The sequence below is a fragment of the Bos grunniens genome, chromosome 11 (genome assembly GCF_055505025.1).
Source record: "Bos grunniens cultivar Pamir isolate PY7600 chromosome 11, Bosgru_T2T1.0, whole genome shotgun sequence".
Lineage (NCBI taxonomy): Eukaryota > Metazoa > Chordata > Mammalia > Artiodactyla > Bovidae > Bos > Bos grunniens.
In genome coordinates, this window is record NC_141175.1 from 98,485,530 (window position 1) to 98,629,061 (window position 143,532).

A 143,532-nucleotide genomic window follows, 5' to 3' on the forward strand; every position below is an offset into this window, starting at 1 on the left:
CCAGACTGTGGCTATTTTCCCGGTCCATCCCTAAGCATCCTCCTCCATTCCTTCCCACCCAACCCTCAAGCATATTCCTTCTTCCAACAGCAGCTGCATTTCAGGGGCCCCTGTCTGTTTCTCTTCAGAGACAATTAGCTTGCTGAAGCTGCAGCTCCAATACTTTGGCCACCTGATGAGAAGAGCCAATTCATTGGAAAAGACCCTGATGCTGGGAAAGATTGAAGGCAGGAGAAGAGAATGACAGAGGATGAGATGGTTGGATGGCATCACCGACTCAATGGACATGAGTTTGAGCAAACTCTGGGAGATAGTGAAGCCTGGCTAGTTGCAGTCCATCAGGTGGCAAAGAGGTGAACACAACTTACCAGTTTAACAATAACAATCAGGACTGATGGAAACTCAAGGGTCATTATTTAAAAAATTTCTTCTGTTCCAGTTGCCCACGTATTTTGGGTAAACAATGTGATACAGCCAGGTTACCGTGAATCTCTTCTCCTGGTTCAGCTCCTATGGATTCTATAATCTATAAGACTTTACTCTCTACCATATGGTTGGTTATTTTCCTTAATAGACTTTCCTGAGCAGCCTTATCAGAAGCATTCTGAAAAGTAAATTATGTCCACTGGGTCAACTTGGTCTCCAGTTTTATTAATCTGGAAATTATACCTGTAATGCTTCCTGAAAATGCCTGATGCAACAGAAGCCATGAATGCAGTAATAAACATGCAACTTGATGAATTCCTGCCCAGACATCCAAACACAGGCGAAACAGCAGAGCCACAGAAACAAACAACCCGGAATGGGAAATTTTGCCATCCTGCTCCCACCTCTGTTTACTTTACCTGTCACTTCCTATGCCCAGGGCTTCATTTAACCTCAGAGGTACAGTTGGTCCAGTGGATAGACACATTGGAGAGAACACTTGTCTGGGTGGGGTTTTGGGCATTTTTGTAGCCACATCGGGTATGTGGTGTCAGAAACAGGCACAGTCAGGCTGAGAAGCTCCAGGACACAAGGCTGAAGCCCAGGGGGATGCAACTGGAACACAGTCTAGAGGAGGAGTCTAGACTAGAGGAACAGAGTCTGGGGCGGGTGCAGCTCTCACCACAGGTGAGTCACTGAGTGTATTCTGGCAGGTAATCGATGGGGAAGACACTCAAGGAGGGGGTTTGGCAGATGGACAGTCAGCATCAGGAGGCCTTGGCAGCAGGGAACTTGGAAGTGGAAGACATTGTCCAAGAATAGGGCTGGAACAAGTACAGGGTGCTGTGTGGGGACCATCTGGGCATCAGCTGCCTCAGGACTCGGGATTTCTGGGCTGTCTGTCTCCCAGCCTTCCTGTGTTCCCATTCAGGTTAGACCCAGACCTGGCTGGGTAGGGGGACCCTGAATTCACCTGCTGCCTCAGCCCTGCATCTGGGGGCTGGGGCCGGGGTGCTGGTCCCTGTCACTCCCACACCCACCACACTTACCATATTCTTTCCAGGCTGGGGCATGGTCTGGGCAGCACAGCACAGTCCAGAGGTTTGGGGCCAGACCAGGTCCACTTCCAACTGAACTGTATGATCCTAAATCAAAGACTCCCATGGCCCCAGAAACTTGCGATGAAGACAATGTGAGACAAAGCTGGGTCTCTCCAAGTGCAGTCAATGGCCAGACCCCTACATCATTCCCCCACACTTCTGTATTGAGTATTGTGTGTTGTTGTTATTTAGTCCCTAAGTCATGTTTGACTCTTTGTGACCCCATGGACTGTAGCCCTCTAGGCTCCTCTGTCCATGGGATTCTCCAGGCAAGAATACTGGAGTGGGTTGCTGTACCCTCCTCCAGGGGGATCTTCCTGACCCAGGGATTGAATCTGCATCTCTTGCGTCTCCTGCATTGGCAGGCTCGTCCTTCACCACTAACGCCATCTGGGAAGCCTGGTGTGAAGATTAAGTGCAGGTAAACCTCTCAAAGAAACCTGTCCTCTTCTTCTTCTTCTTTTTTTTAAATTGGAGTATAATTGCTTTACAATGTTGTGTTAGTTTCTGCTGTACAACAATGTGAATCAGTTATATGTCTACATACACCTGCTCTTTTTTGGACTGCCTTCCCATTTAGGTCACCAGAGATCGTTGATTAGAGTTCCCTGCGCTATACAGCAGGTTCTTACTAGTTATTTATTTTTTGGATAGTATCAATAGTATATACACACACACACATTAATACCAATCTCCCAGTTCATCTCAACTCCCCTCTTTCCCCCCTGAGGTCCATGCATTTGTTTTCTACATCTCTGTCCCTACCTCTACTTTGCAAATAAGTTCGTCTATACAATTTTTCTAGATTCCACACACATGTGTTAATATACGGTATTTGTTTTGCTCTTTCTGACTTACTTCCCTCTGTATGATAGTCTCTAGGTCCATCCACTTCTCTGCAAATGATCCAATTTCATTCCTTTTTACAGCTGAGTAATATTCCTTTGCATATATGTACTATGTAGAAGCCTGTCCTCTTTGACCTTCATCACCCACCTGCCAGCATATCAATCTGAAGCTTGAGTCTGAGACAGCTGCATATTTACCACTGAGATCACTGAGTACGCAGGTGACCTGAGGAGCTCACAGGCTGCAACTCCCCTAATTCAGCCCCAGACCAGGGGAAGCACCTGGGGAGGCATTCTGGGCATGAACTGGGCTTTCTCGGTGCCCGGGAAGGTGCGCAGGCATCTTTAAGTTCTCACCTCTCTCAGGGGGCCTGTCTTTACCACCGACCCTGACAGTGACAAGATGATGGAGTCAGACAGAAGATGAACTGCTCACTCTGCCTGGTCCTGAGTCCTGCAGATGCAGGGACCCCAGGGGAGGTTCAGGCTTCCTGCCCAGCCCCCGAGCCCAGGCTCACATCCTCTATGGGTTTGCTCTGAGCTCATGTATGGACTTGAGTCGCCTGAAGGGAAAATTTTGCTGCTGATGTGTTTCTCTTTATTCCTCAGGAAGGCTGTGTACTTCATGAAGCATGTGCGTGATGTGCTTTAGGCTGTGTCTAAATGATGTATTTCTCCAACCCCAAAGTGCAACATTTGGACGATTTGTACCATATTTTTGTATATTTAGAAACAGCTGGTTGATTGACTGAATTTTTAATTTTTCACAGAAATGTTTGATGTTGGGGAGACTGTGCCTTTTAAGTCTTCAGAGGAGAGGAAAGATTTGTATAAAGTTTCTTTTTCCATAAATATTTTATATTGTGATGAATGACTCTGAGTCCATGATGGACGAGACGATCTTGCCCCACACATCAACTAAAGGTTCATCTTGCGGAGTCCTGGTGCCCACACCCACTTTGGGAGTCTGCCCCTAAATCCTTTAGATTTCAGTTGTCATCAAACCCTTCCATCCCATTTTGGAATTGGTTTTCAAATTCATGTGTGATCATTTGCTGCCGTAATTTTAAATAAGCTGTCCTGAATATTCTGTCAGCTGAGGTGCAAAAAATAGTCCATTACTGGTGTCCTTGCCTTACATGAAATAGACGCCCAATATTTACTCATTAGGTATATATTTGATCAATATTGAATATGTATTAATTTTAATGTACTACAATATTAACATATATTGTGTTACATACTGCTGCTGCTGCTAAGTCGCTTCAGTCGTGTCTGACTCTGTGCGATCCCATAGATGGCAGCCCACCAGGCTCCCTCGTCCCTGGGATTCTCCAGGCAAGAACACTGGAGTGGGTTGCCATTTCCTTCTCCAATGCATGAAAGAGAAACGTGAAAGTGACGTCGCTCAGTCGTGTCCGACTCTTAGCGACCCCATGGACTGCAGCCTACCAGGCTCCTCTGTCCATGGGATTTTCCAGGCAAGAGTACTGGAGTGGGGTGCCATTGCCTTCTCCATTGTGTTACATAGTGAAATACTATTCGTGTAAATTAATATATATTTAATAATATAAAATATATTAAATTGAATTGAATGCATCTCTCAAGGCAAGTAGCTATGGAAAAGCTACTTGATCTAGCTATGATCTACAAAGCTAGCTATGATCTACAAGACTCTGAATATTGAGTATGGCATGCATGTTTAGTCGCTTCAGTCGTGTCTGACTCTTTGTGACACCATGGACTGTAGCCCGCCAGGCTCCTCTGTCCATGGAGATTTTCCAGGCAAGAATACTAGAGTGGGTTGTGGTGGCCTCCTCCAGGAGATCTTCCCAACCCAGGAATTGAACCCAAGTGTCTCATGTCTCCTGCATTGGCAGGCAGGTTCTTTACCACTAGTGCCACCTGGGCAGTCCCCGTTGAATATGAAATAGGTGCCCAATGCTTCACTAAGGATCTCATTGTGATATCCACAAAAACCTAAGGGGTGGAGCCCACCCTCTCCAGCTTCCTGGAGGGACGCTAACAGTTCAGAGAGGTGGAGGAAGCCCCTCAAGTTTGCACAGCTCACAGCTGTGGGAGTCTGCAGGTTAAACCAGCCAGTCTGCGTCCAGAGCTCACCCCTTCACCCTCTTTGTGCTCCCTAGAACCCGATTCTCTTAGTCCTCCTGTAGTCAGTCATTCTTGCCCCACTCTGGAAATTTCCCCGGAGGCCCACCTGGCTGGAGGGAGAAGCAGAGCCAGGGCCTGGCCTCCTGTGGCCATGGTGGGCGGGGTGCTCTCTGCCTCCTACGCCTGGCCATGGAGGGGCACACCAGACGGACTCTGTCTCCACACACTCTTGTCAAGGCCCGGGTTTGAAATGATGGGCTCGGAACTCCCCAGAGTCATTGATCAGCTCTGACTCAGCACAGCCAGAGAAAGAAGAGAAAAGGTGTCCTCCACCAGGCTCCAGGGAGCTTCGACAGTTGGGGCAGGTGGCATCACTTCTTTCCCCAGGTGCTTGGGGAAACAGAACCTCCTGGTTCTGGACGTGGAGTTGGGCTAATGAGGTCCCTCGGACATCTGACTGTGGCCACAGGCGGAAAGGACAGGGAGTGGGTGTGAGAGCCCTGAGCATCAGCCACCAGGAAAACCACGTGTAAGGAGTGCCCCTTAAAAATCAGGGGTGAACCTGAGCCGGGTGAGGACAGACAGTTCCAGCACTACCCAGCTCCTGATCTCACCTAGCAGCCCCCACCCCACCCCCTTGTTCTGTGTGTGACTCCCCTATGGATTCTGATCAGTCAGTGAATAAAAAGAGAAAAGATGATGCAATAACACATTTGCTATACCTTGTTTTTGTTCAGTTGCTAAGTCGTGTCCAACTCTTTGAGATCTCATGGACTGCAGCATGCCAGACTTCCCTGTCCTTCACTATCTCCCAGAGTTTGCTCAAACTCTTGTCCATTGAGTTGGTGATGCCATCCAACCATCTCATCCTCTGTTGCCCCTTATTCCTCCTGCCCTCAGTCTTTCCCAACATAATGAGTCGACTTTTTGCATCAGGTGGCCAAAGTAAGTATTGCTATACATTAGGAGTATCTATTCATTAGACATGTTAAACTTCTCCCTTGACCTAAAGACTTGGGAGTTTTGCAAAAATTGACAGCTAATTCCGTTTAATTGCATTTAGGTGCATTTCCTAGGCACTTGCTATGTACCCTGCATGGTGCCAGGTAGTAATATCAAGGTGAGGAGGACTTACCTGCTAGATAATTGAACCACGATGGTGGTCCTTTCAGTGTGGGTCTTGGGCTCAGAATCCTAGCTCATTTTTCAGCTGAGGACTGTATGGGAGGGGAGGGTCCACATGCCTCAAGAAGAAAGGGTCTGGGCTTCCAAGGGACAGGCCTTAGGGACTAGCCATGGGGACCTCCATCATGTCACGTAATGTCTCTGACCTTCACCTATTTATAAAGTAATTCTTCACTTATATTATTTCTTATATAAATACCCTTTTTGCACGTGCATTTGAGGAGTCAGAAGATCATACAGGGAAAATATCAGTAGTACAGTCTCTAATTGCTAGTAGGTGTAATTACTGTGACTCCAGCCAAGAGGTGAGGGCCTCTGACCTCTTAGGCTGAACTCCATACCTGTCAAACAGAGCGAGTCCTTGACATTTTATTTTCTAAAGATTTTTTTTTTTCCATGGGCCATTTTTAAAGTCTTTATTGAATTTGTTACAATATTCCTTCTGTTTCATGGTTTTTAATTTTTGTTTTTTGACCGCAAGGCATGTGGGCTTTTAGTTCCCCAACCAGGGATCGAACCTGTACCCCTTGCATTGGCAGGTAGAGTCTTAACCCCTGGACTGCCAGGGCAGTCCTTTGACAGCTTACTTTTTAAAATTAATTAATTTATTTTAATTGGAGGCTAATTACTTTACAATATTTTAGTGGTTTTCCCCATACATTCACATGAATCAGCCATGGGTGTACATGTGTCTCCCATCCTGAACCCCTCCTCCCACCTCCCTCCCCATCCCATCTCTCAGGGTCATCCCAGTGTACCAGCCCTGAGCGCCCTGACGTTTATTTTTAAAGAGCATTATCAGAATTTGATGAAAGGTCACCGACTAGGACAACTGGAAACAAACATTTTAGGGCTCTGCAGCACTGATGCAGAAAGATTTTCCCCCTCTTTTCAGAGGCATCATTCGGGAAGCGCTGACTCAAAGTGTTTGGATGACACTTTCAGGAGAAAGGGGGTGGGGCGCTCAGCCAACACTTGCAGGTGTTATATGGAAACCCCATATTGGTTACTGTGACTCTCCTGAGATCGGGGAAGGAAGTGGGTGGGTGGACGGGTGGGGAAATAGTGGCAAAACCGGGCTGGAAACCACGAGCTCCATCTGATGAATCTTAGCAAATATTCCTCCCTGTTTCCTTCCTTCTCCTGGGGGTGGGATTTGCATAAGCATTTTCTAGAGTCCAGATAACAAAACCATGCCTTGAGAGACGTTTCACTTTCTCGGCCCAAAATCCAGGCTGATCCTTTCCAAGATGCAGAAATCTTTGATCAACAACAACAAAATATGTACTCACCCTGTTCAAGAAGCTTTCCAAATCGCAGCACAAAGGAGGGGCCGATGTTCGCCTACTGCCCACCTGGCGTCCCAGCCGCCCTTTCATCCCTTCATCCTGGAGTATTTTTCTCACAGCAGAAAGTACTTAGACCTTCCTCATGGACCTTAAGCCTTCACAAAGTATTTAATGTTTGCCCCCGAGGGCATGTAGACATGTGTCCATTCGGCACATGGATCCAGGCTGCCCCCAGGAAGATGCAGGGGTGTGCTTATCATCAGAGAAGGTGTTTTTTCCAAGACCAGCAATGTTTAGACAGCAGACAGGTTACCTCTGAAATGGATGCACTTTGACAGATAGTGAGTGCTGGCACCTCCTCAGTGTGGGGACTGCTCTGCCCCCTTAGGAAAACGGTGCTGTGTGCCAGCTACAAATTGGCACTTGCCATCTGCCTCTACAAAGATTAAATCACAAGCTGCCACGACCGCTGACCTTCAGCACCCCTGAAAGGAGTTCAGGCGGGAGATCAGGAATGAGGCACTCTGTGATCTGGGAAAAATTGGCAGAAGAGATCTTCAGATAGTTAAATGTTCTCAGGAGAAGATTTTATGAGCCCCATTCTTGCATCTCCTCATATCTAGAAAAACACTAAAATCCTTCGCAGTGACATCTGCTCTTCAGACTAGCAATAACCTTCATGAAGTTAGCAGAAACCTTCTGCAAAAATGTGTGAATTTCAACGAATATTCAGGGTTGATTTTCTTTAGGATCAACTGGTTTGATCTTGCTGTCCAAGGGACTCTCAAGAGTCTTCTCCAGCACCACAGTTAGAAAGCATTAATTCTTTGGTGCTCAGCTTCCTTTACAGACTCTCACATCCATATATGACTACTAGAAAAACCATAGCTTTGACTTATCTGACCTCATCAGAACCATCTTTCTGGGTGCAAAAAGACCTGGATGTTTTTATTTATCCTTTTCTTCCTTCAGCCTTACCTGGTCTCTCCATAGATAGGATATTGGAACTAAAATGGTGTTCGTCCTGACTTTTAAGATTCCACACATTGATGACCTGAGTAATCCCAGGAGCTCCTCCATCCTCATCTGATATCCTGTGATTGAAACACTTAGAAATCTGGCTTCAGAAACAAATTCACACTCTAAGTGCTTTGAGAGTTACGTCCACCTTTTCACATGATTCTTTCCTCCTCTTTTCTAAATTGGAATTTAACTTTCTTCCTCTAGGAGGGGACCAAGAAGAAATATCACAGAATGAAATGATAGCTTTGCCAAGTGTATTTAGGACAAGAATTGAATACCAGAACAACAGGTGAAAATGACAGGCAGCAGAAAGCGAGAATATTGAGTATCAGAAAATAACAGCATTTAAATGTAATTCTGAACCTGGCTAGGACCTGGTGGGGACACTATCCCCCCATCAGTTTCCGAGGCAAGGCCTTCACTGAGAGGAGGGGTGACCAGAGTGGCTTCTTTGTGGAAGGCAGGTCTCTCCCTTGGAGAATTGCATGGATTACCCCCTAAAGGGATTAAGGAAAAGTCCTGGAGGAAACGTGCTTGCATTTTCTGACCTGCGTGCAGTGAGAGGCCCACCCCCAGTGGCCTGGGCAACAGAAAGGCAGGATGCCCTGGTGGCTAATGCACTAGTCACGCAGCAGCCCACGAGGAGTGCCTGCCCCCTGGCCCAGCGCAGCCTTGGCCTTGGGGCCTTGTGAGGCAGTTTAAGACCCTGGATTAACTTTGGGCCATAGAAGCTGCACACTGACAGGCTTTTATTTTCCCCTTCCAATTGGGCATGAACTCATGTTGGTCTGTCATTAGGCAGGGCTAGGCTGGGCCGGTCTTCCTCAGTGGGAGCTTTGTGTCACATGCTATCACTTGGAGAAGGTCTGCCAGAGAAGAGTCAGAAAGGTTACCCAGCCACTCTGGAGCTGCTCCAGCTCTTTGTTCTCGGCACAGCTCTCTTCTCTTAGCATCTGGAAGACCCTGATGCTGGGAAAGATTGAGGGCAGGAGGAGAAAAGGGACAACAGAGGATGGGATGGTTGCATGGCATCACCGACTCGATGGACACGAGTTTGAGAAAACTCCAAGAGATGGTGAAGGATGGGGAAGCCTGGCATGCTGCAGTCCATGGGGTCACAAAGAGTCGTACGTAACTGAGCGACTAAACAACAATAACAGAGACTTGAAAAACATACAAACAAACTTTCCCTCTGAAACAGTGTAAACTGCTTAGAAACTTCCCTAACCGCAGATTTTATCTGCTCTCATAATCTTCCAGCGAGTCAATAGCTACCAATTATCATGGACAATAATAAGATATCAACTTGCTTCATTATTTTCCCAGAAGTACAGGTTTTATTTCTTCTTCTCTCATTTTCAAAGAAGGAAGAAAAAGAAGAGCAGTGTAGAGACCCAGTGGAGGGGAGAGAACAGTGACAGTCTAGTGACAGATATTCCAGGGGTGAGCCATGTCAGGGGATGTTCACCTAGCACTGACCGCCCATCAGAGGCACCCCCAAACCCCGTGGGACCCTGCATGTAAACCCACCCAGAAAACCACCATTGTCTAAAGTTTGCATCAAGGTTATTTTACTGAATTCAGGAAGATGATAGTTTTTATGGACACATTTAAGGTTGTGTCAGAAGAAAGTAGAGGCAACCAGCCGAAGCAAATTTGAAAAAGTATAAAATATATTTGTATAGATTGCACTCAGATCTATATGTATCATGTACATATACATTTATATATGTGAGAGAGACAGAGACAGAAAGACAGAGACAGGGCATACTGTGACCATTGCAGAGGCAAAAAAGAGGACTGGATACCAATAAAAAAATTCTAAGTGTAATAAGCTAGATGTGAAATTAAAAGGTTATATGTGAAATACATTAGATGTCCTTTATCCTCTAAGAGTCTAAAGCCTCTAAGAAATGATATTTTCACCCTGTTCATGTAATAATTTGCTTACGATACACTGTGCTTGCCTCATTGACTTTTCAGAGTGTTTGAATGATAACCCTGATTCTAATTCCACAGTCTCTGCTCAGGGCACAGCACGGCCTTGTATTGGTTTATCTAGTACAGTAGCACCAACCCATCCCTGCCCAGACAGAGAAACTCTGTCCAAACCCTCGGCCGTGGGAAGAGGCAGGAGTTGTGCCCACCAGCATCACTCTGGACCACAGTGACGGCCACCGGGTTTTCAGAGGATGCAGCCAGCCAAATGCACCCTGATCTTTAAGAGAAAAGAGGAAAACAGGGTGGAGAGGTTGTTCTTCTCTAGGTTCTGTACCCACTCCTTGGTTCAGAACAGAGAACAAATCAGAAAGGAATGAATGGTGCTGCCCAAGAAACAAAGCAGCGAGTTATGCAAACGCTTCTTAGGGAAGGAATGGATGACACCAGCAATGAATACAAAGGTGATCAGAGACCTGGGCAGGGAGCTCGGTGGGGCACAGAATGTGCAGTGGTGCAGGCAGGAAACGTGAAGGTGCAGAGGGTGGGGGCAGGGGGGAAGCTGGGCTGCTCCCCCGGAACACGGTGCCCCTCCAGCCAGTCCCACAGAGTTAATCGTTGTACAGACTGTGCTCCGTCCAAGCAGAACCTGGAAGTGGAGCCAAGGGAGCTTTCTTCTCCCGTCACGTTGGAGGGCATTGTTGCAGGATGAAGGCGAGAAGCTGGCAGGAGGAATCTTTCCATCCTCCTGGCTGGGGAGTGAACAGGTGGCCCCAAATCTGTCTATGTTGAGGGGTGGGGATGGAGGTGGGTGGGGAGAGGATGAATCTTAAAATATAATGTCCTGAAAATTCAATCCCAACCTCATAAAGGAAGGAGGGGATAAGCTGCAAGGCAATGTTCTCAAAAAATTTCCACCGAAATATCACTAATGTCAGAAGAAACCACACGTGCCTTGAGCTGGAAGGAGGGCCAGGTCCCAAGCCACCGTCACCAAGCAGAAAATGCAGCTGAAGTCTTGGTTTGGGGTTTTAAATCACAGGATGGTTCTGTATGCTGGGTTTGATCTAAAGGTATAGTTTGAAATTATCTGTCAGTTAAATGACTTGACTTGTCCCCTAAAGAATCATGTGGTACTCTGATGCTCCAGGGGGACAGATGGCTGGTCTTGGGACCCTGATGCATCACCTACACCCTCGGCAGATGTGAAGTGAACCCTGGCGGCCACCACACAGGACCCTGTGGTGAACACAGGGCACAGAGGCTGCGGTGGCGGGAGGAGGCCCCGTGGACAGGAGGGGACCCGTCCCCTCTCCCGGAGGATGCCCCTCACTTCCTGACCTTTGCCACATTCTGCTCACCAAAGGCTAGGCAGTCATCTTGAAGTGTTCTGGCCCAAATGTGGGGAAAACTTCCTTTTGGGGATTTCTCTTAGCCTGGCTGAGATGTGTAATGTGATTTTTTCCCAAAAAAACATTTGAAAAAAAAAATGAGAGAATAGCAAATTATGTATAAGAAACACAAAAGGCCAAAGGGACTTCCTTGGCAGTCCAGTGGTTAAGAGTCTGAACTTCCACTGCAGGGGACAAGGGTTCAATCCCTGGGCGGGGATCTAAGATCCTGCACGCCACGCAGTGTGGCCACAACTCCCAGCAAACAAAAGGCCGCTTTCTCACCTCCTCTACGTGCTCTCACCTGAGACAACCACGCCTCATCTCAAAGGCCGGCGAGGCTGGGCAGCCACCTCACCTCCTCACCAGCTCACGTTGCTTTCAAGGACCCCATCTCCTGGACACCCAGGGGAGAAGGACCCCAGGGCTTGGGGCCCTGATGCAACTTAAGATACAAACACATGTTTTTATGTGCCGTGTGTGTGCACTGTGTGTGTTGTGTATGCATGTGTGCAGTGTGTGTGCGCACTGTGTTGTGAGTGTGTGTACTGTGTGATGTATGTGTGTGTACAGTGTGTGGTATGTATGCATGCGTGTACTGTGTGTGTTGTGTCTGCACGTGTGCACTATGTGTGTTGAGTGTGTGTGCACTGTGTGTTGTGTGTGTACTATTATGTTGTGTGTGCGTGTGTGTACTGTGTTGTGTGTTTGTGTACTGTGTGTGTTGTGTGTGCGTGTGTGCGCTGTGTGTGTTACTGTATGTGTTGTGTGTGTGTATGTGTGTGATGTAACACACACACAAATCATGGGACGCAGTGCAGTGAATCCTGTGCTCCAACAGAGCTCAAACCTGTCTTTGCCGCCCACCCCAGAACCGTCCCAGTCGGTAATTCGATCGGAGAGGTCTATTTTTCTTCAGGAGATGGTGAGGACGGAGTGACTGGCAGATTAAATAATCCCAACCCTTAGACGAGATGCCAACTCCTATATCCAATACCTGCCTCAGCCCTGTATTCTATCAAGTGTAAAAGAAGACTGGATCTGCGCACTAAATGCAGCCCTCACAGAATTCGAAGTGCAAAGAGTCAGTGCAGCCTCATCAGAAAAGCAGAACACAGAATAAAAGAACCAAGCTTCCACTGAGAGTATGAAAGAGGCTGAAAATAGTTTGGTGTAATTATTTCACCATAGTCCATACTGAGGTATAGGCAGGTAGACAATATTTATAAAACAAAATTGATGATATGTCTTAGGCTTTCTCTATATCACCAGGAAGAAATTGGCAGAGAGGAAAAAGAATCCACTTAGTTGGAATCATTCATCCTTATTTCCAGACCAGATCTTACAAGTGAATTCAGTCTCTGAAATCTGGGCAAATCGCAGGATTTTGTTTTCACTCTGACCTTTGGAATCTGGCTCATTAAGGCTGGGTCTGTGAGCCCAGTGGACCATCCTCATACTAAACTGACCTACTAGAAGCCAGCCAGTTCAGCTAGACAACCAGCTACTAATCAGCCAGTGTCTGGTTAATTTTTACTGCTCATGAGTTTCCAGGGTTTTTAACAGCCTGCATGCAGGTGCTGAAAGGAACTTTTGCCTTTCTCTTTGTCCTGCCCAGTGGGGACAGGAAGAACAGCCTTCCGTGGGAAACACAGATGAGATTCAGTGACAGTAAGTAAGCTCCAAGGCTGTGGCCTCCCTGCCAAGCCACTGGCAGAGGGCACAGCCAAGGACTGCCCGCTACACCAGGTAGCCCTTCAGTCTCTCTGCTGGGGCTGGAGCAGGACGTGGAGATGTGGGTGGCATTAGTGACATGGTGCCATTAGTGGAGATTGGGGATCATAAGAAGACACCCAAATTCCCCCACAAGTCCTGCCTGTGGTCTCCTGGTGTACAGGAAGGACACTCTGCGGGGTAACCGTGTGTTGAGGATATACTTTGGCTGTCTCCCCTGGCAGGGTCATTGGAGGAAGAGTTCATCACTCAGTAAACAGAGAAGGGAGATGCTTATACTTAATAAGCCATTGCAAATGGAAAAAGCAGGCTCCTACCCAATGAGATTCTCTCTGAAAACAAATGGCTTGGATCCAAACACCACAAAGCCCTTTCAGAATGCCCTCAGTCCCAGTGGCCCCAGGACATAATCCCCCAGCATCTTCTCTTTCACACGGAAGCAGCTTTAACAAGGGAAGAGAGAACGACTGTGTGTGCATGAGTGTGGCACAGTCATGATTTTTTTTTCTTTGTCTTAAGTTGTGGAGCCCCTGATGGGCAGTGAGTGCATCCTTCTCTCTGGGGAGCAGCCGCTCCAACTGAAGGAGAGGGCCAGACACAGTGACACCAGCGCCTGCACATCAGCCTTCCCAAAGGGTGTGCTCAGGCTCCTCCCTCCATAACCCCAGCATCACCACTGAGCTCTGGCCCTGCAGCAAGGGGCAGGGTTGGCCTGGCGGCAGAAGGCAAGTGGTGGTCTCTGCCAACACTGGCTGCTCTGGTTTCTCTCGTCTGTGTCCTGGGCCAGCCCTCCTGTTGGATAAAAGAAACAGTGTGGTTCAGTGGTCAAGGTGGAGCTTGGGCAAGAGCTGGGGCCTCCGACCCCGGCACCACAGTCCTTGCCACTGATTATCATATGCCCACGCTAGATATTTTCACTTAAAATGTGGGCAATTAAAATACTGACCTGTCTCCACAGCCTGTAATGTTAAAAGGAAGTGGAAAGGAGGACGCGGCACTTTCTAAATACACCACAGAAAACTTCTAAATAAGCCTGGCTGAGCACACCAGCGACCAGGGCCGAGCGAGGCAGCGTAAGCAGAGGTTGCCCTGCAGGGAGACAGTTCCCAGCCAGGGGGTCGGGGTGGACCAGCTGCCCTCCTCCCTGTATGCTAGCTATTTCTCAGCCCTCTCTCAGGAAAAAGGACTTCAGGGGTTTCCACCAGCCCCAACACATGGCCAGTGTGGGGGACACTGGTGTCTCTTCCAAGTGGAATAAACCAAAGAATCCAGGAAGAAGACAGACACACTTTCTGTCTTCCCTCCTCTCAACTTAAGAGGTGCTGAATCTCTGGTCTCCTTCTGGAAACAAAGAAAAGAATAGGGCTCACTCATACAATGGCCCTTCCATTTTTCCAGCTTGTGATTAGAAAGGGAGGTGATTAGAAATGATTATAAATGGTGTTAGGTCTGTGTGCCCCTCTCTCTTGGGCATTTTCTCCAGATTGTACAACTGGACTCAAAAATGAAAGAGTAGAGATTTGAAATAGTCATCAGGGTGTTTCCACTCTGCTAAAATCCACAGTCAATTTTCCTTATTAGTGTTACTTCATTAGGTTTGTGAGTGTGCACGCATGCTGAGTTGTCTCAGCCCTGTTCAACTCTTTGTGACCTCCATGGCTTACAGCCCGCCAGGCTCCTCTGTCCATGGGATTCTCCAGGCAAGAATAGTGGAGTGGGTTGCCATGCACTCTTCCAGGGTCTCTTCCTGACCCAGGGATCAAACCTGTGTGTCCTGAGTCTCCTGCATTGCAGGCAGATTCTTTTCCCTTGAGCCACTGGAGTAGGCACCACAATCAATCATGATTCAGCCTTAACAAGAATGAGTTCTGACACAAGATACACCAGGAACATTAAGTGAAATAAACCAGTCACAAAAGGACAAATACTGTATGCTTCCATGTATATGAGGGACTCAAAAGTCATCAAATTAATGGAGACAGAAAGTAAAGGTGGGTGCCGGAGGCTGGGGGAGGGACTTCGTGTTTAATGGGGACAGAGTTTCAGTTTCGGACAATGACAGTGTCCTGTGAGTGGTGGTGGTGCTTGTACAACAGTAGGAATGTCTTTAATGCCACTAAACCGCACACTTGAAAATGGTGAAGACCGAGAATTGCATGTGTCTTTTACCAGAATAAAAACTGTCCATCTGACGTCATTGTCTACTCTCACTACATTCTTGGGGGGTGGGGTGGGGGGGAACAGGCATTCCAGTCCCCAGGAAGGGTGGGAGAGGCCTCTCAGTCCTTCACCATCTCTGGGCTTGGATCCGAAGATCCTCTGCTTTTCCTGGGGTCTACATTCCAGCCCCTCTGGTCTCATCACCAGGGCCAAGCCAGGAGTCTCACTCAGGCTGCCCACCCCCCTTCCCGCCTCTGGCCCTTTGCTTCAAGGTATGGAGACAGGTCACCCACACTGGAAACATCCGGGCAGATGGCAGCTAAGGGGTCTGAGGAGAGGGCGGTTTGGGCCTTGACAGCCACCCCTGCTCCCTTCCTGTCCTCCCTTCGAAGCTGTTCAGGGACGCCAGCCCCTCTGCCAACTTTGAGACTCTGCGGAAATCCCCTGAGCGGACAGGAGCGCACGGTCACCACGTGTACCGCCCACAATCGCCGGCCTCCAAGGTGGCCTGGAACGTTCAGGAGGGGCCGAACCTTCGCAAGCTCCAGCCGACCTTCTGGGGTGCTGGCTCTCTCTCCTCTGTCGCTCCCTGTGCCCGGCTTCCCGCGCCCTCTCCAAAGGCCCATGCAGGACTCCCCACTTGTTAAGTCTTCTCCAAACAGCAGCTCCCGAAAAGCAGCCGCCTGAAGCTCCCCAGAGGCCCTGCAAGACCAAATCGCCCTCCATGACGCATTTTTGTTTTGTAGCCGTTATCCTCTCCCATAGCCCTTCCCCCATCCCTCTGGAAGCTTCTTCGGCTGCAGACCTCTTCATTATGTGGCTGTTTCTTTCCGGAACCTGGTGCTCCCTCCGGGGACTCCTTGGTACTTTCCATCGCTGGCCAAAAGGAGAATGAGAACGCGCGAAGGGCACCAGGGCCCTATAAGGCAGGTGCGAGACGATCCTCCGCCTCCTGTGGCCTGGGGCGCACAGAAGGGAGGACAAGGCGCAGGGGACGGTCCCGAGATCGCAGACGGCCGCTGCACCCCCCGGCCCCCGATCCCGGAAAGTGGGCTTCGGGGGGGCTCCGGATTGCCGAGCCAGTGTGCGGTGCGCGAGCCGGAGGTGGCGTCCGGCCGGCACGGGAGGAGGCGGGGAGCGCCCGCCCGGGGCCGCGCGGCCAGTCCCCACCTCCGTTCGGCCTCAGCTGCTGCTGCTCCCGTTAGATGGCGCTCGAGGCTTTCCGACCGCTAGCGAAGGTGCGCGGGGCCGGGCACACAAAGCCCCGTGGGCCGGGGGCGAACGCAGCCTGCCGGCGAGGGCGCGCGAGGCCGGGCCCCCGCGGCCGCACGCAGGGCCCTGAGCGCGAGAGGGGCGCTCCCGCAGGGACCTCGGCGCGCCGGCCTCAGCGTCCACCTCTTCGACCCTCCGCCCACTCGGGCTCGGCCCCGGGGTCCGGCTGCATTCCCGGGAGAGAAGCCGCGAGGCTGGCGGGGGCTTCGGGGCGCGGGGCGCGCGAGTGGGACCTGAGGCCCAGACACTAGCCCCCAAATCGCCCCAGCCCGCTGCTCCTGGACAGGCCGGCCGGCTCTCCGTGAGTCCGGCCTCTGCTTCGCGGGGCAGCAAGCAGGCAGGTGCGGGGTTGGTTGTTGTTGGAACCGTCCGCTGAAATTGTGGTTCGAGAAGAGGTTTAATAACGTCCACTGAAATTGTGGTTCGAGAAGAGGTTTAATAAACTTCGTGCGTGCGCATCTCCAACAGCGCCGGGCAAACTTTCTTACTGCCCCCGGTGCCGGTGGATCCCGGGGAGGAAGCTCCAACAGCCTCCTTAAAAAAAAAAAAAAAAAGAAAGCAAGCAAGCCCCGGGGACTGGCGCGTGAGATGTTTCGGTCAATGTCTAAGTAACTGTAGGGGGGATTACGGAGCAAGCTTTCTTTCCGCCAAGTTCAGCTCTCCTACCACCCCCTCCAAGAAAAGTGACTCGCTCGCGCTCTCCTGTCCCCTAGGCCCCTCCTCGTGTCTCCTGAGCGAGCCCCGCCGTGGAGAGGGGTGCATTTCTCGGAGTCGGAACGCGCAGCACCGAGACCTCCTTTGTGCCTGCCCTTGGCTGTGAACTTTCCCGCGCGGCGGGTTCTCCTTTAAGAAAATAGCGATCTCCATGAATATTTAATGCAGCGCGAGGGCCGTCCGGGCGGAGGGGAGCCCCGCGCCCGGGTCCCCACGGCCGCGACGCGGACCGGGGGGCCAGGGGCGCGAGCCCAGCCGGGGCGCGCGGCCCGGCGCGTTCATTTCCATAAGAAAGCCGGCGGCGCGGTCGGAGAGAGGATCTGGCCCCCGGTCGCCCTCCCCTGGGGACCCGGTTTTCTGCTAGAAGCGGGCTCGGGAGCTCAGAGTCCCAAGTGTGCGCTTTGGTCTTTGATGCTATCGACAAAGTGTGGTTTCAGATGTTGCCCCGGCTGAGGCCGGTTTCCTGTCTGTGTGTGGAGTGGATGGAAGGACCGCGCCGGGTGAGTCCAAAGCGGGGAGCGGGCTGCAGGCCCGCGGACGGAGGTGGGGGCGGCGCCTGGCGGAGGAAGTTCTCCGGCCGCAGGGTTCTGAGAAGGGGACCAGATGGAGACCGAGACCCCCCGCACAAAAGAGCGTTTTGGGGGTGGTGGTGGAGGGGGAGGTGATGAGGGACGAGGGGTCGCTAAGCACCGCGCCCAGGCGGCCGCTGGTGGGAAGGTCTGGCGCGCCTCGCCGCCGGGTCCCTCTGCAAAGACCCAGGCAACTTCGCCTCGCCGCCGCTGACCCTCTTCCTGCGAAGGAATAAAGTGAACTTGCTTAGATCCTCGATTTTGCTGGCGGTTCAGTTGTTTCTGCTTTGGTATTGAGTTTGTTTCTGCCTTTTAGTATTAGCAGCCAAGTGTCCTCAATTCTCAAGTGTGTGTGTATATTTATATATTCTGTAGTGTGAGTGTATGAAACCCCCTAGGTACTTTATGATATATACATATATAATACACATATATATATGTGTATATGTGTGTGTTCTATAGTGTGTGTATATATATGTATTATTTTGTGTGTATATATATTCTATAGTGTGTATATATATTCTATTGTGTGTATATGTATTTTATTGTGTATATATATATTCTACAGTGTGTGTATATGTATATTCTATAGTGTGTGTGTGTGTATAAAACACACACATAAATATATATATGAAATCTCCTAGGTACTTGATGATCTCATCTGGATAAATTAAAACCCAGATCTGTAATGTTTATTCTTAGTTTACAAAAGGCAGGGAAAAAATGTGTGAGACACATGTCTGCAAATATATCACAAGTACTTTCCTTCTGCTTGAAAAAGTTGCTGCAAGTGTCTTCTCCTTCGCTGATCCTGGACCTCTTCTACTTCTGGGGGAAACTAAATCTGGTCACCAATAAAGCACCCATCCGATCAAGCAATTAAATACCAATTATGACTACTAATGACTGTATACTAATGACTGGAGTTGAGGACTCCAAACCCAGCTCCAGGTAATCAAGCCGTTTCAAAATTCTGCTACCTCAGATGTTTACAGCACGCCACCCCAGTAAAGGAGGTAAGAAGACAGATGATGTTCTCAAAGAGTTCTCCAGGAGGTAGACATGGTCGAATTTATTTCTTTCTGTAAAGCCGATGTTTACTCCTGGTAGATAACGGAGTCTTCATTTCTGGCCGAATGAAGTGATGCAAAGTGTAATTGATGGTGGTGTTTATTTGGTGAGGATGCAGAATTGGGGGGCAGGCTAGGAGGGGAGGGTGCGTTCTCTCTCTAGTTACTCTAGTAAATGCTGAGAGCCCTGGACGATTTTAAGAAACAAGTGTTTTAAATCTTTACCTGGGGTCATGGATATCAAGATGGCTGGGAGTTGAAGAAATGAGGGATGGTGAACTCACAGGGCAAAGGAGAAATAAGGAACTTGGTCCAGGTTTCAATTTTTCTTTTTGCTCATGGGTTCGCATGGTTTTAGCCTGAGTGGCTGTTCAAAAGAAAAGTTGAGTGAAACTCATCTGTTTGGTGAAAAAGCTACTGGGACTGAGGATGGTTCACGAACCTCCTTGCCTCTTTAAGGACACCCTCTTCGTATCCCAAATGGAAATCCATGCTTAGTTCTGGTATGGGAGGGTGCGGCATGGATGGAGGGAGGGAGGGAATGTATTGCTGTTGGGAATCCATAGTGAGAGGACAGGGCAGCTGGCAGGGGCCCTGAGCAGCCACCATGAGGCAGGCAGGCTCAGCCAGGGGGCAGTTGGAAGTGTCCCTCCCCTCTGCTCCTTGCCAGGAGTTCAGCCCTTTGAGCCTGCCTGTTGGGGACTCTGGGAGAGTTGGGGCAGTGAATGTGTTAAGGACATCTCCCCAGCTCCTTGCTGGCTCCCGGCGAAAGCCAAAGCAGCAGCATACACCTGGTTCTGATGTCTTTACCAGGCTGGTATAATGCCCAGGCTGCACGCGGAAACCTGAGCTGCTTTTGACCAGCAAACTCCTCGGCTAAGGAGCATAAATGTGGGGATGGTTTCAGAGTGCCTGGCTGCCCCTGCTCTCCCTGTGAAGCACGTGACTCCACCCCATTCTATTCTGTTAGAGTTAATTGCCCTGCAGTGAGGATATCTCACACCTCAGCCCAGGAATACAGCAGAGAAAGGATCCCCCACAGGTAACTGGATGGTGCAGGGTCAGCTTGGACAACTGATGGGTCCCCAAACCACATCTGAATGAAATGGGCCTGTGGCATGCCTCGCTGGTGGCTCTTTTTGCCCAGCTCAGGCTGTCAGCCGCCCCTGTGGTTCCAAGTAGAGCTGCAACCACCCCTGGGAGTGGGCAGCTGATCCCAGAGGTAGATCTTAACAGGACAGCTCCACAGTCAACAACTTATTTCCTGCTGACTCTGAGACTCCCAGGGAAGAGGGGGCTAGAGGCTGGCATACAGCTCCCAGAATCCAGGCAGTGTGGGCCCTGCCTACCACAGGGCCTGGCAGCGGGGTAGCGAGGAGGCCAGGGCTGGGGAACATGGCTCAGGAAATCTCCTGTTCCCTTTGCTGGGGTCGGCTGCACACAAGTCCGAAACAGCAAATATCTGTGAAGAGGGGTGTGAGTGGAGGCTGGTGCTGGCCCTGTGTCCTGCCAGGGTCCCAGGGCTCCATGCTGGAAGAAAGCTCCCCCAAAGGTGGCCTGGGCAGATTCCAGAGGCCATTTGGTCCTCCCTCCACCCCACCACTCCCACCTTACCTCACAGAAGGCCGGCATCATCTAGGTCTGAGAGAACTTGCTTTCCCAGGAAACCTGGTGGTAGGGGATTCTGGTGAGAATTGGAGGCAAGTTTTTTCACTTTACTGACAAATTGTTTGAAAAGTGACATAGAAAGAGGATAGCAAACACGTTACTCACATAGGGCTCCTTTGGTGTCAGAAAACTGCCCCCCTGCATAAGCCTCCACTAAATGGAGGTTAGCAGAGGGAAGGAGTTTGCTCTGTCTCCTCCACCCAAGTCAGTACAATTGAATTTTGTTCTTGAAAACAGTGCTGGAAACTTTCCCCAGCCAGACCCACCTAAGTTTCATCAAGGTTTCTTGTCAGCCACTCTAACCCACTCCCATCTCCTTTTCCTTTCTTGTTTGTGGCTGAAAGTTGCATTCGAGGAGGGTTTATACAATGTTGTTCATGTCAGCAAGCCTCCCCTTCCTCTCCTCTCTCACCCATCCCCCTGGATGGAATCGAAGCTGGAAACCACACACACACAGAAAAGATTCTCTGTAAAATTTTCTGCTATTCTTCCCGACTAGAGGAGTTGACAAGACTAGACACATTAAGTTGCAGAAAATACAGTGGACTGATCAGCCAAAATGCATCTCATTTGCACTTGTATGTAGCCAGGGGTAGGAGCCAGTGTCACTCACTGCCTCCAGCCCTCTCGCCATGCTGGGCTGACTGGCTGGAATTTCCGAGCGGGCCCCACTGCAGGGGCCGTTCGTGGGGTCGCAGCCCCAGCCCAGCCTAGGCCAGTGGGAGGAGGTGAGGGTGGTTTGAGGCATCTGGAGGCCTAGCCTGAGGGCTGCAGCCAACTTTGGCAGATCCTCTGCTCTGGGCGGCTTGGGGGCTGGGAGACCTGGAAAGGTGGGTGCTGGCCACTGGGTGCTCAGGTCGGCAACCATTCCCAGTAAAGAGATTGCCACTGGCCACATATCCACATATTACATCGCCTCCCACCTCTGTCCCAATGTTCTGCCTTCATCACCCACTTTGTGCTCATCCACCCACGGGTGGAGGGACAGCTCTGTGCGTGCCAGGTTCTTCCACCTGTTTCTGTGTCCTGAACTGGGACCCTGAGCTTTTTCTCTCTTCCTGCCTGTCTCATTCTCAGCCCCTCCACCACCCCCCACCGAGTTCCCAGGGAAGCCAGTGGGGACAGTTAGGGTGAAGTCACAGAACTCTGAGGTATTCCCACTCTCCAGCCAGCCACCCACCCACTTTCCAGTGCTGCCTTGAACTGTTCCAGATCCTGGGGCTAGGGCACAACGTTGGCAACCTGTGTGTTCTGCCACCCCCACCACCAGCAGCTGGAGGCCCAGGCTGCGCTGGGGTGCAGGGTCACCGCCAGGGCTCCGCACGGCCAGGCTCAGGCCTCGGGAAAGGCAACCTGCCCCAAGAGCGTGTCCTGAAGGCGTCCTTTCCACAGTGTCCCGCTGGCTTCCCTTGCAAGGCCCTGGTGACTCAACCCCCAGAGCTCCCTGCTCCAGTGCTCGTCTGGCCAGGCAGGGAGGCGTGCCGGGCCTTGCCACCTGGCATCCAGGCACCCCTGGGCCCCACCACAGCCCATCGCCTTCTCAGACAACCAGGTGCTTGCTCAACAAGACCAGCGCTCGCCCACCCGCCCGGGGACCAGCCTGCGGCGGCCTGTAGGAGCACGAGGCCGAGGTGGAGAATCCGTGCAGCGGGCCCCGCGCCATGTACAGCCCTGGCACGTCCACAGAGCCCCAGGAACCATCAAGGGACTCCCGTCTCAGCAGCTGGGGACACGCCTGTAAGGTGTGCAATCCTTTGGAGATCCCTGGTGCTACTTTGGCACGAATCCTTTGTTACAGCTTCGGCAGCCTGCTTGCCTGTCAGCAGTTCCCGCTCCTGGGCCCCTCCACCACCCCCTGTTCCCTCCTGCAGAGAGGGCTGGGTGCAGGGATGCTGCCCGGACCAACTGTCCTGCTCCACAGTCCCTCCTGCCAAGTGCTTGTCCCTCGGTTACATCTCCCCTTGGTGCTTGGGGCAAATGAGCACGGTTTGCACCACCTTCGCCTTTGTGGCGAGGTTCTCCCAGAAAAACAGGCTTTCTGAATGTGACCTCGGGCGGCAGCAGGCAACTTCCCGCTGCTGGTGAGAGAGCTGCTCTCCTGCCCCAGGCCAAGGTGATTGGGTGCACGCCTCAGGGCCATGGGCCGGGGGTAACCTGCTCTCCCACAGTCAGGATTTGAGGATCCTGACCAAAAGGGCAGGGTAAGGATAACACGGCTGGGACCTAACTTGGCTCCTAAGGGCTCCAGGGCCACCAGGGCCTGGTGTTCCTAGGTAGGAAGGTTCTCCTCCAGCCCCCAGATTAGGCACAAGTTCTCTTTAGCCTGAATACAGCTAGAGGCAGGGTGTTTAAAGGATGCTCCAGCACAGGCACAGAGGACGTGCAAGCTATGACTGTTTCCATGCACATGGGCTTGCACGCATCGTCGTACGAGGCCACACTTTTCCCATCTCTCAGAGTTTTTCCATTTAATCTGTCTTAATTCCTTTTTCTTTTTTTCTGCCTACACATAGTCACCTGGGTGAGGGCCTATCCCCACAGAAAGTTCTGTGCATTATGTGACACACGTACCCAGGGATCCCTTTGGTTACCAATTTGCTCCAGTCAGCCAGCAATTGGCTTTCTGGCTGGGAGGGGGGGATGCGAATAGAAGTGGAGGCTTCGTTCCCTGGGGGGCTTCCCCCGCCTCCTTGAAGCCCCAGTTCAGGCCTAGAAACAAAAGAGTAGGTAACTGATCCATCTTTGGTCTCTCTCTTCATGTCCACCCACCTCGCCTACAGACCTGCAGGCCTTCCTTTTTGATAACCAGAGGACAGCTTATGAATTCAGGTACACAGGTAGGGAGCGCTGAGCTGTGAGGCACTCCCCACCACTGAAAATCAAAACTCCCTCTTTAGGTGTGGGCTGCAGGCTTGAGCCTTGAGTCTCCACCACCTCCTCTCCCCTCCCTGGACCTCAGGCTATTTGCTTAGCCTCCCTTTCTTGTTAAAATAGTTCCTGGAAGAGCTAAAGATGTCAGGTTCGAAGCATTTTAAAGCCCTGTTGGGAAAAAATCTTGTAGGGGTATAAAACACAATCAGCAGGATAGCCTGAGCAAGTTTGAAAGATTTCTTTCCCCAAATGTTAATAAAAAATTGTTTCTAGGTGTTGTTTTGTTCACGAATTGTTGTAACCTATACAGTCTCAAGCCCAAGCTAATAAGATGTTTGTTTTCATATTGTTAGTTTCTGAGTGATACTGTACTTTCCAGCTAGACCTAATTTATTTTTCATTTTAAACTCTGACGGAGAGTTTTCAACCTTGGAAACATGAGTGAAGAATAGACTCTCTCCCTCCGAGATTGTCACAGGGGCAGAGTGGAAGGACCCCTTCATACCTCCAGGTTGCCCTGCTTGAACCTGGGTGGACTGAGGGTGGCAGGTTTGCGCACCTTATATTTCAGTGCTCGCGCAAGGGAAGCTCTCTGAAACGAGTATCTCTTCTATTTCAGTGTGCAGTGTTCCAGTCAACTAAATGGACTTGCCTTCAGCCAGGAGGGAGCCAGTTCTGCAGGACAGAACTAATATTGGGTCTCCCAGGAAGCTCTTCATCAAAACAGCCCTTGTCCTTTTGTTTTTGTTTCTGAATTAAAAAGATGCCTTTGCCTTCCTCTCCGTATTCACCCCCTGATTTTGTAGCCACAATGAAAAGTGGAAATCAGTTCTGTTCTTTATATCCTCTGTTGTCGTCTCATTTTGGGGGCCTCAGGAAGCTCCAAACCCACCTCGGTGTGTCCTGTGCTTCTGATCTTTACTCACTACTCCCTGGGTCACCCGGAGACTCACACTTGGTTCTTCCTCCCCTTGGGTATCACCTCTCTCCTAAAGGATGCTCCTCTCCCAGTTCGCTGGGGAAGGAGCTCTCTTAGAGAAAGCATCCCCAGTTAATGAAGACCAGGGATAAGAAAACAGAACCAGCACCAGCCCCAGGTATGACTGGACAGGAAGGGTCGAGGGCAGCAGGCACATTGCCACAGACATTTCTAAAACTCTGGCAACTAAGTGAGGTTTACAGTCAGATTTTGCTCAAGTTATTTAAAGTTTAGTTTTGTTCACAAGCACACGCGTGCACACACACCCCAACTAGGGTTAAATTACCAGTACAGTTTCACTGGGCAACTCTGGTGACAGCAACCACTGCCAACAAACTTAATTTTCTGAAGAGTAGAAACTCATACACACAAAGGCCTCTCCATGTCTTTTAAATGATATTTTATACTATTTAACATCTCCACAGACAGGAATTGGCCCAGACACTACTGCTTCTTTTCTTAGGAACAGGTAAACTAACCATTCTTCCTCCCCTCCCCCAGACCCAGATATTTTTAAAAGCTAAAATTTCTCTTTCCAAAGGCAGGAGAAGGAACAAATTCCATTAATGAATTACGTACCAGGAATGTGGCTTGTCCAGGGCAATTATATTTGTAAATAAATGGCTTCCTGTTTATTATGTACGTTTTCCTGAGGACTCTGATGCCTCTGGGCACTTAATATAGCAAATATTCAACTTTTGGTTTAATTTCCACTTTAAAAAAATATTCATTAGAAAGAAATCGGGTTAAATTGAGGCAGCTGTGATCCTGCAGGGTCCAGGCTGACCAAGGAAAAGTGATCTCTCAGTTCTCACTTTCGCTAAAGTGCGATGGGGAGGGGGATAGCTCCCTGGGAATGCTGCTGGAATTAATAAGGGGAGTTTCACTTTTGCCCACCCCGCTTCCCGGCCGCCCCCCATCTTTTCAGAGCCGACCACTGCCTCCTGCGGCAGCTTCAGAGGCGAAGGCGGCGCGATCCTCCTGGCTGGCGGCCTGGACACCCATCCGCCGCTCAGCATCCCCTGCTTCCCGGCATCGCGCTCGCCCACCACCCGTTTTGGGTCGCCGCGCTGGCCCGGGACCCTCCGCCCCTGGAGGGGACCGCGACGCGGCTGACCCCAGCCTTCGTGGAGCGCCCGCCTTCCCCACTCCCGGCCAGGCGGCCCAAACTCTACCAAGCGCCGGCCTCCCGCCGAGCATCCTGCACCCCGGGACCGCCCCGCTGACCTCAGCTCCCCCTCCTTCCTCGGACTGTAGCCCGGGGCTGGAGCCTGTGCATCCCCTCCTTACGAGACACCTTTCGGGAAGGGACATGCCGTGCCTACGATGGAAACCCCAGGCCCTGGTCTCTGGCGCAGGCCCAGTCCTTGGAGACCCGGGGTCCAGCTGCGTCTTTACTTTTCCTCCAGGGCCCTTGGGCGCGGGGACTGGAGAGGGTCGGTCAGCAGGCCCTGCGCTCAGCCCTCTCAGCTCCACCGTCACCGAATTCTGGGCAGAAGAGGCCGGGCCCAGAAGGAAAAATCTGCAAACTTGTAGGACAGGGATTCAGACCTTCCTTTCCATCCTGTGCTTTCCCAGACGTGGTGTCCAGGCCCCCGGAGCCTGAGCCACGTTGAGCTCAGAAGCCCCCCAGCCCTCCCAGGAAACTTCCACAAGTTTCTATCTCTCTTGGTCCTCAAGTTCTCAGGTTTTCTCCAGCTACTGGTTTTGTCGATTGCTCAGCCAACTGTCCTTCGTCTCAAGGGCTCCCGAGGCCCGAGTTGCTCCAGAATTATGATATTAATTGTTATTATCTGGCTGGGGACGGAGCGCAGCATCAAAGGATGGGGCTAGGGAGAGAGCAGAAATGTTGATGAAGTGGGATATTTCGACCTGTTTCCAAAAGTTTCAGATGACAATGATCAGTAACCCCAACAGACAACTCCATTAAAAAAAAAAAAAGAATTTACTACTGCTCTTGAAAAGCCGTTATTTTTTACATCGCTTTTAGGAAGATAGATGAACAAAACATAGCGTTTCAAGCCATTTTGATCTGTAATTAAATGGCAGGATCGGTTTGTATTCTCCTACGGCTTTTACAGAAGTTGCAGTGATCCAAAGTCGGGCTGCTGTGTCAGAGTGGCATTTTTATTAATGAGAATACAAAAAGCTTGCATATTCTTAGCCCTGCTTGAATTTAGTTGCTAAGCAACCGGTGTATGGTAATTCATCCGCGAAATTTAAATCTTTGAGAAAGGATCGTGCGTTTTGCTGAATGGTCGCCACGAGGAAAACAGCTTGTGGGACTGTCCGCAGCTGTTACGGCCGGACCGCCGGGCAGAGCCGGGCCGGGCAAGGTCGGGCCACCCCCGGCCCCACGAGCGCCCCCGCCCCACCCGGGCGCCGGGCCCCTGCGCTGCGTTCCCTGGGGACGCTGGGCGTCTGAAGCCCGCGGCCTTGTGCCGGGCATCACCCTCCTGCGCTCCTCGGAGCCCCACCTCCACCTGAGGCCGGTCCTAGATCCCAGGGTGGAGAGGCCGGGTCGCCGCCACGCAGCCCCCTCCCCGCGTCCCCTCCCCGAGGCCGGCGGCCTGCGCACACCCGGCCGCCGCGAGGCTGCCAGTTGCCCTCTTCCCAGACCCCTCTGAGGTCACTTCCAGAAGGACTCTTCCTCGAGGAAGCCCCGATTCAGAAAGAGGGCTGGAGGCCCGGAGCCCTCCAGAAGGCCAGGCGGCCGCCGCCGGCCGGCAGTGACATCACTGGTTCCTGCTCGCAACGCTCGCGCCCACATTTTAGGAGACAGGAACAAACACGGATGTGAAATCAAGAATGAAAGAGAGAGTAATCTAATTAATAGGCCATGAGCCAGGCTAACAAAATCAAAGAATCTTATTACACAAGTAGCCCTCTCGCTATCTCCGCCGCCCCCGCCCCCACCGTCTCTTCCAGCCTCCGCACTGCTTCCTCTCCTAGTCTGGAAAGTTCTGGAGGCAAACCCTGAGCCCCTCGATCTCCTTGGAACAGCCGCTGTGAGCAACTGAGATGACCAAGCCACCGAGAGAACCTGGACAGCTGGAGGGATGCCCCCCACACTTCCTACAAGTATCACTCTCATAACAGCAACAACAACGACGATTACAACCGCCATCACCATCACCACACCTGTACTGAGACTTCTGCTGTCAGGAACAGGACTAGGAGAGAGTCTGCACTCAGAAACACATTTAGAGGATCTATTTACCAAACAAAACACAGAACAAAATTACTTTTTCTGTATCACCTTGCTTCTGATCACAGAGAAATTCAAACTTTCAATTTTCCTTCAGTGTCCTTCGCCACCACAGGCGTCTGAGCACAGCCAGGTACTAGGTTTTACCACTGATACATAGCATCTGTTCTAGTAGGTCCAGGCAGCCACGTGCAATTCATGAAAGAACTGGATTCTCTCATTTCTATCCTTCTGCCTTGAAAAAAACCAGGTCCACCTCCTAAATAATTAATTTCAAGTCTGCATCCAGTGCCAATACTTGTTGCATGCATTTTAGAGTTTGATTAATTACCCTGGAACTTGGGCAAACTAAACTCCATGTGGAGAGAATGTTTCTTCCTTCAATTTAGTTCTGAAAGCTACAAGTTATTGATGGATCTCACTCTATTTACATACAAATTGGTGCAAATATGCCCATCTCTTAAAATGCATTTTTGTATAAATATATAAAAGTGTCATTTTTGATTTAGCTTGAAGAGGTTGATCATTTATTATAAAAATAAACGAATAAATACAACAATATATTGTTGCTTCCAACAGGATAAATACTTTACAAATATATAATTTAAAAAACAAATTTAATTGTTAAAATTATTTAAAATATTACACTTATCGATAAAACTATCAATAGCATATACTGCATTTAATATTAGAACCGATTATTCTCTGAATGTTGAAAACCATTCATACAAAACAGATTATGAGCATGGTGATGAGCAAACACTGTGAGCTACAGGAAAGCAGAGGGAATCTCTAAGATCAATAATGAATAGTTCTGTTTTGGAACAAAGAAGTAGTCCTTGGGTAAGTACTTAAAGCAAAAAAAAAAAAAAAAAAGGCAGAGCAACAACAGCAAAGTGACTATTTTAAATACACCTTGAATGATTTATCGCCCATACTTGCAGGGGAAGATGGCTGGGTGAATGAGATGGCTGTGGCTTGGACAACTGATCAGAAACCACAGGAGACTGCAAACTATAAATGGGCCTAGCTCAGGATTAGCCAGATTGATGGAACAGAACTTTGTCACTCCTCTGGGTTGGAAGGGGAGGTGGGGGTGGGTTGAAATGGAGGAAACAAACGGACACTTGACGAAGCACAAGACACTTGCGCTACAAAGGAACACAATGACCAAATTCATTAAAAAGATCTGGTGATATATAACAATGTTTTCATTATTTACATGTGTAACAATATAAGCCTTAGCACAAAACTGATCAGTTGTATCTGCCCTCTTTTGTTTTCCAACCATGAATTTCATTTTGTAAATACATTCAAAAGGTTGATTTTTAAAAAAAATATGGAGTGCAAGCATGAGCTCACTTTAAAAAATACAAAATAATGAAATAAAATGGACTATCATTCCCAGCTTCTCTAAATTCTTCTACCTCTAGAAGAGCTTCTTCCAAAGTAAACAGCAATGGTTACTTTTTAATAGAAAACAGTGTGAAATCCAATGTTAGTTCTTTTGTTGTCAGCCAGATCAAGTAAGCAAATGCCTTCTAACCTTTGAAATAGACCCATTCTCTGTCTGATCAACCACTACCAGTCCTGGAGGGAAAATAGGATTTCACCTCATGGGCCAGCAGCCTCCACCCAATATAAACAACCACACCCAATCCTCAGCTTTCCAATAAGGCCTTCTGTGCTTGCCCCTGCACACAGACCCTCAAAAATTGATGAAGTTCGTGCCCTCCCCGCCACATCTCTCCTAGGTTGTAAATCTGGGCACAGAGATTACAATAGCAAGAGAAATAGGAACCGAGAAGGCAAAGAAAAGTAAATTGTGGTTTCTTGTTTTCATTTTTTTCCTGCCCTCTGTTTAATAAATATGGCCTTTTTCAGATTTCACAAATCAAAATGATTGTGATTTTTAGTACGATTTGGTGTTTAAAATAATGCAACCCAATACATGGCCATCTGGCTGGGCTTGATTTATGAAAGTGACACAGGGTCTGTCTGGAAGAAATAACTATTCCTTGTTGCTCACACAGTTTTCTTTTTTTTTTTTTAAACTCCTGCATTGATGTTACAGGGAGACGGAGTAGATGAGAGAAGAGGAAAAAAGTGAGTGACAGCTCAAGGAGATTAGGGGGAAATTAATCTATAAAAATCATTGCTTTATCACCCCTAAATACTTGTTTTTAAAAGTATGATACAAAAGGACTCAACAGAGACTTCTTCGTCTTGTTACTTACAACCTGAGGCATTACACTTTCACTTTCCCATGTTGTAAATATTGATATGTTAACTTGATAAATGTGACCGCTCGGCAGGATGTATCTAGAGAATGATCAGGAAGTGAAAACCCCCAGCACCAGTAAAGAAAATATAGAATCATACTGGGGAAAGGCCAAAACACAGAAATCTAGACTCTGAAGTCTAAGCTGGTAGTCACACTGAGGGTAATGCAGTGTGGACCATAATCAGGATGTTAGGACAATATTCTTCCATTATAAGAAAAACAAAGCAAAACCCTCCCCAAACGCCTTAATAATTTAAAATTAATTACATACAGTTATTCATGGGAAGTAAGTGATACAAAAATATTTCATCGACTTGTAAGCTATTCTTCACAACTGTTAGCCTTCAGAAAAAAGAGGAAAGAGATATAGTAATATGGTGATGGGGGGGCGGGGAGGAAATGAGTAGAAAAAGAGAGGCTAAACTTTGGTGGTATGGGGCAGACTCTGTATTAACCACTAATAACCAATTGGCACATTTTTTACTGGGGATGTAGTCCAACATTCTGCTAAAGATGATAAAGGACACAGGTATCTATGGGCAAAGGACTAGCATTTAGACATTCTCACCTAAAAAAAAAAACACTAAAATTGAGTGTGTGGGGGGGAATATTGTGAAATTAACAGGCTAACAAGGAGGGACTACTATGTCAATGACTATCTGTTTCTGTCATCGTCTTTTATTCTAGATTTGCAAATATGCCTTAGGTGGAACAGACTCTGCTCCCTCAGCGCTATCCCTTAAGGAGTTGCATTAGTAAAAAAATATTTTCTAAAGGACTTTCTTTCCCACACAGTGTTTATGCATCAGACACAGACTATTTCATTCTAACAAATTTATTTTCTCGATCAGCTCTTACGGAATCACTACTCAAATTAAATTACAATCAAATAATCACATCAAAAGATACCCTTATTACCTAGCAACTGTCCATATTTTCATTTCATTTTGATTTGTGCTCGTCTGAAAAAAACACGTAATACAAGATCTGGGGAAAAATAAATTACCGTTTTGCAGCAGTTCATAAGTATTCTGAATAAAATATTAAAAGAAGTCATTTAATGAAAATATAAAGCAAATATTTTTAGATCAACAACGGATCTAACAATTCTATATTGCCGTCTTTTGAAAAGTCTGTTTATTAAAACCTACCAAAAACACTGCATGGAAAGGGCAGTATTATATAAGCACATCCACAGCACCCATTCAATCAAAGTTGGCAACGGAATGAAGGCAGGAGTCCGGAGAAGTGCTGTCTTTCTAAATCCCTTGATCTGAGTCAGTCCAGAAATAAAAAATAAAAAATATTAATAAAAAAAATATTAGCGGTGGCATCTTTAGGCGTCGTCCACCGGAGCGGCAGCAGATAAGGCCGGAGTTGATGGCCAGGCCTCACTTGGCGCCCAGTCCGCCCGGCCGGGCCCGGATGCGCCGGGGCCTCTCTCACTGGCCGGTGGACATCTCCTGCTCCCTCGCCCGTCCCTGTCCCTCTGCTCTCTCTTGATACTTTTATTTCCAAGGTTACTTTGACGATAGGTATTGTTTTTCTTTTGGCTTTACTATCAGTTTGTTAATTTCAGAAGCTGTGAATACATGTGTGTGTGTATATATATATATATATTTCTTGTTTTCTGGAGAGTGTTCTTTTTTTTTCGCCTTCCCATTTCATAGTCAATTTGTTTGTCCCCAGATGACTTTAATATGGACAAGAATCACGGGGTCGGGAGCACAGAGTCACCCCTGATTAAAGCCGGTGCCCCAGCAGGCCTTCAGGTCGCTCTCAGGAAACAAAGTTACGGTGGATCTCTCCAGGCTGGAGGGGGCCCTTTGGAGAGAGGGGGTGGAAGGGAAGGGGATGCTTTAAAAAAAAAAAAAAAATTTTTTTTTTTTTGGAAGAGAGGACGAAGCAGGTGCTAAGTGCTATCCACCGTCGCCGTGTAGGATTTCTCAGGGTGGGAAAAACCTCGCGAGTGCAGTTTTGGTGCGCTTGGCATCTCCACCCTTCTTTTAAAAGAAAACCAAGAAAACGAACCACCACCACAGTAGAAAGAGACCTCAGGATCGCCCCTTTTTCTCTCGGTTTTGCCATCTACGTGTATATAAAACTGTCTGGGCATTTGTAGGCTTTGTTTGCTTGCTTCGCCCCTCCTTCCTTGGACTTCAAACAGCGTCTCCTCGGTGCGCCCCTCTCCGTTCCCCCGAGGGCGGGCAGACCTGTCTTTGGGCCGAGGGGAGGGCGGCCCAGCCCGGCCCGGCGCAGCGGGGGCGGCGGGGTGACAGCGGCGGTGCCCGGGCCTTCACTGCACGCTTGTCTGCAGCCCGTGGTGCGGCGGCGGCGTGTCGGCACTCACCGGGCCCACCTGCGAGTACACGTCGTCGGGCGTCTGCTGCTGGATCCCGGGCGGCGTCATGCGCTTCTCCTTCTGCCTCCGGTTGCAGAACCACACCCGTACCACCTCCTTCTCGAGCTGCAGGCTGTCGGCCAGGTTTGTGATCTCCTGCGCAGAGGGCTTGGGGCACTTGAGGAAGTGGCTCTCCAGTGCGCCCTTGACGCTCACCTCGATGGAGGTCCGCTTCTTGCGCTTGCGGCCCTGCGCCGCGATCTTGTCGATGCTCGTGGGGCTGCCGGTGCTCGAGTCCGCCTCCTCCAGCCACTTGTTGAGCAACGGTTTGAGCTTGCACATGTTCTTGAAGCTCAGCTGCAGGGCCTCGAAGCGGCAGATGGTAGTCTGCGAGAACACGTTGCCGTACAGGGTGCCCAGTGCCAGCCCCACGTCGGCCTGCGTGAAGCCCAGCTTGATGCGCCGCTGCTTGAACTGCTTGGCGAACTGCTCCAGGTCGTCGGACGTCGGCGTGTCCTCGTCCGAGTGCGGATCGTGGCTGTTGAGTCCGGGCCCCGCGCCGCCGCCGCCGCCGTGGTGGGGGGGCCCCTGCGCGTGGTGCGGGTGCGGCGGGTGCGGGTGCGCGTGGTGGTGATGGTGGTGATGGTGCTCGGCCAACTCGGGCGTGTCCCCGCGCACCAGCCCCGGGTGCACCAGGCTCTGCGCGCCGCCGCCCCCCGCGCCGCCCGCGCCGCCGCCGCCCCCTGGGCCCGGGGGCGCGCTCAGCATGCCGTTCACCGTGAAGCCCCCGGGCTGCGAGTAGAGCAGACTCTGCGGCGGCGGCTGCTGGCCGCCGGCCATGGACGGGAGATGCGCGGCGGCGGCGGCGGCGGCGGCAGCGGCGGCGGCGGCGGCGGCGGCCCCCCAGCCCCCGGGGTGGCCCTGGTGCGGCGGCGGCGGCGGCGGCCCGAGGTGCGGCGGCCCGCGGTGGTGCAGGGCGGTGCCCGCGTGCAGGTCCTCGCGCCCCGCGCCGCCCTTCACGTCGGGGCCCTGCGGCGGCGGCGGCGGCGGCTGCTGGGGGCTGCCGGCCATGCCCACGGCGCTGCCAGACCACGGCGAGCTGGCCTCCACGGCGGCGGCGGCCGCGGCGGCGGCGGCGGCGGCGGCGTGGGGCAGCGCGGTGACCCACTGGTGCGCGTGGCTCAGCATATGGCCACCGTTGCTGGCGGCCATGGCCCCCTGCATGAAGTCGCTCTGCACCATCTTGACGGAGGCCGGGTCCCCTCGGTAGGCGCCCGAGGTCACGGCCGCGCTGCCCGGCTGCATGCCGCCCCCGCCGCCCCCAGCCCCGCCGCCCCCGCCCCCTGCCCCGCCGCCACCGCCCCCGCCGGCCCCCGCCGCGTCCGAGTGGACGATGGAGCCGGCCGCTAGCAAGCTGTTCCCCGGCAGGTAGGGGTTAGAAGCCGCCGTGGCCATGCCGCTCCGCTCCCGCCACCCCACCGCCGCCACCGCCGCCGCCGCCGCGCCCCCCCGCCTCCCGCCGCCTCCCCCCGCTCCGCCCCCGCCCCCGCCCCGGGCCCCCGCCGGCCCCGCCGCCGCCGCCGCCGCGGCCGCCGGGTGCAGCTGCAAGGCCGCTGGGCAGGGCGCGGGGGTCGTTGGCCGGCCTTGGTCAGCAGCCGCCGCCGCAGGAGCCGCGCTCCGGGGAGGGGGGCTCGCTTCTCGGCGGGGCGCGCTCCGTGGCCGCCCCCCTCAGGGGGGGTCGTGGCCGCCCCCCAGCCCCGGCGCGAGCGGCTCGCTCCAGCGGGGCTCTCCGGGAGGGGCGCGGGCCTGCGCCGGGGCTCTTCGGGCCGGGCGCACCGACCGGTGCTCCTCCTCCTCCGGTCCTCGGGCGAGCGCGGACTCTGCCCGGGGCGCAGGGCCCGGTCCACCTGCTAAGTGGCGACTTCACGGGAGGCAACAAAGAAAAGAAGCCGCTCCTTTCTGCTGGACCACAGCGCGGACGACCGGCCGCTCCTCGCCAGCTCCTCGGGAACGCCCTTCGCTCGTCTCCCCTCGGAGAAGGAAAACTTTTTTTGTCCTTGAAGGCGTGGTGGTGCTGGCCGCTCGCGTGCCGAGCAGAGACACGGGCTCCCGCTCTCCCCCTCTGGTCCTCTCGGCTCGACTTTGCTCTGTCCTAGGAAAACTTCTCGCGCTGGTGCATTGCTCTGAAGTTGCTATTGCCGGAGCTCTCGGTTGCCTCTGAAACAAGAGTCCTCTTTCATTCTCCTCACGACAGTCACAGTCTGATGGGACATCTTTCCTTTTGGGCAGAGAGTAGGAGACAAGTATAACAAGGAAAAAGCTGCAGAGGCGAAAACACGAGGTCCCGTTTCTCTGTTACCTTGCTGCTGACGGTTGGGGTTGGTGTTTTATTTTTTTCCCAGCAGAGGTCTGGAGGAGGATGAGGAGGAAGAAGAAGAAGAGTGCATTGGTGGAGATGGAGGTGTGTGTGTGCATATAGGGGATCCTTGATACACAACCAACTCCAGTGGGCACGACGCACGGCGCGGAGGCTGCACCGACGGCGCGCGCGCTGGCCGTGCCGGAGCGGAGTTGCCGGGGGAGCTCGCCGTGCGCCCCGGTTCGCGCGCTCTCCCTAGCTCCTTCCCTCTCCCTCCCTCTCTCTCTCTCTCCCTCTCTCGCCCGCCGGCTCGGCTCCGATCTGACAGTCCTCTCTCTGTCCCTCCCTCTCCGAGCGGGGACTGTCGAATGTTTACCCTCCGCCGCGAGCGCGCACCCACCACCACACTTTCCCAAACACAAGGAAGTCGAGCACCGGGGCCCCCGCTGATTGGCTACCCGCTGGGTGACTGGCAGCCCCGGAATGACTGGCTCAGGACGCGCGGCCCCCCTTCCGGCGGTTCCGATTGGTTGCTTTTTAATTTAGGCAGAGCGTCGTAGAAGCTGGAAATCTGTCGTTCCCCCTCCCTTATCCTCCCCAAGCCACCTCCCTCCCGCTCGCCACTTTCTCCTCCCCGCCCCTCCCCCGCCGCCCCCTCCGCCACATCTTAACTCTTAGTGTCCGGCCGAGACGTTGGCCATCCCTCCTGGGCTCTGGGCAGCGCAATAGGTCTGGGAAGGCGGGAGGGAAGAAAGGGGAGAGAGGGCGGGGGTGGGGTAGGGGGGGGCCAAGCAGGGGAGGGAGGGAGTCAGAAGGAGATCGTAGAGGGAAAAATCGCGAAAAATAGCAACCTCCACAGTCCACCTGGTACTGCGTTATGCCGCCCTCCCCTTCCCCCACCGCATCCCGGAGATTCGTACCGCGCGCGGCAAGGACGCGCCATTCACGCTAATACCTATAGGCAGCCGTGTCCCCAGCGGTTTCAAAGTTTCCTTCTCCCTTCACTGGCCGTCCCCCGTCCCTACCGAGGCGGGGGTGGAAAGAGGGAGCTCGCGGCACCGAAAGACCGGGTAGCAGCCACGTTCCTTGGAAATCAGCCACCGCGACTTTCCGCAGCCGCTTCGCGCCGGCGGCGGCGGCCCCCTTTGTTTAAGGTCTCGGATGCCATCGCCTGGGAGACCGGCAGCCCGGGACCGGCGCGGGGCCCGCGCGTGCGAGACGGACCGCAGCCCGCCGCGCGCTCCCCACCCCGCCTCTCCTCCCCCGCCCCTCCGCCGGGATTCCTGCGAGGAGCGCGCGTGCCCTTGCGAGTCGGGGGTGCCCACGGGCGGCGGAGAGATCGGCCGACCTTCCCCCCTAGACACACCGTAAGTGTGTCCCCCCCCCCCCACCCCCGCCCCGAGGCGTCGGGAAGCCTGCCGCAGCGGGAGCGGCCTAGGGGAGCGGGCCGCCAGCCGCGCCCTCCACCGCTCACATCGGCTGTGGGTGCGGGTGTGCGTTTCTTTATTTCGGTGCGGTGGCTGTTAGTGGTATTTGGCCTGGGCTCACTATTCTTAGGCACGGTGGGGGCTTTCTCTGTCTCTCCGGCCTCGGATGGTCTGCGGCGCGGCTGGGGCTGGCGGCGGGGAGCGCGATCGCAGTCTAGCCCGGCGGAAAGAGTTAAGGGGGCCGGGAGGGGGGGGGGAGCGCGCGGGGTGGGTGGGAGGAGCGGGGGTGGGGGACGCGGCCGAGCGGAAACGCTGCACAGAGGAGCCTCAGCGAACCAAGAAAAAAGAGAAAGTGGCAACGAAAACAAGGGCAAATTGAACCCTCCTCGGGGATTTCCAGTGAACTAACCCGACTCGGACATTCAATAAATACATCGTCCCTAATGAGTGTGCGTGCGCGTGCACCCCGCACCCGGCCGCCCTGGACGCAGACGCGGAGCCGCCGGGGTGCTGGGGGCTGCCCTTCTCCGGCGAATAATTGCTCTGCCGCGCGCAGTCAGTTTCGGTGGCGGGGGTGGGGGCTTGGTTAGGTCTGGAGCTCCCCAGCTTAGCCGCAGCCTTGAAGCCCTTGCGAAGTCTCGTGATGAATGGTGGGCGCGGAGCACTTGTGTGTGATGTGGTCCCTCTCCTGTGTGCAGGGGGAGAGATGCCCTCCTAGGTGGGTTTTAGCGGATCCATTATTGCGAAAATATAGACCTGAAGGGCAGCGGTAACCAAACCCCAGACAGAACGGATTTTTACCTCTGCGTCCCCTTAAGGTTCCCTTTCCTATTTATGTATGCGTGTATGTATATATGGAAGATGGAACACAGATTTCATTCAATAAATCTGAGATCTCCAGGTGCAGGCGTTTGAATAGTCGGTGCCAGCACCCCGTGTTTTCTTTTCCTGCCGATTTTGCTTGGATCCGACTCAAAAACCGAGAGAGTCTCGTGGTTTTGTTTACACTGAATGGGGAGGGTAGGAACAGAGCCATGGGGCCCCTTTCATTAATATACAGTGAGGATTTTGTCTAAATTACCGCTATGAATTTCACAGTACACGCTTTCAAAAGCAGTCTCAGGTGGCCTGATGAAACGGGAGAGCGCCTCCGCAAACACATCCACTTTCTTTCTTTTCAAGGAGGGTGTGTGCGCGTATGGGAAGCCCCCCAAAACGCCGTGCTCCTCGAAATCAGAAATGCACTTCTGTTGCGAGCTGGGTCCCCTCGGTCCTCCGCCTCCGCGTACTTAGTTCTCCAGTCGCTCCCCAGCCCCACCCATCCGCCCCCTCCCTCTGCCGAGTGTGATTGTTTTGTCTGGAAAAAAAAAAAAAAATCCAAAGTATATAACAAGGGGAGAACAGTTAGTGCTGACTTTCATTTGCATACATTTTCATATATTTTGGTGAAAATAATAGACGAGTGGAGAGCCGGGCTTAGAGGAGTCAGAGGAAAGAGAAGACTGAGGAGGTACCGCTTCTGGGGAGTTGAGAATATGTCTTTTCCCCCCACCAGTCACCTTATTTATTTTTTTTTAAATAAAACTTCTTCCTTTATTTTAAAATCTAATCCTGGAAGTTTGCTCGGTAAGTGTTTTTCATTTTCTTTCCCTGCGTTCTCGTTTCTGCCCCTCCTTTCCGTTTTCGGTAGGCTCTCGTAGGCTTGGGGGCTTATTTTCAGGGCTTGGGACGAGAGAGAGCTCACGGGCAGCTGTTTTGAAGGAAGGAAGAGGAACAGTGTTGGGGGGAGAGTTCAAAAACCCAGCCCTCCGAAAATATTACATAAAAGGTGGACTCCTTCCAGGGATCGCCACAGCAAGGCACTTCACTTGTTTTTTTTTTTTTTTTCCTGGGGAGGAGGAGGAGAGTGCTATTAATTTTAATTGTTGATTGTTAGGGAAATACGAAGGCCCCAGAAAAGAAGTGATGATGAAGCACGCAGTAGTATACATATTTCTTGCTTTTGGATTTCTTAACACCCGGCCTCCCCACCCCCACTAGAGAATCTGGGCTAGAGGGGAAGAAGCCCTGTAGCTAATGCTGATGTATTGAACTATGTGTGCCTGCCTGGGATTGGGGTGGGGGATTCCTGCTGGGAGAAGAGGGGTGGAGTAAGGGGGGGGGGGCTTGGCAAAGGGAGGGCAGAGAGGTGGAGAAGAAGGAGCAGGGGAGGAAGAAGAGGCAGGAAGTCGGTGCCCCCCTGGTTATCGCCGCGTCTGGCGAGCAGGCGGCACACTGCAGCCTTTCCACTCGGTAGTGAAAGTCCATCAGAAGGAGGGTGATCAATCAAAACTAACCAGGACTCCCTACACTTAATTCCCAAAGGAGGCTGGAGCTTTAGTGGCTTACTGTGTTTGCTATTCTTGACAGCTGCCCTTGCTTCCCCCCACCCCACCCCCTTGCCTCTGGTCCCTGGCTTTTAGTAAAAATGAAGGGTACAGTTACTTGCTAGTTGCAGATAATTAGAGAAAATTGGATGGTGGAATTAGCTAGGCCAAGTCCAAGCCCGTGTGAGCACCTTACTTTAGTGAAATGGGCTGGAGAGGATGCTAAAAGATTCTTGGTTTTGTTCTTTTTAGAGGAAGGCGAGCCTCTGGAGTGGTGGTGGGGGGGGGGGGCGGGGTAGTAGCCTCAAATAGCTGGAATATGATTGCACTTTTGTCTCCAGAACACCTTGCAATTGGAAATTTGTAATTTCTCTGGAAACAGTTGATGCCAAATCAATGAAATGGTTTGTCAGGAGGGAGGAAGAGGTTTCAGTTGGGGAGGGGTAAGGATCGCCAGTTTTCCACTCCCTGTTTGCGTGCTTGGCAGCGTCGCTTTTGACTGAGGTTAACTCTCTGTGCTCCATTGGACCAGATGCCATATAGAGCTGCTCCCTGAAGATCATTTGTTTCCTTGATGGGGAACATTTCTGAGCAGAGCATATTGGTTGCCATAGAGAGAGAAAGAAAAGGAAGAACACTGGCCACATTAAGCTATATGTTTGTGCACTGGGCTTTAGATAAAAGGACCGTGGCTCAGCCAAAGAGAAGAAGCCAAGCTAGAGATTTCTAGCGCCACCAAAACTAGCTTTATTTTGTTTTGGACTTTTACAGTTGAAACATATAAGCTAATTTTATTGGTTGTTGTTAATTTTATATGACACGGTTTACTGAACAAAATAAACTTTGGAAGTACTCGGGAGTCGAAGTGTTGACTTGTCAGCAGGGGGCGCACTGACTCGTCTTAGCAGGTACGCTGTAAAATGTAGCTGTTTTCAAAAGCTTAACTTGCCAAATGCACAAATGGTCCCTACCTTTCTATGCATATTCACAACCAGGAGCGAATTCACTGCATAACACAGGGCCTTAAAATAGGGGGACAATGACCTCCCCATCTCCCACTCAGCCCCATCTGTGAAATGGCCTGAGAAAGGAAAACCGGCTTAAAACAGTATTCCTCCATGTCTTTCTGTGAAGAGGATATAAGTATGGAAAACAGAGTTGGGCAGTGAAAGCAGAAACGCTTTGCAAAATTCCTAGGGATATGCGGTAACCTACTCCATAGGTTACCTTTCAGGTTGTATTTTTGGGGAAACAGTCAAGAAGAGAAAGATGTATTCTAAAGGTATTATCTATTAAATGGTGAACAATCTTCTACTTGAGGCAGGCTTTGACTTCTAAATAAAACCCCAGCTCCTGGAGACTTAGTCCAGGCTTCCTGAATCTCTTTTACTCCATTCGATATATAACGGCGCCTTTAAATCTTGGCATCTCCTCTGATTGTGGCAAGATTCTGAATTTATCCTTGAAAGGGCTTGTTAGGGAAAAGGAAATACGAAATAGCCGACGGTAAGAGGTCACTGTGAGCTTGGAACTTTTTAGCACAATACAACTTAATGCAGTTGCAGAAAAGTTTTCACAGAGCTCAGGGTTTCCGCCCTAGAGATTTTTAGATACAGCCAAGGAAGACTGAACTTTATTGTGGTGAAGGATGAAAAGATTCGAGGAAAACTTCCTGAAATAGTGAAGGGCAAATGCTCCCCGGTTCTGAGGAATTAGTCAGTTTGTCACTAACAGTTTTCCCAAGGAGATTTGGAAAGCTTGACTCAGAAAGGGGAGCTGTGAGTGACTGGAAGTGAGAAGCTGGTTTCCACGGTTCAGCAGCTCCCGGCACCTGTGTGTCACCGAGCCTGGAGAAGGGCCCCGGGCTGGGGGCTCTGCAGGAGGGGGAAAGACACCTTATTCTTTCGAACTTGACTCTAAGCCAGCCAGGATCCAGCCAGAAGTTTTTCTTTGAAACTAACTTGCGAAAGTCAAGGTTTGGATGTAAGTGGTATTTCATCTAGGAGGGTTGGAAATTATGTGAGTAACATATGCAAGGGAGCACTTTGAAAAATATTTTAATTCCAGGATTTTTATCCACCAGCTCTCACATTTAGAGTCAGGAAATGTACAGGCAGGTTTGTGCAAATAGCACAAAGTAGAAGATGGAAGAAACGTGTAATCTGAACCCAAACATTGCTTTTTCTTCAGCTCTCTGGACATTTCAGACAAAAGATTTCTGGGGGAGATCCACAGGCACTGGACCAGTGCCTCAAAGCTCTAGGTTATTTTGCATGCCCTGAGCTGCTGAATGCATTTTTTAAATTACTAAGGAAAAAGGCAGGTTTTCTATTTAGCCGGGCATTTTGCAAAACAATGGTTAAGAACTCTATACATATTTGGAACATGATTTTCGGTATCACTTTTCCTGAGATCTGGGATCGTTCCTATCTTGGCTGCTGCGTATGTTCCTTTTTTGCAAAGTTACTTTTTAAAAAAGCCTGTAACAAAAGAAAAGCTTGTTTCTCATGATATCTACATTCTTAGGTTATCTAAAGTAAAGGAAATAGAAAATAATAATTCTGGGTAAAGCAACAAGTTAATTCAAGAACTGACATATTATAGAGACCGTAACATTCCGTAACGATTTGGAGGTGAAAACAATCAAGCTGGATATGAATTAAGATCCAAAGAGTCAGGCCAAGCTATAGACTTTTAATTGTTGGGGATAGTGAAATTGCTTTTGCCAAATGAGAGAATGAAGAACACTACCTGGGTCAAGTGTACAAAATTCAAAGTGGGTATTTACTCACTTGCTCCCATTTGAGAGCGATAAAGTGCTCCTTCGGATACCGTGGCAGTATAGAAGCACACTGCTATTAGCATTTACAAATTAAAATGTTCTACATACTCTCTACCCACACCGAGTGCTGTATACAAAGGAAAGGGTTCTTTAACAGTAGCTTTTGGGTGGAGACGAGCATTTGTCGCCTGGCTTGGCGGTGGGTGAGTTATTTCTCCATCTTGCCAAATTCTTGGAAGCGTCCCAATGGCTCCCCCTCGTTCTTCTTCATATCACTTTGATAACTGACTGATCTGATCTGTAGGAAAGGAGCAAGCACTTGGTTCTCTTAGACAGGCTGGAAGGAGCAATGATCAAGACAGACACTTATGCTCTCTCACCCTAAAGCAAGAAGCTTTACTTCTGATGCCTATAGGAAAGCTTTAAACTACACACTATCTCAGATTGTGGGACCTAAGTTAAGAACGCATGATAAGTTGGCAATCGAGTATATGCTTTAAAAACAGCCCGTTTCCCACAGTTTGCCCACGGTAGCTGCATTCATGCACCTGCCAAGTCTGGTAATGAAAGCTACCAATCGCTAGGGAAGCCGTGGCTGACACTACATGATGGACTATTCTGGCCTGTCCCCCTTCAACCCCCGCCCCCACAATGTTCTTCTTAGAATTTAAATTCGAAGGGCTAGGTAACTGAGAGCCCAGCTGATGGACTGGAGTGACGATGATGATTTATTAACAAAAACATGTGGGTAGGTCTAGCTAGAAAACTATTCCAAGGTCAACTTGGTGTTTTTGTGTCTGTGTTTTGAAAAACAAAATATTAACTCGGCTTTGCCAGGGGGGTGGTTGGATCCCCACCCACCCCCCCAACCCCAAGCTTGTGGCCTTAACAGAAATAATTCTCTTTCTTGAGGACACCCTTGGCCCAGAAACCCCCAAATTCCCTATACAACTTCTTCTGAGTTGGAACTAGGTAGTCCGCTGATGGATGAGTCTTTGTGGCACACTAGGAAACAATTCTTGCACTTGGGTGCCTCTGGGTGGTTTTTTTTTTTAATTCGATTTTTTTTGACACTTGAACTTAGCTATTGTCTGAGGAGCTGGGTGCAGATCACAGCTCATCAGGCTGGAGGCTGCTCTTTTGGGCATTTCCCCCAAATGCTGCTTCTGTAGCACGTTCTCTCCTGTGAATATGAAAACTCCCGCTTCACTGCCCTGTTCTCTCCCTACCCTGGACCACCAGCCTTAGGGGGTCTTCAAGAAAGGTCGGCTGTTTTGTTCACTTTTAGAATATAGTCCCAGTCGTCATAGTATCTGTTACTTCAGATACTCCTTGGTTTGCAGCAATATCATTTCAGCACTGAAATATCTGGCAAAGAGTCTTTGGCTGTAGAACTTGCTCACCGCAGCTTCATGCAAACTGGGGCTGGTTAGTCCCCAGTTAAAAGTTCTGTGTTTGCTTACAGTTTTGAAGGCCCACCTCCTCACCCCAGATTTCGAGGTAGGGAGCTTGGTTGCCCAGTAGAGCCTAAGGGGAGGATCCCAAGCTCACAGTGCTGCTGGACAGACGTCAGATTTTAATTTAATATTATATCAGAATGCAGAAAACCTCCGGAAGTCAAGATATGTATTGTCCAAATGGCTTAGACTGTGTTCCCTTTATTTGAAATTCACATCGCAGAAATGAAACAAAAATTCACTTGGAAAAACAGTGACAATTAAAGTCTCCTAAACCTGAAAAACTCTAGGATCTCAGCGCTGGGATCTGGCAAGCGACTCCTTTGCAGGGTTAGGAAGCCAGACTGGGGCGTTCCCTCGGAAGGTTCGCCTTGGGGACCTCTCTTCCCGGCGGCAGGGTATGCCTGCCCGCCCCCTGCTGTGATGTGCGACCCTGCGAAGCTGCTTCTCTGGCAAAGGCAGCGGCTGGTGGGGGTCCCAAGGCCGAGCTCCGCTTCCTTAGACTGAATGTTATTTTATTGAGAGCACCGTTTGCATAATAAAATGAAGGGGACCCACTACTCCCCTTGTCTCCATAAACACTGTCCTCAAGGACTTTGAGACTGTTATCTGAACACCCAGAGCGGCCTTCAGAAGCTGAATTAGCCTTGCTTTTCTAGGGAAAAAGAAAAATGGAAAGCGATTAAAAGCAAAAGGGCCGGGGAGAAAGAGTAGGGTAGAACAAGTGGGGTTGGGGAGCAAGCGGGAGGGACGGAGAAGAGCCGGTCCAGCCGCACCGGGGGCGGGGGGTTGGGGTGGGAAGGGAGACCAGAACGGGTGCGGGATGGAGCGCAGGGAAACGCTGAGTCACCCTAACCGGTCACCGGGGACACCGCGGCGACCTGCCGCAGCCCGGGGAGGGCTGGGCATCTCCTTAGAGGCCTCCTTCCCGCCGCCGCCGCCGCCGGAGCCTGGCCGTGGAGCTCGGCGCCGTCCGCCCGCCTTTGTCACCGGCTCGGTGCACGGCCGCGAGCTCCCGCGGTGGGCTTTGTTCTGGCGGAGCAGGGTAGGACCCCTCGCCCCGCCGCGCCCCCGCCCTCCGCGAGCTGGGGACGGTGGGGGTGGGGACCGGGCGCCGGGGACGGGGACCCGAGGAGCGTCGGCAGACGCCTCGGAGCCCGTGATTTCTTCCTGCGCTCCTTTCGTAATTGAGCTGTTCTCCTTCGGGGCGGGGGCCGGGCGGCGCCGGAGGAAGGGGAGCGGGAAGGGGGCGCCCGCTCTCGGCCAGCTGCAGCGGCGAGCGCAGGTCCCCGCGCATTCGCATTGTGTGCGTGTGGGCACGGCAGGAGGGATGCGGGTGTCTAGGAAGGAGGGGAGCCGCAGAGGCTCGGCCCCGGGTTCCAGCTTTCTGGCAGCGGCGGGGCGCCTCGGGTCGGCGCCTGGTTCTCCCCTAAGATCTGCTCTCGAAGTGCTTGGGGGCCGCGTGTGGCCGCTGTGGACGCACCCTGGGTCCGGGGGCTGCCCACGCGGAGCGCGCAGACTCCCCGGTCGCCGAGGCCTGTGGCTGGGGACAAAGAGGCAGACTGCCGGAGCGAGCGGAGGGCGGGCGCGCACAGGATCCAGGCGCGCACCCATCGAGGGTACCTCTCCAGGAGCCCCCGCGCTTCGGAGCCCCGGGGCTTTGCGTCTGGAAACTTCGCAGAGGCCCGCTCCCTCCTCTCAGCCTTGCATTTAGCAAACGGCGTGGGATCGCGTGTTACCTTCTTCCTAGCCGCCCCCAAAGGTGTGGGCCAGATTGCAAGAGTCGCTGCTCTGTTATTGTTTGTCAAACAGGCCCTTTCTCCTGGGAGAGGGGCGAGGGGCATGTGGCGGATCCTGGGCCAGGATTACATTAATCAAAGCATTATTTCCCCAGAGAAGCCCAGCACAAATGAGAGTAAATCCTAATAAAATTGGATCGCGGAGAAATGGTACGCTTTAAGTAATCTGGGCTGCCTGATAACAATCTCACATTTATAAGATGTGGGTGGGTCTTAAAAAAAATCTGCACACCTCTGGCCTTGGCTGCTGGGTCCAGATCGGGACGGGGGACAGTCCTCACCCCGAGCTCAGCTGAACATCTGGAGTGAGAAAGGGACGTGGGCACCCCTGGAGTTCGAGGTTCCGCTCCGAAGGCACTCTCGGCCCGGGCGCCCCCCCGGAACATCTGCAGGGGCCCTGGACTTCCCCCCCTGCCCGTGCCCTGCGAGGACGCGGCTCCGTTCCTCTGGGATCGTGACCCAGCCGTCCGTCTCCAGCGACGCCGCAGGGCGCGCGTTTCCCGCGGGTAGCGGCGCGGAGCCCACCAGGCGGTCGTTGGGACTGCCAGGTTTCTCCGGCTCCGGGTCCAGGGCCCGCCGGGCCAGGGAAGGGGCTGACTGCCGGGGACGTCGGGGGTGCTGCTGGCTGGCGACGCTTCTGGTGCTTTCGGGTTGTCCCAGCCTGGCAGCAGGCTCGCGCTTCTTCAGCCTCCGTCCCAGGTGTGGTAGAAAACTTTCCGAAGTCCCCGCGCGGCCAAGCTGGAGAGACGAGCTCCCTTTCCTACCCCGAGCTCCGAGCAGGCAGGTGGAGCCCACCGTCCAGGAGGCGGGCTCTCGGGCAGCGCCCATGCCCTCTCCTGCCGCGGGACCCGAGAGCGGGCTAGGCGGTGACAAGTGTGAGAGCGCCGTCACCAGCCCGTAGGCGAGCATCAGCCTCCCAGCTCCGCGCGCCTTCCGGGGACGCGGGCCGAGCCTGCTTCGGCGCCTGCCACCCGGCCCCTCCTCCGCGCCCGAGGCCAAGGCCCCGCGAGCGGCGCCCCCTGCAGGCCGGCGCCGGACGAGCCCGGGAGGCCCCGCGGCGTGGGGTTCACGCGCTGCCCACTGCCGCGCCGGGCCCGGCGGCGGCGGAGCCGGAGACTGCAGGAGGACGGCGCGGGGCGCGCCCGGCCACACTTCCCTGGCCCTTCCGCCCGGCTCCCGGCCCCTCTACTGTCGGCGCCTGGCAACCCCCACTGGAACCCGCGGCCCACAGCCTTGTTCCTGGCCCGCTGGCTCCGGAGGCCGGAGAGCATCGCTGTCCCCTCACGCGGCAGTGCCCCGAACCAGGGGCCCTCCCTGCGGAGGAGAGCGGCTCCGAGCGGCGTGCGTGCGTGTGAGGGATCAGTATGTGTGTCTGGGTGTGTGTGTGTGTGTGTGAGTGCGGTATGCGTGATCGGTACGTGTATGCGCCCGTGTGTGCGCGTGCGGGGTGTGTGTCCGGGTATGTGTGTCAGGGTCTGTATGTGTGGGTGCGGCGTGCGTGATCGGTGTGTTTGTCGGGGGGTGTGTGCAGTGTGTGTGTGTGTGTGTGTGCGCGCGTTGGGGGTGTGTGCGCTCGTGCGGAGTGTGTGTCCGGGTCAGTAGGTGTGCGTGCCGCATGCGTGATCGGTGTGTGCGCGCGATGTGTCCGTTGGGGGTGTGTACGCGCGTGTGCGCGCTTGCGGGGTGTGCGTGTGCGCGGGAGGCTTGCGTGGGCGTGCGGTGCGCGCGCAGAGCAGGGCAGGGCAGGAGGTGGTGAGGAATGAGCCGGTGCAGCCTGGAGATGTAAATCTGCCACCTAGAGCTCCCCCGCCCCCATACAGGTGTCTTAATCCTCGCTTCATCCTTTCTGAGACCCGAGAGATCCCTCTTGGGATCCTGGGATGTTCACGGATCCCCGGACTCACGTGAGCCTGGGGAGCCCAAAAGGGACAGTGTTCGCTGAGAAATGCGGCCGAGATCCTTCCCAGGCTCCCGCTTGCCCTTGAGACTGGATTTCAGGGACTCGGGTATCTGCTTCCTCTCGGGTCTTGGCCTTGAAGAGGGCTTGCGTGGAGGTTGTTTTTATGTTTGGAAGCATAGAGTAGAAGTAGGAACCAGTTGAAAAATCACTTTTTTTTTTTTTTTTGAAAAATCACTTTTTAAGCCGGCCAGTTTGCTGGCTCCTTTCTAGAGATGGGAATTAAGCCGGCCAGTTTGCTGGCTCCTTTCTAGAGATGGGAATTTTTTTTTGGGGGGGGGGGTGAGGAGTGAAGACACGCACACCTTTTCAGTTCTGAAATAGTGATTCCCCCTTCCTCCAGTCTCTGATTTCCATAATTTCATACAAAACAGGGCTGTCCGTTATCTCCTATTAGAAAAGAGAAAAGCAGACTAATAGAAGAAAACTTGGGCCAAATGAAATTCCTCCTGCTTAGGACGTTAACCAGCCCCATCCAGATTGTTCAACTCTCAAGGGAGAACACAAGGCAGGAAGAATTCAGAAAAAGGCTAAATATTTCTCTCCATCATTGAGAATATGAACCCAATTGCCCGACTGTATTTTTGATAACATGACTTTCAGAGGATCCTAAAAATAAACTTTATAAATACTTTTAGTGTCTTCTTTTTGTCCTAACGTTTGCATCTAAGGATTTTCAATAATTTGGAAATACTGGTGGTATATATTTCTTGTTTCTTGGATTTAGGTGGACATTAGGTGGTTTAATGCTCAGTGGCAATTCTTTTAAGACCTCCTGTTCTGGAGAAAGTCCCTAAGTAAAATTTGCACACACTTACCTCCAAAGACCCTAACCTACCAGTATCCCCATACTATTTGTCACTCCTTTTTATAAGATATTGTATAGATAGCTAAATTTTAGTAAAGAATGTTAATAGTAAAATGTCAGTGTTTAACTAGATGAACTTTGTTTTTTGGAATCAAAGTTTAGCTTTCTTTTCTTTGAATTATTTATCAAGATGTTTGCCCATAGGCCTTCCTAAGAGAAGGACAAGGTAGGGGGTGGGCAACCACTAATTTATTTAAAGCATATGTAGACGTAAGATTAAAAAACTAGCCTTTTGGAAAACAGTAATAACTAAACCATGTCTATAAACACCCACCTTGGGGGCTGTGAAAAAAGGAAACCTAATTACTCTCATAGAAAACAGCCTCAGTGAACAGTCAACTAAAATATTGTATGGCAGTCCCCCGAAAGCTCCTCCTCCCCTTCAGTATAAGACCCTTTGGTAATATACACATATTTATACATGATGTAAATATACATATGCACGAGGGTAGATGTTTATGTACATAACATAACAAAATATATACATACCCCAACTGAATACATTTGCATATAACATGCCCATGTGGAATATACCAAACTTCTATGATTAACAATACATTCTATCACAGATAGTCCTAAAATAAAAGAGTAAATCTTATCCCTATTGAAAACAAGTTTAAAATTTCTTTTGAAATATGAATTGTGCCAGCCCTAGATGACACCATAAGAGTCAGTAGGAAAAAATCCATACACTATATTAATATTTTCAGCATGCTCCCTTTTAAAATACTACAAACAATTCATTTTACATAAATAAAAAAGACATCATACTTGAGAATTTAAATATAAACATTCTATCTAAATTCAGGTACTTTTCATCTTTTTTTCCCCTGCAAATGAAATGCTATTGTCTTATGACAAAAATTAAATTCGGCACACAGTGAAAAAGAACATTAGTTTTATTTTTCATTCTGCTGTAAAGAAAACATTTTTAAAGTAGTTTAATTTTGTAGACCTTTCTATCATTAAAAGACACTTACTAGTCTAGTGATAATTCGAAATGAGAAAGCAAGTTGGAGGCACATATTTATCCTTGAGATGATTTGTGTAATATGGGATGGCATGTTACTTATTTGCTTCTTTTTAGATATTGTTTTGAATTTTTGTATTTTCAAAGACTTTTTTTAATTAAAATGAATACATTGGCAAGACTCCAAGCACTCCTTCACACTGAGCAAATGTAAAGAAACATTATACATTAATGTTATGGTTGAAGAGTTATTTGTTCTCATTGATAAAAAGAATCAGAATGATAAAGTTTTGAAATTTTCTTGAAGACCATGATAGAAGGAGCTCTCTCGTGTGAGTTATTTTTACTGATATTACAAATTATTTTATCAGCTTTTCTATGTTTATGTAAATGTGTATTTCTTTACTGAAAATATATATATGGTGTTTATGATGGCATTTATTCCCACATGTAATGTATTGCTTGTTTATTTCAGAGTATTTCAAAGATTGATGCCTCATCCATGGTATCTAAATATTAGTGATGAGCTTGTGAAAATAAAAATTAGTTTAGCCCAAGTGCTATTTTGAGGTTTGTTTTTTAATTTGTTAAAAATTTGAAGTTAAAATGATGGAAATGCCATAAATGAAAAAAAAAATTAAAAAGAATATTCTTGAAAAAAGTAAAAGAATTTTACTGTAGATGGGGTTTTAAATCAACTGTAAGCATAAGTTAGGCTTTTATTTTAGAAAGATTTCTACATGACAGTGTGGTTTGGTAGGAAAAGACACATGCTATATAATGATCTAAAATTGAACAATGTGTATTCAAAAATTTGGATAAAGAGTCATTCACTCCAAAAGTGTAAAAGCATCTTTTCTGTCGATTTAATTAATGAAGTGAGTAAAGGACTGTTTTAGTAAGCTCAAGTTACACACGTAGAAAGATTTGTAAGAATAAATACTTTGGTGTTCTGTGGCCGGAAAGCAGAAAGAACTATAACATAGCAAACACAACTCCCCAGAAGGTAGGCATCTAAGATGCAATTTTAAAAAATTTGTCAGTTACAGCAAAGAAGGAAAATAGCTTATTAACTCAGGGCAACTATAAAATGTTGACAGATATCAAGTTTCATAGCCAACCAGGCTCTTAGAGAACTACTCGGATATTGGTGGAGACCAACTTATTCTGTGAAAGCAGTTTTCGAAGTGAATTATTTTCGTAATAGTCTCACATTTAAACTCCAGCTTCATGGACTAGCCATCTTCTTCCTCCCTCCTCTCCTTCCTCCCTCCCTCTCTGCCTTTCCTTTCCCTCTCTCCCACTTTGCTTTTTTTAAAGTCTGTGAGCAGTTGGGTGAGTCTGCTTTTGAGGTTCTCAGGGACCTCTGGGGGTGGGGTTCAGGTACTCAACCTCACTATTTAGGCTCCATCAGGGACACGCATTGAGGTGAGGTGCCTCTATGCTTTCTCAAAACCTTATTCTCTTTCCTCATCCAGCTGCTCTCATCTTTTAAAGAGAGAACTAGGCAATGTCTACCAAAGGCAAAATAAGGGAGGGAATTTAATTATTTGGAGAATTCAGGCATTGCGGCACACCCTTCTGCCTAGCTATTAAAAAAAAAAAAAAGAAAGAAGAGGGAGTGAAATTTGAACAGTCTAGACTGGCTATCTATAGTGATTAAATTTGTAAGGTAGCAACAGATTCTAGAAGGTCTTGCCTGATTCTTCATTGTACTGATTAGGAGTGATAGAACACACACCTGAATGGACCTCAAGGTGAGATAGTTACTACATAAATAAATAAAAAGAGAGGAGGGGCCTGACTTACCAGGTTTGGTGGAGTACACTGATGGAAGTTATTAGATAATTGTTCACCTTTCTACTTAGCCCCATGAGAGGAGACACACACACGTATTATAAAATACATTAAATAAATGTTAAATAGCCCAACTGGGATTGCTGAAGTTATTTACATTTAGCAGTGGATTAAAATGTTAGCATTATACATTTAATGAATTAGAATCCTGTATGCTTGGACTTGGAAACATGTGCTGAACACATTTTCAAGGATCTTGTAGGGAGGACAATTTTCTCAGTGTAATTTTAATTCAAAGGTGCCGTTTCTCTACCCTTATGTGAGGGATGAAAATATGGCAGGACAATATTATACATTGTCGGTGGTAATTAGGCCCACAGACTATTTTAAAGTAGTCTTTGGTAAAGTAGGATAAGGTTGAGCATGATTTGGGTTCAGCTTAAAGAACATTAGTAAATCTTAATGATAGGCAATGTTTAAAAAGATTTCTAGTGGCAAGTATTATTTTAAAAATAGCACCTAGAATTTATATTCATAAACCTTGCTTTCTTTCTCAAAAGTTTCTGGAAAATTATGGAACTACTTTTTTGTTTGCATTCATCTAATTAAACTACTGAAGTATTATTATTCTAACACATAAAGGTACTCCAAGAACAAATAATGTGTGCTAGGTGGAAAAAAAATATTGCTGATTTCGTATTTGCTATAATATCAGGATGAAGTGGCTAGGTGAAAACTATGGGCAAGTAATACTTCATATTTATTTATAAAGTTGTTTTACTACACAAACTGAAATTGTTTATTAATGTTAATCCTGGAAAAAGTGTGATGGTCTTTTGAAATTTTTCATGGTTCCTATTTCTAGATGCACATAAAAATAAGGAAATAGAGTGTTAGTGTTTGCTTGCACAAAAATCAAGCATCTAGAAAAATTTAATGAATAAGTGAAGGATATGTAGCAACTGGACAGTTAAACCCAAGGCATACTTGTGCTATTTCCAGTTACCAGTCATCCTACCCTTTTTCTCCCTTGAGCCTCCCAAAACTTACACAACGTGGGTTTGTTGCAGAATCGCTAATTAGTCTTTACCCCAGACCCCTTTCAATAAAATGATGCCATCCACCAAAGATTTATGGCAAAACAAGATAATAGACTTATTATTAGGAAGTTCTCCTGTCATAAGAATTTACAAGATTTTGGGGGGAAATAATACCTCTAGGGATGGCTATTTTGCTTCTTTCTTTTCTCGTTTTAGAGCCAGGGCCTACTTCTCCACATTGGCCATTGATCACGGTGCAGGCTGCTGAGAGGTAGCCATGTAATTTCTTTATCTTTCACCTGCAAATTACACACATTATTTTGCAGCTCAAAATAAGCATTCCCAATGAGTTGCATTCAGTAAATGTCTTTCACAGCATTAGTACAGAACTGAGGTACAAAAGAATATTAATCTAATACATTCCAAAATTCAAATACTTGTGATTAATAAGCATTATTATCTATAAATAAGGCCCTAATGATACTTTGGCAGTGTTGTAAACACAAGAATCAGAGGCAATTATTGTCATTATTGTTCGGCAAGTACTTCCCATGAATACCAAGCGAGTATCGCTGTCCAGCTACTTGGCAAGTAAGGTTCCCATAAAGAAACAGCTGTTGGCCAATCAGGACTGGCTACTATTTACTGCCCTTAACCCAAAATGCAGGGTCCTTAAAGAAAGGAAAAGAAAAAAAAACCCAAGACGTCCAAAGAGTTTTGACGCGATTAAAAAATAAATACCTTTTCTAATAAATATAAAAGCATCTTGAAAATAGTGCTATTGTGAAACTCTGACTTTGGTGAGTTGGATACATTAGCCACCATTGTGTTCGCCGGAAGGAAAGGTCTCATTTGTGAGGTACTAGGCCCGGGGTGGTGGACGGCCCTGGAAGCAAAATCAGTGGACAACAAAACATAAATGCAGCAACACGAATTCTCCTTTTTTTTTTTTTTAACCTTCCTCAGGCTGCACAGAGCTTACCCCGTCTATTAAACAGAATCAACCCACCAGACCTAGCTCTCATGTGTGTGTGTGTGTGTGTGTGTGTGTGGTGAGAGTGGGGGACCCCTTGTAGTATGAGTAAAGCAAGTTCCTCATGTGCATAGGAAACTGGGCACAGTTTCCCGCATGCTCTCTGCCCTCTGGGTCTTAGCAGGAAATGCTGGACCAGCTTGGGCTGTGTGCATCAACTACTTCTAGCTTGCAGTCTCAGTAAATTCAGTAGCATTGGTTAGCAGCTAAACTGGTTTTTCTGAGAGGGGCGAAAAGTTTCATATAGATTTTCTAAGGGATATACGCATTAAGCATCAAATATAGAGTTGTCTATTTTTACATTTTCTTTTGCCAAGCCTTATGCTTTAAAGATGTGATAGGTACACAGTAGGGGTTGGGAAAGCATTGAGTTGGCTTCCCGGGGCACTGGAGAAACCTAGGAGTGTTGGGGTGGCAGTGGGCAGGTAATGCTGGGAAGGAGCCCTTGTTGGCTGTCCACTGGTGGGTGGATGTGGTCTTTGTGGAGCCCACTGAAGTGGGGTGAGATTTTAGAGTACAGACTCCCCCACACCCAACCTGACAGACCCCTCGCTGCCATCACTTCAAGGGTGATGGGGTTTTCCCCTCTTGTCCTCAGGGAACTGAGGCAGCAGTAGGAATGCCATTGTTCTCCCCCCTTACTGGGCCATGGAGAGTGACCACCTCTGAGATGTCCCTCTGACTCCCTCTGAAAATATTCTTGCCACCTGTGGCCTGGACTTTGTCATGGAGGCGAGGTGCCCATGCTTGCAGAGCCACTGCTGGTGGGAGATGATGGATTCTAACCCAGGTCTTGGGCACCTTCTTCCCTCTCTTCCATTTTGAACTCCTCTGCATGGCCTGGAGGGTGGATGGTCCACCAGGATTCAGCAGTGTGTGCTCAATCTCTGAGTTAGGGAAGATGAGAGGAAAGTCAAATCTTTTCTCATTTCTAAGCATAAAGACTCAAAAGAGAATTTCCATGACAACAACAGCAGCAGTAATAATAACGGCCACATTTTACTATGGGCTTACCATGTACCAAGGTATTGAAACACGCATCTTGTGTGCATTGTCCTTGTTAAGCCTTTAAACACCCCATGAAGCGCATCGTGTATCCCAGTTTGACAGGTGAGCCAACTGAGGCTTCCAGGGGCTGAGTCACCTGCTGAATGTCCCAAGTGGTGGTACCCAAGTCTGAACTTCAGTCACCTGTCTTGGAGACAGTGTGCTTTTACCAGACAGTAAGCTTTTATTTGCTTTACTGCTTTGCAAATTCTGGGACCCTGCTGCTTTCTCCCCTTTGTGAAGATCCCCAGCTATCCCCCCCTTTTAGGTCCATCTCTGTGCTTGCAAAGCAGCCCTGTGACAATTGTGACTGCAGCACCCCCAAGAGTCTCGCATCACAATCAGGATGCTCACGACTTCTGTGTGCACCAGTACCAGCCAGCCGTCTCCCAGCCCTGCATGATCATGAGAGCAGAATAAGGCTCCACAAGGCTCTGTGGATTAAGCAGAAATGAGTATTAGAATTTAGGCTGGATGCTCCATTTATATTGAAGTATACCAAGTTAAAGGGCCCCAGCAGGTGCATAAGTGTGTGTCTATAAACCTTGCACAGAATAGACAACAGTGGTGTGTCTGTTGCTCTGTATCCGGGCACCCAGGGGAGGAGGCTGACCTGCGGATGAGAAGCACCGTCTCTAGGCGGCTCTGCTTCCAGGCTGATGGAGGAGCCAGTGGGCTGGTTCCGCTCCTCTCTGTGCTCCGCTCTCAAACACCCTCGTAGGGAGCGTGCGGATGCCTCGCAGCCATAGGCAGAGCCACTGTCTTTAACCTTCTCACTGGTCCCAGCATCATTCAGAGACAATGGAGCTTTTCTAGGCAACCCAGGGATCAATCAGCGAGGCTGGACTGTGTGCCCCTCGGGGAGTGCCTTGAATCTGGGCCACGGAGCAGAATGTGCAAGCCTGATTCCCAGCGAGAGGGAAAAGATGGGGTTTCGTTTGGGGCCCGAGAGGAAAGACAGTCGGCTGTGGAGCCCTGAGAAACACCAGTGCTCCACGAGAGACCAAGACACCAACGCTGAAAAAAACCTCCGTAATGATTTCATTCTAAATGAAATCTTCCTTGCTGCCACTGGTCCCCAAAGGGCGAAATGTTATTTGTAAAGGTCAAAGTGAAAAGGTTACTTGGCTTTCGGAAAATGACTTTCACCAAATAATTAATTAGTTATTAGTTAATTAATATGCTGCCTCATTCCAAGGAAGAATTAAAAGCAGTTTATAAAAAATATGTGACAGAGGAAACTAATTTGGGGAAAATGAGCCAGGTGAAGTCAGCATATACTTGTGTGCACCCTCAAATGCTCACTCTGCCTAGAGATGTTAGAAAGTCACATAAATGACAAGAGATAGGGTTTGCTTTCTCCCCAGCAAAGAGAGAGAAAAATAATAAAAAAAGAGTTTTACAATAAAGATCTGTGTTAACTTTTATTTTTTTATTTATTTAAAAAAGCACTCTTTTCGAGATGGGCAGTCAATTACATATGCCTTGAATGTATTTCTTTAACATCTTTGATGTACTATTTAACCTCCAATAAAATGTTCTGAAAAGAATTCACTATGGTATCTTTTGTTTTAAAAGTAAAAAAAGCTAATCTTGAGTCCATTAGAATTTTATATTGGAGGAATAGTGTTATGATATTCTTTGACAATTTTTAATCCTAGCACTTGGCACTCAAGTCCTATATTTACTTCCCATAAGATAATTTGACAGTTTGCGGCATATAGATCACGTCTGCTTCTTCCCAGTAAGTCACAGGAAATCAATAAGTGATATATGTTTTACTGTTCCTTCTATTTTTTGTTTAGGTAGTCGAGAGGCAGATTGTATAAAGAGTTCAGTAAGGTTCCATATATTTAAGAGTACAGAAATTCATGCATGAAGCCGCAAGTAGGTTAGTGATGTGGTTGCCGCATGTCACCCTTCTGGTCTCAGCTTCTCATCTATTAAATCAGGGGATGGGATTTAGTTGATCTCTGAGCTGCCTTCTAGTCATACATAAAATTCTGTGTTTTGAATTTTCTGTCATCTACAGAATCCATTAATGTACGCATGATTTTTAAATATCTAGTTATATTTCAATTGGTGAAGAACTTGCATGGAAAGGAGATTACAGGGCATGCTATTATGCAGTGTAAATCAATAAAATGAGAATGTATCCATTGACAACATTTGTATTTTCACCTATTACAGAGCTGTGCCATCTCTTTGAATACAATACACTTTTATGCCCCATTAAAGCATGCCTGACATAGCTTTCAACTACTTGCAAATGCTGAGAAGTTGAAAAACATAACATTTACAAAAGATACATCTGGTGCATATTTATATAACTTGGAATAAGGAATCATTTAAATACTGCTGAGCCATCTCCATATTAGGAGAAACGATATTCCAGGTCCATATGTGAGATAGCTAGTAAAATACATGTAGGTTTAAATTTCTCTTAGGCATTTTTTTAAATTTATTTAACACACGCTAGATGTATGGAAATATTGATTAGGGCTTAATTCAATTGGAATTTCTTTCCCCCTGAATTTTATAGATTGTATCATTAACTCTAGTTTCTGTTCTAGAAGAGATAAGTTTTGAAAGTAGTGTTTTCTACTTACGAAACTTGCTTCCTTGGGTGTGTTAGTTCTTAACTCAGGAACCAGGGGCCCAGTAACATCCAGAGGTAAACTCCAGGGGCTCTGTGACCCTCCTGAGTTGATATGCAAACATTAGGAAGTGTAGATAAGCAGATGACTCCCCCCCCGTAAGAGATCTAACTTATGTCTGTATCTCAAAGAGGCTAATGGTCCTGGTGAGGTGGAAAGACTTGAAATCATCAGAAATACTTGGGGTTACCCCTTACTAGTCATCGAACCCACCTTCTGCAGGACTTATCTGTGAAGCAAAAGGATTGTAGTAGGTAACCTCAGATGCCCTGCCCAGCACCTGCATTCTCCAGCCAGAAACTTACCTCCATCTATCCATGCTTAAGCCACCAATGCCTCAGCATCTGTTCTACCCACTGCATCCATCTGTAGGTTGCTCTTGTGGAGTTTCTGTATGAGGCTAGGCTGAAGAGCAAGCAGGGCTGCATACATAGCAAGGTGAGGGGGGAAAAAAAAGCACACCTAAAAATTGTACAGTTCTAGAATACCATGTGGCACAGCATATGAAATATAACTTTTACCCTCCAGCTCACACACACACACACTTTAATTAATGTTATGGGCTGTGCTTTAAACTGAGAGAAGTGAGAAAACCAAGGTTAAGGATGCTCTGTTCTTCACTGTGTAGAAGGAAGAAAGAGACAGCTATGTAAATGAAGGCTTTCGCATCTCCTTGTCAATTTCTTATCTGTTGTCAGTTTGAATGATTTTTAAATCAGAAGAATGCTGAAGATCTGTTTTCCCATCAGTTTTTGAGCCCAAGGAATTTGGAACTGAAGTTCTGAGCCAGGAAACAGTCCTGTTTTGAATTCAGAGGCTCTATTGCTAAGCGCAGATGCCAGGCTAATGATAAATTCCAAGAGGTTCGGCTTGATATTTCAACCCCAAGGTCAGAGAGAATTCCTTCCTTGGAGTTGGGCAAATGAAGAAAGCCAAGGTGGCTGGGGCCTGTCCAGTGGTTACCCTGGGAGAGGAGCACCACGCCAGGCTGCAGTGACGTGGTCAGCCAGGCGAGACGGACCTTTTCTAAGTAGAATATTGTGGTAATGGGCGCTACTGGCCTCAGGAAATACAGTAACTCTCGATTTCTATATATTTCACATGATGTAGCTTTGACATCCGCAAGGCTTTCTAAAATTTTCACTTTATAGTTAGTTATGGTGGTGTCATAGATACCCAACCTCTGAAGCTGACATGATCTATTGTGCAAAAATTCTTAATTTGAGAGGTGTTTACTGGGCAGATTCTCTCAGATCTGTTTATTAATGAACCCTTGAGATGGACCATGCCAGGGTGCACTAACTCTACGCACATGTCACAAGCCAGATTCCAATCTCAGAGGCCGGCACCCACTCTCCCTTTCTTTCATTCCCCACATACTTTTCTATATTGCAGGTTTATTAGAAACTCATTCAGTACAACAGAGGTGATAACTTTTTCTGAGTTCAAGCCCCCATGGAGACAGTTTTTCTGGGGGAGGGTCCTCTATGGAGATATCTGTGGTCACGAACTTCATACCAATTCTGACAAATCATATACATCATGACTTGTCCTGATGACACTAGGAAATCTGAGAACATAGGGATTTATTTATTATTAATTCATCTTTCTAACGGCTGACAGAACTTTTCATGACCAACTGAAATGATAAAAAAAAGAGACATGATTAAGTATTGAAATATCACAGACCAAATTTCGATGAGGAAAGAAACAAAAATGTATTTTTTTTTCTAAAAGACCATAACTATAATGTTCCAAAGCCTTGTCCAAGGATAAACTACATCCTGCACTGAATGTTTCCTGAAGCTATTGAGTTATGAACCTGCCTCTCCCATTGTTCACCTTGATGGAAAGAAACTCTGGTTCAGCCTGTGTTTCAGGCAACCCCAGGGAAGGGAAGGTCTGAGCCAATTTGGGTAATGATGCCATGCTCTCATCTTTGGAAGAAAGTGGAGTAAAAGACGGCCAGCACTCAGTGGCATTCGTCTACATTAGAGGCAATCTGAGTGACCCAGTTTTGCACCCTGAAGCTCCCTGTCTGGTTGCCTCTGATTCTCCTTCCCCACCCTGCTACTCATCCCCTGGCAAGAACAGCCACTCTGGGCTTTAAATGACATTTGAGCTTTCTACCTCGGAATATTTTCAGGGGAAACTCTCTGTGTATATGGATAAAGCAACCAAAATAAAATTGAAGGTCATGCCGTGGGTGGTTTAGGCGTAAACTATCACCCCTTCCATCAACAATGTATGTTTATTCATAGGCCTTAATGCTATTTGACTTCCAAGAAGAACTGAAATAAATTATGTCCAGAGCTCCTTAGAAGAAATACCCTTACAGGTCGAAAGTATTGTTACCTCCACAGGGACTTCCTAGTTGCCCTCTGCAGGAGATCATAAGACATCCCAGGAAATGGAAGGTAATGGAGAATAAACAAATGAAAAAAGATCTCTGCCACTCCTGCCAGGCACCTTATCCAGACTTTCCTAAGTCCTTTCCCTAAGGCTTGGGTGGTTCCTCCATACTTATGTACATACCTTATTCTGATTTGGAAACCTCATTTGTCCATCATGGTAATTTGGGGGCTCGATAGCATGATTCAGAACCGGGGATATAATTCCACCTGGGAGAAGTTATGCGTTTGCACAGGTGAGAATTGAGACTCCCTGCTTGATCTCTAGTCTGGGGTCTGTGCCTGGTGAATGTTTTCTTCTGTCTCTTGAACTTCTGTATTTATTTATTTATTTATGTGAATTCCAGAGCAGTTTTGCTGAGTAAATGTGAAACAGGCTTCGGGATGGAGAGAAAAATCAGCTGTTCAGCTCCCTCTCTGCTCTCCAGTGAAAGCCCTGAGACTGGAAATCTCTACGATTCTTCTCCAGGTGTGATTTAGAAATCAGGACCATGACTTTACAAAAATGGATGGGACAGTTTCCTAAACTATATATTTACCTTCTGAGATGGAAAGCATTATCATTTTAAATATAGAAACATTTCCTTTATTGGCTAGTCATTTTAAGAATACTCTACAAGGTCTCAAATTTCCATTTTTCCTCATATTATCAACTAGAAGGTTTTTTATTTTCTGATGAGAAAAATGATTAAAAGAGATAAGGAAATGTGCTTTTTAAAAGTATGAGTCTCCATAGGAAAAGACATGGGCTACTAAATTATGTCAGTCAAGTGGCCTGCCTTATAAAATTACTCCTTCAACTTTGGGATTTTATGGGTATTTGCTGTGCCGTACTGACGGTTCCTCTTGTAGATCCAGAATTTAAGAAAAACCATTTTGCCAATGATCTGCTGTGAGGGAGCAATGCAAACTAATTACTATTGAGAAAAGTACATTATGTGTCTATATTCTTAAACAGCTGGCCTGTTTAGACAAAAATGAGTGATAATTCATCTATAAATTCCAGTTAAGTTGGTGAACCAGTTAACTCAGTAAACAAATTAAGTAGAGTTAAATTAAAAAAATAAATTGGATGGTTCAAGGAGATCAAAATCAAAGAATGCTCTAAAGGAGTCTGGACGTGTTTTTCCAAGTGAGGAATTTCTTGTGATGCCATTTGCAAAGAAGTGAAGATAGAGCTTGCAAACATTTTGTGTTTTTTTTGGTCAATTATTTGAGATGAATGTGTACATCTTGGGGTACATAAAGTAGGAAAGTAACTGGAGAAAAAGGCTTAGCTAGAAACCTGGAAGTTTGCAACCAAGATATTGTTTAGAAAGCTGCATATGTTTTGAATATTAGAAGGCTTCCCTCTCTCTTCTTTCAGTTATGCTGTTTAAGGTAGCTCATGGTTTTTATCAGTTTTCTTAACCTGAGTCAGATGAATTGGCCTCTGCTGGTGTTTCTGGTGCCTTGGCTGCCTTTCCAACTCGTTTTCTAAGGAAACAGTGTGTATATACTTTTTTTGCAGAAATAATTTTGGCCATTTCAACCTCTCGGTTTTACTTTTCTTTTCCCCCTTCCCTTTTGCTGTGGATTTTCTTCCCTTTGGTCCTTACCCCTTTTTAATATTTCCTGGGCTTCCCTGATGGCTCAAATGGTAAACAATCCCCCTGCCAACGCAAGAGACCTGGGTTTGATCCCTGGGTTGCGAAGATCCCCTGGAGAAGGGAACGACTGTACACTCCAGTACTCTTGCCTGGAAAATCCCATGGATAGAGGAGCCTGGTGGGTTGCAGTCCATGGCGTGATAAAGAGCTGGACACGACTGAGCGACTAACACTTTCATTTTGCTTTCACTTTCCTTAATACTTAAAATCAAACCTCTCATGCCCACAGTTGCTATTCTTTGCTTTGCTCCAAGGTTCCTTTCTTTCCCAGTGATATTGCTGTATTTCTTTCCTGCCCCACCACCAAGGTTCCCTCTCAAAATCCTTGAGCACCCTTTACCCCTGCATCCTTACCTCTCCCTGTCCTCTGCTTTATGGACGTGGTCTGTTGTCCTCTTCCACTAGAATTCTCCCAAGCTATCGGACATTTCAAACCTGTCTATGTTGACAGGCAACTAATTTCCATATGATTTTCTTTCGGACTTGCCCCCTCATTTTTTCTTTTATGAAGTTGCTCAATCCTGTCCTCTTCTCACAGGCACAGACCCTGTCTATTCTTCCTCACTTGCCTTCTTGGGTTCTTTGTCTGGTGGGCTTTGGGTCCATCCAAGGGACTCTAGGTGGAGAGTTCTGATGAGCCCACTTCACAGGGGCAGTTTAAGACAGTCTCTTGTCAGCTAAATAGATGGCACATCCATACCCATCCTTTTGAAACAGACTTGGCTCGTCCCAGGAGGACCGCCAGGTGGAATGTTGCTCTGTGTAAGCGTTGAATCAAGGGAGAGAAAGGCAGGTTCTGATTGGGGTTCTCCCCTTGCCACTGCTGGTTTCACCCTGGGGAAACACTGGATTCTCTGCACCTCTCTGCGTTCTTAGAGATTCTAACACCCAACTCTTAGAGTTTTTGCGTGAGCTGTGCACTGGGATGTTTCCAGTGAATGTGAGTTCCCTCTGCTCTTAGAGACTGCAGAAAACTTAGAGCTTATGTCAGACACAGCAGACCCGGGAGATGAGATGGGAGAAATAATGCCGTAAATGTAGTGCTTCTAGTGTTTCAGAGTATTCAGATCGTCCATCTTGCTTCATCTCTACAATGATCCTGGGGGCTGCTGAGGACTCTGGGCCCCTCGACAGTGACCCACTTGGGACCACTGCTGCCATGCAATTCACTTGGGAGGAAAGAAATGCCCACTGAAAAGCCATGTGGATATTATGAAGGCAATGGGGACGAAGAGGTCCTCCCGAGTGTAGAAAATTGGAGCCATTCAGCCCGTTAGAAGAGAGGAGTTTTATGTTTCAATCCCAAGTTCAGAGAAAAGAAAACCTTTCCTTTTCTTTCCTCTTTGCTGTTATTGGCAAGGCTCTGTGAGACGGCGACTCACATAGAAGACACACACTGGGCCAAATTTTCAAAGAGCCTCTATGCTTTGCATGTGTTAGATTTTTCATGCAGAGCTGAAGCTCTGGGTGGTGGGGAAGTCTGAAGGGTGGAGGGGAGGGTGGGCACAGATGGCTTTTCACATTTGCCACCTCACTTTGAATGTGGAAATGTACTAATTTTGTGAGACTTGGTTTTCTTAAAAGTAGAGTTCCTTAAAGGAGGCTTATATCTTGAGCAGTGCCGTCTTTAAATGAACAGTTCTGCAGATGAGATGAGAAGGAATCTGTCTGCTGGACAGTGGTGAGAAGGTGCTGTATTGTTGGAAATAAAACTCAGCCAAAGAGACGCCACATTACCTCGCCATCCGAGTGGGTTATGGTGACTTCCAATTGCTTGCAGGTCATGTCAAACCTTTTTCCTGAGCGCTTTTTGTCTCAAAGAGACCTTCGCTAGGGAACGATTAAATGTCTCAGAGTTAGCAATTCGATCACAGAGTCTTTTTGAGGATTTGGTTCATTCTCAGAAAGATGTAGATTCTTTCTTTCCCATGTGACCACCACTGACTTTCAACTCTCTTGTTTTGGCTCTTTGCCAGTTGTATCTGTTCTGGTAGAGAAGGTTATGCTATGAAAATAGAAAATAACCATCAAAATCTCAGTGACTTACAATAACAATTTTGCTCCTTGATCCCATTTCTTGTCCATCGTCGGTTGCAAGGGTGTCCTTCAATTGTAGACATTTATGGATGCTGGATGGTGGGGTCTTTGCTGTACGTGGTCCCACACTCACCGCAGCAGGAGGTAATGGGACCTGGGGAAGCTTGCCCTGACTTCTATAGCTTCTGTCCTGAAGTGACACCTGTCACCCCTCACATCTCATTGGTCAAAAAGTCACGTGATCACACCTGACTACACAGTGGTCTGGTCCATTCAATCCTATGCTGAGCCCAGAAGGTGGGGGAAGAGAAATGCAAATAAACTGCCTATGAGGATCTCATCCTCAGTTACACAAAACCATACAGGACAAGGATTTCTCTCTATTTATGGTAATAGGCCCTTACAGGGCACACTTCTCTGTCCTAGACATTTTCAACCCTAAATATTCATTGGAAGGACTGATGTTGAACTGAAACTACAATATTTTGGTCACCTGATGCAAAGAGCCGACTCATTGGAAAAGATCCTGATGCTCGGAAAGATTGAGGGCAGGAGGAGAAAGGAGTGACAGAGGACGAGATAGCTGGATGGCATCACTGACTCAATGGACGTTGAGTTTGAACAAACTCTGGGAGATAGTGAAGGACAGGGAAGCCTGGCGTGCTGGCAGCCCATGGTTGCCAAGAGTCTGACATGACTAAGTGACTGAAAAACAGCAACAAGACATTTATGAACCTCACTAAAAAAGTGTCTCATGTCTTCACGAGAGGCTCCAGGAACTGGCTGTTTGGCCTCCTTGGATGCCTATAATAATCTGAAATGGTTTCAGTGACCATGATTAGAATGAAAATAATAATGAAGAATAAAAACTCATTGGCGGAGAGAAACACCAATCTTAAACAGTTGCTTCAACTTCACTTCTGTTCTTTCTCTTGAAAGTGCTTTTCAAGTTTTAATCGAAGAACATCTTTGTGATCAGATTAACCAAATATTGACCCCCAAAAGGAAGCTAAGACTCAGAGAAGATCGGTAGAGACCTTTCAAGCCTCTAATATGTGAGTTGAAGTGTTTAATTGACTATTTTGGGAAATGACTAATCACCAACACTGTCTTCACCACCACCATCATCATCACCCTCACCACCACCTCCATCACCACCACCACCACCATCATCACCCCTGCACCTCCATCACCACCACCACCACCATCATCACCCCTCCACCTCCATCACCACCACCATCATCATCGCCCCTCCACCACCTCCATTACTGCCACCACCATCATCGCCCCTCCACCTCCATCACCACCACCATCAACACCCCTCCACCACCTCCATCACCACCACCACCATCATCACCCCTCCACCTCCATCACCACCACCATCATCGCCTGTCCACCTCCATCACCACCACCATCATCACCCCTCCACCTCCATCACCACCACCACCACCATCATCACCCCTTCACCTCCATCACCACCACCATCATTGCCCCTCCACCTCCATCACCACCACCATCATCACCCCTCCACCACCTTCATCACCACCACCACCATCATCACCCCTCCACCTCCATCACCACCACCATCATCGCCCCTCCACCTCCATCACCACCACCATCATCACCCCTCCACCTCCATCACCACCACCACCACCATCATCACCCCTTCACCTCCATCACCACCACCATCATCGCCCCTCCACCTCCATCACCACCACCATCATCACCCCTCCACCTCCATCACCACCACCATCATCGCCCCTCCACCTCCATCACCACCACCATCATCGCCCCTCCACCTCCATCACCACCACTACCACCATCATCGCCCCTCCACCTCCATCACCACCACCACCACCATCATCACCCCTCCACCTCCATCACCACCACCATCATCACCCCTCCACCACCTCCATCACCACCACCACCATCATCGCCCCTCCACCTCCATCACCACCACCATCATCATCGCCCCTCCACCACCTCCATCACTGCCACCACCATCATTGCCCCTCCACCTCCATCACCGCCACCATCATCATCGCCCCTCCACCTCCATCACCACCACCATCATCGCCCCTCCACCTCCATCACCACCACCACCACCATCATCACCCCTCCACCTCCATCACCACCACCATCATCGCCCCTCCACCTCCATCACCACCACCACCACCATCATCACCCCTCCACCTCCATCACCACCACCATCATCGCCCCTCCACCTCCATCACCACCACTACCACCATCATCACCCCTCCACCTCCATCACCACCACCATCATCACCCCTCCACCTCCATCACCACCACCATCATCACCCCTCCACCACCTCCATCACCACCACCACCATCATCACCCCTCCACCTCCATCACCACCACCATCATCACCCCTCCACCTCCATCACCACCACCACCATCATCGCCCCTCCACCTCCATCACCACCACCACCACCATCATCACCCCTCCACCTCCATCACCACCACCATCATCACCCCTCCACCACCTCCATCACCACCACCATCATCACCCCTCCACCACCTCCATCACCACCACCATCATCACCCCTCCACCACCTCTATCACCACCACCACCATCATCACCCCTCCACCTCCATCACCACCACCACCATCACCCCTCCACCTCCATCATCACCACCATCATCACCCCTCCACCTCCATCACCACCACCATCATCACCCCTCCACCACCTCCATCACCACCATCACCATCATCACCCCTCCACCTCCATCACCACCACCACCATCACCCCTCCACCTCCATCATCACCACCATCATCACCCCTCCACCTCCATCACCACCACCATCATCACCCCTCCACCACCTCCATCACCACCATCACCATCATCACCCCTCCACCTCCATCACCACCACCACCATCACCCCTCCACCTCCATCATCACCACCATCATCACCCCTCCACCTCCGTCATCACAGTCACCATTGCCACCATCACTAGTAGCACTGTCTATCACACTTGTGTTACCTGTTTAATGTTTCTCTTATACCATCATGGAGATCATAACATTGGTAAGACTTTTAATAATTATATTTGTTTTATTCCTACACATTACATAAATCTAGGAATTAAAAGGTCATGGAAGAAAGTGACAACTCAGAACTGTGTTTGGGACTGAGTTTGGATTAAACCTGTCACCCTCTTCAATTTGAATGTTTTTGTTTTTTATTTTCATTTTTTTCCTGTGCTATTTTATCCCCTCATTTAAACTTGAAAGAGAACCAGAGCTAAAATAAAATGACACACTCCATGACCTCCAGGTCCCAGGAAAAGGCAGAATTTACTGAAGCACCAACTTGAATTCCTTTACCACACGCATCACTCAGGTATGTTTTTTTTGGAGTGCACAGGTGTGGCCAGGATTTTCAAAGTCGAAGCTGTTTTTTTTTTTTTTTTTCCCTTCCAAACTCTGCCCAGTAACCAGCAGGGGAAGCTAGAAGGATCAGTCTGAAGGAAAGTGGCACAATTACCCCATGAATCAGAATGTTTTGGCAGAATTGTGGCAATTGGCAGGTTTCTCTTCATGAGATCACCCATCTGCTCTGATTCGGGTGTGATGCTCAGGGCCTCTGGGGACAGTGGTCAGAGTGGGCTTTCTTTGGACGCGTTCCCATTACCCACTGAACTGAGGAGATCAGGGTTCCCTCCTCGCTTTGGCTTACGTGGGAAGGATGGCATCTTGAACCCCTGCCCGCAGCCTGTGATTTAACAATCCTTTGTGAGGCCCCTGGGATTTATGTCTTTAAACACTGTTGCTGGTTGAGGTAATGGTGGGGAGTAGAAGGAATCTGGCCCAAAGCTAAAGCCCTAGAGCTTTACCCCACCCCCAAATATTAACAAAACAAGGATGTTATTAAATTACCAATCCTGGCCCCAATTGAATAGATGCCAAGAATTCCATGCTCCCACCTCACATTATATGTTTTATTTTTCTTCTGGGGATTTGTTTTCTGAATCAGTTTACTTCTTTGTGGTCCAATAATCACCAAATGGAATTCTCCCCATCTTTCATCCTTCATCATTAGGACAAAAATACAGTATCATTTTCTGGCAAGAAGTAAGTATCTCAAAATTAAAGACAATATTTTGTGACCAAAAAAAAAAATCCCTCAAGAGCACTATTTTTCTGATGAATCAGAACTGGAAGTGATTACGGGCTCAGCGCCTGAAAACAATATGCCCTCATGCCCATTACTCCATTGTTGTTAGGACATCAAACATCCTCTTTTAAGTAAGTGAAGGGGGGTACTTAACAAATTTTTTAAGTGAGCCATAGATAAGTGCACCATAGATAAGTGCATTGGCATGGTTTGAGGAAATGCATAGAAGAAATTAAAAATATTTATTTTATTGAGCTAATATTCCCTGCTGGAGATTAGAGTAGCAAATGGAGCCCACAGCTGTAAGAAAGATACTATTCATCAATTTAGTTTCTATTTATTTAGTCCCTAACTGTCAACTTGAACTTGAGTAGAAGTTTTAAATTATAACTTACTAAATGCTTGTAAGAGTGTTCCTCAAATACAGAATCTCAGATTGTATTTTCATAACAAAGTACTTAGTCTGATTTTATTTGAATTGAATTTTTTTTTAAGGCATTCAGAATTCAAAATTTCTGAGAATCTTTAGGCTGACTACGATTTTGGTATGTTGTAGAGAATTATGATTTTAAGATCGTGTATTTTGATCATGGCAGTTTGGAAAATTCCTGATGCCATTTATAATGTATTTCAGAAGGAAACATTTTTAAAGGCATTGTTTAAAAATCAGGGCTAACTGTTTTCATTGCAGGCTGCTGCCTCTTAGCTGTTGGAATCAGAGCATACTTGTTGCAAGTGGCTATGGTCAGTCTAATCACCAGTATCTTCTTCATGGATGTACTGCTATATACAACTTAATTCTTATTTTAGATTTACAAAGGGAAGGGTATCTGGGATGCATATATAGGTCCCGAGGTGGTCAGGAAGCACATAGCAGCTACAATAGTTAAGTTTCTTTAAACAATTTAAAAATTAGTTATTAATTTTTAAAATTTAAAGTTTTATAATTATTATTTCTAATTGTAATTGCTTTCAAAGTTGTGTTAGTGTCTGCTATACAACAAAGTGAATGGTGTATATATATCTATCCCCTCCCTCTTGAACCTTTCCCGCCCACCCCCAATCCCACCCCTCTAGGTCATCACAGACCACCAGACTGAACTCCCTGTGCTACATAGCAGCTTCCTACTAGCTATCTCTTTTACACGTGACAGTGTATATACGTCAATCCTAATCTTCCATTTCATCCCACCCTCCCCTTCGCCTCATGTCTGCATGTCCATTCTCTGCATCTGCATCTCTATTCCTGCCCTGCGAATAGGTTCATCTGTACCATTTTTCTAGATCCCATGAATATGCGTTAATATATGATATTTGCTTTTCTCATGGACCTTGAGTCTGTCATACAGGGTGAAGTAAGTTAGAAATAGTTAAGTTTCAGCAAGGAGGTACTGTGTTCCAGGGAATCCAGTAAAGAATTTGATGTCCTTTATTCCATGTGGAGACAGTGACTATTTTGCAGTAACTGTGACTATCATCATTTTACAGGTGAGGAAATGACCAGCTCGAAGCAGATACTAATTTTCCCTGCCCCCTCACCCCCACCCCAATGAGCTGGCACATGCTGGAGGTGGTGCATGGCAGAGCTGCGCTGCTCCTAAGAGGTTAGTCTTCTCCACTGAATGCCTGGGTGCTGTGGGGCTTCTTTTGCAGTGGGAACAGACCTGAGTGTTTAAAGATGGTCTTTCAAGTTCCTCAGGGAAAAGGTGGTAAGTGCAGACGACTGACTTATCCTCTTCTCCCCCATCATAGAAATTCTCTGCAAAACATCCATGCATTTCCGAGTAGCCTTTTCCATGGACGAGCTCGCATGGGCATGTGTTCAGTTCAAGTGTGCTTTCCTCCAGGGAGCTCTTCCACAAGATTACAAAGACTGGGAACCTCGCCCATGATTATTAATATTTTTTAAAAATTTCTTCTGGCTTCTATCAGGGCCCTATCAGTTTCAAAGATCGCTGTCAGGGGTGGGAGCGACTGAAGTTGAAATGGCCTGAAAGCGGAAACTTCTCTTCAGAGCTGTGCAGTCGGTGGAATATTCATAGAGATGTAATCTGACACAGGATACAGAGCTGGTGTCGAAACTCAGCTCCAAACCATAGTTGCTATTTGTAAAACTGGTCCCTCAGGGACCAGCTGGGGATAAGGTAAACGGAGGTGAGGGGGGTGGGAGGGGGGCTGACTGAGCTGCAGAGTGACTGACACAGGACTGCAGGAGGGGCTTCTGGCCACAGGAATTAGGGTTCTGGGGTGTGTGGGGTGGGGAGACAAGAGGGCCCAGCCTTTCGTGTATGGGAAGGACCACCTCTCCCTCAGATGGGAGAACCCTTTCCCTCATGCTGCCTGTGTTTGAAGCTTGAACTTTGGAGGAATCACTACAGAATCCTTATGCAGTTTGGCCAAAGGGGGAAGTGACACCATTTGCTTTTTTTCCCTGACAGTCTTCTGGCCAGGATATTGATGAAAAAAAAAAAAAAAAACCCACAAAATATGGCACCATGGATCCCAATGAGTGTCACCTTCCGATGCTGAAATTCAATCATAAAATGAACCAAAGGGACCATCTACTGATGATCCACATTTCCTTTAAAGAATGCACACATCTCTCTCATTTCTTTTTCCCTTCTAGGAACTCTACTCATCTGTAGTTAATCTAAGAATTAACATTTAGCAAAATACTGCCTCAGTGCCTTCAATGAGGTACGTGCTGTGTGGGTCTGTTGATGACAGCCCTGTGCTAATGAGGTCATGAGTTCAGTCCCCAGGAGGGCTGACTCACTTGTCCATGGTCCCCCTGTGGACACCCCGAGGGTCACTGGTCACCAGTGACCTTCTGGGGAAGAATCAACACAAGTTCTTCACTGTTTGTGGGGAAAAAAACAACTCAAAGCAGATGCCTTGAGTGGACTTGGAGCATGGCAGTGGTCCCAGGGGTGACAAAATGGTGCCCCAGAGGCTGCAAAGACTTCCTGCAGACGGTGACAGTGCCTGGGGCGGCCTCTGTGCTGGGAGAGCCTGTGCCGATGTGGGGAGAGGGGGCTCCATCCTGCAAGGACAGGGGAATATCTTCTAGAGACAGCCGGGGGCGGCAATGGCTATTCAAGAGGCAGATGGCGAGGATGCTTTAGGAGAATTTGGTTGAATTTTCGTGCGTGCTAAGTCACTTCAGTCATGTCCGACTCTTTGTGATCCCGTGGACTGTAGCCTGCCAGGCTCCTCAGTCCACGGGGTTCTCCAGGCAAGAATGGCAAATTATCAATCAGAGCAGTACCACCAATATGTCCTCCTACCTTTGAGAGGTTAAAGGGTCTGGCCACTGTCCTCCCTTGTTGAACAGAGTATTGTTCATCCTTAGAAATATTTGCTGTTCCATAGGCAAAAAGTATATCAATGTTACTCTACTGTATTTTTCTTTTACTAACAGCAAAACTATTTTTTATGTGACCAATTTAACATCTTTTTAGCAAATTTCCTGTTAATGTTCTTAAGACCCATATATTTGAGGGGCCAGTGTATGTAACCTTCTCTACTTTATGGGCTATTGTAAGAACTGGTTGAAATAAATGCCTTGAATATGTTTGAAACCTACGCAGCAGTTCACAGCTGTGTTGACCAAGTTTGTGGTCTGTAGGGGGAGAGTCAGAGGGGATGACCACCTGGAGACAGCTGGGCTGAGTCGATGGGCACCCAGTGAAAGTGTGGGTGGCTCTCTCTGAGGCCTGGAGGGCAGAGGCACCTAGGAGGAAGTCAATGAAGCCTTGACCTTGAGATTCGTTCCTGAGAGAAGGCTGCTGGAAAGAGACAAGGTCAGAGGCAATACAGGGGCTGGCAACTTGAAATGGGAGCCAGTTAGAAACAGAGGAGAGGAAAAAAAAAAGAAAAAAGAAACAGAAGGGAGCAACGTGGGCGGGGGAGTTCAAGGAAGCAAGGAGACGGTGCTCAGGGCTGGTCTGGACCTCACCAAGGTAGGGGTGGGGCAGGCACCTCTTCAGATGTCCTCAAACCGTCATCCGGGAGAAAACACCAGCAATGTCACTTCTCTGAAAACTCATCTGAATCCCAGTGTGTTTTCCCAACGCAGGTATGTTTCTGAAGAGAACGGGAAATGGGCACCGCTGCACACAGGTGTGGTCCTCTGTGGTCCCACCCGTCTTCCCAGAAAGTCCCTGGAGTAGCCACACCTAAGAAAGGCAAGTAACATACATAGATAAGCAGCCATTGAATGAAGATGGCATCCTGCAATAAAGTCCCTCCAGCATATACACAGCCCCACGGATGTAAAATTCTATATATTCGTTATATAGTTATGAACTTCCCAGGTGGCTCAGTGGTAAAGAACCTGTCTGCCAAGGCAGGAGATGCAGGATATGTGGGTTCGACCCCTGGGTTGGGAAGATCCTCTGGAGAAGGAAATGGCAACCCACTCCAGTATTCTTGCCTGGGAAATCCCATGGACAGAGGAACCTGGTGGGTTACAGTCCAAGGGGTCAAAAAGAGTGAGACATGACTGAGCGGCTGAACAAAAACAACAGCAAATATATAGTTATATATACATATGTTATCGTAGAAGGCAATGGCACCCCGCTCCAGTACTCTTTCCTGGAAAATCCCATGGATGGAGGAGGCTGGTAGGTTGTAGTCCATGGGGTCGCTAAGAGTCGGACACGACTGATTGACTTCCCTTTCACTTTTCACTTTCATGCATTGGAGATGGAAATGGCAACCCACTCCAGTGTTCTTGCCTGGAGAATCCCAGGGATAGGGGAGCCTGGTGGGCTTCCATCTATGGGGTCGCACAGAGTCAGACATGACTGAAGCAATTTAGCACTTAGCTTAGCAGTACATATGTTATACTAATGTATGTATACATAAGTTATAATTATATTATACTGAAGTTGTACTTCAGTGGTACACAATGAAGTGACTTAACACACACGCATTAAGTATAAATGTATGTAATATACACTGTATCATTTATATAACACAGGGATATAGGCTATGTGTGTCTGCCTCTGGTAATCTTCAGAGAGTGGTAGTGAGGTGTGATGGGGACAAAGAATTATCTTTGTTTTTAATCTGTTTCTAAGTGTTGTTTCCCTTGTTACAACTATTAAATAGTCCTTCTTTAATTTGGAAGTGATCCAATCAAGAAAACAAAACATTCCACCCTGCATCAGGGTCAGCAGTTTAGGAGGTGACGGGAACTGAGTTCTGCGATATTACTGTCGCCAGTGGTGACTTGCACAGAGGAGCCCCTGGAGCCCCTGAGAGCCACACCTGGCCCCTCGGACACCAAACTCATGGCCGCCTAGCACTCAGATGACGGGGGAGCTGTGCCTTCTTGGCAGGCAGGACCCTGCCAACAGGTAAGACTTCCCAGACTGGGAGTAAACACAGGCAGTCCTTCCAGATCAGGTGTGCGTGTCTGTCTGGCGGAGAGGAGGCAGGGATCAATTGCAGGGGAAAGAACTTGAGCTGGTGCACGAGGAAAATGAGAGCTTTTCTTCCTCAGTTCAAGAGCTGCCTCAGCAGCCAATGACAGAGTATCTGCCTGGGGTTTTATGTTGTTTTACACCAGGTAAAGCTGCTTTCAGCCAACAATATTCCCTGTGCCAGGGACTATGCACGGACTGGGAGAAGAAGTGGAGGACAGACTGTGATGATCTCTGACTTTCTGGAGGCTCAGCTGAACTGGGGAGATGGATGCTGCATGAGAGACTAAGCTAACAGAGGAAATGATGCTCTGAAGGAAGTGGAAATGGTGAACATCAGGGCTGGACTGTTTTGGATCTGAAGGCAAAGCAAGCACTTTCTGAGGAGAGCACCTTTAAACCAAATTAACAATTGTGGTGCTGGAGAAGACTCTTGAGAGTCACTTGGACTACAAGGAGATCCAACCAGTCAATCCTAAAAGAAGTCAAACGTGAACATTCAGTGGAAGGGCCGATGCTGAAGCTCCAATACTTTGGTCACCTGATGCAAAGAGCCAACTCATTGGAAAAGAGCCTGATACTGGGAAAGATTGAAGGCAGGTGGAGTAGGGGACAACAGAGGATGAGAAAGTTGGATGGAATCACTGACTCAATGGATATGAGTTTGAGAAAACTCTGGGAGACGGTGAAGGACAGGAAAGGCTGGCGTGCTGCAGCTTATGGGGTTGCAGAGTCAGATGTGTTCAGTCAAAACTGAAGAACAAGAGCAACAACAATGAAGAGACAGGACCAGCAGGTGGAGAAAGGCAGGAGGCACCTCAGCCTCTCCACAGAGACTGCAGAGCAGTGAGCTGGTCAGGATGAGGTATGAGAGGCCGTCCGGCATCAAATCACATCTGCCCTCTTACATGCTTTATGGGTTTAAAAAAATCTGTTTAAAATTAATTTTTATGAGAGTAGAGTTGCTTTACAATGTTGTGTTAGTTTCTTCTGTACAGCAAAGTGAATCAGCTGTATGTATACAGACATACCCTCTTTTTGGATTTCCTTCCCATTTAAGTCACCATAGAGCATTCCCTGTGCTCTACAGTGGGTTCTCATCAGTTATGTTACAGTTATCAATAGTGTATATACATCAATCCTGATCTCCCAATTCATCTCACCCTCCCTGTGCTTCAGATTTAGAAGTTTGATTTTACCCTAAATGTCAAGGCAAGGTAAAGCGTGCTCAGAAATCCAACATCTTAGCACCTCGCTGAAGCACTTCAACTCAGCGGGTATAAAGATCTGTCGACTGAGCACAAAATAAACAGATTGATGTTCTATGAGTGGAAATCATCCTGTTTTACTTTATTCTATTTTTAAACTTTTGTTTTTACCCCAATTACATGAAAAATCATTCCCATTTAGATTCATTTTCGTTAAAAGACCAAAGCTTACAGTGATGAGAACAGAAAGTCTCATGTTGAGAAACTGGCCTGAAGTGGAAGAAAAGGTTGATGAGACACTGTCTCCATGACCTGGATTGTGTGAAGCAGTTTCAGAAACCATCACCTGTCATATAGACGAAAGGCTTGGTGAGGCCACACCCCCGTGTGAGGGCCCAGGAACGTGTATCTCTGTTCCAGGGAACTTTCCTGGTGGTCGTTTAGGTGCTCAGTTGTGTCTGACTCTTGAGACCCCATAGACTGTAGCCCCCCAGGCTCCTCTGTCCATGGGATTTCCCAGGCAAGAATACTGGAGTGGGTTGCCATTTCCTTCTCCAGGGCATCTTTCCAAACTAGGGATCAAACCCGGGTCTCCTGCATTGCAGGCGGATTCTTGGATTCTTTACCTTCTACTGCATAATATTTTGGTGAGGATGAAAAGAAGAGAATGAAAATATCTGGCACCCAAGAAACATTCAAGAAATATTAGCATTTTTATTCCTGTAAGTAAGTAAGTAAGTAAGTAAGTGTTAGTCGATCAGTTGTGCCTGACTCTTTGTGACCCCATGGAGTGCAGCCCAGCAGGCTCCTCTGTCCATGAGATTTTCCAGGCAAGGATACTGGAGTGGGTTGCCATTTCCTTCTCCAGGGGATCTTCCCAACCCAAGGATCGAACCTGGGTCTCCTGCACTGCAGGCAGATTCTTTACCGACTGAGCTACAAGGGAAGTCCTCTCAATAATTTAGGGCTTCCCTAGTGGCTCAGATGATAAAGAATCCACCTGTAATGCAGGAGACCAGGGTTAAATCCCCACCCACCTCCTTGCCCCTGCCCAGGTCAGGAAGATCCCCTGGAGGAGGAAATGGCAACCCACTCCAGTATTCTTTCCTGGAGATTCACACGGACAGAAGAGCCTGGCAGATTACAATCCATGGGGTCGCAAAGAGTGGGACATGACTGAGCGACTAAGCACACACACCCTCAATAATTTAATAAACCCTTCCAAAAATAGAACTTCCTTCAGTGTAGAATCCTACCCATTTTTGGTTGATGGACCATCCAAAAGGACACCAGATCCTTTTGTTTGACTCTTGGTAAGTTGACTTTGCACTTTAAAAAGGAAAAAGGGGAAACCTGTAGTCCTTCAAACAATGACCCCTTTTAAAGCCTACGTTGGACTCCGATTTCAAAGAATATTCTTATTAACATAGTTCCTTACAAATGGAGTGCCACTCATCAAATATTTATAAGGAGTAGCCTGAGAAGCCAGCGCAGCGCTTGGCAAGCCTGGGGACATTTCCCACATGCACTGTGGGGTGGCCTAGGCAGGGGACACCGTTTAATTTTGTGACATGGTTTGGGGGCTCCAGCACGTGCTGGTCTTGGCATGGTTTCTCCCGGCTCTGGGCCTGATCCGACCCCGTTCAGGACTCCCATGTAGCCTGGCCTCGCAGGCAACTCACTTTGAAGTCCACAGGGGCTCTTTGAATAGAAAACATACACAACGGGGTGCTGATGCAAATAGGAATCTAGGCCTGATGTACGTGGGGAATAAAGGTGCTTCTCACCCCAAATATTAGCTCTTTAGCCAGGAAACGACAGTTTGATCATTAAATAAAAGAGCCCCTCCTTACCTCAAAAACTCCACAATCTACCACCAAAGCTTCTCCATCCATTTGCTCAGAAATGATAAACCTGCTAATTACCTGCGAGTTTTAATTAAGCAACAGATACAGGCAGTGCAGGGCTGACTGGTTTGGCTTCAAGCATATCAATAAAATAAACATTCTCAATTCCAGGGCAACTTGCTCAGTGATAAAAAAAAAAAAAAAAACACACAAAAAACGAAAAACTAAACATCACTATCTTTTGAAATATCACTCATTGAGTGTGATCATTTAGAAAAATATCTCTATTAGAGATAGTTAGAGATGTTTTTTGGTTGAAAAATGCAATCGCCGATGGAGTGCAAAGCTGTGATTTGTAGACAGGCTAAGTAAATTAAATCACTCACTGTCTTTTTTCCTTTTTCTTTTTTTCCAATGGCTTTAAAAGTTAAAGGTAATTTGCAAGGAAAATGCTCCGTTTGAATTGGTTTGTAATATCTGTTAATGATCTTTAAAAAATCCACTTATTCACAATTCTGCCCCTGAGGGAATAGCAGTGTGCTATCAGAAAAATTTCTAAAGTCTGAAATGTCATTAGCGAGTGATTTCTTTGAAGTAAAAAGCCCCGAAAAAATAAATTATATAAGGTATACAAGTGCGCAGGACAATCACTTTGATGAATAATATCTGTGTTTTTCATGCCGAAAAATACAACAATTGAGATCCAGGCTGCTAAATTACAGAGCCGTCTTTTGAATTACCTCCGTGTAGGCATACCTGCTCTGTTTATTTCACACGTATATTGAGTTCTCCCATATATTTATAGACTGTTGATGTAAAAACAGTCGTGTTAGGACCAATTTTGATTATATTCCTTGTGTTTACCTTTTGGAAACACAAGGTGTGGCCTAAATACAAGGCTACAGGTGTGCCATCCAGGAGGAAAACAATGGCTTGTTTGAGTGCAGCTCCCTGGATGGAAGAGCCAGGTGTCCAAACGGAGGTGCAAACGCCAGGCAGTGCCTGGATGGTTCACTACTAGATAACGGAGCTGTGAAATCCCACACCAAAGGGAAAATTTCCTTCCTGACCCCAGCTGGCTATCAGTTTTTTTTTTTTTTTTTTGCCTGGAAGCAGAGGTGTCTTTGTAATATAATAGCAGTCAGTGTAACTGTGGATGCTGTTTCAGCTGCTATAAATAGCTAATCTTTTTTTTTTTTAAGGGAGGAGTTGGATTTTACTAAACCATTGGCCAGAGGTTAATTATCCATTTCGTAAGAAAGTATTTCCTCCTAGACAGCCTCAATTTGTTACCTTTTAATCCCGCTTTACATAATAAGGCTGGAAATACAAGCGTCTCCTCCAGGTCCTTCATTGTTGACATAATTTCATACAACGGCTCTTTCATTTTTTTTTTCCCTCATACATTCCTCACCTCTTTGCTCAACTGCAGAGGGTCCGAGTTTTATTCATGGTTCCTCAGGGAAAGGCATTCACTTTTCCCGATCCAGCTGACCTATAGTCATAGGTGTGTATGTGTGGTCCTTTCCACTTTCCGCTCTGGAACCAACATCAGGAGGGCACATTGAACCTAGATTCAGTTCAGTCGCTCAGTCGTGTCCGACTCTTTGCGACCCCATGAATCGCAGCACGCCAGGCCTCCCTGTCCATCACCAACTCCCGGAGTTCACCCAGACTCCCATCCACAGAGTCAGTGATGCCATCCGGCCATCTCATCCTCTGTCGTCCCCTTCTCCTCCTGCCCCCAATCCCTCCCAGCATCAGAGTCTTTTCCAATGAGTCAACTCTTTGCATGAAGTGGCCAAAGTACTGGAGTTTCAGCTTCAGCATCATTCCTTCCAAAGAACACCCAGGGCTGATCTCCTTCAGAATGGACTGGTTGGATCTCCTTGCAGTCCAAGGGACTCTCAAGAGTCTTCTCCAACACCACAGTTCAAAAGCATCAATTCTTTGGCACCCAGCCTTCTTCACAGTCCAACTCTCACATCCATACATGACCACAGGAAAAACCATAGCCTTGACTAGACGAATCTTTGTTGGCAAAGTAATGTCTCTGCTTTTGAATATGCCATCTAGGTTGGTCATAACTCTCCTTCCAAGGAATAAGCGTCTTTTAATTTCATGGCTGCAATCACCATCTGCAGTGATTTTGGAGCCCAGAAAAATAAAGTCTGCCACTGTTTCCACTGTTTCCCCATCTATTTCCCATGAAGTGATGGGACCAGATGCCATGATCTTCGTTTTCTGAATGTTGAGCTTTAAGCCAACTTTTTCACTCTCCACTTTCACTTTCATCAAGAGGCTTTTTAGTTCCTCTTCACTTTCTGCCATAAGGGTGGTGTCATCTGCATATCTGAGGTGATTGATATTTCTCCCAGCAATCTTGATTCCCGCTTGTGCTTCTTCCAGCCCAGCGTTTCTCATGATGTACTCTGCATATAAGTTAAATAAGCAGGGTGACAATTTACAGTCTTGACGAACTCCTTTTCCTATTTGGAACCAGTCTGCTGTTCCATGTCCAGTTCTAACTGTTGCTTCCTGACCTGCATACACATTTCTCAAGAAACAGATCAGGTGGTCTGGTATTCCCATCTCTTGAAGAATTTTCCACAGTTTATTGTGATCCACACAGTCAAAGGCTTTGGCATAGTCAACAAAGCAGAAATAGATGTTTTTCTGGAACTCTTGCTTTTTCCATGATCCAGCGGATGTTGGCAATTTGATCTCTGGTTCCTCTGCCTTTTCTAAAACCAGCTTGAACATCAGGAAGTTCACGGTTCACATATTGCTGAAGCCTGGCTTGGAGAATTTTGAGCATTACTTTACTAGCGTGTGAGATGAGTGTAATTGTGCGGTAGTTTGAGCATTCTTTGGCATTGCCTTTCTTTGGGATTGGAATGAAAACGGACCTTTTCCAGTCCTGTGGCCACTGCTGAGTTTTCCAAATTTGCTGGCATATTGAGTGCAACACTTTCACAGCATCATCTTTCAGGATTTGAAAGAGCACAACTGGAATTCCATCACCTCCACTAGCTTTGTTCGTAGTGATGCTTTCTAAGGCCCACTTGACTTCACTTTCTAGGATGTCTGGTTCTAGGTCAGTGAACCCAGGTAACTGCAGACTACTATTTAAAAAAAAAAAGTATTCATTTATTTGGCTGTGTCAGGTCTAAGTTGTGGCCCTCAGGATCTTCGAGCTTCACTGGGGCATGTGAGGTTTTTAGTTGTATCATGTGAAATCTTAGTTTTGGTGTGTGGGATCCATGGGTTTCCTGACCATGGATCAAACGCAGGTCCCTTGCCTTGGGAGCATGAAGTCTTAGCCATTGGACCACCACCAAGAAGGTCCCAAGGTTGGTTTTAAAAAAGATCTTCTACACTATTTTCTGTATTAGTCCCTCCATGTGCTTCACTGAAGAAATCAACACTTGAAAATTTTGGGGATTCTTTATTGAGGTTCCACATATGGAAGCTGCAAAAAGCAGAAATACGTGACTCCATGGATGATCCTGGTGGGAATGCATCCCAGTAACCATCCCCAGGTAAGAAAAAGAACCAGCCATTGTCCCCAATGGCCCTGGTGATGGTGTCCCTTCTTCCTCCTCAGAGATAGCCACCATCCTAACATCTAGTCCCATAGGTTGTTTTTTTCTCTTTTCTTGAGCGAGTGAGTGAAGTCGCTCAGTCGTGTCTGACTCTTTGAGACCCCATGGACTGTAGCCTACCAGATTCCACCATCCATGGGATTTTCCAGGCAAGAATACCGGAGTGGGTTGCCATATCCTTCTCAAGGAGATCTTCCCGACCCAGGGATTGAACCCAGGTTTCCGGCATTGTGGGCAGATGCTTTACCATCTGAGCCACCTGTTTCTTGAGTAACACTCTATAAATGCAATCATATGGTATCTGTTCTTTTGTGTCTGGCTTTATCCTTTCAACATCAAGTTTGTGAGCTGTATCTATGTTGTTGGGTATAATTATAGTATTTTTTCCCTGTTGTATTTCCTTCCGTTCTAACAGTTACAAAGCATAGTTTACCCATCATTTTCCTCCTGACCCGTGTTTGGGTTGTTTCAGTTCTAGGCTAATTCCGAGGGGGCTGCTGTGGGCCTTCTTGTGGATGTCTTTGGTGGGTGTGTGCATGCATTTCTGTTGTGTGTGTAGACCAGAGAACTTTGTCAGTTTCTACTCCCACCAGCAAGTGGGAGAGTTATGCCGCCCTACTTCCTTGTTCATATCTGGTTCTTAGTCTTTTTGATTTGGGGCTCTCTGGTGGTACCTAGTTGATTTCATTGTGGTTTTAACTTGATTTATCAGATTTACTAATAAGTTGAACATCTTTTCAAGTACCCTGGCTATTTGGGTATCTTGAGAATGGGTTTTTGCAAATGTCTTGCTGATTTTCCTGATGTATTGTTCATCTTTTCTTTCAGATTTTTAAGTATCTTACTGAGATACTTATATTGTGAATATGATCCTTTTTTGTTTATGTATATTGAAAATATCTTATACTACCCTGAGGTATATATTGACTTTTCACTCACTTTATGGTGTCTTTGGATGACTAGAAGATTTTAATTTTATTGTACTTTAACTTACCAATATTTTCCTTTATAGTTAATGCTTCCTATGTCCTATTTAAGAACGCTTTGCTTTCCTGATGGTCATGAAAATATTCTTTTGTATTATCTTCTGGAAACTTTATATCAAAAATTTCACCTTTCTCATTTAGATCTGTAATCTACATGGTATTGACTTTCATATATGGTGTGATGTTGGGATCAAGTCTGTTTATTCCTCCATCATATCCACTTACTTCCTTTCTCTAGTACTCTGAAACATTTTTGCCGTAAATTAAGTGCTTACTTGTTTATAGGCTGATCATATGATTTTCCCCTTTATTTTGTTAATGTGATGAACTGTGCAAGAAGTTTTTGAATGTCAAACCAGCCTTGCATTTCTGGACTAAACTGAATTTTGTTATGATATTTATTTTATGTATTACCACATGTTTTGATAATTTTACAATATGTATAAAAGAAATTTACCTGTAGTTTTTTTTTTTAGTGTAATATCCCTGCCAGGTATGTTATCATGATTTAGCTGGCTCATGAAACAAATTGAGAAGTGTTCTCATTACATTCTCTAAAAATTTAAAACATGAATGCATGTGTGTGTGCTCATTTATGGCTGACTCTTTACAACACCATGGACTGTAGCCCCCCAGGCTCCTCTGTCCATGGGATTTCCCAGGCAAGAACACTGGAGTGGGTTTCCATTTCCTCCTAATCTAATATAGTGATTGTATGTAGTTTGTCCTAGCATCAGTCCTGGGTCAGGAAGATCTCCTGGAGAAGGAAATGGCTACCCACTTCAGTACTCTTGCCTGGAGAATCCCATGGACAGAGGAGTCTGGCAGGATACAGTCCATGGGGTCACAAAGATTCAGACATGACTGAGCAACTAACACCTGTCCTGAGTATGCTACTCAGGTTTCTCCAGAGAAACCTACCAATTGAATATATGCATATATATATATATATATATATATATATATATATACATACACACATATAAGAGCAGACCTACTATAGGAATTGGCTAGCACAGTTACAGAAGCCAAGAAGTCGCTTGATCTGCTATCAGCAAACTGGGAGCCAGGAAAGCTAATGGTGTAACCCTGTCCAAATCTGAAGGCCTGACTACTGGGGGGTTGAGGGCTGGGGGGTGGGCAGTGGTATAAGTCATGGTTGGATTCTTTTTAAATTGAAGTGGAATTGATTTACAGTATTATATTGGTCTCGGGTATACAGCACGGTGATTCAGTATTTTTATAGATTATACTCCATTAAAAGTTATTACAAGATAATGGAATACACTTGTGCTATGCATAGGGTTGCAGAGAGGTGGACATGACTGAAGTGACCGCATGAGCACACACCTGGTTGGACTCTGAAGGCCCAAGCACTGGGAGCTCCCACGTCCAAGGGCAGGGGAAGACGGGTGTCCCAGGGGAAGCAGAGAGAAAACTCACCCTTCCTCTGTCTTTCTATTTGGTACAGACGTTCAGCAGATGGGATGCTTCTCACTGCAACGTTGAGGGTGGTCCTTTTAACTCTATCCGCCCATTTGAAGGCCAGGCTTCTCCAGAAACACCCTCAACAGACACACCTCGAAATACATTTCACCAGCTCTCTGGGCCTCCCTTAGCCCCATCAAGTTAACCCATCATACCAACCATCACAGTAAGTATTCATCACAATCATATTTCATTCCAGGTTTCTGTATATTTTGAATTAGACTTCAGGCAGAAAACTGGTTTCGTGTGAGTTTTGCATCTGTGTGCATGTTCAGTCTTGTCCAACTTTTTGGGACACCATGGACTGTAGCTCAAAAGGCTCCTCTGTCCATGGGATTTCCCAGGCAAGCGTACTGGAGTGGGTTGTCATGTCCTCCTCCAGGGGATCTTCCCAACCTATCCTGTGTCTTCTGCATTACAGGTGGATTCTTTACTGATGAGCCATCTGGGAAGCCCATGGGAAGGTCAATAGGAGTTAGACTGTTTTCTAGGAGCTCTCCCATGGCACTTGGCAGTAAACATACATGCTCAAGGCTGACCTTTGTCACTGCGTCTCAATCCTGGGCCCATTGTCAAGGTCCATCTTGGATTTGAAGAGGAACCTGTGAGATAACAACTTTCTGGACAGGGCAAGCATTCAGATAAATACCTGATCCCAGTGAGAATCTTCAAAACCAATTTCATCTCCTCCTTTTGACCTTTTGATCGCTGCTCCACAGACCTGTTCTTTTTAATCTCCTTCAGTACTGTGCATCTCATAGCTCACTCATCTCTCCACACCTACTTGCTGTGGTCCTCTGGGCTATGGCATTTCTAGTACCCCCAGTCTTCGTTTCATCCTCTTCTCAGACATCCAAGTGCTCACTCCAAAATGGAAAGCTGGTGGGTCTTCCCTGGTGGCTCAGTGGTAAAGAATACACCTGCCGAAGCAGGAGACATGGATTCAATCCCTGGTCCAGGAAGATCCCACGTGCCGCGGAACAACTAAGTCCATGCACCACAGCCATTGAGCCTGTGCACCCGACAAGAGAAGCCACTGCAATGAGAAGCCCAAGCCCTGCAGCTGAAGGGCAGCCTCTGCTCATCACACCTAGAGAAAAAAGCCCGGGCAGCACTGAAGATTCAGCACAGCCAAAAAGCAGCATAGAAAGCTGGCCGCCTCAGCCCTCATAGAGAGCTCCTTGGTGGCTTTGCGAGGTGGAGTGCAGGCTGGTGAACACGCACCCGGAACCCCTCTGGCCGGGCTCTGCGTCCTCGCCAGCCTGCCCCCTCCCCTGCAGCATCTCCAGCTGCCCTTGGTTCTCAGTGTGTACGAGGGGCCTTTTTGTACCAACCTTTGTGTGTGTTGCTCCTCCCACCAGGCATGGGCTGTCCATGGCTTCCTCCTGGACAACCCACTGTTTAACCATCAGCTCAGACCAGAACCCTTGAGCCCTCCCAGCTGGGACTGTGTGGTCTCCTGGCCGGGGCCTCATCTCTGTGATGAGATGGTGAGCTCTTTGCAGGCAGGGTCCAGGGCTCAGCCTGGTGGAGAGCAGGTGTTCAGTAAACATGTATAAATTCAAACAGAAGGGACAACGCTGACTAGGGGACTGGTTTGTATTTCATTTCAACTTTATTCCTTTATTTATTTGGCTGTCTTGGGTCCTGGTTGCAGCACTCAGGATCTTCCTTGCATCATATGGGATCTTTCTAAAAATGTATTTATTTTTAACTGGAGGATAATTGCTTTACATTATTGTGGTGGCTTCTGCTATATATCGATATGAATCAGCCATAGGTATACACACCTCCCCTCCCTCTAAAAGCTTCCCATTACCTCCCCCATCCCGCCCCTCTAGGTCATCACAGAGTGCCAGCCTGAGCTCCCTACGCTGTACAGCAGCGTCCCACTGGCTCTGTGTGCGTATGTCAGGGCTGCTCTCCCAGTTGGTCCCACCCTCTCTTCCCCACCGTGTCCACAGTCTGTTCTCTATGTCTGTATCTCCCTTGCTGCCCTGAAAATGGGTTCATCAGTACTATCTTTCCAAATTACGTATATATGTGTTCATGTACACTATTTGTTTTTCTCTTTCTGATATCTTGCTCTGTATAATAGGCTGAATTATCTTTCTAGATTCCATATCTGTGCGTTAGTATACCATATCTGTTTTTCTCTGACTGACTTCACTCTGTATAATAGGCTCTAGGTTCATCCACCTTACTAGAAACTTTTGTTGAGGCACACGAACTTTCTATTGCAGTGCACGGGCTTAGTTGCTCCAAGGCATGTGGGATCTTAGTTCCCCGACCAAGGATTGAACCCATGTTCCCTGAATTGCGAGGCAGATTCTTAACTCCTGGCCCACCAGGGAATTCCCTTATTTCATCTTTTTGGAAGCCTGAGATGGACTAGGATGGCCCAAATGCCATGCCCAGAAGGGAGGCAAGAAGGCTCAGGCGATGGAAAATCCGCTGATGCAATCTCTTCCTCTTTGACTAAATTCAACTCAAATAGTGGAAACTCTTCCGATGGCATCCGCTTTCTGTAGAATGGATTAGTAGCAAGGATTTCCTATACAGATTTTTCCAGAGTAACAAATTAAAACCATTTACTCTAAGAATTTTAAAGAAAAAAAAAATCCTGCTTAAAAGGCATCTGACCGAGATGCTTCCCCCTTTCTCTTATTAATAAAAGAGTTTACACAGAAACTCTGTAAGAGATCGTGTAAGAGGTTCGCAAGGGTTGCTGAAGTCCCCGCTAGACGCAAACTTTCACTTTGTGAAATTGGCTACACCCTCCAAATGGTATCACAGAAATGGACTTTCTGGGGCTCGTCTCTATGAATGGGTTTTAGCTGCACAGTGGTGCCATTCATTTTATTTGGCCCACGTATTGCCAGTCCATTCTAAATTTGGCCTTAATTATTTTTCCTTTCACAAAAATATTTTGTGGGATCTTTTTGAACCCCGACGACTTCCTTCTTGTCCCTTAAACCAGAATCCAGGAGTGTTATTTTTGTTCTCCTCTAATTAAAATAATTGCTTGCTTCTTTTTAACTAGATTCGTGCAGTTATTAGCCTAATACATGGATGGGTGCCACGCGGTGCTTAAGAGACAGAATGAGAAGTGATCGTGTAACTTCACATGAAAAAGATTACCTAGTGCCAAGGAGCATTTTCCCTTTTCAGCTGGCATTTTAGAAGAGCCTTTAGTAAATTTGCTCCCCCCCCCACACCCCACCACCCCCTTGCTAAAAGACGATTAACTGAAAGAATAGTTCTATTTTCTTCGTTAGGTACACAGCTCACCCAGGACAATTTGAAGAGGGGCACTTGATATGCTGGGCAGGGTACAAAGACCTGGTCTCTGGTTTTAATTTCTGCCCCTGTTTTGTCTTCCAGAATAACTGTGTGTGAAGGGTGAAAGCCCCATGTCTCTGAAGCCAGTGGGTGTTCACAAGAGGATTATGGGAAGAGGGACAGAAGTGCCTGGATGTACTGTTCAGAACTGGCAGGACCGGCCTCTAAAAGGAAGACTTAAAATGATGTTTTTGACATCAACACTTTCCCCAAAGTTGATGTAAGTCCTGGGGTTTTGGCAAAGGCCCACAGGCTACCTCTGACCTGTTGTCTCTTTAAAAAAATTTTTTTTATTTATTAATTTATTTTTGGCTGCACTGGGTCTTTGTTGCTACACAGGCTTTTCTCTAGTTGCGGGCTACTCTCTATTTGTGGTGCATGGGCTTCTCATCTGGTGGCTTCCCTTGCCACAGAGCACGGGCTCTATGGCGTGCGGGCTTCAATAACTGTGGTGCATAGCCTCAGTCGTTGCAGCTCAAAGACTCTAGACGGTGAGCTCTGGAGTCAGGGCACATGGGCTTAGTTGCTCCATGGCATGTGGGATCTTATTTCCTGGACCAGGGGTCACCTGCACTGGCAGGCAGATTCTTAACCACTGGACTACCAGGGAAGTCTCTGTTGCCTCCTTTTGTAAGTTAAGATTCATGGGATCGCCATGGCCACAGCCATTTGTGGATGTGTTGTCTACAGCTGCTTTTGGACACAACGTGGAACAGTGTTGATAAAGACCACATTGTCTACAAAACCTCAAAGATTTGCTATCTGGTTCTTTGCAGAAAAAGTTTGCTGACTCTTGATATACTTACTCCACCTGATCCACTGAGCACCTGCTGGAAGTCTACTCCAGGTTGAGAAATGTGTTTATAGGAATGTGAATAGTGGTCTTCCTTTGGTGAGACGCTGAGGACCTTTGGTGATGTGTTTTTGTCCCCGGTAATCAGTACAGGTGCATTGGTAGCAGGAAGTGAGAAGGATGCAGTGCAAGAAGTCATGGTTTGAGAAAAGGTTCTGCTGCGATTGTCTTGGTGGCAGGTGGTGAATCATGGCTGGGCTCTTCCTTTGTCTGCTGCCTGGAGGAGGAGGTGTTAATGACTTAGAGTGCACCTTTATTAGCTAATTCAAGACCTATGTGTGCATGTGTGCTTACTGGCTCAGTCATGTCTGACTCTTTGCAACCCCATGGACGGTAGCCTGCCAGACTCCTCTGTCTGTGGGATTCTCCAGGCAAGAATACTGGAGTCGGTTGCCATTTTCTCCTCCATCAAGACCTATGTGCTGTGCTTAGTTGCTCAGTCATGTCTGACTCTTTGTGACCCCATGAACTGTAGCCCTCCAGGCCTCTCTGTCCATGGGGATTCTCCAGACAAGAATACTGGAGTGGGTTGCCATGCGCTCCTCTAGGGGATCTTCCCAACCCAGGGATTGAACTCAGATCTCGCACACTACAGGTGGATGCTGCTCCAGAAGATCTTTCTGACTCACGTATTGAACCCATGTCTCCTGCATTGCAAGCGGATTCTTTACCACTAAGCCACCAGGAAACCCTGCAGGTGGATTCTTTACAGTCTGAGCCACCAAGGAAGTCCATCAAGACCTATGATCACCTTCAATTAAAAAAAAAAAACACCTAGGGTCATCCTGTGGACTTCTGCTGCAGGGCCAAAAGATGGGCCCCTCTGCCACCAGTGGGTGGTTGGGTGAGTCAAGTACAGCAGAGGGTCAAATGTTTTCTCAGTCATAAGATACTATGTATAAAAGTATCTTATACTATGTGGCATAGATACTATGTATAAAAGCAGTGAATAAGTGTTATCTCTATTTGCCATGTGAAGAAATGAGAATCAGTTTAGTTAAGATCTAGTAAGCTTACTCCATGGCACCCCATTCCAATACTCTTGCCTGGAAAATCCCATGTACAGAGGAGCCTGGTGGGCCCCAGTCCATGGGGTCACTAAGAGTCAGGCACGACTGAGCGACTTCACTTTCACTTTTCACTTTCATGCATTGGAGAAGGAAATGGCAGCCCACTCCAGTGTTCTTGCCTGGAGAATCCCAGGGACAGAGGAGCCTAGAGGGCCGCCGTCTATGGGGTTGCACAGAGTCGGACACGACTGAAGTGACTTTGCAGCAGCAGCAGCAGCAAGCTTACTCCTTGGAAGGAAAGTTATGACCAACCTAGATAGCATATTCAAAAGCAGAGACATTACTTTGCCAACAAAGGTCCGTCTAGTCAAGGCCATGATTTTTCCAGTGGTCATATATGGATGTGAGAGTTGGACTGTGAAGAAAGCTGAGTGCCGAAGAATTGATGCTTTTGAAATATGGTGTTGGAGAAGACTCTTGAGAGTCCCTTGGACTGCAAGGAGATCCAACCAGTCCATTCTGAAGGAGATCAGCCCGGGGAATTTTTGGAAGGAATGATGCTAAAGCTGAGACTCCAGTACTTTGGCCACCTCATGCGAAGAGTTGACTCATTGGAAAAGACTCTGATGCTGGAAGGGACTGGGGGCAGGAGGAGAAGGGGACGACAGAGGATGAGATGGCTGGATGGTATCACCGTCTCAATGGACATGAGTTTGAGTGAGCTCCGGGAGTTGGTGATGGACAGGGAGGCCTGACGTGCTGCAGTCTGGGTTGCAGAGTCGGACACGACTGACTCAACTGAACTGAACTGAAGCAGGTGGAAGCACCATAAGCTGTTTGCTGGTTTTAAACACTGCTTTCCAGGGCTCCATGTGCCTCTGTGCGTCATACTTCTGGCCACGGTTTCAGGCGTGTTCAGTTCTTCAGTTAGTTTGTCTCTTGCTCTTTCCCTCCCTCTCTCTCTTCTGTCTTTTCTTCACTATTCAGCAATATTTATTCATCTGCTTTTAACTGGAAAAGGCACTGAATTTTTCAGGGAGAGTGATGATTATTTAAAGAAGAGGTGGAAGACTCGTAGGATGGTTTTGTTCTCGGACTCCTGGGCTGGAGTCCTCCAGAAGTAGATTCCCTCACAGTTTCTCCTGAGCTGCCCAAGGGCTTGGTCCTTATCTGTGATATAAAGAGAGAAATGGGGTGGGGAAGGGAGAGTAGTCCTGTCACTCAACAGCGTGTTGCTGGAGACATTGTTTTGGGTTGTGTGTGTATATGGGCACATAACATACGTCACACGTGCATGTAAGCACGCATGTACGTGTACATGTGTGTATACCCGCACATGTGGATGCATGTATACGTATGTTTGCATGCAGGTGTGCATGTATATACCTGTGCACATGTGAGTATGTGTGACTGTGTGTGTGTGTATACATGTGCATACATGTGTTTACATATCAAGAAAGAAAAGAGGAAAAGAGATGAAATATTGCTAGCAGATTTCACCAACAGCTACAGGATGGGGACAATCTAGGTTTGGAAAATTTGAAAGTTACGATTTTGTACATGAAGTCCCAGGGAATCCCTATCAGAGACATTTTCAAACGTGAATCATTCATTTAGATGATGTATATTAAATAGGCCAGATATGGACTTACTTGGCTTTACTGTCCCATACCGTCTTCAGTCACATTGTAGTCCTTCAGTAATGTGTCTTGTAACTTTTGACGTGATGATTATCAAATGTGCGAGGAGGAAGCAGCCTGAACTGTAATACGGAATGTGTTGTGTCCCAGTAGGAGATTTGCCAGTATTTTCCCTGATAGTTATAGTCAATTCTGTTGGCTACTTATGCTCTTCACGTAGGCTTGCACCTAAAAGTCACATGATTCTCTGAAACAATGGTGCAAATAAAGTTGCCTCATAAAAATAAAACAAAGTGAACCCTCCAGAATCTTTCATGGTACAGCTGTCAACTGCACAGACCTCTGGGAAGTACAGTAGAAAATCCTTCTTATTCTCCTCTTTCTCCCACATCAGTAACTCACACTCCTGCTGTCTGAATTTGGAGGAGGGCATCTGATCCTGCAATTCAGCATTTAAACCATGCTGTTGTTGTTCAGCCGCTCAGTTGTGTCCAACTCTTTGCAACCCCGTGAACTTCAGCACACCAGGCTTCCCTGTCCTTCACAGTCTCCTGGAGCTCACTCAAACTCATGTCCATGGCGTCAGTGATGCCATCCAACCATCTCATCCTCTGTCACCCCCTTCTCCCCTTGCCCTCTTGAAGCTGTGCTGTTTGTTCCTCCAATATTCCTAGGACCCAGGATGGTGCTGTTCTCAGAAACGTAATTTGTTTCAGCACAAAAAGCATATTCATTGCAGGATTTAACATTGATACAGATAACACTTTTCCTCTCTAAGAAATTGGTGAGCATTAACCAATTTATTTAACTTCCCTGCCATGAAGTGAATTCCCTTCCATTTGCTGTGGGAAAACCCTTCTTTTTCTAATTCTAATCTTTTAGCAGGTATTCTACTGAGAAATTGTCACCACGCAGGAAATGTTTTGTAGAGGGGGGAATAAATCTTTCAACACAGTGTAAAATTCCACCGAAATAGATGACCTCCATTTCCACAGTGTCTAAGCCTATTTTTAAGCGATTTAGCAATGCTCCTGAAAAAAGTAAAATCTCATTGAAAACGGTGGAAACTATTATTGTTACTACTGTTATAACTCCCATTGCCGTGTGCAAAGTTCTTGATGATTTATGTGCATTATTTTGAGTTCCTCAGAAAGGAGAGCTTGAGGAGAAGCTCATATGCTATCTGTTCTGTGGAGGTTCGATCCAGGAATAGGCTGTGATGAAGGATCTTGAGATGGAGAGTTACCTTGGATAATCTGTGTACTTGCTCAGTCATGTCTGACTCTTCAGCGACCCCATGGACTACAGCCTGCCAGGCTCCTCTGTCCATGGGATTCTCCAGGCAAGAATACTGGAGTCTGTTGCCATTTACTCCTCCAGGGGATCTTCCTGATCCAGGGATTGAACCTGCGTCTCCTGCATTGGCAGGAGGGTTCTTTACCTCTAGTGTGATCTGGAAAGCTCTGGATTATCTGGATAGGTCCTAAATCCAGTTGTAACTGTCCTTTTAAGAGGCAGAGACAGAGGCAGATTTAATACACGGAAGAGAAGAAGGCAGTGTGAACACGAGGCAGAGATGGCAGTGATGGAGTGATCACCAGGCAAGGGATGTGGGCCTCACCAGGTGCTCAAAGAAGCAAGGAAGGGCCCCTCCCCTCCAGTCTCCAGAGAGAGTACGGCCCCTGCTGAGAGGTCCGTGTGGGCCAGTGACGCTGATTGGATACATGCCTGCTGTGTGAGTCGCCAAGTTTGGGGTAACTTGTCACAGCAGCCGCAGGGCAGTAATGCAGGTGCGTTCTTCCAGAGCATGAACTATGAGGTCTCAGGGGAGACTGATCTGGAGAGGGAAGGGGAGGAAGAAAGTTTACCTGCCAGTTCTCACCTCTGATTGGTCAACCGCTTCCCTGAGGGGACACTGGGTGCGTGTGTGCTCAGTCACTTCAGTCATGTCTGACTCTTTGTGACCCCACGGACTGTAGCCCGCCGGGCTCCTCTGTCCATAGGATTCTCTAGGCAAGAATACTAGAGCGAGTTGCCATTTCCATCTCCAGGGGATCTTCCTGACCCAGGGATTGCACTCGTGTCTCTTATGTCTCCTGCATTGGCACGACTTTACCACTTTTGCCACCTGGGAAGCCTGTATCATTTGCAATTACACCTTATTTCCTTTGCTCAGTTCCAACAGTTTACCTATTGATGAAGGCGATCGTCATCTTCCTCCCCACAGTCATCACACCAGCAGATCCCTTTACCCTGGAAAAGCTTCTCATGACAGTTGCTTTCACTCTACTGCTCAGAAGACACGTCTTTCAATGAGCTCCCCACCAGGCATGATGCTGAAATCATATTTCCAGGGGACAGAGATAGATGTGGTGTACTTATCTGATTAAACTGCCTGTTGTTTTAAATCTATTTTCACAGAGACTCTTTCCTCCAGAAGACAGTCAGTGACACAACGCATTAAAAATTATATCTGTATCAGTGGTTTCCTCTGTGGCATTTCTGTAGTGTGTGCACGTGTGTGCGTGCACGTGTGTGTGTGCGTGCTAACCTCGTGTCCCCTGTTAATACGCATGTGACAGTTATGAAACAGTTACAGCTACAACAATCAAGTTTGGCTACATATGTTATTTATCTTTATCTATAGTGAATACATTTATTGTCTTCCAAAAATGATTGTCTAGAACTATGGGAATACAAGAAAAGATATTTGCAGTCAGATGTCTGGAGGTCAAAAGCCAATGCAGTTCATAAAGTGGCGGGGGGGGGGGGAATTAAAGATTCCAAACCCACATGAAAAATTCTTCCTAACAGATGTTAGAGCTTTTAACTCAGAAAGTTTGTCTTTTCAAGCACGTTGTGGAGGATCAAGGATTTATTTTTATTTTTAAAAGATTTATTTATTTATTTTAGTTTTGGCTGCACTGGCTCTTCATTGCTGTGGCTCTGGCTTTTCTCTGGTTGCAGCGAGCAGGGGCTACTCTTCCTTGGGGTGTGAGGGCTCCTCACTGCAGTGGCTTCTCTTGTTGCGGAGCACGGGTTCCAGGGTGCACTGGCTTCAGTAGCTAAGCACACATGCTCAGCAGTTGCAGCTTCCAGGCTCAGTAGCTGTGGCTCGAGGCCTCTACAGGGCTAGCTCGGTACTTCTGGCTCCCGGCTCTAGAACACAGGCTCAGTAGTTGTGGCTCAAGCGCTTAGTTGTTCACGGACCAGGGATCAAACCCATGCCCCCTGCATTGGCAGGCCGATTCCTAAACACTGGACCACCAGGGAAGCCCTCAAGGATTTAGGATTAACACTGATTCATTGTCACTGAATGTTTATAACATCACTTTGACTAGAGAGGTACATGATATGAAGAACAGTCAAAAATTAATACATTAAATTGTTACATGAGTACATACTTTTTGACCAACTAAAAAATGATGGAATTGTGTGAAACACCAAATACAGGAATTACATTAAAATGTAACAAGAAAGCCCTCCTCACCCAGTGAACAGCAGACCCACCACTGTCACGGGCAGGTCAGCAGCAGGCCTCTCTTCCAGACTATTTCCTAATATTTCTGCTTTTCAACAGGGCCTGGGGACCACGATGTCGGATATCCCAGCCCTTGGCACTGCCCGTATTAGAACCTTCATTAATCTTTGAGTTCTTTGCCTCCCCCCATCTTACCCAAAGAATAATGCCTCCCCCAGAACTACACAAAAATCAATGGCCAAGTTAATTGAAATCTGGATCTCTTAATGTTTTCCCCTTTCTTAAGTGATTGCTTGGTTTCTGAAGAGTGAAGTTGAACTCAGAGGATGGCTTTAACTGGTGGGGAGGGGGATGAATTGATAAGAGAATGGATAGATCATTTTCCAAGTGACTGACAGACATATAGGATTTCATTTCAAGTTTTACATGGGGGCTTCAGGAATGTTGGGTTCCCTGGTGGTTCAGACAGTAAAGAATCTGCCTGCAATGCAGGGGACCCAGGTTTGATCCCTGGGTTGGGACGATCCTGTGGAGAAGGGAATGGTAACCCACTCTGGTATTCTTGCCTGGAGAATCCCATGGACAGAAGAGCCTGGCAAGGCTGCAGTCTACGAGGTTACAAAGAGTCGGACACAACTGAGCAACTAACAGTTTTTTCCAACAAGGTAAGTGCCTGGTCCTCCACTTCCTCTCTCTTCCCCTAAAAGTCAGAAGACCCATGCCTCCTGACCCCCCTCACTGGTTGGGCCATCATGGACAAATTCCAACTCATTGGACCCTCTGTTTCTTCCTCTACAAGGCAGAGATCGAAATATTTGTCCCACTTGCCTCAGCAAATTGACGTGAGGATCCAGTGAAGTAGCATTTACTTTGCGTGTTATGGGCTTCCCTGGTGGCTCAGATGGTGAAGAACCCACCTGCGACACAGGAGACCCAGGTTCAGTCCCTGGGTTGGGAAGATCCCCTGGAGAAGGACATGGCAACCGACTCCAGTATTCTTGCCTGGGAAATCCCATGGACAGAGGAGCCTGGTGGGCTATAGTCCATGGGGTCACAAAGAGTCAGACACGACCAAACAACGAACACTTTCAACACGTGTTGAAACACTTGTTACACTTGCTACAGACTGCTATAAAATATAAAAAGTACGACAGGAGGAGCCAAATTACAGGCCAAACACCTTCGATATGAAGACCCCAATTATCAGGAAAGTGGGAATCTTTAAAATAAAGAAGCCGGACACCTTTCTAGCGGTCAGTCACCTCCATCACCTTCTTTCTTCCTTCTTCCTCCCCAGGTTCCCTGGGAGGAGGACAGAGAAGAGGCCGACCTCCTTCAGAGCATCTCAAGCCCTTTAAGGAATCAGCAGAGCCTGGAGCTGGGCCATGGAAATGCCATGGTCACTAGTTCCATCCAGTAACAGTCCTGAAAACTGTTAGCTGCTCAATTGTGTCTGACTCTTTGCCACCCTGTGGACTGCAGCCTGCCAGGCTCCTCTGTCCATGGGATTTCCCAGGCAAGAATACTGGAGTCGGTTGCCATGTCCTTCTCCAGCGGATCTTCCCAACCCAGGGACTGAACCTGGGTCTCCTGTGTCGCAGGTGGGTTCTTTACCGTCTGAGCCACCAGGGAAGCCCATAACATGCAAAGTAAATGCTACTTCACTGGATCCTCACGTCAATTTGCTGAGGCAAGTGGGACAAATATTTCGATCTCTGCTTTGTAGAGGAAGAAACAGAGGGTCCAATGAGTTGGAATTTGTCCAAGATGACCCAACCAGTGAGGGGGATCAGGAGGCATGGGTCTTCAGGCTTTTGGGGGAAGAGAGAGGAAGTGGAGGGCCAGGCATTAAACCTTGTCGGAGCTCCAGATGGCAGGGGGTTGGCAAGGCTCATCTTTAGCCAGTTGGGACCCCCGTGCTTGCTCAATGCCAAGCAGACCACTGGGTGCTGTGGTTCAGAATGCTGGTTTCCACCCTTACTGGTGTCTGCAGCTTCCAGAAGACTCAGACAAAGGCCTCTGAAAAGCATCTGGTCAAGCTTTGCAAAGGGAGAAAGCTTATCCTCCCATTCCTGAAGCCCCGAAGCCAGGGATTCGATTATGCTTATCATGGTCCCAGCTTCCACTGCTCCAAATGCGATTAGTTTTGTAATTAGTTAATGTCATTACCTGTCATCAAATCCAGACAACGCTGGGCTCCAAAACCTCCCGTGGCAGAGAAACCCACAAGCTGACATCTTTCCACTGCTCAACACAGAGTTTCTTTAATAATCCTGGCAACCGGCCCCTTCTTCCTAGACCACAGGTCCGAAAGTTAGGAGAAAGACGTACTTCTTGTATTTTTCTTAAAAGGCCATTTAAAATTCTTTGGTCCCTTTCCCCCAAACTTTTCTTCACTCCAAGCAAAGCATAAATATAATCTTTTCAACAACTCGTCTATGCTTTTCCATTTCTCTTCTTATATATGTCGGCTGTATTTTGCTCTGGGCAGAATGGTCAAAGTAAGAACTGGTTTACCGTAGGGAAACACCCTGTTAAGGACTATTTTTACCTTTTACAAAATGCTGCTTGTTACCTACTTGCTGTTAAGTCCTGGGCGAGTGGTTTTCTTCTTTGCTTCTCTGCAGTCATTCGGTAAATACTCTCTGAGTGCCCACTGTGTGTGGGCACTTGTGGGCACTTGGGACCCAGCAGGGGATAGACTGTATCCTGGTCCTCTGGGAGCTTAAAGTCTGGTGGGAAAAGAAGATGAAGGGAAAGTCAACTATGTGGGGGCTGGACATCTTCCGTGCACCCCTGCAGACCCCCCGTCCTTTTACACCCCTGTCATGTGGGAAGGGACACCGGAAATGCTTCAGGAGCCTTTTTGCCCCCCCGGGGTTTGCCCCTAAACTGGGGAGCAGAATGGTAGGGTCAGTGTGATGATGGCTCTGTCCCCTCTTACGGCCTGAGGGTGACATGGTCGCTTTTCTGTTGGTTAGGAATCCATCCTCCCAAGGCTGCTTCCAGCCCAGGGTGATAACTGCTCATCCCGAGTTTGGTTTTCTAACCCCAAGGACCCTTCCATAAACAGACTGCTTATTAGGGTCTCTCCAGTCACCTGCTTGAAGGCTGCTCTTGTCCCCAGGGCACCCTGGGGTCAGAAGGCAGTGCTGTGGGACCCACCATCTCTTCCGTGCCCAGGGTACCACCTTGTCACCTGCACATTTTTGGATTAAAGGTCCACGGGTTTCAGGCTGTATTGTTCCCTGTGACTCAATGACTCATTCCTAAGGCACGTGATGGTCCTTCATCACTATACGTGTATCACTGTATGTGATGAAAGAAACACACCTACCTCCCCATGTGTCCTCTGACCCTGCTTGGCCAGCCCTCGGTGCCATCCGGATTCCAGGGGGCGATGAGGACCTGCCCGTCCACTGGCCAGTTCAGCAAGGCCTCAACAGCTTGCACGAATGCGTCCAGCACCTCAGTGTGGCCGTGGAGACCTTCCTCCACCCCCAGCCCTGCCTCCTGCCCTGCTGGGTGAGGCTTTATCTTTTTTTAAAGTTTGTCATTTTAATTTTTTATTGTCCTACTGCTGCTGCTGAGTCGATCAGTCGTGTCCGACTCTGTGCGACTCCATAGACAGCAGCCCACCAGGCTCCTGCGTCCCTGGCATTCTCCAGGCAAGAACACTGGAGGGGGTTGCCATTTCCTTCTCCAATGCATGAAAGTGGAAAGTGAAAGTGAAGTAGTTATAAAAAAATGGATCTCTATGAAAAAACCATCGTTGTTGTTGTTCAGTCACTAACCAAGTTGTGTCCGACTCTTTGTGACCTCATGGACCGTAGCCCATCAAGCTCCTCTGTCCATGGGATTTTCCCAGGCAAGAATATTGGAGTGGGTTGCTGTTTCCTTCTGCAGGAGAATCTTCCCAACCCAGGGATCGAACTTGCTTCTCCTGCATTGGCAGGCAGATTCTTTACCACTGAGCCACCAGAGATGCTCCCCCCAAAAAACCATAGAGAACATAAAACACAGAAGTGAAGTTAAAAACTGTGTCTCGCTGACATACAGAAGCACCATGAACGTTTGGGATGTATTAAGGGGGCATTGTCTTTAGCTTGTGGGTGGGGGAACACTTTTATCTCTAGCCAGGCCACCTCTGCTGACCAGGGTCTGTCTTTTCTAAAGAAGGTTTATAGATTCTCAGGCTCTTCAGCCTGCCCAGTTCACACTGGCCTGAACTGTCCACTTCAGCCAAACCAAGTATTTTCCTTGTCTGGATTTAAGCTTTTGTTTGTATTTCAGGGAGTGAATCTGGGCTCTGAGCTCTGCAGTTCATGGCGTCGTCTCTTCTGGAAACAAGGTCCAAGGGCTCAGATGGCTGGGAGCACGCCCATCTAGGTGGGTGGTTTACGTACTTAGGAAGCCCCGATGGATGCCATCCGGGCCAACTCTGCTGCTCTGCCCAAGGTTTTCAGGGTTACTCTGTACTTCCCCCCCAGGGACCTCAGCGTGTGTTAAAGCCACACCAGGATTTCCTGTGCAAAAAGCCCTTGAAATATGAAGTTCCCCATTCCTCCTGATGATAAAAGGGATGCAGAAAGAAAAAAAAAAAAATAACAGCTTCGTTACCTGATGGTACTTATTAGTTAGCTTCTCACAGAAAGAGTGATGAGAGATTTCCTGTGGATTTTGGTTTATACTCTGGGGAATTTGTCTGCAAAAGCCATGGAGTGGCCGTTGCTCCTGTGGATGTGATTTTTGTCTGTGATAAATGAAACAAGGATAATGTTCTTCGTTGGGTGATGCACTCAAGAATCATTCAGTACAAGTTTCGATTTAAAGCTCTTCTAGTTTCCAACAGCTTATTAAAAAACACACTCCAGTCTGGCTAAAAAATATCCTCAGGAAACCAGGCTGGAAGAAGAGGGGGTGAGACAGGAATGAGCTATTTAGCTTTTCTTGGAAAATGGCATAGTTCTCGGAGGAATGAAAGGCCGAGCATTCCCTGGATTTTTCTCAGGCACACGTGCCAGTCTGCAAAGTGTTGAAACCCCAGACACAGAACCTGGATTGATTTCACTTTCAGTCACTCAGGTGTTGGTGGCACAGAATAAACACCACCCAGAATGCAGTACCTGGAATTACCAGAAGTTCCAGGGTGCAGCATCATTTTAGGCAACACTTTTGGCTTCTACCTTGGGATAGTAAGGCAGTCATTCCGTCCACATAAGCAGAAGATTTCACTCTGTAAAAAAGAAATCTGGAATCAACTGACATCTGGGACAAATCTGCTGAGGGAATTTATTGAGGTGGCCGAAATTTTGTTCAGGTTTTTCTGTAACTTCTGACTCTTTGCAACCCCATGGACTACAGCCCACCAGGCTCTTCTGTCCATAGGATTTCCCAGGCAAGAATACTGGAGTGGGTTGCCATTTCCTCCTCCAGGGGATCTTCCCGACCCAGGGATCAAACCTGGGTCTCCGGCATTGCAGGCAGATTCTTTACTGTCTGAGCCACCAGGGGAGCCCCCAAGATCTTTACCTACATGAGGTAGTTGAATTCTAATCATAGCCATGTGACAAGATGTTTTCACTCCCATTTTAAAGGTGAGCAAAATGAGTCTTAAGGATATTAATTTGCTCAAGATCACAGGGAAGGAAGCTGCTAAACTGGAATTGTCTTGGGGACATGGAAGCAGTCTCTTTGTCGTTGTTCAGTCACTAATTCGTGTTCAACTCTTTGCAACCCCACGGGCTGTAGTATGACAGGCTTCCCTGTCCTTCACTATATCCTGGAGTTTGCTCAAACTAATATCCATGGAGTTGGTGATACCATCCAACCATCTCATCCTCTGTTGCCCTCTTTTCCTCCTACCCTCAATCTTTCCCAGCATCAGGGTCTTTTCCAATGACTCAGCTCTTTGCATCAGGTGGCCGAAGTATTGGAGCTTCAGTCTTTCCAATGAATATTCAGGGTTGATTTTTTTTAGGATGGCCTGGTCTGATCTCCTTGCAGTTCAAGGGACTCTCAAGAGTCTTCTCCAGCACCACAATTTGGAAGTATTTCCCTCCCTTTAAATTAGAGCACTGGGCTCTGGGGTTACCTGCTGTTTGCATATTCTTATGTGGTGAGTGAAGAGCTGAATGGGAAAATTTAGGTGTAAAAACAGAAACGCACCTGGATATTTTCTGAGCTTCAGAGCTGATAAGGAAGGGGAGGGAGGAGCAAGTTGGTGTCCCCTGCAGTGATGCCCGACAGGTTCTGCTGACCCTGCAGCTCCCCAGAGCTCTGTTACATGGCCGGGGATCCTTCGGGGTGGGTCACTGTCCTCTGATCAAAGACAGTTTGCACACGTGCTCTGTTCCCCATGGACAAGCTTCAGGATGTTTTCTGCTCAGAGAGGAGTCTAGGAACCTGCAGCAGATGGCTAGTTTTCTCCAAATTTGCCTTCCTTTCTCCCTGGATGTGAAGTCACTCATCTAGAGACTTTACTTCCCACCTTCCCCTAAGGACAAACCACTACATTTTTGCCATAAAATGGGGGCTGAAGTATTGTGAGCAGCCTCTGTTCCCTGCCTTCACTGGGCATCGCTTTCCTCCCCTCCCCATCTTTCTCCCCATGGACTGGAACCTGGATGGGCTGGGACCGCATTGAACCAAGCAGGTGCTCAGTGCCTGGCAGGACAGTGGAATGACAATAGGCAGAGAATCTGGATCTCTTCATCGCCATGTGAAACGGAGCATCCTGTCTGCCTGGACTGTCCACTCTAAAGAGTTATGGGAAAGAGAAAATGATTTGATCCTGTGAGGCACTGTATTTTGGGATCTGTTTAATCTAAGAGCTGAGATTTTTACCCCAAATAATATACAACATTACTGGGTGGGGAAGTAGAGCCTTGATTTCAAGTCAATACCTTGTCTTCCTTCAGGTTTTTCTTCTTTCCTTCCTTCCACAAATATTCATTGCTGTCGTTGTTTAGTCGTTCAGTCATGTTCGACTCTTTTGTGACTCCATGGACTGTGGCTCTCCAGGATCCTCTGTCCATGGGATTTCTCAGGCAAGATTCTGGAATGGGTTACCATGTCCTTCTCGAGGGGATCTTCCTGACCCAGGGATTGAACTCAAGTCTTCTGCATTGGCAAGTAGATTCTTTTACTGCCGAGCCACCAGGGAAGCCCCACAGATATTTACTGAGCACCTACTGTCTACCAGCAGTGTGCAAGTTACTGGTGATGCTAAGCGATCTGTGCCTGGATCTTCCTGGATTTTGCCTTCTTGTAGTGGAGATTGACCACAGCAAATAGATGGATGTTAAATTAAGACTATCCACTCACAGACTGAACTATGAAGGATGTAGCCTTGGGGCTGGGGAGAGAGAAATAGGAGAGAAAAAGCTACTTTAACTAGGACTGCTCTGTGCTGAGTGCTCAAGCAGTCAGGAAGCCAGGCATGCAGGCAGAGCAGAGCGTGTGCAAAGGCTCTGGGACAAGGAAGAATCTGAGCTTAAGGGACTGATAATGGGGGTGGAGGAGGGCAGAATGCACTAGAAGATGGGCCATACCCTTGGGGCTGGGGCTGGGTTTCACTCTCTGTGTCTTGGAAGCTGCTGAGTTCACAAGAAGTGTCTGTATGTGTGGGAGTCAGGTGGGGGAACAGATAAATCACCTGATTATTTTATGAGATCACTTCTGCTACTTTATGGATAAAGAACTTTGAAAAGACAAGAATCCCCACCATTACCACGGGCTGTTGTGGTCCTGGCAAGTGGTGGTTGAGAAAAGTTATTCAAAAAATCATGGAAGAATTTCTCTAGTGATGTAATATTTGAATTCCTTAAAAAAAATATGCCCAAGCCAGTTGTTTGAAGAATTATGTTGCAAGAGAGTTTCTTTCTTCTTTTTTTTTTTAAAGTCCTTATTGAATTCATTTCTGTTTCTGTTTTATGTTTTGATTTTCTGCTGCAAGACATGTGGGATCGTAGCTTATTGACCAGGGTTCGAACCCAGACCCCCTGCACTGGAAGGTAAAGTTTTAACCACTGGACCAGCAGAGAAGTGCTGCAGGAGTGTTTCTTGGACAACAGGCTGTCCAGTTGCAAGCAGGCTGGGAAAAGCTGGTCATGGTTCTGCGATGCTGTTCTCCTGATCACATTCATCGTTTGGGGTTGTGGGCGAGGCTGGAGGAAGGGGTTGGAGGAGCTGTGATGAGGTTTTCAAAAGCTTCTTAGGAGCCTGGTCTTTGGAATTTTTGCCTCTGGTTTAGAAACAGCAAAGGAGGAAATGGAAATGTTAATTTTTAAAAGCTTCCTGGACCACAGCAACCCATTTTTCTCAAGCAAGTGAAATCTGTGTGTAAGGACCATCCTTTCCTTCCAAAATTAATTTTTAAGTGCTATTTGACCTCTTAAAGATCGACATCCTGACTCCTTTAGAAATAACTCTGAACAAGTAAGTTATTTCAGGAAGGAGACGACACAGCTCCTGAACATGCTGGTGTCTGTACAGTGACTATGGGGATTTTCTTTCAAAGGTTTTCTTCTCTCCCCTGATTTACTGAGATAAATGGACATGATGTTGTGTAGGTTTAGGTTTACAGCGTGTGGATTTGATATACGTATATTGCAAATTTCTATGCTTTTTTTAAACACTGTCCTCAAAAATAGGAAATTGATTTCTCTCTTCTTAAATTCATTTTATTTTGTTTTATTTTATTTTGATTTCTGTTTCTTAGAGGGGTGATAGTCTGTGTTAAGTATACCATCAGACTCCTTTTGTGAGGTTTGTGTTTGCATATCTGAAACATCTAAAAAGAGAGGAAGTCCAGGTTTCAACTTCTGCACATCAGGAAATAGTTATGTGTCCCAGCCTGGCCTCGCGATGGGCTGGTGTGGCGGGTTGGCCTCCTTTCTCCCCACCCCCATCTTTCCCATCTCTCACCTCAAGGCATTTCTGAGGACTCGGAATATGCTTGACTGCCCCCGAGAGTGGCTGGCGGTCAGCATAGCTGCTCCATGGGAATCAACCTTGGAGCTGGGCTCTCCAGGGGGCAGGACAAGGGGCCAGGGAAGCGGGGGTCAAGCACACCTGGGTTTCCTATCCCCGAGTGCATCCCTGGGAGAGGCCTGGGGAGTCGGATCAGATGGGCTGGCTCAGAGCCTAAGCTGGGCTTCTCTGGGCCTGGGTCCCAGGACAGGGAAGGTTAATGAGATGGACATGGCAAACGCCGAGGGCTTCTGAGAAAGAAGAGCCTGCTCCTCACTGTCCCCTGAGATACACCGTCAGACCCCCCAGATGGGGACGGATGATTGAGCTCTCCTCCAGGAAGATCCGAGTGTTTTCATCAGACAATTCAGAAGTAGCCTTTATTCAGGGCTAGTCACCACTCAGCACAGAGCCACTGAGTCAGGAATCAAGAAAACATCCCATTTTATTTTGTCTCTGACTTTGCATAAGCTTCACCCAACCCTTGTCACCTTTCCAAAAGCCAGGACTTCCCCAGCAGTCCAGTGGTTAAGACTTCACCTTCCGATGCAAGGGTGCAGGTTTCATCCTTGGTCGGGGAGCTAAGCTCTCACATGTCTCATGGCCAAAAAACCACTACATAAAACAGAAGCAATATTATAAAAAGTTCAATAAAGACTTTAAAAATGGTCCACATAAAAATTAATCTTGAAAACACCCCAGATATACAGGATTCCTATCTGGAAAGGATTGATCTTTTCATTCCAAGAAGAAGTTAAGTCTGTGTTTAACTGTGATAAAATGGACATAGTTAAGGATCAAAACCAAACAGAGCAGACAGATGAGAGTCTTCTTTGGTTGGAGGGTTTTTTTTTGTAGAAAATACTCCTGAGAAAAGGCAAGATGGAAATGTGTACGTATATGTGTGTTTATGAGTATATTTTAAAACAATGAACTCTAAGTGGAAAGGAGAAAAGAAAGAAGAAATTTGGGTGAATCTATGAGATTGTCACAATTTATGAGAGTTTAAAAAGGCAACTGCTTTTTCAGGAGCCAATTCTTAATTTCCCACATAAAAGTATGGGAATTGAATGGTAAATCCTTCTCTGCTGACAAGACCCCTGAAAAGAGTTGGGAGAAAGAGTTACTGTTCCGTTTCCATTCATGTGTCTTGAAAGCCCGTGGCTGCGAAACTGCCCGGGACCCACAGAGGCCCGGGTTTCAAAGCTGCCCGATGACTTTTCAGAAATGATCTATTGTGGGGCTTTGTTTCGTCCGGGTCGCCCTCGTTTTGTTCTGCTCGGCCTGTATCACTCTTCTGCCGCTGCCATTAATCCACCCTGTCTCTCCTCCCCATTCAGAGACGCATTTTAACCCTGCCCCGCACAGGGCGCCGGCTTGAAAGGCTGAAAGGCTGAGCATCACTGCGGGTAGAGGGAAGGCAGGCGGGCGGGAGGGATGGAGGGATGGAGGGAGGGGACGGGGAGGTGAGGGGGAGGCAGGGGGCGGGGGGCCCTGGGCGCACAGGCTCACCTGGGGTGAGGGTGTCCAGGAAGCAAAGAACAGGGGAGCCTGTGGTATAAACCAGCTCTGTCTGTCTGCTGGGAGCTGGATGAGTTGAGAAAAAACCTTTTTTCTCACAGGGTCACCATCTGGCTAAGCTGCCTGCGCTGGGAACTCAAGCTCCTGGAGCCTGCAGCTGAGGCAGCCCTTATTTTTCTGTTTTGATTTGATGTCCTTGCTTGTAGTTACCAGGCTCCTTGTAGCTCGAGGGTTGTCAGACTGGGATAAGATGGCAAGAGATACAGTGATTCATATTAATAAAAAAGAAGAATTAAATCAGAAACCTATTGTTTAGTTAGTCCTCCTGGAGGTCTGATTATATTCAATTATATCCTAAGTAGAGGAGAAGCTGCATTTTTACCTCCTCCCATGCTGCTATGCTCCTATGCGCACCTCCTTTGCTGCACGCCGCTCATCTTTAACGGTGCACAGGGATCTTCCGAAAGCCCCAAAGGGTCCTGAGAGATGCTGGGTTATCAAGTAGAAACAAACATTCCCCAAGTGCCCTCTGCTTCACACCATCTGTGGTTCTGACGACACAGCCAGTGGGAGTCGGCAAGGGGCTCTGCTCCTCCCAGTCCTTCGGGGACTGCTGGCAATGGAGAGTCAGTCTCCACCTGGGCACCCATGATCCCCACGGACTGAAGAAGCCATCTTGCAAGGCTTTCACCACGGCAATGAAATCTCCAGCTCAGATGAGCCATCCCCAGCACTTAGTCCAGAGGCTGCAGCCAACAGCCAGCCCTGGGGGTTCTGTCTCTAGGGCCCAGGAGAAGGAAGAGGCAAACCAGCCACCCGCCAGCCAGGACTATCCTGCATAAGCTCTCCGGGATGAGGGGAGGGGCATACCTGCCAAAACAAACAAACAAACATCAAAAAACAGAGCAGCAAAGTATATTCAAAATTTTGGTGGTGGTGGTTTAGTTGCTAAGTTGTGTCCAACTTTTTGTGACCCCATGGACTGTAGCCTGCCAGGCTCCTCTGTCCATGGGATTTCCCCAGGCAAGAATATTGGAGTGGGTTGCCATTTCCTTCTCCAAGGGAATCTTCCCAATTGAGGGATTGAGTTTTGGTCTCCTGCATTGCAGGCAGATGCTTTTCTGACTGAGCTACCAGGGAAGCCCAAATGTTTTTATTGAATAATAAAGTCAAGGATTAATGATTTCAGGGCTTCCTAGGTGACTCTTGGACTTCCCAGGTGGGGCTAGTGGTAAAGAACCCACCTGCCAAGGTAGGAGATGAGAGAGATTCAGGTTCAATCCCCGGGTTAGGAAGGTCCTCTGGAGAAGGAAATGGCAACCCACTCCAGTATTCTTGCCTGGGAAATCTCATGGACAGAGGAACCTGGTGGGCTATAGTCCATGCTGAAGCTCCAATACTTTGGTTACCTGATATAAAGAGCTACGCTTTGGAGAAGACTCTGATGCTTGGAAAGATCAAGGGCAGGAGGAGAAGGGTGCGACAGAGGATGAGATGGTTGGATGGCATCACCGACTCAGTGGACTTGAGTTTGAGCAAACTCCAGGAGATAGTGAAGGTCAGGGAATTGTGGCATGCTGCAGTCCACGGGGTCACAAAGAGTTGGACACGAGAACGACTGAACAACGAATGATTTGACGATAACATACTTCATCATAGCTCCCACTATCGTTTGGGCTGTATGGCCTCAGGCAAATCACTATCCCACGGGGCGTCCATTTCATCCCAGACAGAGGTTCAGTGGGTCTGGATCTGTGGTTCTCAAACTCGAATGGGCTTTAGATCAGGGCAGGACTTAGTAAAGCATTAATGCAAGACCTCAGCTCTAGCATCTCTGATTCAGCAGGTTAGCGGAGGCAGGAGGCAGGACTCAGCATTTCTAACAAGTTTCCAAGTGATGCTAATGCTGCTGGTCCAGAGAACACACTTTCAGATGGTCTCTAGCTGAACTTGAGAGTCAGACACAGCCAGAAAACCCAGCCTTTCCTGCACGGGATGAGGTAGAATCCGCTGAGGGAGGTGACTGCTGGCGACAGTAGAATTTTCACGTGGAAATTTGACTGGAAAGCGATTCGTTGGAGCATCACTAACCTTTAACCTTTTCTGAGAGCGCATTTGCATGCTGGGTTGACACATTGCGTTTAAAGACACATCTCAATTACAATATGTGGTCCAGACGGCTGCCCTTGTGGGGACAGAGGCGGCCACTAAACTCTGAGCAATTACTTAAAATTAGACTTGTCAGATTTGTTTAGGTGACCAGGAAAGGACATACATTGACCCAGAGTCACTCTTCCTGGAGAGACGTTCTAATGATTTTGTGTATCAGTCAAACTGTTCAAATACTAATGCCGTCTTCATGCTTTAATCACCATTCTAGTCAGATGTCATTTTTAGAAGCCCTTGGGGATTTGCATTCCTTAATGATTCTTCAATATCCAAACCAAGCATTCTTTAATTGGTGTAAATTGAGCAGTGTTCCAATGCAAACAAGGAGAGGGCACACTGATCAATGATGCTGTGCGTGTCTGGCTATTGGAAAGCCATTGCTGTTAGATCAAGTAACAAATCCTCGGCTCCATCCGCCTTGGAGGAAAACCAGCTTGTGGAGCTGACAGATACTGTTGCTAGTTGTCATCATGATTTGGAAGCACTGAACAATTTGAGATCCCCACCCTCATCTTTTAGCAAAAGGGATCAAAAAATCCATCATAAAATGTTCTCTGTTCCAGTGTCAGAAACTGCATGCAGAATCTGCCTGCCAACGCAGGAGACACAAGAGACTTACATCCGATCCCTGTGTCGGGAAGATCCCCTGGAGGAGGAAACGGCAACCCACTCTGGTATTCTTGCCTGGGAAATCCCATGGATTGAGGGGTGTGGTGGGCTACAGTCCATGGGGTCGCAAAGAGTCGGACACAGCTGAGAATGCACACACTGTGAGTTCAGTGAGGAACAGTATCTCTATCTTCTGGCGGTTTGTGTCTGCCTCTCTGCCTCTATTTATAAATTGCAAACAATATACAATTCTTGTTAACTTGACAAGCCATTTTTTCCATGATTTTTTTTTTTTTTTTTGGTCCCAATGGTACATGATCCATCTAATCATCCGAACCGTGGTCGGGAAACATGAAACAAGTGTTCATTCCCTGCTACCTCTAGTAAGATTGAAAAAACTCCAGGCTTTATACTCAAGAAACCCAGGACAAATCCTTCTCATAAATGTGTCAAGCCCACTTTTCACTCCTGTCTTTTTCCATCAGCTCTCTCAAATTGAGTATTTATTACTGGGGTGGGAAGAAAAGGCGGTAGCAGGCCCATTACAGCCCCCTCGGCTCAGGCCTGCCAGCCTCCTGCTCCTTCAGCTTGGCTTGGACACTACGGGTCTGGTGACTGCCTGTGTTCATTTTTAATCTATCTGGTTTTTGACAGAACGTGCCGGTTCTTGTGGGAGAGTCTCTCAAGTTGATTTAAGGTTGAGTTTTAAAGCGGTCCAGTGCTTCAGATGAGTGGTGAGGAGGAGTAAGAGGCTATTGGCATCCTTGACGACTGCACTTAGGAACTTGGATGTAGAGAGGAGCTTTGGGTGGCTCAGACGGTACAGAATCTGCCTGCAATGAAGGAGACCTAGGGTTGATCCCTGGTTAGGGGGAAGATCCCCTGGAGAAGGGAATGGCTAACCACTTCAATATCCTTGCCTGAAGAAGCTCATGGACAGAGGAGCCTGGCGGGATGATGTAATCCACATGCATTTCCCCAGAAGGTGTACTGATTCCCTTCTGATGCTCTCGCCAAAGGGATTTGAGGGCCTTGGGGGTAAACCTTATGCACATACCCTGGACTCCAGGGTTCACTTACAAGCTCGTCTGGAGGAATGAGACAGAACGACACCTGATAGCCACTTCCTGTGCCGGAAGGTCTCATTGATCAGAATATCACCCTCAGAACAAAAGCACATTCATGCCGGGGAAGCCAAAGGGGGTCAGCATTTCTTTATCTGCACCAACTTGGGAGGGTATCAAAGAGCAGGCTTGGAAAGGACTGTAGAAATAACCTGCCCCCCAACATTTTTGAGGTACCCCCAGGTCTTCAGTGCTGTGGCCCCCTGTCTTACATGTCTTGTTTCTGTCTCCCTTTCTTTTACACTGCCCCCTGCCTTTCTTCCGGAGAAGGCAATGGCACCCAACTCCAGTACTCTTGCTTGGAAAATCCCAGGGGCGGAGGAGCCTGGTAGGCTGCAGTCCATGTCGGACACGACTGAGCGACTTCACTTTCACTTTTCACTTTCATGCATTGGAGAAGGAAATGGCAACCCACTCCAGTGTTCTTGCCTGGAGAATCCCAGGGACGGGGGAGCCTGGTGGGCTGCCGTCTATGGGATCACAAAGAGTCGGACACGACTGAAGCGACTTAGCAGCAGCAGCTGCCTTTCTTCAGCCCTGCGGTGGGCATAGAGAACTTGTTACTAAAATTCTTGGTTCCAGTTCTGGCTTCTTCCCTGAGCTTCTTCCCTTCACATGGCTTCTTTCCTGAGCTTCTTCCCTCTCTGGCTTCCCATTTCTTCATCCCTAAATGAAACAGTAGAATGAGATGAACCGTAAGATCCCTTTGGGGCTTCCCACATGGCTCAGTGCTAAAGACTTTGCTTGCCAATGCAGGAGACGAGGGTTCGATCCCTAGGTTGGGCAGATCCCCTGGAGGAGGAAATGGCAAGCCACTCCAGTATTCTTGTCTGGGAAATCCCATGGACAGAGGAGCCTGGTGGGCTACAGTCCGTGGGGCCTCAAAGAATCTGACACGAGTGAGCAACTGAACAACAAGATCCCTTTGAGCTCTAACAGTTGAGGAATTATTTTCTCCAACGCCGGCCCACATGAAAGTCAAGGGAAGATGTACGTGTCTTCGAGCCCCTGGTCTGACTGTTTTTCACGGAAACAAACAATGAAACCAGCACTTCCCAAACTTGCATGTGCATTCAAATTGCCTGGGGTTGGTGTCTGGCTCAGGGGGTCTGGGGTGGGGGCTGGGGTTCTGTTTCCCTGGCTGCTCTCAGTGGATGGGAGCCAGACTGAGTAATGAGGCCTCAGACCAGAAGCTAAGTGAGGGCCAGGGCTTGTCTGCTCTGCTCACCGGTGGCCCCCACACAGCCTGGCTCAGAGTGCACAATGGCCCGAGGTTTGGACACGTGCATCCTGGGGGAAGGTGTTCAGAGCGAAGTCTGAGCCGTGGACCACTGGTTCCTGAGCCATGTCTCAGCTTCACATCCCTGCTTTACTTCCTATGGGACTGAAAGGTTTCAGTTGCAGGCTTGGCCCCCGTCTCACTGGGCTCCATACAGGGGTAGGCGCAGGGGACGGGCAGAGCCTGGGGGAGGTGCTGGAGGGGAGAAGCAGGGGACCCTGCCCCCTGCATCCTGGCTCCCAGCCCACTGCCCAGGGCCACTGCTCTCAAGCTTATACTTTGTCTGCTTTCTTTTCCCCTTTGGTTGTTCCTCTTTTTTAAAACTTTATTTTGTATTGGGGCATAGCCGATTAACAATGTTGTTTCGGGAGAAAAGGGAAGGGACTCAGCCATACATATACATGTATCCATTCTCCCCCAAGCCCCCTTCCCGTCCAGGCTGCCACGTAACATTGAGCAGAGCTCCCTTGGCTATACAGTCTGTCCGTGTTGGTACTTATTTATTTTTACTTGCTAGAGACATTACATTGAACATTACAGCAATTAAGACTTGAAGCATATAAATCTATGTGTTTGGAAACACGGGCTTCAGTTCGTGTGTGCATGTGTATACGTGTGTGGGCAGACATGTGTGTATGTGTGTGCATGTACACATGCGTGTATGTGTATGTGTGTATATGTGCATGTGTGTCTGAATGTAAGGTCCTTGGAGAGCATTTTATCCAGTGGAGGATGCGGGCACACCCCATGTCCCCTTTAAGACAGATTCAGGGTATGAATAAACCAAGTAAGGACATGAACTCTCTCTCCTGAAGGACAGACCCTTTCTACGTGTAGCCCACTTTTTCTTCCGAAAGAAGTAGCTCCGGGTACTGAGGCCAAAGGAAAAGGCACAGATGAGCCTGATCAAAGTCGCCGTTTGGCAAGTAATTCTCCAATCACCACTCGACATTTTTGGAGGTGCTTGCCTTCATTTTCCTGTCTTTCTGGGACTTGTCTGCCTCTTCATTCCGTTTGTGAGCAAAGGGCTTCCCTGGTGGCTCAGACAGTAAAGTATGCCTGCCATGTAGGAGACCTGGGTTCGATCCCTGGGTGGGGAAGATGCCCTGGAAAAAGGAATGACTACCCGTTCCAGTATTCTTGCCTGGAGAATCCCATGGACAGAGGAGCCTGTCGGGCTACAGTTCAGGGAGTTGCAAAGAATCGGACATGACTGAGCGCCTAACTTTTTTACTTTCTGCTCCTTTGTAATGTGTTCCACCTGGTAAGTCTGCCCCTGTTTGCCTAGCTCCCTCTCTATTTTGATTTCTCCTCTCCTGCCATCCTGCTGGTTTTGTTCAAAAGGCAATGGGTGTCCCCTAAAGCATGGTGTTCTTGGTCCTACTCTTAAATACAGGAGTTTATTAAAGGGTGGATCGACAGGCTTTCTGGACTGTTTGCCCTAATCACTAAAATATTTTGAACACAAACTCCCAATATACACTTGGCAATTTATTATTTGTTATTTCTTGTGCACAGATACCATTGATGATATAGATGATGCTATGCTATGCTAAGTCACTTCAGTCGTGTCCGTCTCTTAGTGACCCCATGGACTGCAGCCTACCAGGCTCCCCCGTCCCTGGGATTCTCCAGGCAAGAACACTGGAGTGGGCTGCCATTTCCTTCTCCAATGCATGAAAGTGAAAAGTGAAGGTGAAGTCGCTCAGTTGTGTCCAACTCTTAGTGACCCCATGGACTGCAGCCTACCAGGCTCCTCCATCCATGGGATTTTCCAGGCAAGGGTACTGGAGTTGGGTGCCATTGCCTTCTCTGGATATAGATGATATATATCATAAAATAAAAATAAATGTGAAAATTCAAAATGATGAGTATGTTAAAGAGATGTAGACTTTCTAATGGAGAAGGAAATGGCAACCCATTCCAGTGTTCTTGCCTGGAAAATCCCAGGGACGGGGGAGCCTGGTAGGCTGCAGTCCATGGGGTTGCACAGAGTCGGACACGACTGAAGTGACTTAGCAGCAGCAGCAGCAGCAGACTTTCTAATATTTTCTTCCCATGTCCCACACAGTCCCTTTGGTGACCATAGACAAGACGTGGAAAAGACTTTTCCAGTCTAACTTTAGGGGCCCCAAGGATGCTACAAACTGCTTGCCCCTTCTCAAGGCAGCCCTTCCTTCCACAGCCACCTGTCACCGCAGCCGCCGGCTGGCCTCCTGGGAACCACAGGGTGGAAGTCGCTGCTGCAGTGACCTGAGCTGTTTCCTTCCACCCCTTCCCTGGCTCGCAGGTCTCAGTGCAGCTCTTGGAGCCATAGCTGTGTCCTCTGTGTTCCCTTTCTTGGGGAGCGCCCATCCTCGGCCAGCTGACGAGCCCTTCACCCTGTGGGAAGCTCTGGCCCCTCTCTGCTGCCTGTGGGCCAAGCCCTGTTTGGACTTGGATATTGGCCTTTCAACCGTACAAACACCTGCTTGTTATCACCAAGGGTAGATGGTCTTCTAGGACTGGTCCAGGGTCTCAACTCTTAAAAGGCACAGAAAAGCAAGGATGGGAGACACAGCATGAACTGTGTCTGTGTGACAGAGCGGAGCCTAGCAGATGGGCCTCCAAGATTCGAGTTCCTAGGAGCGGAGGTGCCCTGACCCACCTCCATACGCAGCATCTGGAGCCACGGCCGTTCAGAGGATAGGCTGAATGAATGAATGGGGTATGACATGCATTTGGCCTTCACTTGCTGATAATTGGGAAGCTTCTTCCACCACTTGCTTTGGTTTGGGATCTGACAACACTCTGTCATCCTCACTCAGGTTGTGTCCCGTCCAAACTGGGAAGATGAGACTCAGCTTCTGAGTATAATCTCAGTGATTAATTCAGACGGGAAACTGTGAGCTTAGGGCAAGAAATGTCCTTCTGTGGTTTCCAGCATCTCCTTTGTCCCGTGGCCTTGGAGCCTCCATAGTCCGCAGTGCGAGGCCTGGCTTCTTTCTAGAAATTGATTTCAACATCATACTTTTTTTTTTTCCTTCTGTCTCCAGAAATTTTTTTCCTGGCCAGCTTTTTAAAACCCTTGGCCTCAAAATCTTAGTTCCCCACATCCGGCTCCCCCACCTCTCCCCACAAACAAACTGTTACTCGCTCTGGGCTTTCTTTCCGGTGCAACCATCTCTGCTTTGTAAAAGCAATGACAAATTAAACAATTAAACAAAAACTGTATGATTCCATTTATTTATTAATTGAATTGTAGTTGATTTACAATATTGTGTTAATTACTGTTATACAGCAAAGGGATTCAAATGTATATGTCTGAATATCTATCTATATACATACATACACATGCTTTTTTTTCAATGTTCTTTTCCATTATGGTTTAATCATAAGATTTTTTAAAATCTTTACTGAATTTGTTACAATATTGTTACTGTTTTGGTTTTTGGCCTTGGGCATGTGGGATCTTAGTTCCCTGATCAGGGATCGAACCCTCCCCCCATGCTTTGAAAGGCAAAGTCTTAACCACTGGACCAGCAGAGAAGTCCTTAGCATAGGATATTGGATATAGTTCTCTTTGCTGTACAGTGGGATCTTGTCGTTTAACAGTTTTTTTTTTTTTTTTTTGTAGTAAAAAAGTACAACATACAATTTATCATCTTTACCATTTTTACTTGTACAGTTCAGTAGCATTGAGCATACTCATATTGTTGTGAAAAAGAGCTTCAGAAGTTGCAAATCTGAAAGTCTATCCCCGTGAAAGGACAACTCCACTTTTCTCCCTTGCCCAGACGTCTGGTACCACTTTCTCTTGTTGAGTTCGGTTGGTCTAGATACCTCCTAGGAGTGGAATCATACAATATTTGTCTTTCTGTGACTGGCTTGTTTCACTTAGTGTCATGTCTTCAGGTTTCATCTACATTGTATAGTATCTTATGGGCTTTACTTGCTTATAGAGTTGAATAATATATAATTGTATGTACACACTGTGTTTTCTTTATCTATTCATTTTTGATGGACATTTGGGTTTCTTCTACCTCTTGCTGCTGCTGTTGTTCAGTTGCTCAGTCGTATATGACTTTTTGTGACCCCACTGACTGCAGCCCACCAGGCCCCTCTATCCATGGGATTTCCCAGACAAGAATACTGGAATCGGTTGCCATTTCCTCCTCCAGGGGGTCTTCCCGACCCAGGGATCGAACCCAGGTCTCCTGCATCTCTTCCGTTGCAGGAGGATTCTTCCTGCTGAGTCACTGGGGAAGCCCCTATTTTAGTTACATAGTACAGGGATTTTAATGAAAATGACACATTGAAAAGAAGAGATTTACTTAAAGCTTTCTATTGGAGTGCCATGAAGACAGCTGAAAAAAAAAAAAAGCAGTTTGGACATTTTCTAATTATAGGTAATTGGCAATTGAATTTTATTAATTTTTTTTGAGTTTTTTTCATGCCAAAAGCTTTTCCCCTTATTAAAGTAATAAACAAGTGTCTGCCTAAAGTGATTATTTTATGCGTCAAATAGCTCCATCTTTGTACCAGTAACAAAATTCTGGTTTTAATAATTCAACGTTATGGGGCCTATCTAGAATTTCTTATGGGAAACACACAGAAATCTAGGATCTTACAAAATGATTTATCTTTCATTCATGTTTTAATCCTACTTTTAGTAAAACTTGAATGTTAGTAGATACAGCTGGTACCGCGAAGCCCTGGTCAGTAGGTAATAAGTAGGTTATCATTATCCACAGCATTAGAAGGGCTTCCCTGGTGGCTCAGTGGTAAAGAATCTGGCTGCAATGCAGGAGACCTGGATTTGACCCCTGGGTTGGGAAGATCCCCTTGAGGAGGGCATGGCAACCTACTCCAGTATTCTTGCCTGGAGAATCCCATGGACGGAGGAACCTGGTGGGCTATGGTCCATGGGGTCTCCAAGAGTTGGACATGACTGAGTGACTAAGCAGAAGCAGCCCAGAACTAGAAACTCCTTAAAAATGAAATATGCGGGGCGGCCCCCAATGTTTTCTCTTCTGAACCTGCAAAGCAAATAGGAATTGCCTGAGCCTCTGAGGCATCCCACTGAATCCATCTAGTCCCTCAGGTCCTTAGACCATGGCTGGGGTCTCCTGAGACCCTAAGGAGCTTCAAGCATGACATCCCCTGTCAGAAGATTACTGTACACCTTCTTTTATGCAGCTGAGCCATCAGAGTGTCACATTTACCTCTAACATCTCTGCTTTGTGGTTTTAAAAACCCCATACAAGAATTCTTCTGAAATAGATCTGTCAAGACTCTGAGCTTGGGCTCTCTGATTCCCCAGGGCTATTTGTGGCTGGTTCATCTCTCTCAGGGTGAGAGGTTCTGTCTTACTTCACTTGAGGTTCAAGTTTTCCCTGACAACAGACGGTGTGATCATCGCCACTGTGATCTCCTTAAAGGAATAGATGGGATGTAAGAGAAGCAGAAGGGCAAACTGTAAGTATGATCACCTGCCCGACATCACTCATATGCAGAATCTAAGAAGAAACAAACGAACGTATTTATGAAACAGAAACAGATGCACAGACTTAGAGAAAGAACTTATGGTTACCATAAGTGACCATAAGGGTGGGCGGGGAGGGTAGGGGGTTTGGGATGGACACATACACATTGCTGTGTTTAAAATGGATAACCAACAAGGACCTCCTGTAGAGCAGTGGGAACTCTGCTCAACGTTATGTCGCAGCCTGGATGGGAGGGCAGTGTGGGAGAGAATGGATACATGTGTATGTATGGCTGAGTCCCTTTGCTGTCCATCTGAAACTATCACAATATTGTTAATTGGCTATACTCCAGTGGGTTTCCCAGGTGGCACTAGAGGTCAATACAGAAGACTAAAGGGATGCAGTTTCTATTGTGAAGATCCCTGGAGGAAGGCCTGGTACCCCACTCCAGTATTCTTACCTGGAGAATCCCTTGGACAGAGGAACCTGGTGGACCACAGTCCATAGTGTCACAAAGAGTCAGACACGACTGAAGCGACTTAGCATGCATTCAGAACATAAAATAAGAAGTTAAAAAAAAGAGAAGTAGAAGGACAAACTAAAATATATAGGTGTGATCAGAGGGGAAAAAAACAAGCCAGTATATGAAGTATTATGAGTAACATGAATTTTAAAAGTTACACGGAAGGGTAGTAACAAAGGCTTGTTGTTCCTGATGACTTCGGGGTCATGCTGCTCAGAAAGAGGAAGCGGGGGTGTGTGGGCCCACGTGGAGAACCCCGGAAGCCCTTGTCATGCTCTTGCCCGATATCCATTCAATCGGCCCCATCCTTAAGGATTTCTGTACACAGAGGGTGGAGTGAGTGAGGGTGGTCAGCTCCCTGCTGCCTCTGGAACACTGTCTACACGTCCCCTGACCATTACTGTCTGGAAGAGAGCATAAAGCCAGCAGAGAAAGGCTTGCTCCATCACCTGTCAACTCACCCAATTCCGGAACTGGTTGAATGTCCTGGAGGGACTGGTGGGTGGACATCCTGGCATCTCCCTCATCTCTTTCCTGGCAGCTGGGCTCCCCGAATGCAGATGGGGGGCCACCCCCTCTGCTCTGCTGGAAGGGAACGGCTGGCGAGGGTTCTCTGGAGGCTGGACGAGACCATCAGGCTTAGCATACTGGCCTGATGAGATGTTGAAATATTTATTTTTTTGAAGTTCAAAAGTCCTTGTCATGCCCAGGCTGAAGTCTGTGGACATGAGAGGAATTCTTAATCAGAGGGGGCCTACTTCCACTTACTGATGACCTTGGCGTGCAGCAGGCAGAAGGCAAGTGGTGATCTCTGCCTTGCTCTGCCGAGTGGTTTTTTCCCCCTAATAAAACAGAAAGTCTGGGAAACAAAAGAAAGCAATCCAAAACACTCACCTGTTCGGTGGTCTCTCATCAGTGCTTGTATGAAATATTTTCTCATGTGGGTGAAAACAGAAGCAAATAACTTGCCGTTTTACTTATTTTTTTTTGTTTTTATTAAAAAATATTTGTCTGGGGGCTGCAGTGGGTCTTCTTTGCTGCACGCAGGATTCCTCTAGTTGTGGCCAGTGGGGGCTACGCTGTAGTTGTGGGGCGTGGGCTTCTCATTGCGGCGGCTTCTCTTGTGCAGCATGGACTCCAGAGCACAGTCACTCTGCAGCATGTGGGATCTTCCCGGACCAGGGTTTGCATATATGTCCTCTGCACTGGCAGGTGGATTCTTAACCTCTGGGCCACCAGGGAAGTCCCAACTTTGCTATTTTCAAGTAGCCTTTTTGTAAGAATCATGTTTAATCTTAAAGATGCTTGTTTCTTAATTCTTTTGAGCATCTACTCAAAGCAAAGGAAGAATTGTGGAATTATTCAGATAATTCAGACACAAATGCCGGTTTTCCTTTAAACGTGTAGACAGTGGGAGAAAAGTGTAGCTACATCTGCCGTGTGTGTTTGGAATACTCTTTTGGCCTTACCCTCAAGCCAAGTCGCCCATCGGTGGAAACACATTCGTTATCTGTCATAAAAATGGGCCTCAGCTTTTGGCCCAAAGTGAACAACTGTTTTTCTTTGGTGTTCACAGTAGTGAGTAATTTGGTATTTACACACTTCGATCCATCACAGTCAACACTGATCGCAGAGAAAGATGGAGGTCCCCATCTGGGTATAAGGTGACTTCTGCTTGCGGGCCTCTCTACCTGTCCAGTTTCAGTACCTCTGTTCCCCAAGGGACCCCGTGCTGCAGGGAAACTTCCTCTGTGTTCTCACACCCGGCTGGATCACTGCCTCCTCCCCTTCTTCCTCCCGGGCTTTACATCAACTGTGCGCTCCTGACCCTCTCCTGACTGCTCCTCGGACAGCAGCCTTCCTGTGTCCTCAGGGGAGCCCCCTCCATCCGCATCTCCTCCTTGCCCCCTTTCTGACTCATCCACCTTCTACCCTATCCTGTGCTGAGAAGGGCATCTCTCCTTTGGGCTCTCATTTCCTCCTCTTCACGTCTCTAAAGGACCACCTTTTCCTTTCAAGGGCACAGATATTCACAGAGAGACTCAACTGTGATTGGTCCCTGCTGGGATGGTGAGAAAATGCAGTTCCAGCGCTCGTGGGGCTTACATTCTAGTGGAGGAGAAAGTAACAATCAGGCATATAAAAGGATACCAGGTGGAGTGGTTACAAAAATATGCAGGGGTTTTCCTGTCTGACTTTCCCAGCACTCTGTGAATCCTGAGAGCAGGTCCTGGGGGACCCAGCAAAGAGTGTTCTCGAGGCGGTAGCTTAGGAAGGAATGAACAGTTACAAGGAGTGTTCACTGGACGTCTGACCATCATCCCAGTCTTTCCAGCACTGGAGGATGTAAAAGGAATAAGAGCTAATTTTACTTGTCTTTCCAGATGGAACATTTTCTCTCCTCGAAGAACATCTCGGTGGCATTTTCAGAGATGAAATGAAGTTTTCCCTCTGATTGGAAAATCAGTGTTGGTTCATACAGACAGGCACATCCCTACAAATGTCTTTTGTCTGCCGATGACGCACCACTTACGTCAGTTGCCTGCCAGATACGTGGAAAATGACGGTTCTGTACTACAGGTTTTCATTCCTATTAAATGCTATGGCATGTGATCTTGAACAAACATTTGTAGTCAATGTTTGATCAAAAGCCCGATTCGATCAAGTAAATAAAGCATTAGAAAAAATAATTTCCTTCCTTTTGCTAAACGAAACCCATTAAGATGCTAACACAAGTAGGGCTCAAGACAAGGGGCTTTGAAAACAACAAAACGAGTGAGACCCATCGCACATTTGCATTCGGAAATTAATTGTTGCCCTAATTACTTGCTGGTAGAAGCATAAATTAAGCAAATATAACTTAGAGGACGGAGAAGGCAATGGCACCCCACTCCAGTACTCTTGCCTGGAAAATCCCATGGACAGAGGAGCCTGGTAGGCTGCAGTCCATGGGGTCACTAAGAGTTGGACATGACTGAGCGACTTCACTTTCACTTTTCACTTTCATACAATTGGAGAAGGAAATGGCAACCTGCTCCAACATTCTTGCCTGGAGAATCCCAGGGACGGTGGAGCCTGGTGGGCTGCCATCTATGGGGTTGCACAGAGTCGGACACTAAGTCGACTGAAGCAACTTAGCAGCAGCAGCAGCAGCAGCAGCAACTTAGGGGAAGGTTTTCGACACCTACGGGTCTCTCCCCTCTAGAGGAAATTGTCATAATGGTTCAGTGTGAGAGTTTCCTTTTGCTGTCTTCCTGTGATGGAGGGAAGACAGAGGTTGAAACGGAGCCCATGGAAATGAAACAGACTCCAGAGAAGGAGACAGATACTTCCCAGGTGGCTCAGTCCGTAAAGAATTTGCCTGCCAATGCAGGAGACGTGGGTTCAATCCCTGGCTGGGGAAGATCCCCTGGAGTAGGAAATGACAACCCACTCCAGTATTCTTGGCTGGGAAATCCCAGGGACAGAGGAGCCTGGGGGGCTACAGTCCGTGGGGTTGCAAAGAGTTGGACATGACTGAACGACCAAACCACCACCACCACCACCAGAGAAGAAGACATACACAGGTGGGTACTCGTAGTTTTTCCCTGTAAACTGTGGATGGACTGCAACCAATGCAGCACGGTGGGAACAGGAGCAGCTTTGAAATATTACTGTTAAGCGGGACTCCGCCACCCCAACTTGGAACCAAGAGGTTGAAGATGCAGTTAGTGTGGAGCTGTATTCATCTTGATGACATCAATAGGATTGCATGGTTGGAGTGCTGGCTCTGCCGGCTTTCTGGAACACTGTGTCCGTAGAGCTAGAGGTTTCTGGCTCCGGCTGGAGTATTTCTTGCTGTTGCATAATTAGGCATATATTATCAATGACCTCTCTCAAAAGCTTAGGAAGCAGCACAATGATGCTGAACAACAAACAGCTCCAAATTTCAATGACTTACATCATTAAGCCCCAGTTCTGGGGCTTTGGGTCAGCTGCGGCTGGGCCAACGTGGGCTGGGTTTGGTTGGGCAGCTCTCCTCCAGGTTTAGGGGCCAGTTGGGACAACCCTGCTTCGGGCTGCAGCTGGAGCTCAAGTCTGTTTCATCTGCCTTTCATTCTGCAAGGATTGTCTGAGGGCTTAGAACCGTATAGACTGATCTTTCCAAGGTGAAGGCAAATGCTCTCAGAGGAGTGAGTGTAAACACGCATGCATTAAGGTCCAGACTCCAAATCTACATTCGATATATCTGCCCACATGTTATTGGCTAAAAGAGGTCCCGTGGTCGAGCTCAACATCCGTGGGATAAGGAAGTAAATTCAAGACTTCCTTGGTGGTCCAGTGGCTAAGACTCTGAGCTACCAGTGCACAGGACCTGAATTCCATCTAGTTCCCTGGTCAGGGAACTAGATCCCACACGCCACAACTAAAGATTTCCTGAGTGTTGCATTGAAGATTGAAGATCCTGTGTGCTGCAAATAAGACCTGGCACAGCCAAAGAAAGAAATAAAAATAAATATTTTAAAAAAGAAAGTAAATTCATGCCAAGGAAGTCAGTATTGTATGTGTTTGGGGCATGCAGTGAATGTTTGCTAAACAGTAATTTAATCTACCATGACTACACACATGCTTAGTCGTGTCCGACTCTTTGTGACCCCATGGACTATAGCCTGCCAGGTTCCCCTGTCCATGGAATTTCCAAGGCAAGAATACTGGAGTGGGTTGCCATGCCCTCCTCCAGGGGATTTTCCCAACCCTGGGATGGAACCTGCATCTCTTGCATTGGCAGGCAGGTTCTTTACCACTGAGCCTTCTAGGAATCTAACCTATCATGAATACCTGCCTGTAAAAGAAGATCTTTATTTTCCGATTGAGGTCTTTCCACAGAAACTGCTTAAAATTTGCTCCTTTTTCTTTTCTGATGAGTTTGTTAGTTATAACTGAGTGAGACTAGTCAGAAAGACCTTCTCTCAGTAGGACAGAGAATTTAGAAAGAAACATGGGCCAGCCTCCAGCAACAGTGGCCTGGGGTGATATGGTTGACTCTGCATCCTGCTGTTGGGATGTGGGTGTGCCGGCCTTACTCAGCTCGTGGCAGTGCGTGGAGCTGTTGGGGACAGACCGGCAAGGCAGGAATCTGGCCGGGCAGGAATCCCACCTTAGCGGCTGTGTGTGCAACTCCCCTGCTCTGATGACAGCACCTCCTCTTCCCTGTCACCAACTGGCAACTCGCAGCAAAGGATGTTTTTCTGATCATTTTGCACTCATTAAATGCAGCTGTCACAACACGGGATGCGAGGATGCATGCAAAACTTTCCTGCCACGTCAAAATAAAGCTGAAGAGCATTTAAAAAAGGAGCTGAACCCTTTGAAGCTGATTCTCAAGGAATATAGGAAATTTCGCCTTTTGTTGTTGACAATTGAAAGTGTTCCCTTGCAACACAAATTAAACCTCGGCCTGAGCAAAAAAAGCATCATCATTCATCAAAAATCTGCAGCAGGAGCCATTTGGCCAAGCAGTAGGCCAAGTGCGATTGTGCTGCTCCTGAGTCTCCACGACCCAGAGGCGCCACGTTCATGGGCCTGGCTGGTCCCTGATAATGGTTCAATGGGCTGAGTGGTTCCTTGACTCTTGAAGAAGTGTTATGAGAATGAAATCTCCACACCCCTACTGCATACCCCATTAGAGAAGAAAGTCAAAAGAATGGATTCTGGGAGCCTAGCACACACTGACTGAACTGGACTCCCCGGGTAGAGGTGAGGGTCTCCCCGATCTTGGTGTGGTCATCAGAATTCCCTTCTGATTCCAGGTTCCCATGGGCCTGCTTGCAAACCAGTGTAAAGGACTGTGCGCTCACTAATGTGCTTCCTGATGCAGTTGTGTGTGTGTATGTGTGTGTTCAGTTGTGTCTGACTCTTTGTGACTCCATGGATGGTAGTCCTGGAGAAGGAAATGGCAACCGACTCCAGTATTCTTGTCTGAAAAATCCCATGGACAGAGGAGCCTGGTGGGCTACAGTCCACGGGGTCCTAAAGAGTCAGATACGATTGAGAAACTAAGCACGCACACTTGGACTGTAGCCCACTGGCTCCTCTGTCCATGGGATCCTCCTGTCAAGAATAATGGGGTGCATTGCCATTTCCTTCACCAGGGAATCTTCCTGACCCAGGGATCAAAACCTGAATTTCTTGCATTTCCTGCATTGGCAGGCAGGTTCTTTACCACTTTGCCAGTTCAGTTCAGTTCAATTCAGTTGCTCAGTCGTGTCTGACTCTTTGCGACCCCATGAATCGCAGCACATCAGGCCTCCCTGTCCATCACCATCTCCCGGAGTTCACTCAGACTCACGTCCATCGAGTCGGTGATGCCATCCAGCCATCTCATCCTCTGTCGTCCCCTTTTCCTCCTGCCCCCAGCCCTCCCAGCATCAGAGTCTTTTCCAATGAGTCAACTCTTCGCATGAGGTGGCCAAAGTATTGGAGTTTCAGCTTTAGCATCAGTCCTTCCAATGAACACCCAGGGCTGATCTCCTTCAGAATGGACTGGTTGAATCTCCTTGCAGTCCAAGGGACTCTCAAGAGTCTTCTCCAACACTACAGTTCAAAAGCATCAATTCTTCAGCTCTCAGCTTTCCTCACAGTCCAACTCTCGCATCCATACATGACCACTGGAAAAACCATAGCCTTGACTAGACGGACCTTTGTTGGCAAAGTAATGTCTCTGCTTTTGAATATGCTATCTAGATTGGTCATAACTTTCCTTCCAAGGAGTAAGCGTCTTTTAATTTCATGGCTACAGTCACCATCTGCAGTGATTTTGGAGCCCAGAAAAATAGTCTGACACTGTTTCCACTGTTTCCCCATCTATTTGCCATGAAGTGATGGGACCGGATGCCATGATCTTCGTTTTCTGAATGTTGAGCTTTAAGCCAACTTTTTCACTCTCCTCTTTCACCTTCATCAAGAGGCTTTTTAGTTCCTCTTCACTTTCTGCCATAAGGGTGGTGTCATCTGCATATCTGAGGTTATTGATATTTCTCCCGGCAATCTTGATTCCAGCTTGTGTTTCTTCCAGTCCAGCGTTTCTCATGATGTACTCTGCATATAAGTTAAATAAGCAGGGTGACAATATACAGCCTTGATGTACTCCTTTTCCTATTTGGAACCAGTTGGTGCCTCTTAAATTTCTTGTTTTCCAAGTGTCAATCTTTTTCTTAAATATTTGATTGTGCTGGATCTTCGGTGCTGCACATGGGCTTTCTCTAGTTGTGGTGAGCGAGCTTCTCATTGCAATGACTTTGCTTTTTGTGGAGGATGGACTCTAGGCCCTCAGGCTTCAGAAGCTGTGGTGCATGGGCTTAGTCGCTCCACAGCATGTTGGATCCTCTCAGACTGGGGATCAAACCTGTGTCTCCTGCACTGACAGGCAGATTCTTAAACAACTGGACTACCAAGGAAGTCCCCAAGTGTCAGTCTTAACTTTGGACCCCTCAAACGTTGACCCTGGATTTTGCTCCTCCGAAAAGTCTCTCCCTTTGAGATAAGAGGAGAGCATCCTGCCAGCTGAAACGGGCCAGATCTGTAACACCTGATGCAGTGGGTCCTCTCTCTTGGCACTTCCTCTCTTTCTTCATCGTGCTGTGCACACAGAAAGGCCCAGCACACATCCTTGAGGTACAGATTTTTATTTGCAATTTTGAAAGTCTATTTTACTATAAGCTTTCTTTGCAGTTAAAAAAGAACATGGCTCTTTGTACTTTGAAGTAGTCCCCAAAATAAGAGTATATTTATTCTCTTAACTCCATCATGGCTGGTTAATTTTGCAGAGAATTTAGAAACCACAACCATATACATGCTTTCAATGCATCATACAGTGTGACATATCTATCTTTTGTTTTTTTCTATAAAACTTCATTAATAAAATATTTTGAAAAAAAAAATATTTTGGAGCAAACAAACAAACAAAAAAAGCTAACCGTGTGGTGGGCTGGGTAAGGGCCACTGGCTGTGCTCCCTTTGTGGAACCCTGGTCCACCTGGACTGTGATCACTGTTGCGACGACTCTGCTCAGGGGTGTCTATCTGGCATCCCCCTAGACTGGAATTTGTGAAGTAAATACTGGGGTTATCACGTGTGTAGCCCTGATGGTGTGATGCAGGGCTGGTTCTGAAGCCTGGTGGAGAGCAGAGGGGAGAAAGGAAAGAAGAAGGGGGCTTCTAGGGGTGGGCACATGTCCACATCAGGAGACACAGATACAGATGTTCAGCCCCTTGCTGCCCCCTCCTCCACCTCTAGGCATACACCCCAGCCTTCTGTCTCATGGGCAGGAGTTATCAAGAAATAAGAGCTGCATTTATGTCGTGGGTCTTCGTGGGTCTTGGTTAGAGTACAGCCGGGAAAACCTCCCTACCTAGACATCGCTTATCTTTCAGGGTCCACCTAAGATCGCCTCGGATAGATCTAAAGGGGGCAGGAGGATGGGGTGGGCTAAGTCCCAGCCCCATGGCCCTAGAGCAGAGAGAGAAGGGCAGGTATACTGGCCTGGTGACCGTGAGAGCACATCTTTAAGTGACCCACAGCTGGACGCACGACTATGGGCTCTGATGGCTGCGTCTGCCTCACCCTGGATTCTCGTGCCTTGGGATGACCTCAATGGGGATCCCAAGGAAGAAAATGTAAGACACTGAGGTGCCAGCTTCCCTGTGATGCTTCACGGGTGAGAAGACCCACAGCCTGGAGAGAGATGATGAGTGTAAAGGAATTGTGGGTGAGAAGCTAGTATTCTCTGGTGTTTTGGGTGTCGTGCTGGACACTGAGCAGAGATCAGAAAGGAGATGTCAAGGGGGTGGTGGAGGATGGGAATGTGCAGAGCCTGGGGTGTGGCCCTGTCCCAGGCGACCCATGAGGGACCAGAGGCCCTCCATCCTCCTACGAAGTGAGGAACCCACCTACTGCCTGCTTCGTTTATACACAAGTATATTTCGGCTAGATTTTATTTGAAGTTAGTAGAATCTACTAGGGGCTTCCCCAGTGGCTCAGCAGGTAAAGAATCTGCCTGCAGCACAGGAGACACAGGAGTTACCTGTTTAATCGCTGTCTCAGAAAGATCCCCTGGAGGAGGGCATGGCAACCCACTCCAGTATTCTTGCCTGGAGAATCCCATGGACAGAGGAAGCTGACGGACTACAGTCCATGGGGTCACCAAGAGTCGGACACGGCTGAAGCAACTAAGCACAACACACAGAATCTATATGATTTGAATTTATCAGATCTAGTTCATTGACTCTTGGAGAGGCAAGGTTGATTGTGTCTCCTGCTTGCAAAAGGCCTCTTCTGGGATCACCTTCCTCCCTGCTGACTGTCCCCCTTTTCTTTCTGCACCCCCACCCCCATGGAAGCCTTTCCTGGAGGCTGTCCTTGGAGATCCGGTTTGAAGTTGGTCTCTCCCCTCTATCATGTCCTATCTTAGGCTCCTGCTGTGTTCCCTGCTAACACGAATTATAGTTTGTAATTAGCTCGCGTCCCTGTTTCATTATTTGCTTGCCTCCTCCAGGAGGACAGGGTGGTGCTCGGAAAGGTAGTGCCGAGCCTGGTGTTCAATGGAACCGACGCATGAACACGGCTGAGTGGATATCACAGCATATTGTATAAAGCTGAGTAAGATCCATTCCTTTTCTCCAAGACTTCAGAATATCGGGAGGAGCCACACAAGCAGATAAGGATCAGAACATGGCAGGACAGTTCCTATCTTGAGTGATAGCACAGAGCGCTTGCGGCTGAGTGGCATGGGCTGGTGTGTGGGGAGGGTCTGCTCTTCCTCAGGTGAGAAGGGCCAGCGGAGAAGCAGGGCCGGTTCGTGGTGTCAACAGAAAGAGGAGCAGCCTCTGCCTGCAGCTGAGAGATGCTCTGCCTGCTCTGTATTCTGACCCCAGTGATGTTGTGTGTACACATGTGCAGTGTGTGTTGTGTGTGCATATGTGTGTATGCGTGTGCATGCACATGTACATGTGTTTGAGTGTGTGTCTGCATACATGTGTGTATGTGTGTGTGTGCGCACCCTGAGCCTGGAGTAGCAGGTGACCTTGGTGTCGTGGGCAGGTGCCAGCCTGTTGGTGGGTTGCCCTGGTATCTTCTGGTCTGCCTCCTGCTTCTGTCCCATCTGTTCCTCCCTGAAATCAAGCTGACTATACTGTGTCCTTCTCGATGGGGACCCACATGCCTGTCATCCCCAAGGAGTGACAGTCACTGACACCCAGTCCAGAGGCCACCCAGCCAGTGTTCAACTATATTAGTCATGCCTCTCTTAACGGGGCTGTGGACATACCTTTCATTTCAATAATGGAACATTCACAATTTGGTATAATGGGGACCTTTTCTGAGTATTCCTGAAAACCGTGGAGGATAATTCAGAGGGCTTTGGGATTTGCTGAAACCATAAGTGGGTCTCCGAGGGTTAACAGCGCTGGCCTGGAAGGGGACCCTGACACGGCGACTCCCGGGAAGGACCCAGCCTGCCCCCGAGATTTAGGGCTCTTTAGCACAGGGAGGACCACCCTGGCCTTGGGAAGCACTAGCATTGATTCCTACATTACTGAGCACTTCAGAAAACACAGTGTCCCTGATTCCCTTCTTGGAAAGATGGAAACTTTAATGTGCAGTTAATTAAATGTTGTGTTGATTTGCAAGCCCTGAGCTCTCAGAGGCCCCGGGGAGGTGGAGGCAAGTTGAGAAATCAAACAACGGGAGGACTGCCTGTCCCCACCTGACCACAGACAGGGCGGCACTGTTTGCTCCCGACGCCCAGGGGGCGATGGAGGCGCCCGGTGACGGGGACTGGCGCTTCAGGCGCGGTGCTCCCACTCTGTTTACAGCAGAGACGGAGAGGAGCCGGCAGAGCCCTAGGGGGAAGGAGGCTGGCTCGACCCTGCCTCTCTCTCTGCCGCTTGCTTTCAGAGGCATTATTTTTTTTTCCCCTTAGTGCTTCGGCACTTCTTTGTACTGAGCAGAGCTGTGTCAGGCTGGAATCTTTTCACACAAACTGAAGAACCCAGCTGTGGCTCTGGATCAGCCTGCAGAGATGCAAGCCTCTCGTGGCACTGCAGTTTCTGGGGGCGGCTCGGCCGCCCAGGTGGGCTTGCTGTGTCCAATGTGGTGCTGGGTGTCTGGGTGGCCGGGATGCTGTGCATGGGTGGGTACCAGGGGGCCTCCGAGGAGAGGGAGGGGGGAGGGCTTGCTGGAAATCTGAGCCCCCAGGATGGGAGGCGGCATGGGGCAGGCCCCCAGAGCCCACTTTTCCTTTCCTGCTCCCCCCCAGCATTTTAGGGATGGGGGCACGCAGGCAAGAGATTCAGTGGTTCGATTTCTCGAGAGAAATCATGGTTTGCTCCAAAGAACGAGCACCTGTTAACAGTGACAAGCTTATCATCCGCTTGGCCCTGGCGAAAGGCACAACTTATGTAGTTACCAAATGACAACTTGCAGGGTGATCTGCCGCCAGAGCTGGCTTTCCTGAACCCCACGCCTGGCAAGAATCAGGCGCCAGGACCCGAGGCCCATACGCTTGTCTGGTATTTGAGTGTCCCAAGCCCTCACCTGCTGCCCTTCCTTGCGGTCCTCTTGTTTGAGATGCCCCAAAGAGCCGCCCAGGCTTCTGGGCCTGACTTTGGAAAGGGTTGGCAATGTGACTATATTCTTATTATGAATAAAAATTTTAAACCCAAGCTGATAAACATATTTTTTTTTCACACTGAATTCATCAGGAATACATTAACATTTTCTAAAAGGTAAAGACAGAAGAAATGAAAGAATTGTAAGGAGTACATTAGGAGGTACTTGGCCATTAGGATCCCTGTTGCCATCAGCTCCCGTGCACACGCCAGACCGTCACCCCGCAGAACTCGGCGCTTGGGGAATTAGCCTGTGGAATAATTATCACCCCGGATGAACACACTCAGAGCTGGTTCCCGTGTGTGGCGAGCCATTCATCCTAAGAAAGAAATCTGGAGTGAAAGCTCACAGCATATTTTACACAGGTTCTGCAAAAGGATCCAGGCAAAACAGGCTTTGCAACATTAGTTATGAGCATATATGGGAAAAGCAGTTACTTTCTGTGCTGACATATGGCTGACTTGGTACCATGCCCAGGAATCTCAATGCTCCCCCCCACCCCCTCCGCCCAGGAAGGGTGAGCCCAGGCTTCCTCCTTCGCCCCGTTGTCTCTGGGACCCATGGCACAGGCAGCTTGTGGCTAGATCACCGGAGAAGTAAAATCGCATCCGCGCGTGCCAAGACCAGGCTGCTGTGGGCACCGGCAGTTGGCAGGTGCCACCATCCCCGTCGGCGATAATGATTTTTCCTAAATCAGGGAAATTATGAATGGAGCCCAAACCCATCTGCTTAGCATTCAAGCGCGGGGACGGGCCCTAGTAAACAACGACGGTGGCGACAACACAAAAGCACAGGAGCGCTTTTGTCCTGGGGCTGCTTCCAGTCTCCAAGGATGGAGATTTCATCTTGTTCTGATAATATTCCATAACCCATGCAGACGCACCTCCGAAATGTCTAGCGTGGGGTTTTGTTTTGGGAGAGACAGGGGCACGTGGCCGCTGGAGATCAGGGTGCTCACCCATTCGCTCCCTCATTTATCTGAGCCTCACTTGGTTCACTGACACCTTCCTGAGAGCCAGTTCTGTCCTCACCAGGGGGATGCAGAATGACCTTTGCCTTTAAGGAGTCAGTCTTAAAACAATGACCTGTTTATGTATGTATTTATGGCTGTGCGGGGTCTTCGTTGCTGCGTGGCTTTTCTCCGGTTGTGGAGACCGGGCGCTCTTCTCTAGCTGTGGCTGCTGGCTTCTCACTGCGTGGTGCGCGTGGGCTCAGTATTTGCAGCACGAGGGCTCACGAGTTGAGGCTCCCGGGCTCTAGAGCGCAGACGCAGTAGTTGTGGCGCGCCAGCTTAGTTGCTCTGCGGCATACGGGATCTTCTCAGACCAGGGATCGAACCCGTGTCCCCCTGCAGTGGCAGGTGGATTCTTCCCCACTCGGCCACCAGGGAAGCCCAGGGCTCAGTCTTGTGGGGAGGACAGATACTACAAAGCCACCAGGTGATGCGTGATCCATTTGTGCGGAATCCTCAGAGGGAGTGAGAACCCTTTGGAGATTGGGAGGCTTCCTCCCCACCTGGGAAGGCAGGGAGCACATCGACCTTCTGAGTAAGGCTGAATGGTGGTGGAGAGAGCCATGCCTCTTGGTCAGGGCCCACCTGGCTGAGCTCCCAGGTTAGGATGCTTCCTATCTGCCCCCAAATGAGGGATCCCCCTTCAAATCTTGGCTTCCTTGCTTGTAAATCCAAGCTGGTGATCCTTCTTCCTGGGGATGCTCTGGGGCTTCAGTGGGGAACTTTGTGCAAAGAGCTTCATGGGGGCCCCAGTGGTGGTGGATGCAGATGGCGGTAGCTGGTGTTACTGGGGGAAAAGGAGCCCCCAGGGGTGTGGGGTCCTGGATGTTCTTCAGCATAAGGAAGACCCTCTGAGATATTTTTTTTTGTGAAGGACACTTGGGGGTCACTTATGACCTGGATTAGGAAAGAGAGGCATGGGGGCATGAGCTGAGGCTGCGAGAGCAGGAAGGGATGCTGAGGCCACTGGACGCATGCTCATGAAGCCACTCTGCGGCAGGGACGGGGCGGGGAAGAAGTGGATTGGAGATGCATTTGAAAAGTGAAATAGACCAGGTTGAGAGAATCTCACAGACAGCGGAGCCTGGTGGGCTTCCGTCTATGGGGTCGCACAGAGTCGGACATGACTAACGTGACTTAGCAGCAGCAGCAGCAGCAGCAGAGAAAACAGATGGAGAGAGAAGAAGAGCGGGAGAGAGACACGGAGAGACAGAGGCAGAGGAGAAGAGATGGGGGGATTTTCGTGATGACGTTGATGGTAATAACGTAGAGTGAGATGAAGAGGAAGACAAGGAGCAAACAGGGTGGTAAAGCGTGAAGAGGGGTTACCCGCTTTGCCCAGGCCGACAGCCACTGTCCAGACGGCTGCCACTCTTGCCCCCAATCCTGCATCCCTCTGAGCTCCCACACCTTCCTGAGTGCGGCCTCAGAGATGAGATAAGGCCCCAGCACGTCCTGATCTGGCTGGTGCATGCCCCAGAGTGGAGACCAGTGCTCTCCGGAGTCTGTGGTGTGACTCAGGAGGTGCCCCTTTTGTCTTCTGTGATCAGAATCCTCCAACATGTTGGGCATGGCAGGGGGAGGGGCTTTTAAACCTCGATCTTTGGATTCTGATGACACAGCTCATTATATTATGGCCTGTTGCCTCTTCCAGGCTTCCTGATTCGCAAAGATTTTCTTTTCCACTCTTGTTGGGCACACAGGCAGTGGGATAGGGCCTCCCCTGGTGGCTCAGATGGTAAAGAATCTGCCAGGAAATGCAGGAGACCTGGATTCGATGCCTGGCTTGGGAAGATCTCCTGGAGAAGGGAATGGCTACCCACTCCAAAATTCTTATCTGGAGAATTCCATGGACAGAGGAGCCTGGTTGGCTACAGTCCACAGGTTGCAAAGAGTCAGAATGACTGAGTGACTAACACGTAGGGAAGAGGTACTAGGTGCACAGAGGCTAGTCCTAGAATCATGGGCTATTTGTAAATCAAATGAGCCCTCTTCTCAGGGTCAAGTTCCATTCCTCCATGCACCTGCAGCACTGTCCTCTAAACATGATGAGCAGCACGCAGCCCTCAAGCAAGACACTCTCGATGGAGTAATTTCAGGAAAAAGAGCTTAGATCAGATTGTTGGTCCTTATGCACACTCACCCGTTCATGCTGGAGCAGTAGCTGGCCCTCCAGAGGTGCTGACCCCAGCAGCCTGGGGCCTGGGAATCTCCCACCTGCCCCAGGAAGCTCTGGACAGGACCTGACCCAGAGATGGGCCATCAGGGCTAAGTGCAAGTAGTGCTTGCCTCAGTTTGGGATAAAGCGTCAAAGAGACACAGACCTTTCTCACTTCAGTACATTTCCCTAAGGAAGGGTCCAGCAAGATGTTCCCTTTTCATTATTTTATAAGTAGTTGATGCAGAAGGAAACCCCATCTGGGGAGCGTTTTCCTCCCTTCCGTCCCTGTGCTGTCCAAGCCCTTGGAGTGCTCCTACCTGATGGGGCCCCTCTGTCTCCTCCGCTTCCCCAGGAACTAGAAACCATCATCGATCTGTGTCTCCGTGTCCCTGCCCTGGAGGTGGGTTGTGGTGCTTATTTATCTCTAATTTGTTTCTTCTTTAGTGTTTATCATGAGACAGGCCATTCCTCTCAACATCCTTCTGTCTACTCATCCACTTCACTAATTCTTCGTGCACAAGGATGTGTTCAAAACATGGAATTTTTCGGATTCTGTTTTTCATGCTACCTTTAGCCAAATTTCCTTCCCCCGCTGCAAAAGCAGCCCAGAAATCCTTCATGAATGGGGCGATAGTAAAAGAGGACTTGAGACTCAAGGATATTCGTAGATACTGAAGAATGTTCTATGTGTACGATGTATGTAACTCATAAAGTATGCAGACCACAGACATTTTTATTTTTCCTGAAGTGTATTTTGTGCAGAAGCACATTATACTTTAAGTTCTTAATGACAAGAGTTAGAAGAGTGACTGGTAAAGAAAGCTCACTTCACACGGCCTCCAGCCCTGGCAGGAGGTGGATGGTTATACTTGGATCTTAGACACCATGGCGGGCCTGCAGCTATGGATTAAGGGGCTGTGGAGGGCTGTCCCCATCCATCCTCCCCAATCCCTAGCACAGGAGCTGTGTCCTGTTGCTTCCTGCTGACGGAAGAAGGTTCTTTGTCATCTCAGGGTCCTGGGTTTCATGTGGCTGGAAGACACCAGTGATTGTGATAGTTACGGTCTTGGTCTGTCTAGTCAAGGCTATGGTTTTTCCAGTAGTCATGGATGAATGTGAGAGCTGGACTATAGAGAAAGCTGAGCACAGAAGAACTGATGCTTTTGAATTGTGGTGTTGGAGAAGACTCCTGAGAGTCCCTTGGACTGCAAGGAGATCCAATCAGTCCATCCTAAAGGAAATCAGTCCTAAATATTCATTGGAGGGACTGATGTTGAAACCGAAACTCCAATACTTTGGCCACCTGATGTTAAGAGCTGATTCATTGGAAAAGACCCTGATGCTGGGAAGGATTGAAGGCAGGAGGAAAAGGGGATGACAGAGGGTGAGATGGTTGGATGGGATCACTGACTCGATGGACATGAGTTTGGGTGGACTTCGGGAGTTGGTGATGGACAGGGAGGCCTGGCGTGCTGCAGTCCGTGGGGTTACAGAGTTGGACATGACAGCAGCTGAACTGAACAGACTTAAAAAAGATGCACAACATGAAGAGTTGTGAGTTAAGTTTTGTTTGGGGCAAAATGAGGACAGCAGCCTGGGAAACACGGTTTCAGATAGCTCGGAGAAACTGTTCCGAAGGGGCCGAGGGGACGGTCAGTATATAGATGATTTTGGAGAAGGGGGGATACAGGCCATTGCACTTTTTTGCAGGTTTCTGCGGTCATGAGGAACAGTCATCACCATGAAGTATTTTAGTGCTTTTCTATATATAAGGAGGTACAAGAATTTGGCTCATAAAATTGTCTTCTGGAAATATCTGGCTATCTAAAGGCTTGTTCTACCAGAGGACAGAGTGCCTCGTTTCTGCTCTCCACCCTGAACTCCTTTCAGGGAGTGCTGAAGGTTAGCAGCTGCGGCAGCACCTGATTCAGTCCTTGAGAGGGAGATGGCAAGGGCCCATGGCAGTGCCAGTGTGTAGTTGACAGGGGCGACCTTGCTCAGCTTTCTCCTTGGTCCCCTCTCAAGAGGGCAGCAACCAGTTTCTTCCCCCTTCCCCGCTGGCATTCAGTCAGTTCTCCTCCAGACACCATCTTAGCTCTGAGATCAGATCATGAAAATCAGTCTTATAGAACCGATTCCTGCTGTCTTCTCCCATTTCTGACAACTTCAAGTGAATTATCCTGGCCCGAGGCCATGAAGACAAGTTCAAAGGAAAATCACAGATGACGAAAGACACGCAGATATTTTTGTCATCATGGTTGTGGCTTTCAGTCGGTGATCTGAGGGGTTGTTGAGAAGAAATGCAGAAAGTGTTCAAAGGGAAGTGAGTAGTGAGGTCTGGGGGGTTGGCTTGGGCTTGTCTTGGGTTTGAGAGGTGCTTGCATCAGAATTTGCCTGTCGAGGGACTTCCCTAGTGGTGCAGGGGCTAAGATTCAGGGCTCCCAATGCAGGGGGCCTGGGTTTGATCCCTGGTCAGGAACTAGATCCCACATGCTACAACTGAGACCTGGTGCAGAGTAGTAATTAAATAAATATTAAAAAAAAAAAAAAGAATTTGCCAGGGGCTCACTCTAACCCACCTTCTCCAGGTGGGTGTGAAGATCTTGATGGCTCTGCCAGGCTTCTCTGAAGAGGGGGTGCCAAGGGGCTTGACCCAGGAAGCCAGGGTGGGGGACCCACTGACATGGTTAGAGTGAAGGGCTCATGAGGGTCTTGGTGAATGGACGCTGAGTCCACGCTGCCTGAGATCACTGCTCAAGGACACGGTGGCCTTTCTTAGAGCCTTGGTCATTCACAATGGACCAGGTGCTACTTTGGTCTTTGAGTCGCATATTTGAACAACTTAATCCATTTCTCATATATGGAAGAAAACTGCAATTTAGACCTAAAGACCTGGATACTTCATTATCAGTAACTCTTCAGGTCTTTAATCTCCTGGGGGTCAGGAACTGTGACTTTCAATCTGGGTGTTTCCCACAGCATCCGGTAAGGACCAAGACCTACAGGAGGCCCACGTGCCTGTGAGCTCAGTCGTTCAGTCCCGTCTGACTCTTTGTGACCCCACGGACTATAGCCCACCAGGCTCCTCTGTCCATGGGAATTTCCCAGGCAAAAAAACTGGAGTGGGTTTCCATTTCCTTCTCCAGGGGATCTTCCCAACCCAGGGATTGAACCCAAGTCTCCTGAATCTCCTGGCTTGGCAGGCAGGTTCTTTACCACTGAGCCACCTGGAAAGCCCCACAGGAGGCCCACACTCATGGGCATTTTAGGTCTACTTTTCCCTTCACTGTAAGCCTGGGAGGGATGTACATTATAACCATGTTTATTGTGAGGCTGAAAAGTTGAGACTGAGGGCAGATATGTGACTGTCCCAAGATTTCATAGCTGGCAAGAGGCTGAGCTGGCCCTGGGCCCCTGAGGTCCCTCCCTTGAGGCATTCTCCTCCTGGGAAGATGTGGGATGAACTGTCTGCTTACTCTCCTCTTGGGTGGACTCCTTGGAGAGGCTGGGGTGGGTCAGCCCGCCTAGACAGATGAGGATCTGCAGGAATGGTGACGTCCTCCAGGAAGGACGCGCCTCCCTGCTTCGCAGCCGCCACACCACCATCCTAACCATCCTCATTGTCAGGCCACATTTCTTCCTATTGAACTCATACCTTCTCACTCAAGTTTAAGCCCTGGCTTCTCACTTCTTCCTAGATGTTGGTGAAGAACAGCTGGTTGCAATATTCTGTGTATAAATCCTCAGTTCTTTGAAGGATGAACACACACACACACCCATACAGATCCCAACCAACCCAGTTCCTCTATATGCCTTCACAGCAACCATCCAAAGAGTTCTGCCTTTAGGATTATTTTTATTTTCCTTTGGAAAACATCCCCCAGATTAATTATAAATTAATCTTCAATTTCTCTATAATAATTTTTCTTAGTTGATACCATTTCCATAAGTACATTTTGCAATGAAATAGTGGGTCCTTAAATTATGGAGTTTTATGAACTTATTGGTTGCCAGGTGGGAAGTTCAGGGGGAAGAGATAGTTAAAGAGTTTGGGATAGACATGTACACACTGCTGTATTTAAAATGGATAACCAACAGGGACCTACTGTTCGGCACAGGAAACTCTGCTCATGTTATGTAGCAGCCTGGGTGGGAGGGGAGTTTGGGGGAGAATGGATACATGTGTATGTTCAGCTGAGTCCCTTTGCTGTCCACCTGAAACCATCACAACATTGTTAATCAGCTATACTCCAATACAAAATAAAAATTAAAAAAAACCCTTAATAACCATAAAAAATTATGGAGTTTTAGAGTTTCACCAATAAACTTTTGAGCTTACAAACTAGAGCTTCTTCTTATATGATTTTTGGAAAGAAAGCATCCATGAACTGAAGAGTTATGTGATAGTCTCTCTCTAATCTTAAGGCATCAGGACCTAGGTTTTATTTTTCATTTTTAAAATGAATTTTATTTATTTAGTCCTGCCACTGGGCATGAAGGATCTTAGTTCTCTAACCTGGGATCAAACCTACACCCCAAGCAGTGGAAGCACCGAGTCTTAACCACTGGACCACCAGGGAAGCCCAAGGTCTAGACTTTTAACCTTGGGAAAATGTAGGCCCCATCGCAGTTTCTACCACCTAAGAGAAGAGGCTTCCATGTCTGTGCGATTTTTATTTCCACTGTGGATTAATTTTGTGCATTTTTAGGAGATCCTATTCATATGGACTTCCCTGGTGGCTCAGTCCGTAAAGAATCTGCCTGCAATGCAGGAGATGTGGGTTTGATCCCTGGGTTGGAAAGATACCTCGAGAAGGGAATGGCAACCCACTCTGGTATTCTTGCCTGGGAAATCCCATGGACAGAGGAGCCTGGCGGGCTACAGCTACGGGATCGCCAAGAGCTGGACACAACTGAGTGACTGAGCGAATACCTGTACCAGGCTGCGCCGGGTGCAGTTATGTGTTCCAGGTCTAAGATGCTGTGATGTGAACGCCAAGCTGTCATGTTTTTCCAGAACAGACATTTCTGATCCGTGTTTTGCTGGAGAAGCATCTTGTCTTGTGCAGACTGTACTTACTCGTATTCTCGGCCGCTGCATTTCCCCTGCGGGTAAGGTACAGGAGGTCCCTTCACTGGCCTCTGCCTGCTGAGTCATCTTCTGTTTTTGCTCCATCGAGTCTGTGAGGTGCTTGCTTGTCTTTGAGTCACATAGAACCACTTGCAGGAAGAGCTCCAGAGAATTTAGGGAAGAAGGGAGGGAGGAGAGATAAGAGATTTGTTTCTTTTCAAGAAGCAAGAAAGCATAAGGGAAAAAAGGCTTTCCCATGTGTCCTCCGCACTTAGTCAGGTGATGTTTTCCTGGGTGGTTTTGCTCCCTCAAGCGCACTCGTTCCTCATCTTTTTTTTTTTTTAAATCAACTTTTATTGGAGTATGCTGCTGCTGCTGCTAAGTCGCTTCAGTTGTGTCTGACTCTGTGTAACCCCATAGATGGCAGCCCACCAGTCTCCTCTGTCCCTGGGATTCTCCAGGCAAGAATACTGGAGTGGGTTGCCATTTCCTTCTCTAATGCACGCATTCGTGCTAAGTTGCTTCAGTCATGTCCGACTCTGTGCGACCCTATGGACAGCAGTGGAGAAGGCGATGGCACCCCACTCCAGTACTCTTGCCTGGAAAATCCCATGGACAGAGGAGCCTGGTAGGCTACAGTCCATGGGGTCGCTAAGAGTCGGACACGACTGAGCGACTTCACTTTCACTTTTCACTTTCCTGCATTGGAGAAGGAAATGGTAACTAACTCCAGTGTTCTTGCCTGGAGAATCCCAGGGACGGGGGAGCCTGGTGGGCTGCCGTCTATGGGGTCGCACAGAGTCGAACGCGACTGACGTGACTTAGCGGCAGCAGCATCAACAGCAGCCTACCAGGCTCCTCTGACCACAGGATTCATAGTTGCTCCAATATAGTAAGAATGTTGTGTTAGTTTTGTACAGAAAGTGAATCAGCCATATGTCTACCCATAACCCCTCTTTCTGGATTTCCTTCCCATTTAGGTCACCACAGGGCACAGAGTAGAGTTCCCTGTGCTGTACAGTAAGTTCTCATTAGTTATCTATTTTATACATAGTATCAAAAGTGTGTATATGTCAATCCCAAGCTCCTAATTCATCCCCTGCTTGATGTCCATGTGTTTGTTTTCTACCTCTGGGTCTCTTATTTCTGCTTTGCACGTGAGAACCATTTTTCTAGATTCCACATATATATGTTAATATATGATATTTGAAAGATAAAATTCTAACTAACTTCACTCTGTATGACAGTCTTCATTTTTTAGCATCTCTTGGGAACAGGGCCATGAACATGAAGCCAGAAGCAGGTCAGAGTCAGGAAGAGGGTTCCGGGTCCTTTGTCCAGTGGCCTTGCTCTGCCTGCGTGTCTGAGTCTTTTCCAGGGGCAGGAGCTGCAGGTCCATCACTTCAGTCATATCACCAGAATCATCCTGATTGACCTCAGGATGAATGACATCATCCTGAATGACAGCACCAGGCCACACCTTCCTTCATCCATTTACATTTCGGACCGATGGCTGAGGGCTCTGGACTCACTATTCAGGAACACTGGTCACCTGCGAACATTTCTGAGCCCATATCTCATGTAAAAGTTCCATCCCTTTCTATCCACAACGCCTCTCGTCGAGTCCTTGTGTAGTTTTCTAAATAAAATGCTGTAAATTCCTTCTGAGGCCCTGGTGGCATGCGATGCTTTAACTTCCTCATTTGTGGAGCATGCCTGCCTGGACGATCCCATTCCCAGGAGCAGAAGCCACCTGCCTCTGACCTTGGCTGCTCCTTTCTTAGGAGCTCCACTTTTTTTGGGGGGGGGGAGCTCCACTTTTAAATAAGTAAATGAAGGGATTTGGAAGACCGTGCCTGGTGTGTTGCGATTCATGGGGTCGCAAAGAGTTGGACACGACTGAGCGACTGAACTGAACTGAACTGAACTGAAGGTCTTTTCTGGGTTTCCCTGATAGCTCAGTTGGTAAAGAATCCACCTGCAGTGCAGGAGACCCCGGGTTGATTCCTGGATTGGCAAGATCTGCTGGAGAAGGGATAGGCTAACCTACTCCAGTATTCTGGCCTAGAGAATTCCAAGGACTGTATAATCCATGGGGTCGCAAAGAGTCAGATACGACTGAGCGCTTTTCACTTTCACTTTTCAAGGTCTTTTCTTTGTTTAAGGATGGATTCATGAAACATAGGGTAAGGCTTTGGAATTTAAGACAATTTGGTGCATCTCCCTGGGCTCTGGCACTTGTTGATTTGTGTAAGATACTACGTGAGTTATGTGCTCTTGTGGGTTCAACTCTCCTTGTCTCTACAATGGGTATGAACATGGATGGGTGGGAGGGTGTGGGGGGATGCACAAGAAATACCCCCACCAGCCTCAGGGAGTGTGCACAGCAAGGTACATGGTGCACCAAGGATTTAGTCTAGACCCTCCCAAACAGTGCAAATATGGCAGCTGGCACACATTAACCCTCCAGAGCAGTTAGGTTTGGGACCTCCCTGGGGTCCAGTGGTTAAGACTTTGCCTTCCAAGGCAGGGGGTGCAGGTTCATTTCCAGTTTGTGCAGCTAAGATCCCACATAGTTTGTGGTCAAGAAAGCAAAACGTAAAACAGAAACAATATGGTAATAAATTAAATAAAGACAAAAAAGGGTCCACATCAAAAAAAAAAAAAAAAGAACAATTAGGTTTATTATATACCGTTACCTTTGGCCTGTGTAAGAGTCTTCCCAACACTGACATGGGTCATAGGAAGACTAAAAATACCCCAGATCTCAGAGATGCTGACCTGGGCTTTGTCCTTCTAACTTTTGAATTTCAGCTGTAACCCTTACAAGTTGTCTGATTTTAGAAAAATTGTTATTTTTTTTCCAGACCTCAGCTTCATCATCTGTAAAATGGTTCCAATGAAACCCACCTTGGGGAGAGTTTAGCAAAAAAAACTGAATGCAAACAGTCAACTCCTGGCACAGAGTGGGAATTCAACAAACAATTCTTTTTTTTTTTTTTTAATTTGACTGCTCCTGTGTGGCCTGTGGGATCTTAGTTCCCCCACTAGGGATCGAACCCATGCCCCTTGCACTGGAAGCACGGAGTCTTAACCACTGGACTGCCAGGGAAGTCTCCAATTCTGCTTTCTTAACATCATGATAAACGAATGCCTGTTCATAAATAAGCTCTGATCACTTTTCTAAAAGAAATCAAGGAAGATTCTGTTTTTCCTACTGTTACTCAAAGTATTATTAGATTTTAAAGAAAACAGAGTATAGCCTTCATCCCATAAGAAGACTGTATTTACTGTTTCTTGGCAAAAGAGAAAAAGGCATAAACACAACTGACATCAATTCTCCACGCATGTTGCATTGTCTCCCCGGTTTACGGTTTCTGAAAACCAAAAGTCCATCTGTCGCTAAAGACCTTTCGAGTTTCTAGAAAATACTTTCTAGATGTGGTCGTGCTGCTTAATCTGGCTGACTTCATGGTGCCTCGCATGGGTGCCTCCTGCTGGCACGTGTGGCCAGGATGCTGACTTCCGGCTGCTTCTGCCCTGGAGGGTTAACCCCAGTACGGGTCCCCCGTCCTCTTCACTTAATCACAACCTCCCCTGCCTGTTGGTGCTGACATCACAGCAGAGGCAAGCATGCGGCATGACACATGGTGCTCGCTTATGCCCACCTGGAAAGAACAGCCAGGATACCCTGGACTCCTCAGCACTTACCTTTGTGGTGTTCACACCATCCTACACTCGGGCCGCAAGCTACCCCTCCATTAAGACTGTTACCTGGACACACGCTGTATTCCCTGATGGAGAGTCTTGTGCTTGAAAACAGTAAAAATTTGACTTATTCTTTCAGCACAGGCTTTTTTGGTCCCCCTTCTCTCATAACTTCTAAATGATACACTTCCTATTTCAGTGCAAATGTTCTCTTACTCTGTAAAAGGCAGAGACAGCAGACTCTCATGCATTTTGGCCATTTGTGGCATTTACCACTTATGCTGCAAGCAGAAGAAATTCTTCCTGTTTTCCATCTTTAATGATAAAGCCATCAAATGACCAAAGTAAGGCAGATTGAATTCAAATTTCAAGTAATTTCTGGGCCCTCAGAGAGGCAGGAACGTGATGCGTCAGCCCCGGGTCTGTCTTGTGTGGGGTTGGCCCCACCTGTGAAGACTGAGCCTCCACCCCGAGCTCAGAAGGCAGGAGGAAGGCAGAGTGGAGGGGTGCCCTGGAAAGCTGCTGCAGACGCCTCCCCGCAGGCTTGCATCACAGCTCCCCAAGCTCACCTGTCCTGCTACCCCTGGGCAAGGTCTCAGTGAAGCCCAGTCTTCCAATACACATGCTTTTCTTGTGGTGTGGTTGGCCATTCTCCTCCATTGGAAACACCAAGAATATCATCTTTCATGGCTTCTGTCTACAAGCTCTTATGAAGAGGTGACTCAGTAGTACCTACTAAGGCTGGTAAAAGAAGACAACAGTGTAACTGTACAGCTATTTACAAAAATCGCTGCCAATTAAACAATAGATGAGCTGGAATCCCTGGACAAACTTGGGATGCTCAGCAGTTGTAGTCACAGGGAGTGGGGGGCTGACCCCTGTCAGATGGCCTCCCATCAGTCTTGGAGGATAATGGCATATGGACCAGCTGGGTGTTGAGGGTCACCTGGCTGGAGCTATTCCCCACCCCTTCCTTCCATGCTCCTTCGCTAGCCTGGGTGTGTCAGCAGGCGTATTTCTCAGACCCATCCTGGACAGCCCTGTGAAAGTGAGAGGCGGGTCCCGCCCTCCTGGCTCCTTTCTCTCTTGAAGTTTTGGTGGCTGGCAGGCTACAGAGAAGTGAATCCGTATCTTCAGTAAGAGAGAGAGGGCATGATGGCTGGTGAGGAAAGAGGCTTGACCACCCGTTGGGCCTCAGGGTTTTCTCTCTGTCCTATGTATATATATATATTTTTTTTAATTGAATTTAAAAAATATTTTATTTATTTATCTTTTGGCTGTGCTGGGTCTTCACTGCTGTGCAGGCTTTATCTAACTGCAGTGCGTGGGAGCTACTCTCCAGTTGAGGTGTGCATGCTTCTCATTGCAGTGGCTTCTCGTCTTGCAGAGCACGGGCTCTAGGGCCCTCGGGCTTCAGTAGTTGTGGCTTGACGGTTGCAGCCCTTGGGCTCCAGAGCACAGGCTCAATAGTGTGGTGCAGGGGCTTACTTGGTCTTCCCTGGTGGCTCAGTGGTAAAGAATCTGCCTGCGATGCACGTTTTGTGGGTTTGATCCCCAGGCTGGGGAGATCCCCCAGAGGATGAAATGGCAACCCACTCTAGTATTCTTGCCTGGGGAAATCCCACGGACAGAGGAACCTGGTGGGCTACAGTCCATGGGGTCGCAAAGAATCAGATACGACTGAGCAACTAAACAACGTGGGCTTAATTGCTCTGCAGCATGCGGAATCTTCCCGGATCAGCTATCAGACCCGTACCTCCTGCACCGGCAGGTGGATTCTTCACCCCTGAGCCACCAGGGAAGCTCTTTTCTGTCCTCCACTCTCTGATGCTGTTCCTGAGGACAAGGGCGTTCCAGCCACAGAGGGGCAGCTGGTTGTATTTGGAGGCCTTCATTCTAGTGATGAATCCGAACTGCTGGTGAAGGGGCACGGGGGCAGCCCACTCGTACCATCTGCGGTGCGTTTAGAAACCCCCTTGATAGAGAGGGAAACACCAAGGAACTCTGGGCTAGAGAGTGTTCTTCTTTAAAAAGGAAAGCTCTTTCTAACTGCTGGACAAACAGCCAGGGGGACTGTCTCACTAAATGCCACCTTTCTCAGCTGATTTTCAGAATTTCATTTTCAAAGAAGGAGAAGACTGTCCTGAGCTGACACCTAGTAGAGAGGTAAAGGCTGGTTTTTACCCCTTGATGAGGAGCGTCAGGCTCTGTACGTGGATTAGGTGACCCTGTCTTTGGCAGATGAACGTTCATGGGACCCAGGGGCTATGACATTCATTTTCTGGGTGGGCGGGCTGGAAATGAGACATTTACTTGTCTTATTGAGAAAAGAGAGCAAATAAAAAAAAAATCTTTCCCTTTTTTTTCTCCCTGGGAAGAGTCCCAAATGCCTGACTCAGAAGAGCAGCCGCCTGTGCGTGAGCCTGTGACCCTGGAAAATTTCCTCTTCTTTCTGTAATATCTTGTGACGGCCACATTTTCCACTCGTGTGACATCCTCTCAGCTTTTGAAATGGTTGACTAGAAACTAAAGCTATTCTAGCAATGACTGTGTGGTCTTGGGGTTCCCACAACGAGTTTTCCTCCAGATGGGTGCTGGAAAGAGTTTGGCAGCGAGCTTTGTGACGGGGAAGGAGCATTGGGGGAGGGGTCAAAAGATGTCGTAAACGGGGGCAAGTACCTCACTTCTCCGAATCTCAGTCTCATCAACCGTTGAGAGGAAGGCAGACTGAACAAGCTCCTAACTACCAGATCGGATAAATCTTAAGAGAGCAGAACACACATACTGGAAAACATGCATTTGTCCGCTCTTGAGGTGTGATTTTGTAGACTGGTTTGGAAGAGCTCTGAATTCACTAATTACACTATCTTTATTTCATAGGAAGACAGTTTCAATAACTTAACCATAAGATCTGCACACTAGCTGGCCTCTAGCCTTCTCCCAGCAAAGTAGATTGATTAATCCAGACAATTACTGTCAGGCCTGCACATCACAAAGCAAAGGAGAGAGGTTGGAAATTTTCTGAGAAATTTGGTTTTTGTACAGCTGATATGGTTAATATGAGAGACCTCAGTGGAATATTTTCATTAAGGATTTTGGTAGCTATTGTATTTAGATAGTGCTGATTGGGTAGAAATCTATTAAAATTATTGTATTTGTCAATTTATCAATGGAAGGAGAAGCATCATTTTAGTCATCCTTTTTTTTCTTTCTAGCTCCATAGCAATTAGAGGAATCATATCATGAAACTGGGCTTGTAAAGTCAGCCAATCTCAGTCCAAAAGTAGTTAAAAATTAAACCATTAAAACCATCCCCAAATCAAACAGAGGCTTAATGGAACATAATGTGTTAATATAGCACATTTATGAATTAAAATAGGATATAAAATTTCCATCTACAATCCCTCAGCAAGGGCTTTTCCTGTGTATGTCTCCGTTACCTTGATAAAACTGAGAATGGACCAGCAGCTAGCTAAATTTAGAGCAAATATGGAGAATTAGGTCCCCAGGGTACATCCTCATAACTCCCTTACTCAGTTTAGAGTCATAATTTTAGATTTTTCTTTATATTTCCATGTTTATGGTCCTTAGGGGAGGCTGAATACTGCTTTTTAACAGAGGATCTGGAAAACCTACAATTCTAATTCTGTAAAATTTTTCTTGACCATAGACATGTCTTAGTTTTTCCATTGATCACCGTTCCATTGGTCAACCTCTTTCGATGGAAAATATGCTTTATGGAAAGGTCAATCCCCAAATTTTGTATAATTGAGGTGCTTTTCACATGTTCAAATTATGGATGGCTTACTTTATGTACTTTATCCCCAAATGAAAATTCTGGCCTTCTCATTATCCTTCTCACAAAGCAAGCCCTTTAAAGCTTCCCAGCACATGTGAAAACCAAATTTTATGAGGCTCCAAGACCAGCCAGGAAACTTTAACAAAGCCTAGATTTCAGAGAAGCAAACTTGAGTCGTGTAAAGGACATTGGGTTGGAAGGTATCCTCATCTACCTAGTTCTGTTTATGAAGCTGCATATGTGCTTTGCAACTCCATTTAGATCCAGCTCCATCAGCTGGAGATGGAAACCATATGTGTGTCTAGGGCCCGTATGTTAGGGTTTGGAGAGCCTTCGACTTTTTTGATTCCCAGCTCAGCATCATTTGCAGATTCAGAGGCAACCTGGCCACATTCTTGACCCCTCTGTGTCACGAAGCAATATTTTTATTATCCAACAGTTTTCTTCTGAGATGAATCCCATTTCATATGCTTAGAAAGGTGTGGTCTTTCGTTCTCAAAAGGTTGTTCTAAGTGAAACGGAGATTTGTGGTAAATAGGTGAAAACTTCAGGCTCACAGTCTTGTACTTGGGTAAAATAGCGTTTTGTTTATTGTTTATTTGAACTCATTAGATCCTCTTTCCTTGATTTCCTGTAGCTTTTGTGTAGGGCGGACTCCTGGTCCACGTTCTTGTAACCAAGAATTGTGGGTATATCCTGGTGTGAAGGTGGTTGGCTGCTCACCAAATCTATTTTCCCATTCTTCCAAGGTGATAATCTAGCTGTAGGCATGTGTGTGGCCTCTGGGCTGGGGACTGTATTTTAAGTCTTAGTCTTGTGTTTAGGTTCTTGCCAATGAAATGTGAGCAGAAGAGATGGGAGACATTTCTAGGTCTGTGCCCTATACAAAGCCTTTCTCTTTGTGTGTGCGTGCTCAGTCGTGTCTGACTCTTTGCGACCCCACGGACTGTAGCCCACCAGGTTCCTCTGTCCATGGAATTCTCCAGGCAAGAATACTGAGTGGGTTGCCATGCCCTTCTCCAGGGGATCTTTCTGACCCAGAGATCAAACCTGAGTCTCTTATGTCTCCTGCATTGGCAGGTGGGTTCTTTACCACTAGCACCACCTGGAAAGCCCATGCTCATTTCAACTACTGCCAAACAGGAGTGGGAGAGAGAGGTGAGGTGCATCACTGCGGCCAGACTCTGCTGAGTCTGTTCACCTCTGGAATGTGGGATTTCCTCCTGATGTCTTCTGGGCAATCACGATTTTTTCCTTAGGCTCCTGTCCTAGGAAATCTCATCCATTCCAGTGGTTTCTATTTCACTTATATTCTAGACCTGACCCCTTTTGTGGGAAGCTTTCCCTTAAAATTCAGGTGCATCTTCAGATTTCCTTCTTTATTAAGATCTTCATTTGAATCTCTCATAAGCCCTCAAATTCAGGGTCTAAATCTCACTTTATCACTTTATTTTTCGCCTCTTCCTTCTAAATCCACACCTTCAACAGTGTTCCTTCTCTGTCTAGACAGCCAAGAGTTCCCTTCTCTCAACTCCCCACAGTCCATCGGTTGATGGATCAGCTGTGTATCAGTCAGACCCTCGTCTCCCCTGAGACCACTTTGTCTCAGGCCTCCATCATTACCTCCTGGCCTTTCCTTAAAGTTCCCCACTTCACCTCCTGCCCAGACCTCCATAGCATTTACCTTGGTTTATACACATGGACATCACCAGATGGTCAACACCAAAATCAGATTGATTATATTCTTTGCAGCCAAAGATGGAGAAGCTCTACACAGTCAGCAAAAACAAGACCGGGAGCTGACTGTGGCTCAGATCATGAACTCCTTATTGCCAAATTCAGACTGAAATTGAAGAAAGTAGGGAAAACCACTAGACCATTCAGGAATGACCTAAATCAAATCCCTTATGATTATACAGTGGAAGTGAGAAATAGATTGAAGGGCCTAGATCTGATAGATAGAGTGCCCGATGAACTACGGACGGAGGTTTGTGACACTGTACAGGAGACAGGGATCAAGACCATCCTCATGGAAAATAAATGCAAAAAAGCAAAATGGCTGTCTGAGGAGGCCTTACAAATAGCTGTGAAAAGAAGAGAAACAAAAAGCAAAGGAGAAAAGGAAAGATATAAGCATCTGAATGCAGAGTTCCAAAGAATAGCAAGGAGAGATAAGAAAGCCTTCCTCAGTGATCAATGCAAAGAAATAGAGGAAAACAACAGAATGGGAAAGACTAGAGATCTCTTCAAGAAAATTAGAGATACCAAGGGAACATTTCATGCAAAGATGGGCTTGATAAAGGACAGAAATGGTATGGACCTAACAGAAGCAGAAGATATTAAGAAGAGGTGGCAAGAATACACAGAAGAACTGTACAAAAAAGAGCTTCACAACCCAGATAATCACGATGGTGTGATCGCTCACCTAGAGCCAGACATCCTGGAATGTGAAGTCAAGTGGGCCTTAGAAAGCATCACTATGAACAAAGCTAGTGGAGGTGATAGAATTCCAGTTGTGCTCTTTCAAATCCTTAAAGATGATGCTGTGAAAGTGTTGCACTCAATATGCCAGCAAATTTGGAAAACTCAGCAGTGGCCACAGGACTGGAAAAGGTCCGTTTTCATTCCAATCCCAAAGAAAGGCAATGCCAAAGAATGCTCAAACTACCACACAATTGCACTCATCTCACATGCTAGTAAAGTAATGCTCAAAATTCTCCAAGCCAGGCTTCAGCAATACATGAACCGTGAACTTCCAGATGTTCAAGCTGATTTTAGAAAAGGCAGAGGAACCAGAGATCAAATTGTCAACATCCGCTGGATCATGGAAAAAGCAAGAGAGCTCCAGAAAAACATCTATTTCTGCTTTATTGACTATGCCAAAGCCTTTGACTGTGTGGATCACAATAAACTGTGGAAAATTCTGAAAGAGATGGGAATACCAGACCACTTGACTTGCCTCTTGAGAAACCTATATGCAGGTCAGGAAGCAACAGTTAGAACTGGACATGGAACAGCAGACTGGTTCCAAATAGGAAAAGGAGTACGTCAAGGCTGTATATTGTCACCCTGCTTATTTAACTTATATGCAGAGTACATCATGAGAAACACTGGGCTGGAAGAAGCACAAGCGGAAATCAAGACTGCTGGGAGAAATATCAATCACCTCAGATATGCAGATGACACCACCCTTATGGCAGAAAGTGAAGAGGAATTAAAAAGCCTCTTGATGAAAGTGAAAGAGGAGAGTGAAAAAGCTGGCTTAAAGCTCAACGTTCAGAAAACGAAGATCATGGCATCTGGTCCCATCACTTCATGGGAAATAGATGGGGAAACAGTAGAAACAGTGTCAGACTTTATTTTTCTGGGCTCCAAAATCACTGCAGATGGTGATTGCAGCCATGAAATTAACAGACGCTTATTCCTTGGAAGGAAAGTTATGACCAACCTAGATAGCATATTCACAAGCAGAGACATTACTTTGCCAACAAAGGTCCATCTAGTCAAGGCTATGGTTTTTCCGGTGGTCATGTATGGATGTGAGAGTTGGACTGTGAAGAAAGCTGAGCACTGAAGAATTGATGCTTTTGAATTGTGGTGATGGAGA

The 143,532-nt window shown here is 47.8% G+C and overlaps 2 protein-coding genes, 1 long non-coding RNA gene and 1 pseudogene across 4 annotated transcripts; 3 read left to right on the forward strand and 1 right to left on the reverse strand.

The window, feature by feature from the left end:
* Positions 1 to 14,800: 14,800 nt before the first annotated feature.
* Positions 14,801 to 23,979, forward strand: LOC147363660 (uncharacterized; annotated as a pseudogene). The gene is made up of 2 exons (XR_015137472.1): positions 14,801 to 17,985; positions 22,028 to 23,979. The product of XR_015137472.1 is annotated as an uncharacterized LOC147363660 (transcript).
* Positions 23,980 to 28,607: 4,628 nt separating this feature from the next.
* Positions 28,608 to 33,695, reverse strand: POU3F3 (POU class 3 homeobox 3). The gene has a single exon (XM_086323883.1). The coding sequence runs from the start codon at positions 33,635 to 33,637 to the stop codon at positions 32,138 to 32,140; it is 1,500 nt and encodes a 499-aa protein (XP_086180009.1). The 5' UTR covers positions 33,638 to 33,695; the 3' UTR covers positions 28,608 to 32,137.
* Positions 33,636 to 70,214, forward strand: LOC147363662 (uncharacterized). The gene is made up of 7 exons (XM_086328389.1): positions 33,636 to 33,737; positions 33,838 to 34,268; positions 34,897 to 35,060; positions 35,220 to 37,594; positions 62,778 to 62,893; positions 67,465 to 67,580; positions 70,055 to 70,214. Exons 1-4 carry the CDS (start codon positions 33,636 to 33,638, stop codon positions 36,374 to 36,376), a joined length of 1,854 nt encoding a protein of 617 aa, XP_086184515.1. The 3' UTR covers positions 36,377 to 37,594; positions 62,778 to 62,893; positions 67,465 to 67,580; positions 70,055 to 70,214.
* Positions 70,215 to 71,110: 896 nt separating this feature from the next.
* On the forward strand, positions 71,111 to 84,186 carry LOC147363663 (uncharacterized). The gene is made up of 3 exons (XR_015135972.1): positions 71,111 to 71,339; positions 80,523 to 80,705; positions 83,924 to 84,186. It is a non-coding gene; the product is annotated as an uncharacterized LOC147363663 (long non-coding RNA).
* Positions 84,187 to 143,532: the final 59,346 nt, after the last annotated feature.

Excerpts from the sequence above, each read along its gene's own strand:
- LOC147363662 (XM_086328389.1), top strand. The coding sequence starts at position 33,636 with ATGCCGCTCCGCTCCCGCCACCCCACCGCCGCCACCGCCGCCGCCGCC. Across the intron at positions 34,269-34,896 it reads TGGTGGTGCTGGCCGCTCGC|CGGGGACTGTCGAATGTTTA; the intron begins GTGCCGAGCAGA and ends TCCCTCTCCGAG. Across the intron at positions 35,061-35,219 it reads GCGCGGCCCCCCTTCCGGCG|TGTCCGGCCGAGACGTTGGC; the intron begins GTTCCGATTGGT and ends CTTAACTCTTAG.
- POU3F3 (XM_086323883.1), bottom strand. The coding sequence starts at position 33,637 with ATGGCCACGGCGGCTTCTAACCCCTACCTGCCGGGGAACAGCTTGCTA.